Source organism: Girardinichthys multiradiatus, chromosome 23 (assembly GCF_021462225.1).
Source record: "Girardinichthys multiradiatus isolate DD_20200921_A chromosome 23, DD_fGirMul_XY1, whole genome shotgun sequence".
Lineage (NCBI taxonomy): Eukaryota > Metazoa > Chordata > Actinopteri > Cyprinodontiformes > Goodeidae > Girardinichthys > Girardinichthys multiradiatus.
Genome location: NC_061815.1, coordinates 43,506,811 through 43,650,989, shown reverse-complemented (window position 1 = coordinate 43,650,989; position 144,179 = coordinate 43,506,811). Strand labels below are relative to the sequence as shown.

The window sequence follows — 144,179 nt, the reverse complement described above, 5'->3', positions numbered from 1 at the left end:
CTAAATGAATTTCTTATGATGATATGCGGTGACACAGAAACCGTAACTGATGAGTTCCTTGGACCGATTATATTTTTTTACCTTTTACTTTAACAGTTAATTAAAAATTATGGTGTTGAACTATTACCTTTGGCTGTATTGAGATTGGATCACAGTTTTCATCTGGTACATAAGATGTTTGCAACCTGCAGCACCAGAGCCACTTGTGGCTCACCTAATATATTAAACAATGAAATATTGCCCTGTTTTTTTTTGTTTCATTCGTTTGTTCTGTGCCCCCATGAAAAACCACTGGCCCCACCAGTAAATTTGGTCTGGTACCACCACCGGTCATCTCATTCTTCCACAACATCCACAATTAATTGTAACATTTCCGTAAAAATTATTATCCCTTACTTTTGTGTCTCTGGATCACACATCCTCGATGTGGCTTTAAAAAAAGCCTATTTTCAGGTCACACACATGCATTGCTGGTTGTGGTTTGTTTGTGAAACACCTGCAGCTTCCCTAACAGACATAAGCATTTGCAAGGCTTGCAGTGCACACATTGCATGTAAAATATTCAGCATATTTTTGTTATACTCCCCTAAATTACTGGTTTATTTTATATATCCTTGTTTTTCAGAGTTCTGAGCTATGATTTAAAAACAAAACTGGGAAAAAACCCAAACAAATCTGGAAATGTGTTTTTAATTACTGACTATATGTGTCCTAATATTTATATAATAAAATGAGAATACAATTCATAGATCCAGGAGGTACTACTGGTTTCTCATTAATTATGATTAAAAGGCTTCAGAAATTAATATCTTTCGGGATGTCTATTTTTAGGACTTTAAATTGTTTGATTTTCTAAATTGAAATAAGAATCAATCAAACTACACTGCTCAAAAAAATAAAGGGAACACTTAAACAACACAATATAACTCAATCAAACTTCTGTGAAATCAAACTGTCCACTTAGGAAGCAACACTGATTAACAATCAATTTCACAGCTGTTGTTCAAATGGAAAAGACAACAGGGGGAAATCTTTGGCGATTAGCAAGAAACACTCAATAAAGGAGTGGTTCTGCAGGTGGGGACCACAGACCACTTCTCAGTACCTTTGCTTTCTGGCTGATGTTTTGGTCACTTTTGAATGTTGGTGGTGCTTTCACACTCGTGGTAGCATGAGACAGACTCTACAACCCACACAAGTGGCTCAGGTAGTGCAGCTCATCCAGGATGGCACATCAATGCAAGTTGTGGCAAGAAGGTTTGCTGTTTCTGTCAGCGTAGTGTCCAGAGCCTGGAGATGCTACCAGGAGACAAGCTAGTACACCAGGAGACGTGGAGGAGGCCAACAACCCAGCAGCAGGACCTCTACCTCCGCCTTTGTGCGAGGAGGAACAGGAAAATGCTAAATGACCTCCAGCAGGCCACAAATGTGCATGTGTCTGCACAATTAGTTAGTAACCGACTCCATGAGGATGGTTTGAGGGCCCAATGTCCACAAATGGGGGTTGTGCTCACACCCTAACACCATGCAGGACGCTTGGCATTTGCCAGAGAACATCAGGATTGGTAAATTCGCCACTGGCGCCCTGTGCTCTTCACAGATGAAAGCAGGTTCACACTGAGCACACGTGACAGACGTGACGGAGTCTGGAGACACCATGGAGAGCGATCTGCTGCCTGCAACATCCTTCAGCATGACTGGTTTGGCAGTGGGTCAGTAATGGTGTGGGGTGGCATTTCTTTGGAGGGCCGCATGGCCCTCCATGTGCTCGCCAGAGGTAGCCTGACTGCCATTAGGTACCAAGACGAGATCCTCAGACCCCTTATGAGACCATATGCTTTGTAGGAAGGTCATACAGGAACGTGGAGGCCACACACAATACTGAGCCTCATTTTGACTTGTTTTAAGGACATTATATCAAAGTTGGATCAGCCTGTAGTGTGTTTTTCCACTTTAATTTTGTGTGTGACTCCAAATCCAGGCCTCCATTGGTTAATAAATTGGATTTCCATTGATAATTTTTGTGTGATTTTCTTGTCAGCACATTCAACTTTGTACAGAACAAAGTATTCAATGAGAATATTTCATTTGTTCACATCTAGGATGTGTTATTTGAGTGTTCCCTTTATTTTTTTGAGCAGTGTATATTTATATAGCACCTTCCAACAACGCCTTGCATTGGCCAGGGTGCAAAAGGGTTACAAGGTTACAAAATAAAACAAATAAATATAGAACACAATAAAACAAACAAAATTGTGTCAAGTAAAAACTAGAAATACGTTATAAGAAAAATTAAAACACCAAAAAATCAAATGTCAAAGCCATTTAAATAAATAGGTCTTAGTTTAGCTTTGAATAAAAACAGGTCAGAGATGGCACGCAACTCATAGGGAAGACTATTCTAGGATGCTGGGCCAGCCACTGAATAAAATCCTATCCTATAAAATTTTAATTGTTTTTAATTTGTTCAGAAGTTTCCACAGGTTTCATTTGATAACTGCATTAATTAAGAAATATTAAATCAAGTTCTTATGTCATTAAACATCCTGAGGGATTCTGGCCCGTGTGTCAGTGCACTCGCACTCCTCTTTGGGATGCCGGGTATCAGAGGTCTCCTTATGCTGAGTCTCTACTTTAGTTTGGCAGGATGGGCAGCAGGCGGTGTATCCTTTCTTTCTGCAGCTGGGACAGGACAACACCAGCTGGCAGCAGACCTGGGTGCTGCAAAGCTCATACTGGTCCCATGGAAGGCCACAGTACCTGCAATCTAAACAAGACACTGGGTCTTAAAAACCACTGCTGGAAAATCACTCATTTGTACCCTTTCTGACAATACAAGCATTTCTTTCTGACTGCTTTTAAGGCACAGGCTATGTAATTCATTTACAAACCAACCTGAGATGACATCATTGTTTGAGGAGATTGTGTAGCGTTCATCAAACACAAAAAGTTTCCCACGATAGAAACCTTCTGGAAAACACTCCAAGTACTTATGGATTCCACCTTTCAGCTGGTAAATCTCTTTACACACATCCTGCATAATAAAACAGTAGAAACTGTAAAAAGGGATGAAAATGTTTAAGACATAAATTTCAATTAAATAGATTATGACTAAACAGCTCCAGTAATGGGAAATAAAGAGCTTTCAGAGAGTTAGAACACAACCTCTAAATTCAAGGGTTTTAAGTAGTTTGTATAGAGAAGCAGGGTTCAAGCTTTTAGTGATTAGTAAAAATTTCCAGTTTTCTGTAAGGTCTGTCCTCCCAAATAAGATTTCAGACTGTTCCCTTTTTTTCTAAGAACTAATAACACGAAGACACTAATTTCTCTGAATATTGTCATGATTTAACAACTAAACGTAACAATATATAAAGCAAGAACCGCTGTAAGTTCTTTGATAGAGGTTGTACAAGCCTTGACAAAGTGAAGGGAATATACGATTATCCCCATTGATGCACGAAACATGTTTAGCCAACCCGTATCAGATTTTTACAAAGCTCAAAACAAACTGCAGCAGAAAACATGCATATTGTTTGCAGATATGGTACAAACATATAAACAGTGTTCAGTTGGGATGCATTTAATGAACAGGGGAAACAGTTTCAATAAAGTGCCAGTTTTTAGTGCTTCTCTAATTTTGTACATATTTGGATTACGGTACTAATTTTTTTATTTTTTACACAATGTTCTACTTTTAAATTAATTCACCCATCCATCATTCCGTCACCCGCTTGCCTTTGCAGGGTCATAGAGTGGCTGGTGCCAGTGGCCATTGGTCAAGAGGGATACACCCTGGGCAGGTCCCCATTCCATCACAGGAGAATCAGTGACGACACACAGTAAAGACAACCATGCGCACACACCTAATGGAAATTTAGAGAGAACGTCATGGTTTTGGACTGTGGGAGGAAGCCAAATACTCCAAGAGGCGGGGATTTGAACCCAGGACCTAACCTTCTTGCTGCAAGGCAAGTGCTAACCACTGCATCAACATGCAGCCCTAGCCTCTGCTACATCTTTCCTTAATACATTTTAAAAACTGTAATCTTTGTAATCTACCTTTGTAGATTTGAGGTTAGATTTGAATAGCTCTAAAACCTGGTTAAACCCTGATATGGTAAGTTCCCTAGATCTGATAGAGGGTGTACTTTCTTTTTACCATGACTGTCTGTGTAATAAAGTCCATCAAACTGGGCCTAAGATTTGGCTTACTTTTGAGCGGAGGTAGGCGGAGCCACGTTCACAGCGGATCCCTCCTGTGCAGTACATCAGGACCTTTTTGTCCCGGAACAGCTCCAAGTTCTGGTCGACGTAGTCCGGGAAATAACTGAACTTACGGATGTTTGGGGCGAGACACCGAGTGAACTGTCCCTGAGGGGAAATAGAAACTCATATTATTCACTAAATAGTAAATATACTTTACGCTACTATACATTACAAAGGTAATCAACATCCTACACAGATTTAGTAATCAATTCACCCCATCTACAGGAAAAGTACATTTAACACAAGACCCTATAGAAAAATCTTAGATTATTCTATATTCTATTAATTCTGATGGATTTAATACAGTAGGCCGTAGTTTGCTAACTGAATTTGTTTAGCAAAAACATCTTGTAGGGTGGTATTCCTTTTAATAATCCTCGTAACGCGTGCTGTCATTAGTTGGTGTCTGCACACAAAGTGCTCAGGCAGTTTCACCTCACAGGTTTAGAAAAGCAAGAATGACACAACCAAATCCTCTAGTGATTTTAACAGAAACACGGTCACTTCTGACTTCACCTTTATTGTTTTTTAATAATTTTCTGCTTAGTATGCCTCGCAGTTAACTAAATCCCTACTTACAACTTTGCTCTCGTAAAAGTTGCGGCAGTCCAGGAGGATGGTGTCGCTGCTAGAATTCCCTTCAGTCAAAACAGCTTCCACTTCCTTATGAAACTCTTCAGGGTCCAGATGAACTCCTGGGCGGCCAAAAACAGACATTTACTTGTTCATTTCGGCATTTTTAAATGGGACTTTGGCAGCTCTTTCACGCATCTTCTAACCAGCAACTGGCCATTTTCAGAGGCATGTTTTTATGTTTGCTATGACAATTAATTCTGATCTTTGAAATATTCGAGCACAAAAATCCAGAGATACACCAGGGAAGAACCAGTGTTATTTCTACACATAAGAGACGACATAGCAAAGACCCAACTTCAAATTAGACATTCAGGCGTTTTGTTACAAAGAGCCTGTCAGGAAGTTAATAATCAAACTTCTTTAGTGGCATACAGGTAAAATAGGCAAAGAAAAGACAGTTGATGGGCGTTACATAGTTTTTTGCATCAAGTAGATCATTTACAAAGATTTGACATGCTTGTCATGACAAAGCATCTTCTTTTCATGCTCTAATACCTGCAGTAAAGGGCTTTATTTGTTGTAAAATATGTCAGTTTGCTCACCATTTTCAACATTTGTTATGACCCTGAGGTTCTAACACACTCACTGAAGGGTGTGACCAAATTTGTCAACTTCTGAGATTAGTTGCACTTCTCTTGTTGGAAAAAAAACAACAGAATTTTATGCACCTGTGCTGTTATTTTACTGCTAAAAAACTCTATGATGAAATCCAGGCAATGGGCCATTGCAAAGTTTTAGAAGTCAGAAACAAAACTGGTTAGGCCCTATAGTTAGGCACCTTTTCATGATTAATGATTCATAATTCATCAAAATTCAAACAAACTTGTCAGAAAACAATTATGTCAAATGGCTGGTCTATGAATTAGTAAACAAAAAGCAGCTAATGTCCCAAAAAAAACAAACTTTGAAAGACATTCAAAAAGCCTTGACAAATATTAATTAAAACCACTTTAATGGTTAAGGTTGTTTGGCTACTTTCTTCTGGAAATAAGGTGAGGTTGAAGGTATCATTTACCATACCAACTTTATTTATAAATTACTTAAAGTGCAGCACATAACTGCATATTAAATAGATATATATATATTAAAAGAAAAATCATGCATACAATATATGACAAGACCAGAAAAAATTCAACACAACCAATTAAAACTAAGTCAAACCAAGTGTTGTTGAGGTTGGAAGCCAAAGAATAAAAATGGGTTTTGGGCTGACTTTTAAAAGCAGGCAGTGAATAAGCCTCCCTAATGTGCAGGGATAGGTTATTCCACAGTTGGGTAGCAACAATAGAGAGGGCCCAGTCCCCTATAAACACTATACTATATACATACCGTAGCAACAGCAGAATAACAGAAGTAAAACTGGCAGAATATATCAGTACCTGCCAGCTTGTAGGAGACAATATTGGGATCCACTCCCATTGGGACAATTTCCTTATAGACTCCGACCTTCAATTCTGTAAAACACTCGGCACCCCCATCGCTGGTCTAAACAAACACCAAGGAGACAAACATTTCTATTAATCTGCAAGGCTAAAGAAAGGTAAATATTCCAAGGTTCATTTTTACAAAACAAAGTCCCACAATTCAAACTGTGCTTAATAAAAATGTCCGTAAGGCCTCATTACTAATTCAGTGTGAAATGTAGAAACATAACTCTGACGCTTTAAAGTTATTAATATCAGGTCTGCTTTTCATCCGCTTCTGACCTTAAAATCCTCTTTATCCATCTTGAAGACAGGATGTGAGAGCATTGCACCAATATAAAAATCAGTGGCCACATTAGTACCTCCAACTGTCCCGTTGATGCCTTCTGCTGCCACCCTTATCTGAAGAAAATGATTAATACATATAAAGACATTTATATTCATCAAATATTTCTCTATTTTCAGTATTTTAACATTCTGCAGGCAGTGTTACAGTGGTAAGAGTTCCTTCACCTTGCCTGTTAAGTGCAGCTTCTCACATAAAGCTTTCTGCCAAGCACAGACAGCACGGGGCTCATCCACATGACAGTAGCGATAATAGAGTAGAACTTTTCCAGGGCCGCTACATGTAAACAAGATAAACATTGAGACCAAATGTACCACAGATAGAACTGCAGCAAACAAAAAATATCTAATATCCTTTAACCTTCTCAGTTGTTCCTCAGAGACTTGGTTGATATCTGGTATCCATGCAGAAATGTCCGCTGCTTCGGCCATGTGTCCATCTGTCGGCTGCGTTTCAGCCTCTTCCTCCAGCCGTTTTATCAGATGCTCATACGCAGCCTGTGTGAGCTGCTGTATTTCAAAATTATGACTTTTAGCCACGTGTTTGTGAATGGCAGAGTGTTCGCTGAAGGTCTGTCCACAGCAGCACCAAGATGTGCCATCCTTCATGGACGCTACAAAGGTAGCAAATGACTGAAAAATGGGAAAGAGGGAAAAAAAGGAACAAAGGTTCATTTTAATGTGGCAAAGGAAATGTTTTTAAAATGAAATCCTCGGTCAGATGTGGTTAAACAGCTTTCAACTGGAGCTACAGTCATGGCTAAATGTTTTTATTGTGACCCAAATGTTGTATTTAGCTGCTTCAATCAATCAACATTTTATTTGTGCAGCACTTTACCACATACCATAAGGAAACCAAAGGGCAACACAGCACAAAAAAATACAATGACACAAAATTATAAGGTTAGAAGCAGTAAATAACACAATAAAAGCAATAAATGATAAAAGGCAAAAGGCTGCGAGGACTGGCCTACTGATCTTGCTCTCGAGGTAAAAGATTAGTCTTTAAAAGAGATTTAAATTTATTAAACATTCTGGCAGCCCTCACAAAAAGAGGGAGACCATTCCAGGGGCTGCGGCTGAAAAAGACTCCATCTCCCCAAGTCAAGTCCTTGGAACCACCAAAAGCATTTGATCTCCAGACCTCAGAGCTCTACCAGGATGATAACTATGTGGGAGCTCAGAAAGATAAAGAGGTGCCAGACCATTTAAACATTTAAGAAGAAGACAAGAAACCCAACACAAGGGTAGTATCTGCACTACAGAGAAATCAAGGTAGCTCTCAGATTTTATTCTACATTGAAATTATTTCCCAGTGATAATTAAAGGAAGGATTCATCAAGAGGACTGTGAGAAAATGGTCACAGGAACCTGAAGAAGCCCTGCAAGGCTGCTTTGAGGCTACAGACCGTTATGCATTGTGCCAGCCACATGGAGAAGACATCAATGCCATGACTGAGTGTGTAACCGACTATATAAACCTCTGTGTGGATAACATCATCCCCACCAGAACCGTGAGATGCTTCCCCAATAACAAACCTTGGATCACCAGTGACCTGAAGGACCTGCTTAACAAGAAAAAAAGAGCCTTCAGAGAGGGAGACAGAGAATTATTGAGGAGTTTACAGAAGCAACTTAAAGTCAAGATAAGGGACAGCAAGGAGGTGTACAAGAAGAAGCTGGAGAGCAAGCTCCAGCAAAACAATATCAGTGATGTGTGGACAGGGATGAAGATCACAGGCTTCAAGCAGAAGGATGATCAGACCGATGGAGGTCTGGACAGAGCCAAGGAACTGAACCTATTCTTCAATAGGTTCAGTTCAGAAACAAGCTTCGCATCCTCCTCTCCTGCTCACAGCCAAACAGACATCCCACCCTCCTTTGACCCACAGGACCCACAGCTGTCCAGTAACACCTCACATTTTTTATCTTCCACCTCAGCCCTAGACCCTTCTGCTTCTACATGATTGCCTTCAACCATATCAGAAGATGCTGATGCTTCCTTTGCTTCCCCCTTCCACCTGTGTGTCTCAAAAGGTCAGGTGAAGAGATAACTGGAGAGACTGAATAGGAATAAGGTTGCAGGTCCAGATCATGTCAAGTCAAGTTTATTTATATAGCGCTTTTCAGCAACAAGGCACTCAAGGTGCTGTACATGAGGAAAAACATTACACTGATACAGAAAATCAAACAGAGGTAATTAAAATAAAGAGAATAGAATAGAATGATGGATAAGAAAATGAAAGGAAAATTGGACTGAAAACTTAACTAATAATGTTTAGATGGCACAATCAAAGGCCACTCTAAACAAATAGGTTTTTTATCTGGATTTAAAGCAACTTAGGGTTTCGGCGCTTTTACAGTTTTCTGGCAGTTTATTCCAGATTAGTGGAGCATAAGAACTAAAAGCTGCTTCTCCATGTTTGGTTCTGGTTCTGTGTATGCAGAGTAGATTGAGCCAGAAGACCTGAGAGGTCTGGGTGGTTGATACACTGACAACAAGTCTGTAATGTATTTTGGTGCTAAGCTATTCAGTGATTTATAGACTAACAGAAGTATTTTAAAGTCTATTCTCTGAGCTACAGGGAGCCAGTATCTGGACTTTAGAACCGGGGTTATGTGCTCCTCTTTCTTAGTTTTAGTGAGGACGCGGGCAGCAGCGTTCTGGATCAACTGCAGTTGGAAAAAAAAAAAAAAAAAATTCTGATCGACTTTTTAGGCAGGCCTGAAGACACCGTTGCAGTAATCAATTCTACTAAAGATGAAGGCAGGAATTAGTTTTTCAAGGTCCTGCTGAGACATTAGTCCTTTAATCCTGGAGATGTTATTTAGGTGATAGAAGGCCGACCTTGTTACTGTCTTTACGTGCCTCTGAAGGTTCAGGTCTGAGTCCATCACTACACCCAGGTTTCGAGCCTGATTGGTGGTTTCTAGCTGTATTAACTGAAGCTGTGTGCTAACTTTTAAACGCTCTTCCTTTGGTCCAAAGATTATTACTTCAGTTTCGTTTTGATTCAGCTGAAGAAACTTTTGGCACATCCAAGCATTGATTTCTGTTAAGCATTTACCCAGCGCTTGAATGAGTTCATAGTCACCTGGTGACAACGTAACGTATAGCTGTGTGTCGTCTGCATAGTTATGATAACTTACATTGTTGTTTATTAAAATCTGAGTTAGGGGGAGCATGTAGATATTGAATAGAAGAGGCCCTAAAATGGACCCTTGGGGAACGCCACATGTGATTTTTGTGATCTCGGATGTAAAGTTACCTACTGACACAAAAAAGTCCTTGTCCTTCAAGTAGGATTTGAACCAATTGAGTGCTGTACCAGAAAGGCCGACCCAGTTTTCCAGGCGCTCTAATAAAATGAAGTGATTAACAGTGTTGAATGTTGGTGTACGATTTCTTCTAAGTTTTTGTAGTTTATTTGGTAAAATTGGGAAATGTTGTCAAAATCAGTTCTAGTTGGAGACAACATTGGTACTGGAATTGATGTGGATGTGCTGACTGCCCCTCTAATCTTTTGGGCTTTTTCAGTAAAGAAGTCAGCAAATTCATTGCAGGCCCTGGTAAACTGGAGTTCAGATGCTACAGTTACAGGAGGGTTTGTTAACCTGTCGACCCCGGCAAATGATGCACGAGCATTGTTAATGTTTTTGCTGATGATCTCAGAAAAGAAAGATTCCCTTGCATTTTTCAGTTGTAGGTGATATCTGTATAGTCTTTCTTTATAGATAATATAGTGAACCTGGAGTCCAGTCTTTCGCCGCCTGCGTTCAGCTTTTCGACACTCCTTTTTTTCACTTCTGACTGGTGGAGCACTTCTCCATGGAGACATTTTCTTCTCAGAAACGACTTTCACTTTAATTGGAGCAATTGAATCAATGGTGTCCGAGATTTTAGAATGAAAGTTTTCTACCAGCTCATCTACAGTGTTACAGGGCAAAGTGGAGGTAGAAGAGTAAATCTGGTTAAAGGTTTCAGCAGCACCGTCCTTAAAGATGCGTTTTCTTATCATGTCTCTTTGGCAAACTGAGTCATTGCAGATGATGGTTTCAAAAATAACAGAAAAGTGGTCAGATAGGGCAACATCAGTTACAGACACCTTGGAAATGTTAAGACCCTTAGTGATGATCAAGTCCAAAATATCTCCCTGTTTGTGCGTTTGCTGTTTAACATGTTGAGTCAAACCAAAAGTTCTAAGAGTGTCACATAGATCTATTGGACTTCTGTCTTCAGGATTGTCCATGTGAATGTTGAAGTCTCCCACAATAATTAAACAGTCATAATCAACACATATCACAGATAAAAGCTCATCAAAATCACTGAAAAAGTTTGTTTTGGACTTAGGAGGCCTGGAAATATTCAAGAACATGGTTCGGACCGGGATCTTTACCTGGAGAGCCAAATATTCAAAACAGTCAAATTTTCCCAGAAATACTTTTTTACACTCTAATAAATCTTTAAACAAAGTGGCCACCCCTCCACCTTTTCTTTGCTGTCTGATCTCACAAAGAAAACTGTAGTTCGGAGGCGTCGACTCTATCAGAATGGGAGCTTCATTAAAATCATGTAACCATGTTTCTGTTAAAAACATAACATGAAGATCGTGGTCAGTAATGAAGTCATTGATTAAAAATGATTTTCCTGACAGAGATCTAATGTTCAATAAAGCCAGTTTATATGACTTAGTTGCTGATATTAACTCTGTGTCTGGTTGTACCTGACAGTCTATGGCTTTTTTTTTATTGTTCATTACTGTCTCTTATCCTTTTGGCTTTGTTCTTTCTGTCACGTATAAGCACAGAGATTTTACAACTATCTCCTATTAGGGGCCCAAGGTTTTCCTGGACATGCTCATTTCTGATAGAGTTACCACTGGGGCCCAGACTGTATCACAGAGAAGTGATTTGAAGGTCCTGATTAGGAGGAGATAGATTAGGAGGTGGTGGGGCTCTGTGGCATTTGGAAGATGTTGGTTTAGTAGCAGGGCCTCGGCCACGGGAGGTGTTGAATGGAGAAGATGTCAGAGCCAATTGGTTCCCGATCTTAAGAGCTCCTTTCATCTTATCAGAATCCAGTAAAGCAAAAAGCGGGCCCAGTGGGGAGATGGGAGAGTTCTGTGTGGTCTGGGTCGGGGTCTGGGGTGAGGGGGGTATAACGGGGGGGTCCACTTCTCCTGTGGATTTTGACAGGGAGACCTTTTGTGATGACCTCTCTTTCTCAGCCAACTGGCCGGTTGTTTCTGCTGGAGCTGTTGGACACTCCTTGTTCTCTGCTGAAGGTCGAAGCTGCTGGCCGATTATTTACTGAATAGAAGAGATTAGATGTGAGACGTCTGGCTCCTGGCTTGTTCAAACAGAAACCATCTTGCTTAAAGAGTTGTCGTTTTTCCCAAAAAATACTGAAGTTGTCGATGAAGTTCACAGATGTGGCATTATGTTTTTTTCAACCACTTATTCATCATCATAAGTATCAAAAAAATCTCATCTCCACAGAAAATCGGTGCAAAGGGTCCGCTGAGAAACACCTTGATATTGAGACCTCCAACAATATTCAGAAGACGAGTGAAATCCTCCTTCAATCTTTCTGACTTTTTCTTAGCCACGTCATCCATGGCTCCACAGTGTATAATAAGGTTTTCTAGAGACGGGCGCTTTTCTGTGATTGCAAGAATATTCTCTGAGATATCAGACACCACGTTACTGGTACCAATCATAACTTCTGTGTTTTTCTTGTTGCAGAAGCTTTTAATCCCATCCACAGCTGTGTTGCCCACTATTAGGGTTCTTGGTCTGGTGGGGCGCTTTTTCTCTGGCAGCTTAGGAGAAGACTGTTTAGAATGAAGGTTGTTCTCAAACCTTTTATTGTTCTCAGAAGATGGATCATTTTCCTGGTTTTCATTCTGTAGTGAAGCAAATCTGTTTTGGAGGGAACTCCATTATTTCCAGCTGTCTCACTCCTATCAGTTGTTGTGACAGCAGCTCGCTGTCGAAGTCTCCTTTTCCCAGGGGAAACGGGGGCATTTATCTGTAATTCTGGCCTTACTAATTTATTTAATTGCTGAGATCTTCCAGTGAGTCGTCCACCTTGATTTTTTGGGCATGCGCCTAAAACATGCCAAGGGGGTCTGCCGGTAGGTTTATTCTCAGTGTTCTCAGTGGCTGTCACTGTTTGGGATCACAGATAGACTTGAATCACCACTGAACCCCATATTCACCTCCACATTCACTTCTAGTCGATGGATTTTCATCTCCAAAACAGCCAATTTCAGTAAAAGTTTGTCGAAGTCCTCTGTGGTGAAGGGAGGCATTTTGTGCTTTTGAGTTGGATTATAAAAACATCAAAATCCTTTAGAAAAAAATAAAATAAAAATAATAATAATCCTTGGGAGTCACTTGTAAAAAGTAGTTTTAGTCCAATATTTCCATAATTTTGGCTAAGAGATAAAAAGTTAGGAGTAAAAAAATGCAAGCAAGCAGGGAGCTTAGGAGAAAAGCGTCTGAGCAGGCAGAGAGGCGGAAGTAGAATCAGCCCTAGAGTCCTGAAGGCCTGTGCAGAGCAGCTCTGTGGGATTCTGCAGCACCTCTTCAATCTTAGCCTGGCCCAGAAGAAGGTTCCGGTGTTGCGGAAGACCTCCTGTCTTGTTCCGGTACTAAAGAAAACTCACCCATCAGTCCTCAATGACTATAGACCTGTTGCCCTGACATCTCACATCATGAAGGTCCTAGAGAGACTCCTGTTGGCCCACCTGAGTAAGCAAACAGTAAACCATCAGGACCTCCTTCAGTTTGCTTATCGCTGTGGAGTTGGAGTTGAAGATGCCATCATACATCTGCTTCAACAAACCCACTGTCATCTGGACAAAGCCAGCAACACTGAGAGGATCATGTTCTTTGATTTCTTCAGCGCATTTAACACAATTCAACCCGATTTGCTTTGTCAGAAACTCCAGAAGACTCAGGTGGAGGCCTCAACAATCTCCTGGATCAAAGACTACCTGACAAACAGACTTCAGTTTGTGAGACTGAATGGTTATGAGTCTAACCAGGTAGTCAGCAGCACAGGAGCACCTCAGAGGACTGTATTCTCACCATTCCTTTTCACTCTGTACACCTCAGACTTCCAGTACAAGACAGTCTCCTGTCATCTGCAGAAATACTTGGATGATTCTGCAGTTGTGGGGTGGATCAGAGATGGACAAGAAGCTGAGTACAGGAAGGTGGTGGACCGCTTTGTGGCATGGTGTGGAAACAATCATCTCATTTTGAACGTGACTAAAACAAAGGAGATGATTGTAGATTTTAAGAGAAACAGGAATAAGTCAAAAACTATTTCTATCATGGGAGAAGAAGTGGAGGTGGTGTAGGAGTATAAATACCTCGGTGTTCACCTGGACAACAGACTAGAGTGGAGATGCAACTGTGAAGCCATCTACAAGAAGGGACAGAGCAGACTGTACTTCTTGAGGAAGCTTAGGTCCTTTGGTGTTTGCAGCAAGATGCTGCATATCTTCTTTAAGTCTGTTGTGGAGAGTGTAATCTCTTCTGCCATCATCTGCTGGGGAAGCAGCGTCAGAGCCAGGGACTTAAAAAAGCTCAACAAGCTGATAAAGAAGGCTGGTTCTGTTCTGGGGACTCCTCTGGAACCTCTGGAGATCATTGTGGAAAGACGGATTCTTCATAAAATGAAGAACATTATGGAGAACCCTGAGCATCCTCTTCATGAGACTGTCCTACAACAACAGAGTGTCTTCAGTCAAAGGCTTCTTCAGATCTGCTGTAAGACGGAGCGCTACAGGAGATCCTTCCTGCCCACAGCCATCAGCATCTACAACGGCTCTTTGAGGAAACCGTCATAATATGAGCTATAACAACATTTAATTTCCCTTTGGGATTAATAAAGTATTTTTGAATTGAATCAAACAAAATACCTTGGTACCAGTCTTTATCTGTCCATCCTTGTACTTTCTGTACAGTTTAAGTATGTCCATGTATGTTTTTCTTGGATAGACATGATCTTTTTCTGACCTTCTTGCCACCTAGTCACTGAACTTCACTTTGCTGTGAATACAGATGGATTCACAACCACTTGTTGCTGATGTTGCCAAATAATACCCATCTATACTCAATAATAAGGGAAGGCTATTTGCGCATTTAGCACAATTTGGAAAGAACCTATCTCGTTGTAGTGACAACTGAATTACAGAACATTTCTTAGGTGTAATTAGTGACTCGTAGAAATGAAACATTTTGAGATTTCTTCATTAATTTATCGCTATGGTCACTATAACACCATGAAAACACAGTCAGTGTAATCTCACCTTCCTCCTACAGAGACTGTAGCATCTTCTTTGGGAAGCAGACAGTTGTTTCTCTTGTTTTAATCCGGTACAAACCGAACTTTCAACCTCCCAGTTCACGAACTCTGAGCAGGGTGGCTCAACACCCGCCATGGTCGTTTTTTTCATTGTAGCCCTTAAAACACAATCGGTGTGCCAGTTTCAGCCTAAATACACGACCATAAAATACCCAGCGCCTGGCTAATGTAACATTTTTGGGGATTATCGTGGTTTTAAATCTGGATTTATATCAAACACAGAATCCCCAAACATGTCAGAGGACACATTTCCAAAGTGCCGCTAACGGTCAACGTCGGAAGAGAAAAGACGGTGGACGTAACCGTTTGAACCCAGAATGTCCCGGATGTGCTTCACTTGAATCAGACCGCTGGTATTTCCTTGCTGTGTAAGCATCGATGCACAGAGCTGAACGGGCAAAACAGCTTGTTTAACCCACTTTCTCTTTGTTTATTATCATTGTTTTCCGTCGAGTGTATTTGTGTGTATAACACGTGGGGCCAATAATGTCCAGGAGGCGACACAGCGATGAAAACGACGGTAAGTCTGCGGAGTTTTACTACAGCCGTTAGGCTAAAGACAGTAGCGCCTTTTCGTTTCATTCACGCATGCTGGTGGTTAGCTGTTGTGTTATTCCAGCTGTGGGGTTAAACGATTAAAACGCATTTAAAACAAATGTTAATTCCTCTGCTTTTTAGTGGCGTTGAACCGTGAGGTGTTAGTTTACACTAAGTGCCGCGGCGGAATTAACCGGTTACCGTTAGCTGTCTGATAGCTAACTCCTAAAATATGAGAAATTAACATGGGGGCGGTAACTATTAACATATTTATACTAACCTGTTTCTTTCTGATTTAACGCGTTGTCACAGATTCAAAATACAAAGGTTTTCCACGTAATTTAAGGTAAGGTGCAAAACAATGAACATTAATATTTGCTTAATGTTTGGATCAAATGTACCGTCGTAAGTGTATTGAATGGGAAAGTATTAGGCAGCGACGTAAAGGGCTTTTTTCCCCTGCTTTTACACACTAAATAAACGTTCCGTTAAACCTTGTTCGTTATTTTAAAAATAATAATAATAAACAATTGGAGAACAAATAATGAGCTAAACGTAAAAGCATAGACGCTGACAAGAGTGTCCAAACTAAGAAACTATAGCTAAAATCTATTTCTAACATTTGGTATTAAAACATTTCATTATAGTAGTAAATAAAAACATACGTAGGTAGAAGAAAATGAAAAAAAAAAAAGCCGGTGGAAATCCGTGCTCACGCTGTACTAGACTGTGCGCAAAGTTTACTCGGTGACGTGTTTGGACGCATGGGCCACACCTGCAAGGTAAGTTTAGTGGATCTGCTGTCATATAAAACTTAAACCACTGCCATGTTTTACTCAGCACACTTCACAGCTTGTAATATGACTTTATTTTTGTTATACTAAGGCGTCCAAACACGTTCAAACTCTTGACAGATGTCACTGAGTAATCTGAGCACATGGAGCGCAGTCTTATAATCCCACACTAGCTGGTTGTTTTTGCATCAAACCATCCTCGGGGTTCTTTAAATTAGCTAATTGTGTATCCCGTCTGACTAAGCAGGTGGCCAAGCACATAAGAGGAGGAGAACATCTGAGCCCATTGAGATAGAAGATCGCCTGGAATCATTGATATGTCGTGTAGGAGAAAAAGTAAGGAGGTTCCACATAGTATAATCAGTCTCTCACCTGAATGTGTAAAAATATGATTCACTTGCTGTCTCAAAGTGTTATCCTTTACTTTTTCATTTTCTGCTGTATTAGTCCAATTAAAATAAAAAACACATTTATTTATGTATTTTTGTGTTTTCCTTTCATTGATCTTTAGAGTACTTCTTCCCTCGAGAGCAACCTCGAGGGTCTTGCAGGCGTCCTGGAGGCAGACCTTCCGAACTACAAAAACAAAATCCTGCGTATTTTATGTGCTGTGTAAGTTTGTAAAAGAAATTTGTCTCTGCTGAATAAAGTTAGTTGCAGACGGTTGTTTTCACTGAGGTGCCATTTGTCGACAGCGCTCGCCTGCTGCCAGAGAAGCTCACAGTCTACACAACTTTAGTCGGCCTTCTCAATGCCAGAAACTACAACTTTGGGGGCGAGTTTGTGGAGGCGATGATCAGGCAGCTGAAGGAGACCTTAAAAAACAACCTGTACAATGAAGCTGTTTACTTGGTACTTGAACTTTTTAACAGTATAAATCACTTCAGTTGCGCGTTTATTCACTAAGATCATTTGTTTTCCTTCCCTTTTCAGGTGCGCTTTCTGTCTGATTTGGTCAACTGCCATGTCATTGCTGCTCCTTCTATGGTGGTAATGTTTGAAAATTTTGTCAGTGTAACTCAGGAGGAAGACGTGCCACAGGTAACTGTTTAAATATGTAGGTAACCTTTGCATTTTATATTTCAGAAATTTATCATGAAAATTGATACATTTTCTTTTTTTTTTGTAAACAAAATTAAGGAATTTAAAAATATATATATTTAAAAAATGTTTTGTATTTCTTAATGAGATTAAAATCTTAATTCGATGTTGGTTAAGATTTTGGTACAACTGTTCTGATGATTATTGAGCACATCTTAATTAGTCTAGTTGCATCTGGATGCATCATGTAGCCTTTTTTCCATTCTAGTGTGTTCAAACTGGTCTCATTTCCTTCCACAGGTTCGATCAGACTGGTTTGTGTATGTTGTTCTGTCCTGCCTCCCCTGGGTCGGTAAGGAGCTTTATGAGAAGAAGGATGTTGAGATGGACCGGCTCCTCAGTCAGATTGAAGGCTACCTCAAGTGTGTTATCTGCTTTTAGTGTTTTCATACTATTTCTGATGTGGTTCCTTCGTTGAATTAATTTCACGCTGCACTATGCTTTGTTGTCTATATTTTTAGGAGGAGAGTGAAGACGCATGTCCCCATGCTGCAGGTGTGGACAGCGGAGAAGCCCCATCCACAGGAAGAGGTGAGACTCCTATAGTAGTTTCAAGTCCACTCTGCTTCTCCACAAAGGGCTCCACATTGTAGCCATTTTGTCACAATGTGAGAGCTTTTCTTACAACAGTGTAAGTAAATTTTATTGCAAAGCAAAACGCCTTAACACTGCACAAAAAAATAAAGGGAACACTTAAACACCACAATATAAATCAAACTTCTGTGAAATCAAACTGTCCACTTAGGAATCAACACTGATTGTCAATCAATTTCACAGCTGTTGTACAAATGGAAAAGACAACAGGGGGAAATCTTTGGCGATTAGCAAGACACACTCAATAAAGGAGTGGTTCTGCAGGTGGGGACCACAGACCACTTCTCAGTACCTTTGCTTTCTGGCTGATGTTTTGGTCACTTTTGAATGTTGGTGGTGCTTTCACACTCGTGGTAGCATGAGACTGACTCTACAACCCACACAAGTGGCTCAGGTAGTGCAGCTCATCCAGGATGGCACATCAATGCGAGCTGTGGCAAGAAGGTTTGCTGTTTCTGTCAGCGTAGTGTCCAGAGCCTGGAGGCGCTACCAGGAGACAGGCCAGTACACCAGGAGATGTGGAGGAGACCGTAGGAGGGCAACAACCCAGCAGCAGGACCGCTACCTCCGCCTTTGTGCAAGGAGGAACAGGAGGAGCACTGCCAGAGCCCTGCAAAATGACCTCCAGCAGGCCACAAATGTGCATGTGTCTGCACAAACGGTTAGAAACCGACTCCATGAGGATGGTATGAGGGCCCAACGTCCACAAATGGGGGTTGTGCTCACAGCCTAACACCGTGCAGGACGCTTGGCATTTGCCAGAGAACATCAGGATTGGTAAATTCGCCACTGGCGCCCTGTGGTCTTCACAGATGAAAGCAGGTTCACACTGAGCACATGTGACAGACGTGACGGAGTCTGGAGACACCATGGAGAGCGATCTGCTGCCTGCAACATCCTTCAGCATGACCGGTTTGACAGTGGGTCAGTAATGGTGTGGGGTTGCATTTCTTTGGAGGGCCGCATGGCGGCGGGATGTAAACACCGACCAGGATGAACAAAGCGAACTCACGGGGGAATAGAAAGGCTTGCAGTTTATGATGAAGGCTTCCAGGTCTGGAGAACAGTTCTGCTGAATCACTGTCACGTCGTTGCACCAACCACTGTTGAGGTAGAAACAGATTCCTCCACCTTTCGCTCTCTGTCTCTGTCCGCTCTGTAGAGCTGGAATCCTGCCAGCTGCAGCGCGGAGTCCGGTATTAATCCACACAGCCACGTCTCCATGAAACACAAAACTGCCGATGAATAAAAGTCCCTGTTTTTCCCTAACAGCAGTTGTAGTTCCTCAATTTTGTTGGGAAGTGAGCGCACGTTAGAGAGAAATATTCCAGGTAACGGTGTTCGTAGTCCACGCTGGCGAAGACGTACCAGCGCCCCAGCCCGTTTCCCTCTCTTCCGGCGTTTCACCGCGTGAGCAAAGGTGAGCGCACCTTTGACCAGAATGTCCAAAAATTCCAGAGCAGTAGGCAGAAAAGTGGGAAATAACTCCTCTGGTGTAGTAGCCCTGATGTTCATGAGTTCTTCTCTGGTGAGAGAGCTCCGGGTACCATCACAGAAGACCGTTTTAAAGCAAAAAACAAAACAAAACAATGCGCACCAACACGCCGAGGCGACCATCTGCGGCGCCATCTTAATCTTGCCATAATGCAAATTCTAACAGTCTATTCAGTAGGACTATCAGCTGTGTACTGTATCCACAACACAACTGATGGTCCCAACCCCATGTATAAGGCTTGAAATCCCACTTATTAAACCTGACAGGTCACACCTGTGAAGTGAAAACCATTTCAGGTGACTACCTCTTGAAGCTCATCAACAGAATGCCAAGAGTGTGCGGAGCAGTAATCAAAGCAAAAGGTGGCTACTTTGAAGAACCTAGAATATAAGACATATTTTCAGTTGTTTCACACTTTTTTGTTCAATATATAATTCCACATGTGTTAATTCATAGTTTTGATGCCTTCAGTGTGAAGCTACAATATTCATAGTCATGAAAATAAAGAAAACTCTTTGAATGAGAAGGTGTGTCCAAACTGTTGGTCTGTACTGTAGGTGTTCTGGAGTTATGTGTGCTGGTATCTGTTCAGTTGTAATGCTCAACTAATAGGTGCATTAACTGAAGGCAAACATGCTAGAGATTACACAGTTAGCGTTTATAGTGATTAACTATTAAAATTTTGAGCTGTTAGTATTACTGTGTTTGGTAAACCTGTTCTTAAACCCCCAGTTTATTATTTAATTGTACATCATATGCTCCATCTGAGACCCCACTGCAGAAGACTTTGAGAGTAAAATATTTTTAACTACCAAAGATACTGAGAGCTTAGCTGTATTTTGAGTTTTTTTTTTGTCCTAACTTCATACAAAAATATTTGCATTATGACTAGTTGTCTCCCTCTGGGAGCCTAGCAGCTAATATTGTCAGTCAGTCAGTCATTTTCTACCGCTTATTCCATAGTGGGTCACGGGGAAGCTGGTGCCTATCTCCAGCAGTCTATGGGCGAGAGGCAGGGTTCACACTGGACAGGTCGCCAGTCCATCGCAGGGCAACACACAAACAACCATACACACACTCATTCATACACCTAAGGGCAATTTAGAGTTACCAATTAACCTAACAGGCATGTTTTTGGACTGTGGGAGGAAGCTGGAGTACCCGGTGAGAACCCACGCATGCACGGGGAGAACATGCAAACTCCATGCAGAAAGACCCCAGGCTGAGAATTGAACCCAGGACCTTCTTGCTGCAAGGCAACAGTGCTACCAACTGCGCCACCATGCAGCCCTCAGCTAATATTGGTTTAGAGCAATTGAATCCTGATGTTTGCTTGCTTCAGAATGGTCTGGTTTGTTTTTTTAAGTTCTTTCCAGCTTGTCAGATTTCTTGAACAAGCAGACCACTTGCTGGGGGACAGTAAAAATATGAGGTTTTAAATCCAAAGCAGTTCGATGAGGGTCTGTTATGTAACAGCAGAGGAACTGAATAACATACTGCAAACCTTCACAATGAGAGCCTTAAGCATATATGCTGCACTTTAAACATCAAATAGCATATTTTACATATTGTCAGGATATAGTTTCCTCTCTCACAGTAAAAACACAGTCTGAAGGCTGTATTCCCTGAATGAGCTGCAGACTGTAGTTTGTCTGACTTTATTTTATACAGGACACATTATGTTTTTGTCTTTGCTTTGCTCTGGAGACAGAAATTAAAATTGACTACTGAATAAAAAAAAAAATCATTTTAAAAAAAGGAATCTAAATGCGGATGTTGAATGAAACAATAACTGTGTTGTTTCTGTGTCCTCCCCCTGTTCTCTGGAGCCTTACATGCTGTTAAAACAACCCTCTATTGATGTTCGTTTCAGTACCTGGACTGTCTGTGGGCCCAGATTCAGAAGCTGAAGAAAGACCGCTGGCAGGAGCGCCACATCCTTCGTCCGTACATCGCTTTCGACAGCGTGCTCTGTGAGGCCCTGCAGCACAATCTGCCCCCCTTCACCCCGCCAGGACACATGCCCGATGCCCAGTACCCCATTCCTCGGGTCATCTTCCGCATGTTTGACTACACCGATGCCCCAGAGGTTTGCTAATCTCTTCTGAATGACCTGATAGGCAGGATGGGGATTTTAGTTTCAGATTCTTGGGACTCTACAAAGACAGAGTTTCTTTTTTTTTTTCATCAACAATATGTCTGTTTTTCCCTCAGGGTCCCGTCATGCCTGGCAGCCATTCTGTGGAGAGATTTGTGATTGAAGAAAACCTGCACTATATTATCAAAACTCACTGGAGAGAGAGGAAATCATGGTAGGGGGTCAGCGTGATCAAACCTCTACATGGGATGACTCTGCACACAAACTCACTACAGTTGTGCTGTTGTTTTCACCTTCCAGTGCTGCCCAGTTGCTCAGTTACCCTGGGAAAAATAAGATTCCTCTTAACTATCACATCGTAGAGGTATTTTTCTTTCTTTCTTGGTTCTTTCACACAGGCTACCAGTTAAATCCATCTAATTAAACAGGTGCGTTATTTTGTTTCAGGTGATCTTTGGAGAACTCTTCCAGCTGCCGTTACCGCCCCACCTGGACGTCATGTACACCACACTTCTCATTGAACTCTGCAAACTGCAGCCGGGGTCTCTCCCTCAAGTTGTATCTTTTATTGGTCCTGCTGCAAGAGAAAGGGAGAGATTTTTTACAGCTGCAGAAAAAATCCATTAACTGTTGGTGGGAATCATAGACATAAAGTGCCTTTTAGATGTTTTGTCGACAGTCTCCTGAATTGTGGATTTCTGCATCGCCTTCATGGTTGCCATGGGCTTCCTTCTTCTCTAACTAATGCTTTCTTCACCCAGCCTGTCAGTGTAGGGGGACAACCATTGCTGGGTAGGGCTATGTACTTCTTTATGGTGATCTGTCATATAAATCCAAATAAAATGCAGTACAGTTTGTGGTTGAATGTTGTCGTTCTCTAAAATGAACAATTTTAGAGATTAACAAGGAGAAAAAAAACAATTTTTTTTCTCCTTTTTATAAAAGAATTATTTATGAATTGGCTGGCATTCTGAGTTCCTCCTGTTGTATTTCATGAATGGAAACGTTTATAATTTGTCATTTGTTTTATTCACTTCTTTTATGAGAACTCTTTAAGAGAGTTTTCTGTACTTCTGAGCTGCTGTTGGGCTGATGTTGTATCTCATCAGTAGGACAATGTTTACCTTAACATCTGTCTGGCAGCTGGCCCAGGCCACAGAGATGCTTTACATGAGACTGGATACAATGAACACCACCTGCATAGACAGGTACTTTATTCATTTTTTCTTAAACGCTCCCTTGTTGTTTCAGTGTGCACTGTAGTCCCATTTCTGTTTCTTTTTGTAGATTCATCAACTGGTTTTCTCATCATTTGAGCAACTTCCAGTTTCGATGGAGCTGGGACGACTGGTGAGTAATCTCTGGTGGAGACGTGCCGTCTTTTAAAAACATTTTAAAACTGGGTTTTTTTTAACGTCCTTGTTTGATCAAACAGGGCGGACTGTTTAACGATGGATCTAGAGAAGCCAAAGCCCAAGTTTGTCAAAGAGGTTCTGGAGAAGTCTATGAGGTATTAGAACGGTTTTCATGTTTCACTTGGAGCAGGTTAATATTGAAAAAACATGATGATAAAGGAAAACATTTCTTCTTATCTGTCGATTGTGTCTATCAGAAATGTATAAACTTTATTTATTTATCAAAATTTTCTCCAGTTCTTGATGCCTTGTTTACAGTGTAAATTCCTTTTTGCTCAATGTTTTGTTGCTTGATTTCCAGACTTTCGTACCATCAGAGGATTGTTGACATCGTCCCTCCAACTTTCTCAGCCCTCATCCCAGCTGAGCCCATTTTTTCTTTCAAATACGGAGAGGAGACTGGCTGTAAGGTTCCCCTCCACTGTTCTATGTACTTATTTTTGTTTTGTCCTTTTACTCAGGTTCTCATTGTTCTGACAGAGATATTTATCCTGTTGTCCCTCACAGCCTCGTTACCAGGTTACCCAGTTTCCATTACAGTTTCCAACGCCATAAAGAACCGAGCATCCAACGAAGAAATCCTCACCATCCTCAGAGAAGTCCCCAACCCCAACCAGGAGGATGATGATGGTTTGTTTGTGTTTTAACTTGTCTTGTTCCTGTTGGAAATGTTTAAAACCAGATTTTCTGTCAAATGTGTCAAACAACAGTTTGGTTGTGAAACCTATGGTTCACCTCACTGTTACTAATTACACCTTTTGGCCGGTTAGAGTGTCGGCTCACTGGTGTTGCATCTACACAGTCCATTTCAGTATTAGGAAACTTGACCTCCTTGCTTTCCATCCTAGCTGATGAGGAATATTCTGTTTTTCTTTCTGGTTTCATCTTCTGCTGCTGCAGATGAGGGCGAAAGCTTCAACCCACTGAAGATCGACGTGTTCCTGCAGACTCTTCTCCATCTGGCAGCTAAATCCTTCAGCCACTCCTTCAGCGCGCTCGGAAAGTAAGTTTCTAACTGCAAATGAAACCGAGTATTACCATCCGACTTTTTTACAAAACAGGAAAAATGCGAATGATAATAAAGGTGATTCAGGTTCTGTTTGGAACCTGAAGTCGGTCGGGATAAGATGAGTTTTCCTTTTATAACAAGGATTGTTTGATGTCCGTCTGCATTTTTTATTATTATTATTATTATTATTGTTGTTAGTATAGAAAAACTAACTGGTCATTCAGCTGAATAACTTTATTCAGTCGCAACTTGAGCCCCTGCTTTGTGCTAATAGTTGCATGTTTGCTTCAATATAGAGCTCCACAATACATTGAATTGTTACGTCCTACCAAGGACTGCTTGGTAGGACGTATTATTTCATCCTCATTCACTCCGTATATCGGCCACTTGGCCGGACTGACGGCCACACCTGATGTTTATTTTTGGTGGCTGAGAGACTCACAGAGAATGGTGGGGACTTTGTGGAATAGTAAAGAAAGAAGAGTCATAAAAATGTGGGTTAATCATAATCAATATTTTTAGAAATAGAATCAACATTGCATGTGTTCCTGAAATTGTGAAGCCCTAAGTGTGCATCTCAATGAATTACATTAAAGAAGAATAACTACACACAGGGTGACGTTTTAAAGCTTTTATTTCTGTTAATTATGATGATTTTCTGCTGATGAAAACATGACATTTAAGATTACAACAAACCAAAAAAAAAACATTTGTAATACAGAAATAGGTTTATTCCTGCTCAAAGGTGGTTATTTTCAAAAGGTAATTTAAAATCTGCCAAACAAGCCATTTTCTAATTTACTGAGATGTACCTGTAGTTCAATATATCTTAATCATGCCAAATAGCTTTATCTATTTTCTGATACCTGCTTTTAACTGCACAACTTCAATACACAACTAAAAAAATAAATTCCTGGGCACTAGCACTACAGAACTGGGCTTTGACACCTCAGTTCTAACCATGCTATGTAAACCTGACAGGGTGGGGTACAATAAGGCCATGTCATTAGGCACCACAACATTTATGAGCCATATAATATTCAAAACAAGACTGGAGTCTAAGCAGTAACTCTTAAATATATACAGCAAAAAGAATGGGGGACAAAACTGGCCACAAAATGAATCAACCCAGCAAAATCTGTCTGACTATAAAATTCTCAGTGAATAATGCTAAGTGTTTGATTTACAGCAGTTTATTGTAAATTAAATTAATTTTTGTTCAACTTGGAGTCACACACAAACTGTTATGGTGAGTAAAAGACTCAATGAATCCTGCGGATCTCGCTGTGTTAAATCATTCCAGATTTCACGAGATCCTTAAAACCCTGACAGAAAGCGATGATGGGAAGTTGCACATCCTTAAAGTGGTGTATGAAGTGTGGAGGAACCATCCACAGGTAAAAACTGCACAAACGGTGACAAGGGATGGATGTATGGAAGCAAAAACAATAACGGATTGAGTTGCGTTGTGTTTCAGATGATTGCCGTATTGGTGGATAAAATGATTCGGACACAGATCGTGGATTGTGCTGCTGTCGCCAACTGGCTCTTCTCTCAGGACATGGCTCACGAGTTCACCAGGTGAGATGCAGAACATCAGCAGAAGGTTCACCATGTGAGGAACTTTAAATGAAAATGACCTTTTAATTAAACTGTTGTAGGAAAATCAATTCTACATCTATTTCCTTTCTGTCTCATCTGTTTATTTAAGGCTTTTTACCTGGGAGATCCTGCACTCAACCATCCGAAAGATGAACAAACATGTGCAGAAGATCCAGAAGGAGCTGGAGGAATCTAAAGATAAGCTAGAGAAACAGCAGCACAAGAGGGTAACCCTGTTGTTTTTTTTTTTAAGCATGAATAAACACAACGTTTCATTAGATGTCACAGAACTCTGGTTATGTCCAACGAGCTGAAAAATAAAAACAGATATCTTCTTGTCGTTAATTGCCATCTAAAAAAAAAAAAAACATCCAAAAATGTCTAAAATCTGTTTTTCAATTGAATTTGTGAACGAATTTACCAGGAAAAGTAAAGATGCACCACTGGATCTGCAGTTGTTTAAACATGACAGGATAGACCTGAGTGGAGTCCCTAGTTACATTCAGCCTGTTTGTGCCCTAACAGCGGGACAGCGGGGACGATGAGGACATGGAGAAAAACAGTGAGGAGGATGAGGAGGGTCAGCTGGAGGAGCAGATCGAGAGGCTGCAGGAGAAGGTGGAGTCGGCTCAGAGTGAGCAGAAAAACCTCTTTCTCGTCATCTTTCAGGTACGGCCTGCCAAATCTGAACATTATTTACAAAATGATTTCACCCGACTAACCGTAGTTCATGGCATGAAATGCATCTAACCTGCTAATATTAGCTGGTTAATTAGTTATTCCCAATGCAGATTTAAAACAGGGTAATGGATGACGGCTCTTTTAGTTTCCACATGTTGATGTGGTACTGGAAAAATTTAATTGGAGACGTGAGCACAGAGAACTAGTGAAGCATTTTTTGCATGATGTGGGAACAATCATCTCATCTTGATTGGGAAAAGAAGAGACAGGGCAGGCTATATTTCTTGTGGATGCTTAGCTCCTTCTGGGTTTGCAGCAAGATGTTGCATATCTTCTTTGGGTCCGATGTGGAGAGGGCTGTCTCATCTGCAGTCGCCTCTGTTAGGGTTGCTCCATCAGAGCCACTGAGTTAATAGAAAAGCAGAACGAGCTGGTACAGACGGTTGGCTCGGTTCTGGAGACGGTTCCGGAGTCTCTGGAGCTCAAGATGATTCACCAAGTGAAAAACATAACAGACAAATCTGAGCATCAGTGATGAGAGTTTCTACCTCAGATTTATTTAGAAACCCCGTTTGGTTCTTTGTCAGCCAGTTGATCGGCAGTGCTCAGCTGCTCAGCTAGCTCAACTGGCAGTTGCTGCATGACTATATGCTCCATGCAGCCAAGCTATGGTTACTCCAGCACTTAGTGTGATATCTCATTAAAAGACTTTAGACATTAGAAGCATTATGATGAAACATTTCAGCAGCTTAGAAACTAGAACTTGAAATCTTGAAATACTTTGCTGCCAGTAACAGACCTCTGGACTAGATGGACATCATGTCACATACCGATCTGCCACGGATGCCTTTAAGGACAAATATTGACAACCTGGTTTGGGAGCCATGTTGACATTACAGAGACTGAAGTCTTTATCCGGTGTTGGAATTCTGCTTGCAGCAAAACTACATTTTCTTTTACTCCCTACTGCTGCTGACATGTAAAAGAAGACATCCCTCTGAAACCGCCACTCTTTGACCAAACAAAGGCTGCTCAGCGCAGCAGTTAAAGGTGTTTACATACAATAAATCAGCGTCAGATAATCAGCTGTTGGATTAGATAGGTTTGCTGCATGAGGAAAAACAGACATATCAGTCGTGGATCAACTCTGACCCGCAGATTCAACCCCTGCAGTCCATTCACGTGACAGAAGAAATCAGGCATTGTCTGAAAGATTGTCAGCCTTTTGTTAGCAAAGAGAGAGGAATGAAAAGTTCTTAATGTTATTTAAATTCCAGCTTCAATATATAACTTCACTAAAGGTGGGACAAAAACAAATCAACTTGCCACTTTTGTAATTTGATTGAAAACTAAACTGAAGAAATTCCAGGATAAATTAGAGCAGCATTATATTAGGAAAACAGGATATTACATTTTTGTCTTATAATTTGATGATGACATCCGACATTACAATTAACCCACATTTATCACACTGTTTTCTTATGATCACAATGTCCCCATCAATCTACCTGACCTTCAGCCCCGCCATCACCAAGAATCAGCATAGACCAGTCACCAATGTTTTTAACATTTAAGGGTTCAAAACCACTAAAACATTTATTTATATTATTTATACAGTTTAACGTCAGTTTAATGAGATCTCAGAGAACCACCTCGATGATCTCCCCTACATCGCTGTGCACTACCAGTCAGCTGGCCGCAGAGAAGAACTGCTCTAACACAAGCGTGTCAAGTTTATAGAGACATACCCAAAAGACCCGAGTCTGATTGCTGTCAAAGGTGCTTCAGCTGCATGTTGAGAAAAGGCTGTGAATACGCATGTGAACCTGACCTTCCACAGGACCAATGAACAAATGTGTCCTGCAGCCTATCAAGAAGTTTCATTCTTTTTAAAGGTAAAACATATGAGATGAAAAGACTTCAGATTAACCTGAGAAAGAATGTCTCTCTGTTCCTCAGCGTTTCATCATGCTGCTGACGGAGCATCTTGTTCGCTGTGAGACGGGCAGCGTCGACATCAGCACCCCCTGGTATAAAAACTGCATCGAGCGGCTGCAACAGGTCTTCCTCATGGTAAACATCAGACACTGACACACTTTCCAACTAGGCGTTATTGTTTGGACCAATCTGGCAGCTTTTACAGAACTGATTTTGCTGATCTTTTTACAGTTTATGCAACTTTTTAGATAATTAGAGGATTCAATCTTCCAAATGTTTGGCCTTCTTTGAACTTGGTGTCAGACTGGTGCACACTGTAGGTTTTAGCTTTGTGAGAACGGTTGCTAGTTGCTGACATCACCAAATTTAGTGAGGAAATGGAAGTTATTCTTCAGAATAATTGCATGAATCCTGACTTTTTCTTTTTGATGATTGTTTTGGAACCAGAAAACCCTCACTAGTAAACACTTAGAACCCATTAAAGGTCTTGTCATTGCAGAGCGTCCCTGATCGTTGTAGCTCTGTCTTGATTTGTAAAATCTACATTTAAAATAACTTGTTGAATTTTTGGATTGAATTGTATGTTTTGTCCCACAGCACCATGGAACCATCCAGCAGTACATGGGAACCCTGGAGAACCTGCTGTTCACTGCTGAGCTCGACCACCACATCCTGGCTGTGTACCAGCAGTTCTGCGCCCTGCAGCTCTGAGACAAAACAACCATCTGATTAAATCCTTGTTCACACATTATGTGACAAAGTGACATGTTAAAAACTGCCAGCTCTTACTTCAAGATTTTCCTCTTCAGATTTTTTTTTATTTTTTATGATTTGGTGTTTGGTGCCATTGTGGTCACTCACATGAAGCCATGACTGAATACATCCGAGTAAGAATCTAGCAGGATTCCTTCATTTCATTTTACAGTAATGGTCCTTTTTATTTTCTTGTTTTTCATGCTTTTGGGTTTGGTTGATTTTTACCTCCTGTTCGTGTTCTTATGAATGGATATTTTTTAAAACTACATGGACTGTCTGGGTCCAGACGGAGCTGGAGAAATGATCATAGGAGAGAAGACCGAATCCAGAGAATGCTCTACTTTTTTATATTTTGTTTTATGTAGAATTAGGAAGTAAATAAAACTCTCCCAACTCTTTATCCTTCTGCTGATTTGTGTTGTAATTCTCGACGCTTATGGACTGACTGGAAATGATAAAAACATGAGCTTAAAACGTTTAGAATTAGACAGTTTTATTCTCACTTTAGTTCTTCGGTTTGTTCAGCAGTGAGTAGAGCTAAAATCATCCACTGCTTGGACTTTAAACAGCAGATGTTAAAACTTTAAAGTGCCGTTTTATTGTTTCTATTGTTAGTTAAATGTCAAACTGATGACAGGTGTTTAATAGTTTCAACAGTGAAAGGGAAGAGAGACGATTTACAAGCCGCATGAACAAGGCAAAAGGTGTCAAGAGATAATGTTCAGATTTTCTTGGGGAAAAACAATGAGCACAGATGTACCTAAATGGACAATGTAGGATGATTGTTTTGGAGAGAACGGTTAGGAGGAGGAGAGAGTGGACACAATGTAGAATATGATGTTGGAAGAGAAAATGATGAAGGGTCAGGGTTATAGTGAAGGTAGGTATGCTAACCGTTCAGAAATATTAAACTTTTACTTTGTATGATTTGTTTTTGTTAAATGCACCAATCCAACCTAATAAAAATCGCCCCAATGCTGCTTTATGTTCCATCTCTGCCTCTCGTATTGTTTCTGCCTTCTGTGTCTGTACCAGTTTGATCCCCAGCACAGCCGGCTCTGATCCAGTGCTCTTGGCACAGGCTGATCCTGGTGGTGTAGGTTTGCTGCTCCAAATCCCCACTGTTGCTAGGAAACAGGTGATGCATGGTGGGGCAGCACAGACCAGAAGCAAGAGGAGGGTAATAATCACATCTAGTGTGATAAATGGGCCAAAGCACCTTAAATCAAAGACAATTCATCATCATTAGCAGGTAAGATCATCATACTCAGAGTTAAGCTTTGTTTTTTTAAAACATGAGAAAAACAAGTGTTGAAGATGTTTCCTTGGCTAAACTTTAGGATCAGTTATCAATTAAATATCCCCAAAACCAACAAATATTGGGCCGAAATAATTTTACTTTTTGATGACTTAAACTCAGAGGTTGGGATCTGGGCTGATGCTGACGAGGAAGACGCTGAAAGGATTCCCTGAGGAGTGGAGACGGAAGTAACAGGTTTATTTTCAGACTCATCTAAAGCTGCTGTTGGTCATATGAAGGTCATCACGTCTTTCTCAAGCAGTCAAATATTGTTAGAATATATCATATTGTGGAAAGTAAAAAGCTCCAGATGTACTTGATCAGTTTTAAAATAAAGAAACTACATGTGCCTTGTTACACATGGTGCCTAAACTATGGCTATAGCTCACTTCTTGTCGGGGAACCACAGAGCAGCCGGTTTTGTAAGGCTGAGCGAGGACAGTGTGCTGAACAATCGCAGCAGGGTTCCAGGCATGGTCCGCCAGCATCTCAGGATCAGCTGTGGAGTCAAGATGGCACAAAGGTCAAAGTGCTGCAGCAGATTTCAAAGCTGATTGGCCATCCGGCTTTAGTGAGAAAGAAATTAAGATCCAAAGCAGGAGAGACAGGATATTTAAAGGGTGAACATACACTATATTGCCAAAAGTATTTGTCTATGTTTACATGTACATGAACTTAATCTATAAGGTATAATTTGTCAATGGACTCACTCTTGCCATCTTGAACTATTTTGTAAACATCTTCCACGGGTTTAGGAGTGTGTTCATAGATGAAAAAAACAGAATTGCTGCCTCTCCTCTAATTTATCCCAAACATGTTCAAGAACTGTCCATATGTTATAAACAGAATCGGTGACAACAGGCAGCCCTAATGAAGCCCAACCCTCACCCTGAAGAGTTTTGACTTTCTGCATGTGAACCACTCTTGCACCACTTGTTATGGACAGACCCACCACAAAGTCCCCAGACTCTGCTTCTACAGAAGACGAGCTGGTGGGATTGAGAAGATCCTCAAAGTATTTGTTCTACCACTTGACGTCAACACTGGTTGAGGTCAACAGCACCCCACCTCCACTATTTACAGTGTTGGTAAAGTGCTGCTTCCCCTGCCTCAGTCACCCGATGGTTTGCCAGAATCTTCTCTGAGCCAATTCAAAGTCTCTATTCAAGGCCTCACTGAACTCCTCCCACACCTGAGCCTTTGCCTATAAGTAGCCTTAAACCAGGCCAGCGCCTCCCACCATGGGTGACTCCAGAGTGAAATAAAGTCTAGCCTCTCTTAAGGTGATTGGTTCCAGAACCCACACTGTTCATTAAGGTGAGCCTGACTATATCTAGCCGGTACCTCTCAACCTCACACACAAGCTCAGGCTTCTTCTCCACCAGAGGTGACGTTCCCCGTGCCAAGAGTCGTTTCGGTAAGCTAGAGTCAAGAGGGCCAAGCCCCCCGCCTTCAGTTGCCGCCCATGGCTCTTTGCACCTGACTCGTGGTCCCTCCAGCAGGAGTGGGGCTCATAGGAAGGCAAACCCATATTGCTCATTTGGGCTGAGCCTGACCCGCCCCCATGGGTAGAGGCCCGGTCACCAGGCAGTCTCCGACGAGCCTCTCCTCCAGGGTGGGGTTTAGGTAACCCAAGTCTGGGCAAGGGACATCTCCTTGAATATTTCTGTCCATATAAGTATTTTGAATCGCTCTTTATCTGGCATGTCACCTAGGACCAATCTGCCATACCCTACCAGGGGAAATTGCCCCCAACAGCATGGCTCCTGGGATCATTCAGGCCCACAAACGTCTTTACCACGATATGGTAGTGATTCTGTTAAGGAGCAACATTTAAATGTCTTCATAATAATGGGTCTCAATGAGACTTTTATTGTGGAAGATAAATACATGATTATATTTTTCTCAGTTAAATATGTCACCAACATCTTCAGGGTATGTTGTTGGAATCTATATGAGCTTAAAAGACATGAAAACAGATCTTTAAAACCTTGACATATATAGGTCCTTCTCAAAATATTAGCATATTGTGATAAAGTTCATTATTTTCCATAATGTCATGATGAAAATTTAACATTCATATATTTTAGATTCATTGCACACTAACTGAAATATTTCAGGTCTTTTATTGTCTTAATACGGATGATTTTGGCATACAGCTCATGAAAACCCAAAATTCCTATCTCACAAAATTAGCATATTTCATCCGACCAATAAAAGAAAAGTGTTTTTAATACAAAAAACGTCAACCTTCAAATAATCATGTACAGTTATGCACTCAATACTTGGTCGGGAATCCTTTTGCAGAAATGACTGCTTCAATGCGGCGTGGCATGGAGGCAATCAGCCTGTGGCACTGCTGAGGTCTTATGGAGGCCCAGGATGCTTCGATAGCGGCCTTTAGCTCATCCAGAGTGTTGGGTCTTGAGTCTCTCAACGTTCTCTTCACAATATCCCACAGATTCTCTATGGGGTTCAGGTCAGGAGAGTTGGCAGGCCAATTGAGCACAGTGATACCATGGTCAGTAAACCATTTACCAGTGGTTTTGGCACTGTGAGCAGGTGCCAGGTCGTGCTGAAAAATGAAATCTTCATCTCCATAAAGCTTTTCAGCAGATGGAAGCATGAAGTGCTCCAAAATCTCCTGATAGCTAGCTGCATTGACCCTGCCCTTGATAAAACACAGTGGACCAACACCAGCAGCTGACACGGCACCCCAGACCATCACTGACTGTGGGTACTTGACACTGGACTTCTGGCATTTTGGCATTTCCTTCTCCCCAGTCTTCCTCCAGACTCTGGCACCTTGATTTCTGAATGACATGCAGAATTTGCTTTCATCCGATAAATGTACTTTGGACCACTGAGCAACAGTCCAGTACTGCTTCTCTGTAGCCCAGGTCAGGCGCTTCTGCTGCTGTTTCTGGTTCAAAAGTGGCTTGACCAGGGGAATGCGGCACCTGTAGCCCATTTCCTGCACACGCCTGTGCACGGTGGCTCTGGATGTTTCTACTCCAGACTCAGTCCACTGCTTCCGCAGGTCCCCCAAGGTCTGGAATCGGCCCTTCTCCACAATCTTCCTCAGGGTCCGGTCACCTCTTCTCGTTGTGCAGCGTTTTCTGCCACACTTTTTCCTTCCCACAGACTTCCCACTGAGGTGCCTTGATACAGCACTCTGGGAACAGCCTATTCGTTCAGAAATGTCTTTCTGTGTCTTACCCTCTTGCTTGAGGGTGTCAATAGTGGCCTTCTGGACAGCAGTCAGGTCGGCAGTCTTACCCATGATTGGGGTTTTGAGTGATGAACCAGGCTGGGAGTTTTAAAGGCCTCAGGAATCGTTTGCAGGTGTTTAGAGTTAACTTGTTGATTCAGATGATTAGGTTCATAGCTCGTTTAGAGACCCTTTTAATAATATGCTAATTTTGTGAGATAGGAATTTTGGGTTTTCATGAGTTGTATGCCAAAATCATCCGTATTAAGACAATAAAAGACCTGAAATATTTCAGTTAGTGTGCAATGAATCTAAAATATATGAATGTTAAATTTTCATCATGACATTATGGAAAATAATGAACTTTATCACAATATGCTAATATTTTGAGAAGGACCTGTATTGTCTAGAAGAATCGGCAAATTTCTGCCAAGCTGTCAGGCGTGTGCTTGCCAGGGAATATTGCTGTAAAAATAGAGAGCTCTTCACTTTTTCTGCCTCTCTGATTTGACAATATACTCTTCCCAAAGGAAGTTTTCCACCAACGCTGCTGAGCATCAGGTCTTCCAGTTTCCACTATAAGCCACGATTCTGGCATCAAACAACTGGGTCTCCTTCATAGCGCTCATCTTGGGTCTTGTGACCGATAATGAGGCTTACTCCTCCAGCTATGATTGGTAGGGGATATGTCTGTCGGAACAGAGGGGGGCTTAGACCCTCCCATTACAGCCCTGAAAACATTTGGACACCACATTTAATATTTGGTCATTTTGAAAGAAACGTTCACAGATTGATGTCTGATTATAAATATTTATGTATTTCTGACACAGAAGTGATTGAATTGTACTTGAACAAAATTTGATCTTGTTTTATTCAGTAAACAAGATTAAATAAAACAAGATCTCAACAATAAAATGTGCTTTCTAGATGAGGAAAAGTTAGAACACCCTACCTACGAATAGCCATTATTGCTCCTCAATTTCAGCTGTGAGATGTTTATGCTCCACAAGCCATTATGACAAAGCAACCATTTAAATGACAGTCCTAAAACATGATTCAAAAGAAACATTTTTATTACGGTAAGTGGTTAGAAGTTTTAAATGTACAATTCTGTAACAGTTTTATTGTTTTATACATTAGTGCTTAGTTGGATTTTAATCTCAATATTTTTGGCAAATGGGAGTCAAGTCAGTTTCAGTTTTATAGTAAATCCTGGTTACTATGATGTTATTTTATTTTTTCTCTAAAGTTAACCAAAGCTCTTCAGGTGGTTTTTTGTTTTCATATTTTTAAGATCTGACACTGCAAACATTGTTTACATCATCAGAAAATGTTTGCTTTCCTGGGCAGGTTTAGTCAACTGCAACAACCCAGGTGGTCTCAAAAAGCAGCGAGTGGTGCTGCTCCTCTGTTTTGATTTTCCAGTTATACTTCAGCATCTAATCAATGAGGTATTTTTATCCATATTATAAACTACCCCGACCCCTCTATCAGTAAACCTGGTGAGTGTTTTCTCAGATTTGAAGTCTGAAATATCTTGTTTAGTACCCGTAAGATTTATAAGCAAAGGCTTCCTTCACACCAGAATAATGCAGCACAACAACATAAAAGCAATCACCCAGGCCCTGGATGGTCTTCTTGGATGGTCACCAAGGATGCAATGCCCTCACATTTGGTGTGACAGAGCATGCACATAACTTCTATTTTGAGACTTTGGTGATTTATAATTGTAGAAGCATATCTGGGTACACGGTATTGTGTCGAGGACCCTGAGCAGCAGTGAAATTTGAAGAGAATGGACACATGCCAAGGCTGCAACATCATTGCACCCACATCTGGCTGTCTGCTCTCCAAATATCTGATTTTAAAACTGGCTGCACAGTTGCTATGGCCATTGCGTTCTGCTCCTAATCTGGCTGGAACCAAAAGGATTTCACCAAGCAAGCCCATTGCCCATAGAGATACGTATCTGCTGGGCTTCCAGCTGGAAAAAGAGCACACACCTCCAAATTGCGCATAGGCTGGTTGACTGCATTTGAAGTGCAACATAAAAAACATAATTTTCCAAACCCTCAAAGAGAAGTCATGGTGATGTGGAGGAAGAAGTGTGAGCAGAGAGGTCCTGGAGACCATGATGGGGGGTTTTAATCCAGTGTTAAGGGAGCCTACACCAAGGCATGATAAAAACTGAGAAAACAGTGATTAAATTATTGTACAAAATTAGCCATTCCTCAGTACTTCAATTAGGGTGATTACTATAAAATAAGTTCAAAAACAACTGAAATGCCCTTCCTATGAACATCTTAATAGTGCAGGAAATCTCTGATTTCATGTTTCTCTTTAGAAACAAGAGAATGCATAAATAAATTGTCCCTGGTACTGTTTAATGAATACTTAATGTATTATCAGAGAATCATAGTGTGCAGGAATGTCTTGATTCAACAATCATACAACTTCATCAGGGGATGGATCCCACCCATAACTGTTTTGTTTTAAAGTCCTTCAGGTCTCCACTGCTTGATAGGAGGTGGTCGTAGCATTATTTCCTCCGGTCCTGTAAGCAGCTTGTTCTTCCGCCTCCAACCGTCTGTAACGGGTGTGGAAGAAGATGAGGAAGCAGCAGGTGAAAACACTGGAGAGGCCTGCCATCACCATCATGGGTACTGAAACGAGGAGGAACAAATATTTCACCCGTCTCTGCTCAGTTTTCTTTATTCTTCAGAAGATTTGCTTAGAAAACAAACGCACAAACACTTGATTTTTGCAAAAACATCTGTTCACCATTAATCTCCACTGAACTGTCACAATTCTGGCAGACCAAGTGCAGCTGGGAGACTTACAGATTTGTTTTTGGGCAAAAGAAACATTTCTAAATTTGGGTTTTTTTTTAAGAGGAATTAATTGACATAATTAAAAGATTCGACTTTCTTTTGTAGTGTTCAGTGTAAGATTATGCTGCTGCAAGAAAAATGAATATACTTGAAGGAGTTTTAACCATTTCTACCAGAGGTGCTGATAAATTTGCATGAATCTGTACTTGCTGGTAAGCTAATAGGAATATAAAACAATCTCCAACTAAACATAATCAAACTTTTATTCTTCATATCTTTGTTTTGATTTAGTTTCATTCTATTTTCTTATTTGTATTCATTCATGGATGGTGGATGGATCAGCTGAGCTTCTTTACCAAATTAATGATATCATTTTGAATATGTGAATAAACAGTAAATATGATAAGAGACTGACTTTATAAATGGTTTCAAGCTCAAGTTTATTAAAAACATTTCTGAAAAAATAAATAAATCAGCTATTATGCATGATGTAGGTTAAAAGTTCACTGTGTTGGATTCCTACATTATGGTGTAAGAAGCTCATGTTTTCTGTTTAAATGAATGAATGAATTACTCTGAACAAACTCCAGCCTGCGGACTGAAGGAGGTGAAACATCATGTGACCAACCTTTCCAGCTGAGGACTGCATCTCCGCAGGTGGCTAGAGGAGATTCTGTGAGCTGTTTGGTCAAAGCCTGCAGCAGGATGATGTAAACAACCGACTGGACCTGCCTGCAAGAAGGAAACAGTCGAGACGGGAATCACTTTTACCTAAATGCATCACTTATAGCAGGTAATCAGTGGTTAATAACCTACACACCCTGAAACAAAGATGAGTCCAGCTGAGGTGGCCTCTCCGACCGGGTATGAACACTCCACTGACAGCTCCATGGCCACAGCGTAGATGGAGAAACCAAAAAAGCCAAAGAGAGAACAGACGGCTGCAACTGCAACCTTCTGATGGGGCATCAGACTCACCTGAGAGGTAAAGAACAGGAAAATATATGAATTGAATTGGCTCTAACGGTTTCTTTTTTCTAACAGTGCTCTTTAATTTTCTCACCACTGAGAATGCGATGCACGACAGAGTAGAGAAGCCCAGGCCGATCTTTGTGACCTCGGTGAATTTCTTCGTCTTGTCCACGTAGACACCAACAACACCGGCACCAATGATGCCGAAGACAATGAAGAGAGCACCGCAAAGACCAGCAAAGTCCTGCAGAGGTCAGATTTTATTGGTTCACCAACTAGTGTTTCTAAGTTATGCTTCCATGCAAAGATATTTACATCTGTTTAACTTTTATAGCATTTTGCTTAATTTATGCACAAAGTAGAGCACAAAAGTGAAGTGGAGGGAAAGTGTGGAATGCATTTGACTGTAAGAGTCCAGTTGTGTGCAATTTCATCTAAGTATAGATCCAGCTGTCTAATGAAACCCCTTGGAGATTTGTTGGGGAACATCATTGATCAAGCAGCATGAAGACCTGGGAACACAACAGCCAGGTCCAGGATAAGGTTGTCAAAAGGTTTAAAGGAGGGTTAAGTTATAAAACAACATCCGAAGCTTTGAACATCTCGCAGAGCTTTGTTCAGTCCATGATCTGAAACAACAGGACATGGTTGTCCACCTAAACTGACAGTTTGGGCAAGGAGAGCAATAATCAAGACGCAGCCATGGTAACTCTGAACAGGCTGTAGAGGTCCACAGCTTAGGTGTTAGAAACTGTTGGCTAGACAACTACTAGTCGTGTACTCCACAAATCTGGTCTTTATGGAAGAAGTAATTGTTGCTACAATTCATGTAGTGGAGGCAACAAACAACTTGTTTGGTCATATGAGATCAAAACAGAACTTTTGGTCTACAAGCCTAAGTGTGGCTGAAAACTAACACCCTGAACATGCCGTCGCCAAGGTGAAACATCGTGGCAGAAACATCATGGTTTTCTTCAGCAGGGACTGTGAAGCTGGTCAGAGGCTGAAGTTAAATACAGGACAATCATGGCAGACAACCTGTTATGCAAACAAGAATGAGCAAAAGGGGTGTTTAAAGGCATTGCATGCTGAACTTTCCAGATTGTTCTGTAAAAAAACAAATGTGAAAAACGAGGGTTGCTTTCCTTCCACTAAACAATTCAGCACTGCTTTGTGTTTTTCTATCACATCATATTGTTATAAAACACACTGATGTTTGTGGTTGTAAACAGAGAATAATATATCACTATGTCAACATATCTGCTCATTAGGTCTTTCTCCCGACGTGTACGTACGTTGGTGTAGCCCTTCACACACAGGATCTGCTCCAGCAGCGTGGAGAAGCAGGTAAAAACGGCAATGCCTGAGCCGAAGCACAGCAGTAGGATGAGGTAAGGTTTGTTCTTCATTAACTATGGAAGAAGCACGTGAAGGAGTGTAACGTTAGTCAGACGATCAGGAGTACCACAGGGCAGGACAACAGAAACAACTGTCTATGTATAAAACAGTCTGCTTGGTCAGTAAATGTTTGTAGATAAAAAGCTACAACTGTTTAAAGTATAGTAGTTTAAAATACAGAGAGGATCTATCAAACTGAACAGGAACAAATACAAAGAGCTTCAGAACCTCTAATCCAAAAAAAGATCTCAATCTAAAACCTCCTTTAAATCAAGGCTACGGACAACTTCTAAAATCAGAAAAGCACAGATCAGGGTTAATTCTGGGTCTTAAAAATTTACATAAAAGTCTTTGATTTAATAAACTTAAATTTAGGCTTTAAAAAGTCACATGTCTAACATTCTTAATGTCAATTTAGTGTCATCTTTGTTCTTGTCTATTGATTTATTTTTAATAGAAACTGTAAATTTTACTGTAAATTGTCACCAGATCAATCTTGTTATGTGAGTCTATATTTAACAGTTTAGACCTAAAAACAGGGATATCAGTTTCCTTGGCAACAACTGTGTAAAATGTGTTAAAGTTAGATAACTTGAGTACAAAAGCAATGGACACACAGTCCATGGCAGAGCCCAAAACAAACATAAGATAAGTTGACAAAGTTACATTTAACTTACTTTACCCAAGTATGTTAGGCTTACATTATTGATAACATAAATTATGTTCTTTTTCACATGGATCTTAAATTTCAACCATAATGGTTTTAAAAATGTCTTAAGTTTAAACTCTGACAGATGGACACTATAGGTCTAAGGTTTTAGATACACTTTCTCATTGAATGGGTCTTGTCTATTTACATTGTAGATTATCACCAAAGGCATCAAAACTGTGAATGAACACACACGGAATTATTTAGTAAACAAAAAGTGTGAAAAATGTTTTTTTTTTTTATATTTTAGATTCTTTAAAATCACCACCCTTTGCTCTGATTGCTGCTCTTAGCGTTCTCTCCCTGAGCTTCATGAGGTGCTCACCTGAAATGGTTTTCCAAAGAGTCTTGAAAGAACTTCCCTGACGTTCATTGAGAGACAGCTAATGGTTAATATTTCAGTCATCACAGCAAAGGGTGACTTCAAGGAATCTAAGATATAAAACATTTGACAATTTTCTGTTTTGATACATAATTCCATATGTGTTCATTCACAGGTTGTATGCCTTCTGTGAGAATCTACATACAATTTAAATAGTCATAAACTTGAAGAAAACCATTAAGTGAGAAAGTGTGTCTAAAACATTTGACCCGTAGTGTATGAGAAACAAAGCACGTAATAAATAAAGTAAACAGCAAACTATTAAAAACCCAAAACATAAAATTACAAAAACAAAAGGAAAGCTCATAATCCACACCTTTAGCTACAACATATCATTTGCAAACTGATGGAAAAAACAAGAAAAAAATCCTTGTGTGCATTTTAAATTGATTATATATTTGATATTTTACAGAAACGTGTTTGGAGCAGTTTGAAGGATCTCAGTTAGAAGAATTAAGGTAGGACCTGTGGTTCAGTGCGGTTCAACATATCATAGTTACTTTAGTTTAATCTCTCAAAGAACAAACTAACATTAAAAATCACATTTGTTGTGCAATGCTGGTTTTCTGTGAGAGATCCAGTTAAATGAACTCTAACACTAAAGATTGTGCTAAAGCGCTAAGGTCAACCCAGGGTTACTGACTCTGGATATGTGCTGATTCAAGTAAAACAGGTGGAGCTGGACCATGACGACCAATCACAAGAAACGACCAAAAAACCACAATATAATCCACTTCTCAACATTGCAGCCAAATTAATAAAATGTGGATGTACAGTACAGACCAAAGGTTTGGACACACTTGATTCAAAGAGTTTTTTTTATTTTCATGACTATGAATATTGTAGCTTCACACTGAAGGCATCAAAACTATGAATTAACACGTGGAATTATATACTGAACAAAAATTGTGAAACAACTGAAAATATGTCTTATATTCTAGGTTCTTCAATGTAGCCACCTTTTGCTTGGATTACTGCTCCGCACACTCTTGGCATTCTGTTGATGAGCTTCAAGAGGTAGTCACCTGAAATGGTTTTCCAACAGTCTTGAAGGAGTTCCCAGAGATGCTTAGCACTTGTTGGCCCTTTTGCCTTCACCCTGCGGTCCAGCTCACCCCAAACCATCTCGATTGGGTTCAGGTCCGGTGACTCTCCTTCTTGGTCAAATAGCCCTTACACAGCCTAGAGATGTGTTTGGGGTCATTGTCCTGTTGAAAAATAAATGATGGTCCAACTAAACGCAAACCGGATGGAATAGCATGCCGCTGTAAGATGCTGTGGTAGCCATGCTGGTTCAGTATGCCTTCAATTTTGAATAAATCCCCAACAGTGTCACCAGCAAAGCACCCCCACACCATCACACCTCCTCCTCCATGCTTCATGGTGGAAACCAGGCATGTAGAGTCCATCCGTTTACCTCTTCTGTGCCGCACAAAGACACGGTGGTTGGAACCAAAGATCTCAAACTTGGACTCATCAGACCAAAGCACAGATTTCCACTGGTCTAATGTCCATTCCTTGTGTTTTTTAGCCCAAACAAGTCTCTTCTGCTTGTTGCCTGTCCTCAGCAGTGGTTTCCTAGCAGCTATTTTACCATGAAGGCCTGATTCACACAGTCTCCTCTTAACAGTTGTTCTAGAGATGTGTCTGCTGCTAGAACTCTGTGTGGCATTGACCTGTTCTCTAATCTGAGCTGCTGTTAACCTGCGATTTCTGAGGCTGGTGACTCGGATGAACTTATCGTCCGCAGCAGAGGTGACTCTTGGTCTTCCCTTCCGGGGGAGGTCCTCATGTGAGCCAGTTTCTTTGTAGCACTTGATGGTTTTTGCAACTGCACTTGGGGACACTGTCAAAGTTTTCTAAATTGTTCGGACTGACCGACCTTCATTTCTTAAAGTAATGGTGGCCACTCGTTTTTCTTTACTTAGCTGCTTTTTTCTTGCCATAATACAAATTCTAACAGTCTATTCAGTAGGACTATCAGCTGTGTACTGCACAACACAACTGATGGTCCCAACTCCATTTATAAGGCTTGAAATCCCACTTATTAAACCTGACAGGTCACACCTGTGAATTGAAAACCATTTCAGGTGACTACCTCTTGAAGCTCATCAACAGAATGCCAAGAGTGTGCGGAGCAGTAATCAAAGCAAAAGGTGGCTACTTTGAAGAACCTAGAATATAAGACATATTTTCAGTTGTTTCACATTTTTTGTTCAGTATACAGGTCCTTCTCAAAATATTAGCATATTGTGATAAAGTTCATTATTTTCCATAATGTCATGATGAAAATTTAACATTCATATATTTTAGATTCATTGCACACTAACTGAAATATTTAGGTCTTTCATTGTCTTAATACGGATGATTTTGGCATACAGCTCATGAAAACCCAAAATTCCTATCTCACAAAATTAGCATATTTCATCCGACCAATAAAAGAAAAGTGTTTTTAATACAAAAAACGTCAACCTTCAAATAATCATGTACAGTTATGCACTCAATACTTGGTCGGGAATCCTTTGGCAGAAATGACTGCTTCAATGCGGCGTGGCATGGAGGCAATCAGCCTGTGGCACTGCTGAGGTCTTATGGAGGCCCAGGATGCTTCGATAGCGGCCTTTAGCTCATCCAGAGTGTTGGGTCTTGAGTCTCTCAACGTTCTCTTCACAATATCCCACAGATTCTCTATGGGGTTCAGGTCAGGAGAGTTGGCAGGCCAATTGAGCACAGTGATACCATGGTCAGTAAACCATTTACCAGTGGTTTTGGCACTGTGAGCAGGTGCCAGGTCGTGCTGAAAAATGAAATCTTCATCTCCATAAAGCTTTTCAGCAGATGGAAGCATGAAGTGCTCCAAAATCTCCTGATAGCTAGCTGCATTGACCCTGCCCTTGATAAAACACAGTGGACCAACACCAGCAGCTGACACGGTACCCCAGACCATCACTGACTGTGGGTACTTGACACTGGACTTCTGGCATTTTGGCATTTCCTTCTCCCCAGTCTTCCTCCAGACTCTGGCACCTTGATTTCCGAATGACATGCAGAATTTGCTTTCATCTGAAAAAAGTACTTTGGACCACTGAGCAACAGTCCAGTGCTGCTTCTCTGTAGCCCAGGTCAGGCGCTTCTGCCGCTGTTTCTGGTTCAAAAGTGGCTTGACCTGGGGAATGCGGCACCTGTAGCCCATTTCCTGCACACGCCTGTGCACGGTGGCTCTGGATGTTTCTACTCCAGACTCAGTCCACTGCTTCTGCAGGTCCCCCAAGGTCTGGAATCGGTCCTTCTCCACAATCTTCCTCAGGGTCCGGTCACCTCTTCTCGTTGTGCAGCGTTTTCTGCCACACTTTTTCCTTCCCACAGACTTCCCACTGAGGTGCCTTGATACAGCACTCTGGGAACAGCCTATTTGTTCAGAAATTTCTTTCTGTGTCTTACCCTCTTGCTTGAGGGTGTCAATAGTGGCCTTCTGGACAGCAGTCAGGTCGGCAGTCTTACCCATGATTGGGGTTTTGAGTGATGAACCAGGCTGGGAGTTTTAAAGGCCTCAGGAATCTTTTGCAGGTGTTTAGAGTTAACTAGTTGATTCAGATGATTAGGTTCATAGCTCGTTTAGAGACCCTTTTAATGATATGCTAATTTTGTGAGATAGGAATTTAGGGTTTTCATGAGCTGTATGCCAAAATCATCCGTATTAAGACAATAAAAGACCTGAAATATTTCAGTAAGTGTGCAATGAATCTAAAATATATGAATGTTAAATTTTCATCATGACATTATGGAAAATAATGAACTTTATCACAATATGCTAATATTTTGAGAAGGACCTGTATTATTCCACATGTGTTAATTCATAGTTTTGATGCCTTCAGTGTGAAGCTACAATATTCATAGTCATGGAAATAAAGAAAACTCTTTGAATGAGAAGGTGTGTCCAAACGTTTGGTCTGTACTGTATGTAGAATGTATTCATTGCCAGTGGTATTGTGCTGAAGCCTGTTGAACTTTAGAGAAAGTTTGAATTTCAATCAGTGCAACAATCTATTTTAAAAAGTACTCTTTTGTCAGATTTATCTTTTTAAAAATAACCTTTAAGCAGGTATTAAATATACTTTTCATTAAGCCCACATTTCAGTATTAAAATCTTACTTTTTATTTGTCTGATGTCATATTCTAATTTTAAATGTGTTTTCATTAGCTGTTTACAGAAAATCATTGTAATTAATAGAAACATCAGCCTGTGTGTAATTAATCTATATATGTTTCACTTAGTAAATTACGTTACTGAAATAAATTAACTTTTAAATATTATTCAAATTTATTGAGATGCACCTGTATTTACTAAATGATCTAAAAAGACAAGATGGTTTAGTCCAGGAGGGGGCAATATTGTAAAAGATCATTGTTGGCCATCCAGACTCTGTAATGTGACATAAACCCTGTAACGGTTAGTCTGGGACTTTCTGTTTGATCAGATTATGTTAGCATGAACATAAATGGTCAGACTACACATGTAGCAGTTTGGGAAGAATGAGGCACTCAGTGTTCATAGGCGCTTGAGAAATGAAGAGACAAGCATTTCAGAGGAAGGCATTTTAATTGGGACTTTAATTTTAATTAGGCAGCTCACTGAAGCCAGACAGTGCCCTTGTTCACACTAGGTCACCGTTATAAGTGTCTTTCTACATCTGAAAGTTTCACCTTAGTTTTTCTGATCTTACAGTGTCTTGTTGAACTTTTAATTGAGTTTATCTGTTTTCTTAAGTAAAGAAAGCCTCTTTGTTTATTAATGAATGAAAGGTAATTCAGTTAATCAATTTTTAATTAACATTTCTTATGAAATTAGAGTGCTCAAGGCATTTTAATGTAAAACACTGGATTGGGTTAGGGACTCAATTAAACTGTAGGAATAAAATGTCTTTTTTTGCTTGCAAGACACAAACAAAACTAAAAGTGAATTACTCATCAGTGGCTTTACAGACCTTCAATGCTGTTTTAGAAATCAGATTTGGATCTTTGAATATGCAGTTTGGAACCTCTGCTTTAGAGGAATCAGTCTCTGTTTGAGGAAGTTAAGGTTTAATTCTGCTGGGATTTCTCTCTTATAGGTTTCTTGCTGAGGAGGAGAAAAAAGGAGACATGTTTATGTTTAACTAATCTTTGCAGTTTTTCATTTTTCCAGGGCATTAATAGGTTGAGAGATAAAGCTTCTTGATCATGGCAATACTCGTGTGCAACACTGCAGTTGCAAAGGATTGCTCAGATACAATATTTTATAATAGGTAAATGAAAGAAAAGAGTCGGGGGGAAAAAATGGGTTAATTGTAATTGATATCGTCATTGCAACCATAACCTGTCCCAAAGCACGTTCCCAGCATTGGTTTCCACGGAGACAGATCCAGTTAGGAAGTCAACCAGCTTTGTGAAACAGAAAATACTGAACTGATCCTGAAATTACCTCCACAAACCACTAATCCTGCTTCGTAGTGCAGATGCAGGTGGAGTTGTGCTCAAGTTTTAGTAAACAAACTCCAGAAGTGGTACGATGGCCCCAGCTTGTGAAGCCATCTGCCAGGCCTGCTCCTCTCTCTGTTTGCTGATGTTTTATCTTGTTTAATCTGCTTTATGATGGACAAACTCTTTTATATAATTCCAGTTGAGCAGGAACATCAGGCTGGTTTAATTGATAGTCTTGTTTTTTTTAGTTTTACTGTAGATGTTGTATTTTATTGCTCATTTTATGTTTATTTCTTTGTTTTATGGATCTGTACAGCACTTAGGTCACTTTGGGTGTGTAAACGCTCTATAAATAAAGTTTGATTGATTCAGTGCAGTGGGTGAAACTGTAGATGTTTTTTTTTATTTAACTTTGTAATATTTACTAGCAACAATTTTAAAAACTTCTCTGTTTATTGAAACATCTAATTGTAATACCAAACCCAAAGTTCAAACTCAATGAAGAGACAGTTTTTTTTCATTTGATTCAAGGTTGGAAAAACGAAAATAATGAGACATAAACCTAAAGAGCAAAGTTTAACATGGAAGTAGTTGAAGTTAACATATGGACAATTTATTTTTTTTAATCAAAAACAAATCAACCTGATTCAGCTTTTTTCCCCTTTATTCTCTCTCTGTGGTTTTTTTGCCTTCTGTGTTTTTACCAGTTTTAATCCCCGTATGAACGGCTCTGACCCAGAGCTCTCGGCACTGGCTGATGGTGGCGTTGGGGGTTTGCTTCTCCATATTCCCACTGTTGCTAGGAAACAGGTGATGCATGCTGGGACAGCATAGACCAGCAGCTAGGAGAGGACGATAATCACAAATAACATAGTGATAAATTCATCGTCATTAGCAGGTGAGATGATCATACTCGAGGTTCAGCTTTGGTTTTTAATAACATGAGAAGAATACTGTTGAACATGATTCCCAGCACAAAACTTTACTCTCAGTTATAGAGTAAATCTCTGTCTGAAGACTTCAACTCACCAGTTTTGGGATTTGAGCAGATGTTTCGGCGATCACAGGAGAAATAATGTTGGCCAGCAGGATGCCGAGGGGATTTGCTGAAGAAATAAAAGCAGAAGTTTTTGAGGTTTATTCTGTTCTCTGTCCAAAAGCCACTTTACTAGTTTCTGTTCCCAGTTTCAATGGACTGACTGATGAACCCAACCCTGTCTCTGAGAAATAAATGATTTCCTAAACATTTATCTTCTTAGATTCTGTGTAATTTACAAAACACCCTGTTAAGCTGATTTTGACACTTAATATGATTTTTTCTTTTCTTCGTATTTTGGTAAGAAAAGCTGGAAATATCCGACCTCTTTGAAAGTTTAATCACATGTTCAAACTGACCCAGTTCCTTTTTCAACCATTACAGTTTATCCAGGAGAAATCTCACAGAAGGCTTTAGGGAAGAGACATCTTAGAAGAAAACAAAAAAATAAAACAACCCAAAGTCATTTTTGTTTTCTTAATTTTCTAACACAAGACTCAGTTCTTAACAATAAACAACTTCTAGATTTAAAATAACCCATAACTGATCATAGCAGGCTTTTTAGAAGATGGTTGCAGACTATTGGCAGCAATTGGAATTTCTTAAGCCTTTTAGGGGCTATCGTCTGGGGTTGGCCATGCCCTGCAGTGATGTGGACTTAAAGAAGAACCAGGAAGTGACATCACTTATACTGGAGGACAGTTTTTGCTTGAGGTGGAACAGCAGCAGACTCTTGCACAGAAAGCTTGCCTAAAATAAATCCTGTTATAACAGTTCCTGACAATGCTTGAAACTTTCTAAAAAGAAACATTTACGATCATTCTTCTTTTAAGAATCAAAAGGAAAATTCTAAGGCTAACACAATTCATCTCATTTTTTTAATATTTTCCTTAAAAAAAAAGTAAACAACTGTTTCATTAAATACGCTTATCTAAGGCCTGCAGGGATAATTCAACCCTGGGGAAAGTAGATACTAGTAGTGTAACCAGTATTTAGTTGTAACTGTTTTCACTGAATTCTCATTAAGCTTGAGTTTTAAAGTTGTTGCTTCCCAAAATCAGCATCAAGTATTTTATTCACCTAATTTGAAGATACTGCTCAAAAGTGAGATAAAAGTAAAAATAAGACAATAAACACTTTGAAGGACATCTTAGTCACGTGAGGTTTTTGTATTCGTTGCATATTTTAAAATAGCCCTCAATTTGGACATGTTTTGTGTAACTGGTCCCAGTATTTTACTGTAAAATATTAATCCTCTCATTTCCAAGGTTACTCAACAGACACATTACCTAAGTGTTCATTTCCAGTCTCCAGTACCAACAGATTACGGCGCTCTTTAACTTTTAGTCTGATTTAATGAGTCAGATGAGTCATTGTAGATTTGTCAAAAGTCGCTCATTTAAGGATTGTCACTTCTTTCGAAGGGATGTTTTATCAGTTATTCTGAAATGATTCAATATTTTAAAGTTAGAGAAAACAAAAAGCTCCAAATGTATGTTTTCTGTTTTTAAATGACACACGGCAGAAACTGTATGTGCTATGTAAGGGTCGGTTACACATAGAGGCGATCATGTTGGCTGTAGCTCGCTGACAGTCGGGGAACCACAGGGCGGCCATTTTGGTGGGGGTGAAGATGATGAGAGTCTGGGCGAGGGCGCCGAGAGTCTGACCCAACATCACTGCTGGAAACTGGAGTTTATAAGCATCCATCGGCAGCGTGCCGAGGAAGCGCAGCAGAGCTCCAAGCATGTTCAGCCAGGATCCCAGGATCAGCTGTGGAGTCAACATGTCAAAGGTCAAGTGCTGCATCACATTTAAAAGCTCATCTGCAATACAGTTTGACAGAAACAGCAAGAGATACAAGATTTAATAAACAACTACAATAATTTGAATAATCCATTTGAAGCCATTCATAGACACAGAACACCAGTAAAACTAAGAACTGTTCCTTTGCTTCACATTTCTTACTTTACTTTCTGCTTGTTAAAGCTTCGTTCTGTAGCTTACACAAAACAAGCTCACATCCAAATATCTGGGCTGATACAAGCTGAAGCCCAGAGTAAAAACATGTTGCTCTCAGTAAAGATTTCTCAGAGTGCAGTTCACACCGTGATCCGTAACCCAATGGTGTCCAACATCCAGGTGGTCCCAAAGCTGAGCGGTATGGCAACCACCATGAAGACCAGGGACAACCAGTTAATATCCTCCAGAGTGGCCTTTAGGTACTGGGCTGACTGGTCTGCAACTGGTGCAAAGGTAAGCCATATCTAGGAAGAAATGAAGCATTTTATTTATATATTTCCATGCTAATAGATGACTGGTAAAATAAATCGGTTCTATAACAAACAATCAAAAAAAGACAGAGATAAAATATTTGGAGCAAAATGTTTTTAAGACTATACGGAGCAAACAACCAGATCAGATCTGTATTTCTCTGGGCACCAAGTGAAAAAAATCAGGAAAATTCAATCACATCATTAATTCATGTCTGGTTTATGATCAAATTACCAAAATTATTTCATCAAATATTTTGATTTTAAAGCTACAACTGAGATGGTCAGTGTGGTACACAAACATGTTCAAATTAGTGAGTTTTAGAGGATTCGAACGCTGAAAAGGTTGTTTTTCAAGGAACTTGAACTCAGCGCTATTCATCCAGTAGACTTGAAGCAAGATGTCCCCGTGAGTCAAGGACAGAATGGAGGTATATGAAGACGGTGTGCAGCACAGTCAGGCTGATGTTTTCATGTATTCTGTAGGATCTCCTGTCTTTGTGGGACCTTGCATTGACAACACCACTCGGCATGCACCACTAACCTCATAGAATAAACTAACTTTCTCTTTCTCCCACCAAGGTTGGTGTAGCTAAAATAACAGTTCAGATGTTATTTCTTGTTTATCTGATTTATGATAGGATCAGGACTACGTGCCTTAATACGTTCTTTAAAAATGACTGCAGTTTAAAAAGTAAGCTCAGTAGACCACATTTCAGTCACGGTGTAGGACTTTTTTTTTTTTGACCACTAAAATGCGAACATATGTGCAGTCAGACTGACTATACAGTAATAGTTTATGAAGGTAAACACACCTGCAGAGACCAAATTACAAATACTACTTGATGACCCAGTTGATCTCATACTACTCTCCAATTTTGCATTATTTGCTTTTAACTTTATGTTCTCTCTCTGTTTTTTCTCTTTCTAGAAGCTACACCTGACCTGGCTCTGTGTTTAGCTGTGGCACCTTCCTGGAGGGGGACATCGGCCAAGCTGCTGCTGCCAACAACTTAATGTTCACCTTCTACAGATGATCCACTTGGCCCTGTCTTTCAGTGTTTAACCCCGTCTCTCCTAAACATAGCTGAGCTTCTACTGTGACTAACTGTACGTTCTCTCTTTCATCCTCTAGACTTGAAAACTGGTTAAGGGTTCATCTGCTTAGCGGTCACTCTCTCCTAGTTGAAGCCACTGAAGGAGCTACAACCAGTAATGTTTTACTTTTCTTTTCCATAGAAAGTACTCCTGGATCAGTGCTTCTGTGTATTCTCTCAAACCCCCAGTCGGTTGCGGCAGATGACCGCTCACACTGGGCCTGGTTCTGCTGGAGGTTTCTTCCTGTTAAAAGTGAGTTTTCCTCTCCACTGTCGCTACATGCATGCTCAGTATGAGGGATTGCTGCAAAGTCAATGCAAGCGACTGTCCACTGTCTCTACGTGCTCCTTCAGGAGTGAATGCTGCAAGTCATCTGCTGGGTTTCCTTAGGTAGAAAAACTTTTTAACTCATTTTAATAATAAACTGAATCGGACTACAGTGTTTGATAATTGGGATTAATTGGAATGTCAAGTTTATAAAGCGCTTTTCAGCAACAAGGCCCTCAAAGCGCTGTACATGAGGAAAAACAGAGAGCTAATTAGAATGTATGAACCTCACTTGAAATCTGTACGATTCGATTGAGCTGACTTTGTAAAGCGCCTTGAGACAACATGTTGTGAACTGGCGCTATATAAATAAAACTGAATTGAATTTACTAATTGATGCATGGCATTAACCAATTTTAGCAACTTTTTTTATGGAAAGCATCACTTCCTAAAACACACATAAATCAAAGTGGAACATTAAAACTTTCCCAGAGTTTCATGGAATCTGGAAAACATGCAATAAATAATAAGTTGCGATTAATCCACATTTTCTTCAGTTCTCTTATTTTTCTGACATCTCTTTCACTCCTTAATGTGAGCAGCATTTTAATGTCTCTCATCTACATCAGGTGTGAGTATATAAGGCAGTAAGGGACCATCCAACTGGGAAGATATATTACTGGCATGCAGAGTGTGAATGCAGGGGGTTTGGAATGTAATCCCCAACCAAATCAATTCCCTGTATTGAAATGATGCCTTCTTCCTGTGACAGCACAGAGAAACGTTATGAAAGAGGAATAAGAGGTGCAGAGTTTCGTTGGAGAATTAAAGTGTAAAACTACAGCACAGATTTGGCTTTTAGGAATCAATAAGTTCATTAGGCCAGATGCAGATGTCAGAAACCGGTCGACAATGATGTAAAAACACCTTTAAGAAGACGAGGCTGGTTGAGAAGCACAGAGCAGGTGTTTCCCGGCTGAAAGGTTTTGTTTGAGGTTTGACCTGCAAATTCATTTTATTTCTAAGGACTAAAACACATAAAAGTGAAAAATAAAAATATGATGCCAGTTCTTTAACAGAGGTAGTAGTTTTTAGTTCAACAAAACATTTGGGAATTACAGACTCTCCTGATTTGTACATCAAAGCATGTGTCCCTTTTTTATTTTTATCTAATATGTATTAGATTCAAAATGTGCATTGAAATACATGCTGTTTGTTGTCTTGATGGACAACAAACAGCATGTCTCTTAGTTTTGGTGCATGTTATAAAATGTTTATTTAATCTGCATTTGACCGGCAGATCACGGATTAGAACTGAAGAAGGGAAAATTAGCCTATTCTGATTTGTTGCTGCATTGCTAAATTATAGAGTAAGGCAATAGTGGTAAGTGAGCACATTGCAGGGGGAACATGTAAATATTTTACTTCCAAGATGATGGGTGAATATCATCCGTTAGTAGGGATAATTATTGGATGTGTGATGTGGTGCACAATACACCAAGCTTCTATCAACCAAATGAGCAAAAAAGGCACAATAGAACAACTACAGGTGGGAAAGACTAGAGCAGGGGTGTCATTGCTGTTCACCTGCGTGACGATCGGCTACAGGGAGAGAGAGAGAAAAGTAACAGCTGTTCCCACTCTGCCTCTAGATCTATCAAAGCTTATCAAAGGCTGTGTGTTTAGGGTCATCGCCCTACTAGAAGGTTGGCCTCTGCCCCAGGCTATAAATGGATTAAGTGATATTCGGAGCTTGGAATATTGTTTTATAACCGAACCCTGATTTACATTTCTCTGCAGCTTCATGTGTGATCTGTCCAGTCTGTTACTTGGTTTTCATGAAGCTGGTTTCTTGACCCTGAGGCCTTCACAGAACAGCCATTTTTTTTATACTGAGGCTATATTACACACAGTCATGTAAGTAAGCTAATTTACTAATTAGGTGACTGAAGGAAGTTGGTTGCTCTGGGTTTTATTAAGGGGTACCAGAGTAAAGGGGGATGAATACAAATGTTCCCTTTGTAAAAGGTTTTGTGTTGTTTTTCTTTCATTTCTTAGTTACTACTTTGTGTTGGTCTAGCACATAAAATCTCAATAAAATAAATTAAAGTTTATAATTATGTGAAAAAATGTGAAAAGATTCAAGGGGGATTAAAACTTGTGCAAGGCACTTTATAGTTAACACTGAGGCAACAAAAGAAGAACAAGCACTATTCTTTGCTGGGTACAATAAACTAGTTTGCAAGCAGATTTGGACAAACAATGTCACTATTGTCCACTGCAGGGTGAAATGTTTCTGAGGTGGTTTTACTTTTTCACGCTTTCCTTTTTCCTCCTGAGTCAGCAGCAGAATTCTAGGAATTATCTTTCAGCTCATTTTACGCACTGCTGTTCGGTTATAATCCTACAATTACAACCATAAAAAACAGGACTAGTCCTTACTTAAACAAATTATTTTCGAAGGAAGTGTGCCACGAGCACTAATATGCTATCGACTGAAACACTTCCTATAAGTGGCCCTACCTGTAGGCCTAAAGGTTTCTAGAAATCCTGACCCCTAAGGGACCCTTAATGTCACACTGATTGATGTCTAAATGGCTCTTCAGCTGTTGTTTGCCACATCATGAATGCCTCTCCTCCAGCTGAGCTTCTTTTGTGAGCGAAAACACCAGTTCCCTGGAAACAATAGCTCCCAATGAGAGGATGATTCCCACGGGAGCTGCAGATATGTGAGGGAGGGGCTCAGATTGTGTGACTGAGGGCGGCACACTTGCCTCCAGGCACACTCGGCTTTACAAAGAACACATCCCCTGGGAGTGATATCAAGTTATGCAAACATTAGAGGGAAGCACATGTCACAGTAAGTCAATGAATCTGCCGCTACAGTGTCTCTATGGGTAGAAAATAATGGCATAGTTCATAGATAAAGAGATGCTTAGATATTTCTTGAAAAGCTAAAACTAGAAATAACATCAAATACAAACTGAAGTCATCAAAAACATTTATGAGAGATGCGCCAATCAGTTGGACGATTTTCACATGTCATTAAAGGCATCAAAACTAACATTTCTCAGCATTTTTGGTCCATGAATGAATCAACCAACATGTTTTAAAATGCTATTTTTTTAAAAAGTTTTATAAAAATCAGAATGGGTAAAATGCTGTAAATCCTTTGTTTCTGTGAATTCAAAACCTTCATTTCCCTTAAAATACCTGCCGAACGTCTTTTTCTATTTTCTGGATTATAGTTCTTAGGAAAACAAAAAGAAATTGTTCAAATGTTTCAGGATAAACCTGAATTATGGATTGCTAAAATTTCCTCAACTTTCTTTGGGTGTTCAGCTCAGCAGGTCAGAACGGCATCAGCCTGAGTTTAAAATGTTTAATCTGAATGTGTGAAAAGAAGCAATAAAAGAGGCTTATTTATTACTGCTGGTTTCTGTGTGGTTTGACACTAATAAATGAACCTGAATTGGGAGATTGTACTTATTGATACCAAGCTACATTCCAGAGAGACTCATCACTGAGAAACACAGCAGAAGCAAGTTCTGAAAATGACCAGGTCAGGTGTGGAAATGAAAGCAGAGGGATCTTTTCTCTCAGTGCAGTGAACTGTGGACATGTTTTACATTAATAGTGGTGGCACCGTGATGTAGATGTTAATTTACAGGGCACTGGATTTAAAATAAGAACCGACAAGTTACCAACATTTCTGTCTCCTGTTAATGTTTTCCCAACTGTTCAATTGAAAACATACATGTTTGCATTGCAGCATTATAGATGTTTAGAAAACTGACATACCTGCATGAGAAATTATATTTATTACACACAGGGCTCCGGGTAGGTTAGCCCCTTCACTAGTTGTGCCCCATTTCATACCTACACATTGTCATTGGGAAGTGAGTGTTTTCACTGCAATCTATTTTATTTTTTTTTACCTGTTCGTATCCCTGTTTGGACCAGTTGTCACTCATATAAAATGGCAGATAAGAACCCCTGATCAAACCAAAGTGACCTCCTACTGATAGATATGATTTATTACTTTCATATAACCGCCCTTCCTGACGATTGACTTTGAGTAGATTATATAAAATTAGTTTAAATCAATGGCCATCAAAATGGGTACAAATAGAAGGGTGGCTGGTATGAAAGTCCAGTGGTAGACGGCCGCATTTCTTAAAGATGAAAACTGGGCCTTAAGTGTGCTATCTTTATGTTCCTTTGATATTTTTTTAATTTGGTGTAAACTAGTTTACGTGAAATGTGAATGGGTTTTAGTTCCACATTAAGTATGGCAAAGGGGCGAAATGACCAGCCACAGCAAACACTTAAAGTAGAACTAAACCCCGTATTAAAGAATAACTCCGCCCCCAGACAAATTTTTAAAAATGCCACCAAAGTGGGCGGTGCCAAGTGTGGGCATGAGCGGAGGGGGTGTGGTCAGGAGGATGAGGAAAAGTGGCCGCTAGCTTAATTTGACATGTTGAAACATGGAGAGTAAGGAGAGCAACACTGGTAGTTTCAACATGGATAGATCCTTTGAGGTGGAGGACTTTTCACCCCATCATCATTGGAGGTTAAAAGAGGCTTTATGGAGCCCAGTGGGCCTGAGCCATATCAACTCGAGCCGCTGGCTCAAGGCGCTGACTCGGAGTGAGATGGTTTTATACCAGAACATGGGGGCTGTGACGTCAGCATGTACCAAGCTGAGCCGTTTGACCCAATAGGAAAATTCAACTGCAGTAGCCACCATTCAACCCTAAGAGGGCAGCATTAAAATGGCTTTATGACAAATATTGCAGAATTAAACAAAAAAGCAGAGTAACATAAAGATGGCACACTTAAAGCCCAGTTTATACACTTTATCTGCAAAAAGTTGATTTGGGGCTTAGTTCCTCTTTAACAAGATACTTGTTTTACTTTTTTTTTTATCCCAGTTAGTCAGTCAGTCATCTTCTACCGCTTCTTCCATAGTGGCACGCGGGGACGCTGGTGTCTATCTCCAGCAGTTGGGAGGCGGGGGTTCCCCCTGGACAGGTCGCCAGTTCATCGCAGTTTTTTTTTAATCCTCCCATTAAAATGTTTCTTTTTTTTTTTTTTTATATTCCATTGTAGTCTGCATTATCTTTAGTTCTTACAGCATTATGATGTTATGACATGATGACAATAGTGAGAAGATGAGAAGTTATTGGACAAAGCGTGGCACTGGAGAGTTCATGAAAACATAAACCTGCTTCTGTAATGTTGTGTAGAGAGCCACAGGTCTTCCAGCGTTACGTTTTTCTGCTGTGTGGTAGGGTCAGTAGCTGCTGAGGCTCGTCCCTCCATTTGAAAAGACTACGGCTGAATCTCTCTGAAAAACTTCAATGGATTACTGTACAGTTCCCTGACAAAGAAAACTGAACTCTTAATGTGTGAAAGTTAGTTCTCTTTAAAACTCTTTAAGTGCAACATTGTGAGAAGATGGGTTTAAATGTGGGATAATTGTTATTTTAGTAAACAATAAATACTTTTGGACAAGATATAAAACCCTTTACTTTTGTAATTGTCAAAACTAGACATTCCAATATTTATTCAACTGTATTATTACCACCAGTACAGCATTATTGGCTCTACTACGCTTCCGTACAACCCTGCATCAGATTTCTTAACCCGATCCTTGAACCCGTGTGGCTAGATGTAACAAACAGTGGATCATCTCACTCACCGTAGCGTTGGAGCAGTTTAAGAGACACAGCACCAGCAGCACAAACCACCTCCTCTTGTAAACTTTAAAAGGCAGCAGACTCGTCGATTCTGGGTTCGGTTTTCCAGAAACAGCTGCATAAACAGTACTAATCTCGGGGGTCGTCTCTCCTCCGGTATCCATGACAACTTAAACGGGGTTGTCACGTTTCGTTAATTAGGCTAGCTGGCTAACTAACGTACAGAGCACAAATGTTTGGGACATATTAGAAAAGTTTAACCTGTTAATGTTCGTCAACAGGTCCGTAAATGTTCGAAGGAACCTTCTGGATCTTAAACTGACGGGAAATCAGTTCTGCAGTCTCCCGATAGACTGTAAAGTCATTTTAACTCACAAGGACGCCGGTTCGACAGCTGGAAAAAGTGTGAAAACATTGTCGCTCCAACAATCAAGGAACTGTCGGTGTACTGTACAAAGATCTTCTACGAGAACGAGGAATCACTCTGTAGTTTAAACTGTCAGCCAAAGATTTACCATCGGCTGAGGATTCAGACATTAAAGTTAAATTTAAAAAAACACGACACTTCGCTTTTTTAATTTTTATTTTAAATATGGAATACTTTCAGCTAGTATAGCCACACATTAAAACAGTAAATTGTCTGAATCAATTTACTGTTCAGTTTTAAGTAAAGTTATATTCTATAAATTAGAATATGCTTTCAGGCTCGTTTATCAGATTAAACGTATTCATTAAAAATAACAACCTTAAAGCAAGTATTGACGATACCTTTCTTTAAGAACACGTTTGCATTGACATTTTTTATTGTTCGGATGTAATATTCTAATTTTAAATGTCGTGTAGTCATTGGCTGTAAGCGGCCATTGGGCGAGAGCCAGGCTACTGGACAGAAGGCAACAGTGCAAACACCGTGCAGCCATCCACTACAAAATATCTTAAAAGCAAAAGAGTGTGGGGTTATAGAAAACAAAATTAAAAATATTAATACACCATGTATAACACACAAGGAGATGTGATTTGAATGTTTAAAGTTTTGTAGAAGAAATCCTTGCTTGGCTGTCAGCCAGGGAATATTGCAGTTTAAATACAGCACCAATTTTGATTCAACTTCGTGATTTTAATTTCATGCACTTATGAGCAGAACCAGAGTAAGAGTTCTTCACTTTTTCGACCTCTCTGATTTGCCAACATACTCCTCCCTCTCATTAAGACAGACAATGAAATCATTTTAAATAAATAAATGCTGTACAAATGTTTTAGTATTAAAGAAATAAAAGATATTGGAAAAAACAGTATTAAAATAAATTAATCTCTATGAAAAAACTAGGAAACAGTAAGAGAAAAAAGCATATACCTGTAAACTTTCGATGTAAAGACGTAAAAAAGTAAATTAGGTACAACAATTCAAATGTTCTCTTAAACCTATTGTGCAATGTAACATTGTGGAATGACGTTTCTACCTTTAAATATTTTTACTGACTTATTTTTGTTGTATTGCGAAAAAAGGGCAAATTCTACATTACTGCCCTCTTGTTACTGTTTTTTGCACAGCACATAGTGTCAGCTTTTATCTAGTGATTTGTAGAGTAGGCAAATTATCTTAGTAATAATAATAAAAATAATAACAATAATAAGACACATAATTTATCAAATTAAATGCATTTAATTAAATCAATATAATAAAAAAAAACCCTCAAATTGTTGGTCCAGTTGACTTGATATCATACAATATTGATAAAGTCATCAAGTAGTAAAGACATTTAAAATAAAAATAGCTAATTTAGCATTTGTGTGTGTCTGTGTGTGTAACCAGCCAAATGATTAACTTTAAAGATGTATACCATGTTGCATATTGCATCTCTGCAACTGAATGCTTAGGCGTCACTTGGCAATAATCTGTTTCTTTAGTCTACCTTGTTTATTAATATGAAACCATGTTCTTATCATAGTAACAGTGTTTTATCACTGTATTGTAGTGCAGTTTCTATGTGTTGCCTATTTTATTTCTTTTATTTTTGGTTAGGAGTTGGCTTGAGAGAAACACATGAAAATCTGAATACTGTACAGCACTACATCGGTGAAAATGGTGAAAAAGGTAAAAGAAAGAAAAGAATTCATTCAAAATGCATGAAACATAATAAAGTTGTCAATACGTCAACATAGTCTAACAAAGCATTAGATACTCATTCAATTCAATTCAAAAAATACTTTATTAATCCCAAAGGGAAATTAAATGTTGTAGCTCATTATGAAGGTTTCCTCAAAGAGCCGTTGTAGATGCTGATGGCTGTGGGCAGGAAGGATCTCCTGTAGCGCTCCGTCTTACAGCAGATCTGAAGAAGCCTCTGACTGAAGACACTCTGTTGTTGTAGGACAGTCTCATGAAGAGGATGCTCAGAGTTCTCCATAATGTTCTTCATTTTATGAAGAATCCATCTTTCCACAATGATCTTCAGAGGTTCCAGAGGAGTCCCCAGAACAGAACCAGCCTTCTTTATCAGCTTGTTGAGCTTTTTTAAGTCCCTGGTTCTGATGCTGCTTCCCCAGCAGATGATGGTAGAAGAGATCACACTCTCCACAACAGACTTATGGAAGATATGCAGCATCTTGCTGCAAACACCAAAGGACCTAAGCTTCCTCAAGAAGTACAGTCTGCTCTGTCCCTTCTTGTAGACGGCTTCACAGTTGCATCTCCACTCTAGTCTGTTGTCCAGGTGAACACCGAGGTATTTATACTCCTCCACCACCTCCACTTCTTCTCCCATGATAGAAATAGTTTTTGACTTATTCCTGTTTCTCTTAAAATCTACAATCATCTCCTTTGTTTTAGTCACGTTCAAAATGAGATGATTGTTTCCACACCATGCCACAAAGCGGTCCACCACCTTCCTGTACTCAGCTTCTTGTCCATCTCTGATCCACCCCACGACTACAGAATCATCCGAGTATTTCTGCAGATGACAGGAGACTGTCTTGTACTGGAAGTCTGAGGTGTACAGAGTGAAAAGGAATGGTGAGTACAGTCCCCTGTGGTGCTCATCAGTCAGCCCACAGTATAATTCATACTTAGTTTTGTGAATCCATTCACTTTTGCAAAACAAAAACACAAAATTATTCAGTTTGTTTTGTTGGGGGGGGGGGGGGGGGGGCGTGGGGGGTGGTTCACTGTGCAGGTCAGTATTTGCCAACAAATTCAAACGTGGCCAATCAGAAAATATAAAGTCTCTGTGAATGTTTTTTCCTCAGAAAGTGATGGTAAAAAATTAATAATTAATCGCACATTCAGCCGATAACTTTTAAAAACCGACCTGAGCCCATTCACCCTACCCCTCTGCTTGCACTCTGCGCATGCGCCTCTGCTCTCCACAGAGTTTCGGCCTGTTCCGGAACCACTCGGTGATTCTCGCCTCTTTGTTACACTGATAGTGGATTTAACTCGGATTCAACCCAAACATCCAGCGGACTGCGCGGCTCTCAACCAGGTTAGTTCCTTCACATGTCCTCCTGTACTACGTGTGTCCGTCCTCGGCGGCACGGTCTGCGGTTTCACGGTACCGGTTCGCTCCCCGTCCGCTCCGGAGCATGCTGTACGTGTTGTTTTATACGCCTGTGTGGTGGTGTATGGCGGCGCCGGGCCCTGCAGTTGCACACCGGGGATGAGGTGGTGGCGGGGGGGTTTGTGAGAGGAAAAGTGTGCCGTTCAGACGCCTGTAACGCTAACCGGGCTGTCCACCGGTAGCCCGGTCTGTGGGGAGCTTCCTGTGTGTCTCGTTATGTTTAAATGCCGTTGTTTCTCCTAACCAAACATCAGTTCTTGGTTCCCATTGAGATGGAATGTTCTTGAAAGCTCATGCTCCACCATTAAGCTAACCTCTTCCCCCCCCCCCACGGTCCAAAGTTCATGCTAACATGTGGAGGAGGAGCTGCTTTGTGGCTTTGCGTTAAATTAAAATGAAAAAGTTGTTGCATATTTGTGTATCTTGTCTTGAGGGTGGATGTCGCCCCTCTCCCGGCTGCTGAGAGCAGCCTGACATTGTGGGGAGGAAGACATGCTGAGAGCAACCAACAAGTCTGTGCAGTTTTCTGAGAGGAGATGTAGATAAATAATCACTTTCATGCATGTGTGATGGAGTCAGAAGGACCTAATCAGGCTTTAGATTGGAAGATCTTGGACTTTTGGAGCCTGTGTAGCAAGCTTCATATTATTTACAGGTCTAAAGGTTTTTAGAAGAGGGTCAAAGTTGTGTTGTATTTGGATTAACAAGATGCATAAATCTAAAAGATATGAGACAATATTGCATGTTATTTATGAAGTTGATTTTTCTTAAGGTTAGTGCAAATCACCAAAGTTTGTTCTTGTACGTCAGTCTGTGGTCCTTCCTGGTTTTCTAATCACATTGAAAAGTGTGCTATTTGATTTAAGTAGTTTTCCAGGTCTGGAATATGTTGGAAACCAGATTATGAAAAAAAAAGTCAATTTCCCTCATTGTCTAAACTTTGGATCCATCTTCTAACATTCATGCTTTTTGCAATTTTCATATTTAATGCCAATCTCTGTAGAAATATCTGCAAGAAACTCATCATGAAATCCTGTTTAACCCTGGATGTTTCAATCTGGAAAACTAGGAGTTTTTGACATGAACAATGTTTACAAACCTTGTTGTTAACATGTTAGCATTTCCTCCATGTTTGTGGGAAAAACGGCCTTCATTGAGATCAGTTATCAAACTCCAGACCCGTGTTCTGTAATGTTTTGCTGTGCCTCTACTTCAACACAGCTGAATCCAATAATCAGCTCATTAGCAGGACTTTGTTGAAATCACTTGGCAACATGTCATGTGATTGGGGTTGCAGGACATGGATTTTGACACCCCGGGTTTAGATCGTCATCATGCTGCATGCTTTGTAAATTTGACTTTGACAAGAGTCCCATCACCATGGAGTGACTGTGACCACATGTTGGTCTGTTTGTGTCTATCAATCTGAAAAGACTCATTATGCCAAAGGGATTTATTTAAAATGAGATTAAACCTTCAGAATGACCTCTTATTGGTGGGGTTTCGTGGCCATGTGAACATGCCAGCTAAATGTGCCATTGTCGTTCTTGTTTTCTTAAAGTTTACTCTAGAGATGACAGTGTGAGAACACCTGGGTACCTTGTTCAAAACATCAAAGACCAGACTATGGCGGCAACAGCTTCAGTAGAGATCTCAGAGCCCCCATTCCCCAGCTAAATCTTGTTCCCTAGTCAGCTGGGAGGTATAATCTCTCCAGTGAAACCTGGGTCTGCCCTAAGGTCTTCTACCGATGGGTTGTATCCAAAACGCCTCCCATTGGAAGGCATACTCACACCAGCAACCTCAACGGGCTCCTTTCGGCGAGGAGGCGCAGTGACTCTTGTTGAGTAGGTCACCTACACCCTACAGTGGTGATGAACCCACCGTCTCTTTCTTATAGTCATCATTCACAGAAAATAACCTGATTGAGGGATGGAATGTAGATTGATTGATACATTTAGAGATGATCGTTTCTGCTCTGCAGTAACTTTATTACCACAGACCAATACAGCCAAACAGGCAGTGTTCTTACCCTGAACAAAACCCAGAGATACCTCTAGTTGGGACAGTAACGTCACCACAGGCTCAAACTTGAATGATACTTTATTATGAGTTAAGTTTTCATCTCCTCTTTAAGAAACAGCATTAATGTCAACTCTGATATCTACATTGTGTAAAAACACTCATATTATCTTCACCTGTCAAGTCAACAACCTCCCCGCCCTGAGATATCATGTCCCAATCATAATTTTTGACATTATAACATAATGTCTCTGTGTTAATCAGTGTGTAATGATCACAAATGACCTAAGAATAATCTATTATACCAGAAAATATGCCTCTCTGTCTGGTAAAACAATGTTAATGGTCCCTCTGGGCAGCCTGATAAAACTGCATGACAGCCAAGCAGGATACGGACTCAGCACTGCTTTATAATGAGAAAACTCAATAGAAACTGAAGCGGCAGAAAATGCATTTGTCTTTTTCTTGGACAGGAAATGAAATCAGACACCTCCCTAAATGAGCACTAAGCAACTGTAGAGGATCCCCCATTTGCAAATAAAGCTGCAGTTGGAGGTTTACATAATCTGCCCTGCTCTTGATATTTTTGTTTCTTAACAAAGTTTTTTGTTTTTTAATTGAGAAAGAGACTGAAAAGAATAAATCACATTTGGACTTACATGGAGGAGCTAATTGTATGTCAGATTAATGTTATAGGTGGAAGATGAAAGCAGAGATGGGTTTCTTGAAATAAAAACCAGAATCTGGTTATTATGAAATGCAATTTTTCCCTCATGTTACAGAGGAATTTAGCAGAAATGTGTGCTTGCATGAACCTGATTAATGCATCAGTCTCTCAACTGGTCTTTGTTACAGAGAAAAGCCCTGCAGCTTTCTGTTACATCACTGCAACATACATGGATGAGTTTAGGGGTCTTTGTCTGGAAATGACCTGGAGGTCTGGTCACACCACCAGCTACACCAACAAACTCCTTTAATTTAGGGAAACCTGCCTGAATTTCCATGTGACTTTCTGACTCCCATGTTATCAAGACAGGATTGTTCTGACTTATAAAGGAACTGAGAGGTTTTTTCTTTTGTGAAATATTGCACAACGCTGAGATGGGAAATGCGAAACATGGCAACAAGTGACAGAAAAGACAATAAATTATAGCCAACAGTTCTTTTTTTTGTTAGTTTTTTTGCATTTTCACACACTTTGCATTTAAAACTGATACCAGATATTACCTCTGGTTTCAGATGTTTTAAAAGACACTGGTTTGGGTCAGTTTGGATTACCTAAATAATTTCTATTTGCTAAATGCTAGAATGATGGGAAAATATATACAGGTCCTTCTCAAAAAATTAGCATATTGTGATAAAGTTCATTATTTTCTATAATGTAATGATGAAAATTTAACATTCATATATTTTAGATTCATTGCACACTAACTGAAATATTTCAGGTCTTTTATTGTCTTAATACGGATGATTTTGGCATACAGCTCATGAAAACCCCAAATTCTTATCTCACAAAATTAGCATATTTCATCCAACCAATAAAAGAAAAGTGTTTTTAATACAAACATTGTCAACCTTCAAATAATCATGTACAGTTATGCACTCAATACTTGGTCGGGAATCCTTTTGCAGAAATGACTGCTTCAATGCGGCGTGGCATGGAGGCAATCAACCTGTGGCACTGCTGAGGTCTTATGGAGGCCCAGGATGCTTCGATAGCGGCCTTTAGCTCATCCAGAGTGTTGGGTCTTGAGTCTCTCAACGTTCTCTTCACAATATCCCACAGATTCTCTATGGGGTTCAGGTCAGGAGAGTTGGCAGGCCAATTGAGCACAGTGATACCATGGTCAGTAAACCATTTACCAGTGGTTTTGGCACTGTGAGCAGGTGCCAGGTCGTGCTGAAAAATGAAATCTTCATCTCCATAAAGCTTTTCAGCAGATGGAAGCATGAAGTGATCCAAAATCTCCTGATAGCTAGCTGCATTGACCCTGCCCTTGATAAAACACAGTGGACCAACACCAGCAGCTGACACGGCAACCCAGACCATCACTGACTGTGGGTACTTGACACTGGACTTCTGGCATTTTGGCATTTCCTTCTCCCCAGTCTTCCTCCAGACTCTGGCACCTTGATTTCCGAATAACACGCAGAATTTGCTTTCATCCGAAAAAAGTACTTTGGACCACTGAGCAACAGTCCAGTGCTGCTTTTCTGTAGCCCAAGTCTGGGGAATGCGGCACCTGTAGCCCATTTCCTGCACACGCCTGTGCACGGTGGCTCTGGATGTTTCTACTCCAGACTCAGTCCACTGCTTCCGCAGGTCCCCCAAGGTCTGGAATCGGCCCTTCTCCACAATCTTCCTCAGGGTTCGGTCACCTCTTCTCGTTGTGCAGCGTTTTCTGCCACACTTTTTCCTTCCCACAGACTTCCCACTGAGGTGCCTTGATACAGCACTCTGGGAACAGCCTATTCGTTCAGAAATTTCTTTCTGTGTCTTACCCTCTTGCTTGAGGGTGTCAATAGTGGCCTTCTGGACAGCAGTCAGGTCGGCAGTCTTACCCATGATTGGGGTTTTGAGTGATGAACCAGGCTGGGAGTTTTAAAGACCTCAGGAATCTTTTACAGGTGTTTAGAGTTAACTCGTTGATTCAGATGATTAGGTTCATAGCTCGTTTAGAGACCCTTTTAATGATATGCTAATTTTGTGAGATAGGAATTTTGAGTTTTCATGAGCTGTATGCCAAAATCATCCGTATTAAGACAATAAAAGACCTGAAATATTTCAGTTAGTGTGCAATGAATCTAAAATATATGAATGTTAAATTTTCATCATGACATTATGGAAAATAATGAACTTTATCACAATATGCTAATTTTTTGAGAAGGACCTGTATTTGTTTTTTTAAGTAAAGAGAAAAATCAAATTCAGAAGTTTACATTTTTCTTTTTAAGCTGCCTGACTTGAATCAAGCATTTTTTGTATTCCTATGCAGTAGTTTACTGGAATCTAGGCCCATTTCCCCTGACAGACCTGGGGCCTCATGTACGAAAGACTGCGCAGCTTTCATATTAAAAGTTTGCAGAAGGGAGAAATTCTGAAACTTGCAGCGCGCAAAAAATATGCATGTACCAAACCATAGACATGTCGCCACACACGTAGCCTTCATACATCCCAGTCGGCGGTAAATTGGGCACAGCTGCACGTGGCTCTTAAACCACCCTGTCCCTGCCCATAAATACATATGCAAAGTAGTATAAATAGCCAGAAGGCACCCACCACGTGTTCAAATAACCATGACAACAGCGGTGGGCAGGAAGGGAAAGAAGACGAGATTCATGTAATGTGAAATATAGGTTTTAATATCGGAGGTGGAGGCCAGATATCAAATATTATTTGGCAGTCATTCCTCTGGACTCACTAACAAAACAAAGGAAATGTAGTGGCAGAAGGTGGCAATTGCTGCAATTGCAGGTGCAAAAGCATTTTCATTTACAGATCGTGACCATAACGCAATATGAGTGCAGTCGGTAGCCCCGATCACATTTGGAAATGGGCTCCTCGCTGCAAATTGCAGCAACATTTATGGCTATTCAGCAACAGTGTAGGGGAGTTTTACATATTTGGGCAATGCACGATGAGGTTGTCACGTATAGCTGGCATGGCATGGCACACAGGTTATTGCGAAATACCCTATCTGTCAGCCAGCTCCCCCTGAAAAGCTCAGATTGCAAGGAATCCCTGTGTAGTGACAACTTGAGCTGGAACCGGCAATGCATGGTTCCTCCTAGTGGCCCTCTGTAACCCCTTAGTTATATGCAGGGCTCAAAGATGATTGCCCTGAGCAACCTAAAGTGACTAATAAGCCACTCATCATGTGCCAGCCGGTCAGAACAATCTATGAACATAACTCCTTCTGAATTCTTCCATCATCAATGTTCCCCAGCTGTGCCAAATCTGCCATTGTTCCACAATTACAGGTCCTTCTCAAAATATTAGCATATTGTGATAAAGTTCATTATTTTCCATAATGTCATGATTAAAATTTAACATTCATATATTTTAGATTCATTGCACACTAACTGAAATATTTCAGGTCTTTTATTGTCTTAATACGGATGATTTTGGCATACAGCTCATGAAAACCCAAAATTCCTATCTCACAAAATTAGCATATCATTAAAAGGGTCTCTAAACGAGCTATGAACCTAATCATCTGAATCAACAAGTTAACTCTAAACACCTGCAAAAGATTCCTGAGGCCTTTAAAACTCCCAGCCTGGTTCATCACTCAAAACCCCAATCATGGGTAAGACTGCCGACCTGACTGCTGTCCAGAAGGCCACTATTGACACCCTCAAGCAAGAGGGTAAGACACAGAAAGAAATTTCTGAACGAATAGGCTGTTCCCAGAGTGCTGTATCAAGGCACCTCAGTGGGAAGTCTGTGGGAAGGAAAAAGTGTGGCAGAAAACGCTGCACAATGAGAAGAGGTGACCGGACCCTGAGGAAGATTGTGGAGAAGGGCCAATTCCAGACCTTGGGGGACCTGCGGAAGCAGTGGACTGAGTCTGGAGTAGAAACATCCAGAGCCACCGTGTGCAGGAAATGGGCTACAGGTGCCGCATTCCCCAGGTCAAGCCACTTTTGAACCAGAAACAGCGGCAGAAGCGCCTGACCTGGGCTTCAGAGAAGCAGCACTGGACTGTTGCTCAGTGGTCCAAAGTACTTTTTTTGGATGAAAGCAAATTCTGCATGTCATTCGGAAATCAAGGTGCCAGAATCTGGAGGAAGATTGGGGAGAAGGAAATGCCAAAATGCCAGAAGTCCAGTGTCAAGTACCCACAGTCAGTCTGGGGTGCCGTGTCAGCTGCTGGTGTTGGTCCACTGTGTTTTATCAAGGGCAGGGTCAATGCAGCTAGCTATCAGGAGATTTTGGGGCACTTCATGCTTCCATCTGCTGAAAAGCTTTATGGAGATGAAGATTTCATTTTTCAGCACAACCTGGCACCTGCTCACAGTGCCAAAACCACTGGTAAATGGTTTACTGACCATGGTATCACTGTGCTCAATTGGCCTGCCAACTCTCCTGACCTGAACCCCATAGAGAATCTGTGGGATATTGTGAAGAGAACGTTGAGAGACTCAAGACCCAACACTCTGGATGAGCTAAAGGCCGCTATCGAAGCATCCTGGGCCTCCATAAGACCTCAGCAGTGCCACAGGCTGATTGCCTCCATGCCACGCCGCATTGAAGCAGTCATTTCTGCAAAAGGATTCCCGACCAAGTATTGAGTGCATAACTGTACATGATTATTTGAAGGTTGACGTTTTTTGTATTTAAAAACTCTTTTATTGGTCGGATAAAATATGCTAATTTTGTGAGATAGGAATTTTGGGTTTTCATGAGCTGTATGCCAAAATGATCCATATTAAGACAATAAAAGACCTGAAATATTTCAATTAGTGTGCAATGAATCTAAAATATATGAATGTTAAATTTTCATCATTACATTATGGAAAATAATGAACTTTATCACAATATGCTAATATTTTGAGAAGGACCTGTACACACCTCTACGCAGCGATGGACGTGTGATTTTCTACACCTTGTCTACCTTTTAAAAATCATCACAGCCAACTTGTTTAGACTTAATGTGCTGATCCAACACTGTTTTTCCTTTAGTAAGAATGAACATGCCTCTTAGATAATTTACACGCATTTCATGCGCATCGGCTCACACAGCGATGCGCGTTGACATCTACAGTGGAGAGAACAAGTATTTGAAACACTGCCAATTTTGCAGGTTTTGCCACTTGCAAAGCAGTAGCAGCAGTGTAGAGGTCTTTAGTTTTTATCATAGGTACTTTTCAACTGTGAGTGACGGAATCTAAAACAAAAATCCAGAAAATCAAATTGTGATTTTTAAGTATTTAATTCACATTTTATTGCAATGCATAATTGTGTATGTATTTAATACATCAGGGAATAAATCAGGGAAACAAAACTTAATATTTGATACAGGAACATTTGTTTACAATTACACATATCAGACATTTCCTGTAGTTCTTGACGAGGTTTACACACAGTGCAGCAGGGTTTTTGGACCACTCCTTCATACAGATCTTCTCCAGATCCTTCAGGTTTCAGGGCTGTCGCTGGGCAATACGGACTTTCAGCTCCCTCCAAAGATTTCCAATTGGGTTCAGGTCCAAAGACTGTCTAGGCCACTCCAGGACCGTGAGATGCTTCTTATGGAGCCACTCCTTAGTTGGCCTGGCTGTGTGCTTCGGGTCATTGTCATGCTCGAAGATCCAGCCACGACCCATCTTTAATGCCCTTACTGAGGGAAGGAGGTTGTTGGCTAAGATCTCCCGATACATGGCCCTGTCCATCTACCCCTCAATACGATGCAGTCGTCCTGTCCCCTTTGGGGAAAAGCATCCCCAAAGAATGATGTTTCGACCTCCATGCTTCACGGTAGGGATGGTGTTCTTGGGGTTGTGCTCATCCTTCTTCTTCCTCCCCACATGGCGAGTGGAGTTTAGACCAAAAAGCTCTATTTTTGTCTCCTCGGACCACATGACCGTCTCCCATTCCTCCTCTGGATCATCCAGATGACAAACTTCAGACAGGCCTGGACATGCGCTGGCTTGAGCAGGGAGACCTTTCGTGTGCCGCAGGATTTTAATCCATGGCGGCGTAGTGGGTGATTAATGGTCTTCTTTGAGACTGTGGTCCCAGCTCTTTTCAAGTTATTGACTAGGTCCTGTTGTGTAGTTCTGGGCTGATCCCTCACCTTCCTCATGATCATTGATGCCCAATGAGCTGAGATCTTGCCTGGAGCCCCAGACCGAGGGAGATTAACCGTCATCTTGAACTTCCATTTTCTTATAATTGCACCAACAGTTGTGTTCTAACCAAGCTGCTTGGTTATTTTCCTTTAGCCCATCCTAGCCTTGTGCAGGGTTTACTATTTTATCCCTGATGTCCTCACACAGCTCTCTGGTCTTTGCAATTGTGGAGAGGTTGGAGTTTGTTTGATTGAGCGTGTGGACAGGAGTCTTTTGTGCAGATAACAAGTTCAATCAGGTGCAGTTAATACAGGTAATGAGTGGAGAACAGGAGGGATTCTTAAAGAAGAACCAACAGGCCTGTGAGAGCCAGGATTCTTACTGGTTGTTAGATGATAAAATACTTATTTCATGCAAATTAGTTACTTAAAAATCATACATGATAGGTTGTACATGCCGATTTGTGCGTAAAACATTGTGACGCAAAGGTTTTATGCATACGCACGCTTTGTACGTGGGGCCCCTTGTATTTGTAACCTGCCTGGCTCGTACACACTTTTTAAACCTTGTCCTTACATTTGTGTGTTGGACTTGCATCATGGCCTTGCAATGACTTTGTTGCTCTTAAGCCACTTTGTAGCTCATTTGGGTCCATTGTCCATTTTGACAAGCTTTAACTTCCTGGCTGATGTCCCGAGGTGTTGCTTCGATATTTCAATCATAACCATCTCTTTTTTAACGCTTAATGACCTACCATAGAACAAGTTTGCCAGAGCATTTTTTTACATTTGTACATGCTGTAGAGCCATTTTTTGAGCATTTCAATTTGCTATACATCAATACAACCCTTACATCCTAAATTTTAATATTTTGTATATATTTTGTATTAAGTAAATTGCAAAAAAGTGCAATTGACAACCAGAAAAATTATAATCTTTTTTTTTTTTGCACATATTTTCCTAAATACAGAAATAGTGTCATAGCTGTATCCCTCAAATATTGCAATATAAAAAAGTTGCACAAAACTATGGGGTATGAACGCTGTCAAAAACAATGTATATGTAAAGACGTAAATGTGTGCATATTAGTCATATTAGTGCTGCTGCTTCTTCTTCTCTTCTTCTGCTGGCGGTTCGCAACAAATTCAGAGGTGCATACTGTACATCATTGTATAACTCCACCCACTATATTCTGAGCCTGAGATCACGTGACACCAAGTCGCTGATGTAAATTCTTATTCTCAAAGAAAAGAAATTGTATTCACAAACTGTTATAGCATATTGTACTCATAAAGAATAAACCACAACTGTAAACTTGAACTTTGTGTTTGTAATTTCTTGAAACTGTAACATTTTATTTTGTATTCTTATAGAGAAAATATACAATACCTCTTTTGGATTTTACTTATGCACAACTATTGACTAATATGCACACATTTCCGTCTTTACATACACATTGTTTTTGACAGCATTCTTACCCCATACAGCGAGACATGTCCCAGATGTGCTCAATCGGATTCAGGTCTGGGGAACCAGTTTCAATGTCTTCATCTTGCAGGAACTGACCTCCCTCCAAAGAAATGCCACCCCACACCATTACTGACCCACTGCCAAACCGGTCATGCTGAAGGATGTTGCAGGCAGCAGATCTCTCTCCACGGTGTCTCCAGACTCTGTCACGTCTGTCACATGTGCTCAGTGTGAACCTGCTTTCATCTGTGAAGAGCACAGGGCGCCAGTGGCGAATTTGCCAATCCTGATGTTCTCTGGCAAATGCCAAGCGTCCTGCACGGGGGCTGTGAGCACAACCCCCATTTGTGGACGTCGGGCCCTCATACCATCCTCATGGAGTCGGTTTCTAACCGTTTGTGCAGACACATGCACATTTGTGGTCTGCTGGAGGTCATTTTGCAGGGCTCTGGCAGTGCTCCTCCTGTTCCTCCTTGCACAAAGGCGGAGGTAGTCCGTTTAAAACTCATTTGAGAACATGTGGCAGGACTTGAAAACTGATGTTCTAACAAATCTGACTTAGCCTGAGCTATAGGCTAATGAACAGAAATGTCAGCTTCTAGATGAGCAAACATACCCCTAAATGCTTGTAGCTGTATTTGCCACGTAAGCTGGTCCTATGGTGTATTGTGTGTATTTTTCATTTGTAAAAAATGTAAAAACCATATTTCCTTCTTCACAATTATGCACTTCTTCTTACTGATTTATCACATGAAATTACAGTAAAACACATGGACATTTTTGCATATGTGACAGAATGTGAGAAAGTTGAAGGGTGTAAATACTTTCACATAGCCAGAGTTTTATTGCTGAACTTGGTCAGCAGACCTGGCTACGAATTATGTTGACAGTAGCTTGCAAAAATATGGCCATGTTAGCAGTCAATGGAGCATGGAGATGAGGAAGAGGACCTGAATGAAACTGCTCTGATAAATGTAAAAACGTTTAGGTTGATAAATCTACCTGTAGGTGCTTAGAGTAAAATAAACATGGCTGTCCTTGTGCTGGACTTAGACTGAATGTAATTAAAAATGGTTCCTTGAGCCCCAATTTGCACAAACTTTGTCTTTGGATAAAACTCAAGTCCCTGCTTGTGCTTCTTCTGATTCCATCTGTTGTGTGTCAACATCTGAAATAGATGCTTGCCAACAGGTTGGGCAAATTTCAACAGCCTCTTTTCTTTGTGTCGACATTAAAAACAGTCTCTGGCAGAAACTGTGGCATTAAACGCTGCTGATGTTTTTCACATCTGACTGCTGACTTGGTCTGGTGTTGGAAATTATGTGCATTGCTCACCTGGTACAATTCTTCCTTATTTTAGCCAGACATTTATTTTTTTATCTTGAAGTATTTCCTTAAAATTTGAATAAACGACCAAGAAAGTGAAAGCAACAACAGGAAACAAGATTTAATTCCTCGTGACAGGCCTTTTTTTTCTTTACTCCCTGCCTTCATTCTGAGCAGCAGACAAACAATAACAGGTCAGCTGTTGGAGATAAAAACTGTCGAGGGTCAGCAAAGGTCTTAATCAGATCAAAGACCAAGAGACTCCCTGCTTCTAGCATCTGTCAGCTTAATAAATGCTTTTATAAATGAATGTCAGTGCTTCAGTTGAGGAATTAATCCCTTGCTTGCCTTGCACTTCAGACCATCTGTACGGTAAATGGGTAATAACTGTCATCCCAGACCTTGTGGGTGACTCGTTTAGAGGCTCTTGTTTAAAACTGAGAAAATCAGAACAACAGAAATCCACGTAATGTCTCACTGAACACTCTTTGCTGCAGAAAGCCTCTTTAACTCAATATTTTCCTTTTTAATTTAATCTGGGAAATGGAAGCAGGAAATTAACTTTGTTTGGTTTGAAATTATGTTTGCTTAGTTTGTTTGGTGCACTGATTTTCACACACACAACTATACTTGAAGTACACCTTGTTGAAGGTAAAGTTAGGCATTCCAGATTAAAAAGACTAGGCTTCTTGCTCATTTAATGCTTCAGTGTTTTCAAGTTAACGACCCATCCTCATGTCCAATAGATCTGCAACGATTATATTTATAATCGAATTATCTCTTGACTATTTTTCCGAATAGTAGACTAATAATTGGATAGCCAAAGGTGCTTAATAGGAGATTTTTTACAGAATTTCAACCAGGTGATACTAAAACTATGTCACACGAGGGTTTCTGGATAGAGCACATTTACAGAAAAAGGCTTTTTACCTTAAATGCAAAATGTTGATATGTTTTGTATAGTTTTTACCTAATTACTGCTCTGAGTGGGTTGTTTTCTAAGCAAATGCTATGTTTCAGAGTCTGTATAAGCCAGTTAATGATTATTCGATGACTAAATTATTTTACAATTATTGAAATAATCCATTAATCATGATTAATCTGAGGTTAGTTGAATTCAGCTCTCCTGGTTCTCTGGTGTCTTTATCGCTGATGTAAAAGATGTATCCATTTGACCTGGAGAGCATTTTCATTGAAGAGCCTGGTTGATTTTTGTGATCTGTCTAGTCTAAGATAGGTGGGAATCAGTTGCTTCTGTTCGTAGAAGTAGTCGCTCTTCAGTCCCTCCTGAATCAACATTTATTAAACAGGCAAAACTGAAATGAAACTGCTCTGTTTGAAAATAAAATACACACCTTGACCTTTGACCTGACTTCCAGCATGTTCTAGCTGTAGAACAAATGGTCTCACATTTACCTCTACAGGATTTTGTTGTACAGAGGAGTTCATGGTCACGTCAATGATTGCAATATGCCCAGGTCCCAAACATCACATCTCCACCGCCGTGCTCTATAATTAGCATGAGATGCTTTATGCTGATATGCTATAAAGTTTTCTCTCAATATGGTGCGGTCAATAATTGCCAGACGTGTAGATTTTTATCATATGTTACTCTTCATCATTCCGATTTAACTGAAAATGCTTTCTCCTTTGCAATACTTTGCAAAAACAAACCTTACTTTTCTAGTCTTTGTCATGTCATGACCTTTAACATTCAACAGGCTAACTGAGGCTTGTAAAATCTGAAATGAAGCTTTCTCAGTTTTGCTGTTTCTTTGAGCAACACATGGTCTGAACCTGGGATGAATTTGCTGGGTCATCCATTCCTGGGAAGCTTGGCTCTTGCCTTAAGTGGTTTCCATGTTTGAATAATCTTCATCACCGAAGAGTTATGGATTTCAAATACTTTGCCCTATAACCCCTCTCGGATTGATTCACAGAAACAGTTGGTTTTCTCAGGTCATTTCTAATGTCTTTCCGGTTTGGCATCGTGTTAAGAAACAAGTGTTTATTTTGGAGCAACAAACAGGCAAAATCTCTGCTTTTATCAGGTGAATTTAATTTTTAGCTCCTGGCTGCTACTTTTCCCTCTGATGCCCTTTGTAAGCAGCAAAGACAAGCTTAGGTTTCCACACACAGCTTCACCAATGTTTGTTTAATAAAGCCACTGTGGAGTCTGCTGTTTCTACTTATAAGATTTAATTTAAATAATTTTAGATTCTGGTAAGGACCAGAACATTTTCATTATGTTCTGGTCCTTACCAGAACATAATGAAATAAAACAAAAACACACAGAACTGAAACGTGGCTGAACTTGTTTGTCCACAGATTGTAAAATGTAGCTTATAAGCCGTGAAGTAGTGACCTAATTTAATTTAATTTACTTTAGTCTAACTACATGGACAGTCTCTACTAGTCCTTCAATGACCTTTACATCCAATCCTTGCTACTGTCAAACATTTTCTTTACCTTTGAAAGTAAATATCTTTGAAAAAGTTCTAATGTAATGTAGAAAAAGTGCTTTTTAGTGCATAAAGTTTATGGATTTAAACATTCACTACAAGATTTGTTAACTCTTGTATCGACAAAGAGGATATCAGTGAAGACAATCTACAACCTTTTGATGTGAACCGTTCAACAACGGCTGCTTAGATGCAAATGGCAAATGATTGCAGAGGAAACTGAGAATATGTGAAAACGGCAACGCACAAGCTGGGCAAATGTCCTTTGGTAAATAAATGTTTGAAATGAATAAAAGGACAACTGGGGGCTTGGGGTAAGTGGGAGGCAGAGGAGTCCTGGAGGCTTTCAGCTCTGAGGTTGGTTAAGTGCTGACATTTCTCACTGTGACCTGCAGGCAGGCATGTTAAGGGAAGTTTGACATTTGAGTCCTGATAGAAGCGACATGTCCCACTGTTAAAGTCTGCAAAACTAAAGCGATTTATCAGAACTCTTTAAAATAGCCAGACTGATGAAGGGAAACGTGGCACACCTGTATGGATTTTACATTTATCCATGTTTGTACAGTACATAAAGTAACATCGCCGCTGATAACTGATCGTCATAACCCACATTTTTTGGATTTTCAACTTTGTTATGATGGCAGTCTGTTTAAACTTGTATAGTTATTGCTCCCTTTGTTTGTAGCAGCAACATCAGTACACCCTAACGCGATGACACAAGCCCCAAATTCTTTAAATTTGTCTACCAACCAAAACTGTATCTTCAGATTAGATGTAATCGTATTTTTGGAGCCTCCGAGACAAACATAACGAGCTGTTACTGATGCTAGTGTGTTTTAGGGTTTGAGTTTATGACCTTTAAACTGGAATAGATAAATGTTGCCATTTCATTCAGGTGGTTTTTACATTGATTTTGACACAACATCAATACTGCTGTTAATTTCTTAATTATATCACTGTTCTAACTGTTTTTGCCAGACTTTCGCACCTGTGTGTGTTTTGTATAGTAACAGGATTATTGGTTTGGACTTTGGCTGTGGTTAGTGGAAATTTTCTTTATTACACAATAATCTGATTAATTTGCCACTGCTGGAGATGGGCACCAAACGCTAGGATGGATGGATGACTAATTTACTACTTATTGATGAAGGCGGCAACAGCCGTATGCCTACTAGGGCTGCCTCTAACGACTACTAATCAGTTCACTCATTTTATAGATATATAAAATAGAGATCTAATATAGATGTCCTTAATGTCACTTTTGCGAGGTGCCATTTGGAAGGCGATGTTTGTAGCTAATATTCATTTTGCATGCCAGTAAGATATTGAGCCCGTTAGACAAGGTTTCTATGCATCGGATGCCCACACCTGATGTAGATTTATGCCCAAGATGCTAAAGGTAAAATAGAGATTCATCACAGTTGGCACTGTCATCACAATATTTACTTGTATAATCACCATGACATGCTTTCCTAATATCGTACGACTCTATAGTAGATATATATATTTTTCCCTTGTTCACTGGATCTTTCTCTGCAGCTGCTGATGCAGAACACTTGCTACATGCATGCTGCACTCTGCTAATTAACTTACAAAGGATCCAGACCTCCATTTAAGGTTGTTGTTACTTGAGACTAGAGCTGCACGGTAGCTGGAAAATACACTGTCCAAAAAAATAAAGGGAACACTCAAATAACACATCCTAGACCTGAATGAATGAAATATTCTCATTGAATACTTTGTTCTGTACAAAGGTGAATGTGCTGACAACAAAATCACACACAAATTATCAATGGAAATCAAATTTATTAACCAATGGAGGCCTGGATTTGGAGTCACACACAAAATTAAAGTGGAAAAACACACTACAGGCTGATCCAACTTTGATGTAATGTCCTTAAAACAAGTCAAAATGAGGCTCAGTATTGTGTGTGACCTCCACGTGCCTGTATGACCTCCCTACAACGCCTGGGCATGCTCCTGATGAGACGGTGGATGGTCTCCTGAGGGATCTCCTCCCAGACCTGGACTAAAGCATCCGCCAACTCCTGGACAGTCTGATGCAACGTGACGTTGGTGGATGGAGCGAGACATGATGTCCCAGATGTGCTCAATCGGATTCAGGTCTGGGGAACCAGTTTCAATGTCTTCATCTTGCAGGAACCGCTGACACACTCCAGCCACATGAGGTCTAGCATTGTCCTGCATTAGGAGGACCACAGGGCCAACCGCACCAGCATATGGTCTCACAAGGGCTCTGAGGATCTCATCTCGGTACCTAATGGCAGTCAGGCTACCTCTCCAAAGAAATGCCACCCCACACCATTACTGACCCACTGCCAAACCGGTCATGCTGAAGGATGTTGCAGGCAGCAGATCGCTCTCCATGGTGTCTCCACACCCTGTCACGTCTGTCACATGTGCTCAGTGTGAACCTGCTTTCATCTGTGAAGACCACAGGGCGCCAGTGGCGAATTTACCAATCATGGTGTTCTCTGGCAAATACCAAGCGTCCTGCACGGTGTTGGGCTGTGAGCTCAACCCCCATTTGTGGATGTCAGGCCTTCATACCATCCTCATGGAGTCGGTTTCTAACCGTTTGTGCAGACACATGCACATTTGTGGCCTGCTGGAAGTAATTTTGCAGGGCTCTGGCAGTGCTCCTCCTTGCACAAAGGCGGAGGTAGCGGTCCTGCTGCTGGGTTGTTGTCCTCCTACAGCCTCCTCCACGTCTCCTGGTGTACTAGCTTGTCTCCTGGTAGCGCCTCCAGGCTCTGGACACTACGCTGACAGACACAGCAAACCTTCTTGCCACAGCTCACATTGATGTGCCATCCTGGATGAGCTGCACTACCTGAGCCACTTGTGTGGGTTGTAGAGTCTGTCTCATGCTACCACGAGCGTGAAAGCACCACCAACATTCAAAAGTGACCAAAACATCAGCCAGAAAACATAGGTACTGAAAGTGGTCTGTGGTCCCCACCTGCAGAACCACTCCTTTATTGAGTGTCTTGCTAATCGCCAAAGATTTCCCCCTGTTGTCTTTTTCATTTGAACATCATGTGAAATTGATGGTCAATCAGTGTTGCTTCCTAAATTGACAGTTTGATTTCACAGAAGTTTGATTTACTTGGAGTAATATTGTGTTGTTTAAGTGTTCCCTTTTTTTGTGAGCAGTGTATGTGAGCGTGATACTATTACTGAAAACAGCAAAGGCTGTAGTGATTACAATTAACCCACATTTTCCTGGTTCTTTATTTATTTATTTACTCTGATATATTGTTCTCACTGCTATCCATGAGCCACAGAGAATATAAATCATACAGCATTAAGGGAAGACGGATCATACTGACCAAATTTATTATCCTTGTGCAGATTGTAATTGCATGACACTTGAAATGTACTATCCTACCAAATATTTTGTCAAAGCCGTCTTTTGAGATTGTATTGCACACATTGATACCTAGATGAAGATTGGAAGGTTTGTTGTAATGAAGGTTTTTTTGTTGAATTGTTTGCAGGCTGATTAAAGTGGTTGTTTTCAGTTTTGGTGCATTCAATTTACAGGTAAAAAAAACACATTTTTTCATATTTGAATTCTTAGTTTGGGAAGAAAATGTCTGTTTTTCTATCATTAGCTTAATAATTGGTTTATACCTAATCATAACATCTGTGCAGATGACTGTTACTATTTTCCTTTAAAATTCTTACTGCCCTGCGTCAGACTTGTCTCTTCAGCTACAGCTGCTTCCTGTTTGTCTACTTTGTTCATCAGTTTATTGTAAGGCAACTAGTTTTCAGACTTGGCATCTGTTAGTGAATCAAAGCAATACAAGGCATCAGTTCCCTAATGTGATTTGCAATTATGAATTAATAATTACTCAGGAACTCTAATCAGAGCAGAAAGGGGCTATCCTGGCCCTGAAGGGTCAGTGACCTGCATGTTTCAGTCACATGAACTGAAACATGCAGGTCAGCAGGCTGCAGAATTGGTGAGACGCTCCAGAGGTAAGTCGGCTATTCTGTTCGGCTGTCTGGGAGCGGGGCTCATCCTAAACAAGCAGGGGACCAGCACTGGAGGACTAGGATTGCCCAATCCTGAGTTAGTTACTACTTCTCTGCATTGAAGGAATTCAGTTCATTAGAGATATTGAGGGTGTCTGGTGAGGGGAGGTGTTTTTGGCCGACCCAAGACTTGCTGTCAATTTTAAATCTCACAGTTCGATTGAAAAGCCTCACAGTTCCCTCAGTTGAGAGGTGGAGGAGAAACGTCTGGGGACCTCTGCTTACGCTGTCGCTCCTGTGATCTTATCTTGGATAAATGATGGATGTAAATTCTTAAGTTTTACTCTCTGCAGCCATTTTCTGATCTTCTGGGAACTCAACCTAACTCGATTTCCCTTCTATGTTACCATTGGGCTGCGTACGTTTCATCCACGGATGAAAAGAAAGCACCGTTTGGACGGCTGCTGGTGGTCACATCTAAAATGTTGATGGGATGTTCTGAAGATTGCGCTGAACGCTGCTTTGCTGCTGAGACTTGAATGAGGACATCTGCCATTTTTTGTAAGGGAAATGTTGAGTTTTCTGACAGCCGTTCATTTAATCTACTTAACATAAATTGCTGTGTGCAATTCAATAAAGTAGCCGACCCAGGTACACTTATCCTGCTTCTTAGTTACTGCTACCAGTCGTTTGCTACAGGAGGGATTTTTCTAATAAGCTGTTCTGAAAAATACGACTCCTGACTGATATTTGTGCTAATCATCAAACATTCAATAAAAAATCTTCATTTTTTAACTGAATCTGACTGCACTGTTCAATGATTAGGATTAATTGGAATGTATGTACGTGACTTTTGTGAAGTGCCTTGAGACGACATGTGTTGAGAATTGGCGCTATATAAATAAACTGAATTGAATTGAATTTATTTGTTGTTTTTGAACCTTTTGGGTTTTAATATTTTGAACATTTTATACATTTTTCACATCAGTTGTCAAACCTGCAAACTACAAGGTGGTTCAGCAGGAGAAATCAGCTAGAAAACTATTGCAGTTAGTAGGCGTGGTTCATCCATAATGCCGTTATCATCAACTCAACATAGGGGTGAAGTCTCTGTATCAACAGTTACCCAGGCATGTGAAAAATTAGGACATCCTAGCACCAGCCTATGTGCATTTCCCAATATAGATATTTTTTAATTGTTAAAATACTGGAAAAGGTTAATATTTGATGTTTATTTTTAATTAAATCTATTTTCAGAGATAAAACAATATCTAGACATTGAAATAAGAAGATTTCTTTTGAAACACCATATTAAATAATGAGTTTTCCAAATTTTTTTACAACTCTATATTATTTTATTGATATTGAGAACCGCGAGAGTAAAAATCAGTAGCTTGTCGCGTGTTTTATTTTACCAAAATCTACATTTGACTCTTTTTTTTTTTCTTTTCCCCAGAACTGGATTATGGACATGTAGGTTTTTCATTTTACACATAAATGGGATCAAAAATAACAAAACATTTAATGAAACCACATTATGTAAGCAATACTTCCTGATGTTAGCCTTTAAAAACTTAAAGACAACATATAAGTGCAGTTGGGGATTTCTGATTAATAATAATAATAATTAACAATTGAAGGCCAAACCCTGGAGAAGGACACTGTCAGTATGAGAATAAAACTGTTAGTCTGAGCTCAGGTTATTCTGTTTTTGTTGACTCTCAGCTTAATTAGTAAAGGCTCCTTATAGAGTAATTGATTGTTTTTATACCTGTTACATCGGAATGTGGTTGAATCCAGTGAGTTTGTAAGAAATCATTGGTTATGTGACAGGGTTGTGTTGAGAAGATTTAATTAAAACTTTGAAAAACTTGTGTGAAAATTTGTACATTTTGTGTCCTTAAAAGTTTAGTAAGTTAAGCTTGATTTATGCTCTTTTAGGATATATAGGGAAATGCTCAAGAAATGGATGCTGCTTTGTAACTATTGAGTTTTAGGTCCTCACAGTTTTGACATGGCAGATTATTGAACCCTGATGGTGTTAATTTAAAATTAGGTCATTCTTTCTTCCACCAACAGGACAGGATTTTGCTGAGCAGTTCAAATGAACACAATGTGTGCTTCTAAGGTTGGGTAATATATTTGTTATTGGAAGCTCTGATTACAGCCTCTTTACGCATTTAGTTCATTCTTCAAGGTTTCTCCTCATTTGATGTCTCTGTTTGCCTCATTGTGTGTCTGCACAGCAGGCCTATTGCTTCTGTGTTTGAGATCTTGAAGAGTCCAGATAACAAGCTCGTTTGCTGACTCTAACACATGCCACTTAGGAGGAAATATTTGCACAAAGCCTCTTAGAGTATTGGGACGGTTTCATTTTTGTATAAGTGGTTTTAAAGAGAATCATTTACCCCTTTTCCATAAAGGCAGAGAAGGTCTTAGTACTTTAATCTACCCAATTGGCCCTTAGGGATCAATTTAACTGGAGGCACACATGACTGCTCCAGATATATTTAGCCACACCACATAGTTTAGTTGTGAATGTTTCAGAAAGATGTTTTTATAATGTTTTTGTCTCCGATGGGTGCACAAATTGAAGTTTTTTAAAATTATTTTTAGGGTATAGGGTGAATTATGGGTTGTGCATGAGTCTCTTTAGCATCAGAGCAAGAACGATGTCTGCATGGAGTATGAATTTGATTCCTACAGGCTTTTCCCTTCTAATAGCTGCTGTCTGTGGTGTTCATGGACATTATATCAAGACAGTCTTTTAGAGGAGGTTTTCTGATTTAAAAACCTGGGTTTTGTTTGTTCTTTGTTCAGATGATGTGGTTCTGTTGTCAGGTGTGGGGCATTACTGACAGGGTGAGGAGCTTCATTGTCCGGTGGGGCATGGGGTAGAGGTGCCTCTATGTATCAAAAGAAGTCAGCTGAGGTAGCCTGAAGGTTTCCTCACTGGGAGGAGGTCCCAGAGCAGACCCAGAACTTGCTGGTATTGTTTTATAAACCCCTTCTGGCCTTCTAGTGCTTGGAAATCCCACAGGAGGAGTTGCAGATGCAGACTGTCACCTTGTAGAGGGGTATCCTAGTTTCTCTCCTAGCTTGGAGCAGATCTTGTTAAAACGGAAGACAGCGGACAAATCCAGGTAGATGTGCAGAAAAACTTAAATCTTCTTTGTATAAATATAAAGCTTTAACAAAACTTTGAAATATACATTCTGTGTATGTAATTTAAGGAATTGGACACTTTGGTCATTTTTATCTAAAAATCAATGTCAATTGTTTGGTTTCGGGCACTGGTTTGCTTTGCTTTCAGTTGGAGTATTGCTGTTCCAGGTGATTTGTGTATTTATCATTTGAACCAGACCTAAAAGGGGCTCTTTCTTTTGAAGTTCTCTGAAAATGTTAAATAGTACCTTTTAATAGTTGAAATAATGTAAGAAGAACCAAGGAGATCCATGAAAAACATTTCAGTTTTATTTTGCAGTTAATATAAATGGACTTACCGCCACCTCCTAAAGCAAATTGGGACACTTGTTCAGGAATCTAAAGAAAGATTTGTTGAACAAACAGTTTTCAGGACCTTGCCTCTATGCAGCAGCAGATGATTTAACAGGAAGAGGACATACTAAAACTGTTCTCACAAAGTTGGAAACGCAAAGTGTCCAAAATGCTTTTGGGATGCTGAGTTCCTTTCTCTGGAACCAAGAGACTGGTGTATTGGGTTACTTGACAGAGTAGCATCATTCGTCACACAAGTGAAGTGAACACCTCTCCACTGCTCTAGAGTCTGGTGGCGACTTGATTTGGATCAGTGATACTCTGCATTGGACTTGGTGATATAAGGCTTGGATGCAGCTGTGCAGCCATGAATATACCCAATTGATGATGCTCTACACACTGCTGCATTAATCTGAAGCCTGCATGATGGAGGTCTGAAGCTCTAGCCTCTGCATGCTTTGGACCTCTACCTGCTCTGACCCCACCCAGTGTTTTTGCGTGGACTATCATTGAAAGCTAGTTTGGTGTCATTCCTGATCGCTTTCCCTTTGTTAGAATATCTCTAACAGTTGACAGCGGTGTGTTTATCAGTGAGGTTGGATCCTATCTTGGTTTCATACTGGAATTCACTGAGCTACTGACATTGACCCATTCCTTCACAAAGGTTTGTAAAATCAGTCTGCCTGCCTTTGTGCTGGATTTTATTCATCTGTTCCCACTGAAGTAACACTTAAATTAAATAATTTGGATCTGAGACACCAACACCTTTAGCAATATAGTGTAAATATGGCCTCTGATGCTTATGTAAGTCTTTATTGTATTACAAGTGGACTTGATTATTTAGGCTGAAATCTTTCAGAAGCACTTTCTGTTTTAAGGTTCCTATTGGGGCTGAAACGGTTCCTCGAATGATTCCAGGACATCGGTTACCAAAATTCCTCGAGGCAGATCAAATGTTAAAGTGTGTACACTAAAGACGTGTTGTGTTATTGCATTTTAAGCAATAAAATTTAGATTTTTTATTTTAAAGGGAATTCAGTTATTTGTTTACTTTCATTTTCTATTCCTTTTATTTATATTACTCACAAACTAAGCTTGAGTAGTTAAATGATAAATCTGCAGAAATTGTTTTTTTAAAAATTTGTTTTATCTGCTTAATCATCAGAATAATTGATAGAATACTCATTACTAAAAAATAACGGTGAGCTGCAGCCCTTGTTCTTATCTTTCTCTCTCCCTCTGCACCTTGGGATGAATGACACTTTATCTTGAAAAACTCCACTGCCTCGATTAGAAGCTCGATTATTCCAGCGTCGCCGCCTCTTGGCAGCTTGTCCAGCCTCCTGGCCGGCTGCAGTCTGCTTCTGTTTGGATTGCCTCTATTGTCTATCTGATTTCCCCAGGCACAGAGTCTTGCTAGGGGGATTGGGGACCATCAAAAAGAATTAAGAAGGAACAATAACTGTGTGTGACGGTGAATGTGTGAGGGAATCTGTGAACTTCTTTTATTTTGTGTGTTTTTCTATGGACTCTAGGTTTGGGTTGAGTGTTTGTGTGTGTGGTCTAGGGCTGTGTGTTTTGAACTAAAGCCAAAGTTTCCACAACAAGCAGAGGCCTCTCCTCCTGGCTCCTTCCGCTGATGCAGGCCTTCCCTGTCCGCCGCTCCAGCTGGCAACCAATTTATACTGAATCCAAACACTCCAGCGGCCAAAGGCGGCCCAACAGGGGCTCTTTGTGGAGCCAAAGTGTTTATCTGTCTACTTCTGCCTGTACTTAACACCTATTGGGGCTTGTAGTCCAGTAGATGATTGACTGCTAATGTTTGTTTTTAAAAGTTTGCTGTACCATTTTAGACATAAATCATGCAAATCAACGAGCAATAACAAACTGCAGTGGTCTTTCTAGGGCATTCAGTGTAATAATCGCAATTCGAAAACTTAACATTATTTTTTATTTATTTACAGTTTAATGTTCTAATCCAACAGGTGACAAATTATTGTAATGTTTGTGTCCTCATAGTCCCAGGGGGATACATTGTACAGATGCTAACAAAATTAAAATGACAATCTCTCTTCCTCAAACAAGTGTTCTGGTTCTCCTCCTACTTCTTCTGGTCGTACTCACACATTGTCAGTGTACAGTCTTCACTGTTGCAAAATCTTCTGCTAAATGCTGTTGGTTCCAGAAGCCCTTAGTGGTCCCTCGCAGACAGGAGGAAATGACAAAGCTTTGTCAAACAATCACTATCCTTCTTTCTTGAGGACTTTTCACAAAGCACCAAATGGTATGACGGTCAGGATGGAGGCTTTTAAACAAAGCCAGACTTTTATCAAACAGCCACTCAATTTAGCCCAGTCCCGTGACGATGTGTGCTTGCAAAAGTGGAGCCAGCGCCACAGAACCAGAACATGTACTCACACCTACTTCAACCACCTTACTGGCCCTTATTAGTACTTAATTAGGCATGCAAAATGTGTCTTAAGTGCCTTTTTAAATTGCCTGTGCATGGACAAAGTTGTTTTTTTAGCTGCATTGCTGAGCAATGCTACTTCACAAGAACTTAGTTCCAAATGTCAGCTTGGACCTTAACTTTTCTGTGTGGTGTTTGCCTTCTCCTCATGCATGTGTAGTTTTTCTCTGGATGCTTAAATATGTTGGCTTAGTACAGGTGTCTGCAACCTGCGGCTCCAAAGCCACATGTGACATGATTTTCTTGTTTCTTTTAATAACAGCAATATAAGAATATAACTCATTCCTTATGTATCTTTATCTATGCATTTATAGCTATATTTATTTCTGTCAGCATCTTTCCATCTTCATCTGGCTGTTTCTCTCCATCTCTCTGTATTTGTCTGTTACAAATGTATTGCCGTACTTGCCTACCAAGATCAGTCATGTCCAGCCAGGGGGAGTATTTCCCCTCTGACAGTCAAGCTGGGTCAAAACCTCTCACCTGGTCATGTGTTGATTTTCGCTGCTTGTACGGGGCGCGGCCTGAAACTAGTTTCAATAGTTGGATACAGAGCAGGAGAGTTATGCCTGATGTCCTCATAACTCTGGGGGCATTTAAAGAAATGCAGATATTTTAGCTTGTTTTGCAGGTGGTTGTGACATCTTTTCTAGTGTGACCTGTGTCTAATGGAGGGAGTGTGTGTTTACCTGTGCCCGCACATGTGTCTCCACGTTGGGGTGAAACTCCACCGCGGCTGATACAGAGAGCACAACATTGTAGAGGCAGACATAACATAGTGTTGTGAAAATAACCTAAGTACCAACATCAACTTCTTTCATAAAAGAATAACGTGTAGACTTGTTTTATATAGGTAAGGTAACCTTAAATGAATTCTGTTGTGATCTGATTTAGAAAATAAATGTGATATAATTGTTAACTTGACCGTCTGGGGGGGTGGACGGGGTCGTTGAAGAGGTGCCTCTCCAATATGAAGACAGAAGAAACACTGGGTTTAAGATTTCCTTATAGTGGTTAATGCATAATAGTCACATTTGACCCTTTCGCTGAAGGAGTAGAAGCAGTAGTAAAGAAAAGATTCTCAAAACCCTTTTGAAGGGTTCACAACTTCTTCACTATTCAGGAGTAAATATCAGAAGTCACACAGATTTAGTTTGAAAATAGTTATGTTTCTTTACTTTCCATTTATTGTATTAAACCCCCTTTAATCTGATACTCTGAAACAAAATCCAGGGCAACCAATTGTCTTTAGAAGCCACATCATCAGTAAATCGAATCCATCAATCGAAAATAATAATCCAAACCTACTAAGACGTGGCCATTTGCTTAAACTGACTGGACAAAGCACAGCACAAATCTTTCCTTTAGGGACAGTGGCAGCAAGAAAGTCATTGCTGAATCAAAGGCATACAAAGTTTCACCCAAGCCATAGCTCAGAGCAAACATCTGGTAGAAGATGTCTAGATGTCAGATGAGACCAAAACTGAACTTCTTGACTTACTTGCAAAACCAACACCGTCCTAACCTTGAAACACGGTGGTGGCAGCATTGTGCTGAGGGGATGGGTTTTTTTTTTTGCACGTGGGATGATGATCAGAGTTGATGGGAAGATAGATGGAGCTAAAAACAGAGCAATCCTTGGGGAAAAAAATAAAAGCTGCATAAGGACAACACCCTTAACATACAACCTGAGCTGTGATATAATACTTTATATTAAAGCATATCCATGTGTTAAATTAGTCTAGTCAAAGTCCATCCCTTAAAACAATCAATGGGAAGACCTGCAAAGTAATGTTCAAGGGGTCTGAATACTTTTTCAAGTCACTAGCGTTTCTCAGATTTTTGTTACAAATCAAGTTTTTTAAGCTAGAAATGACTGGAATTGGTTTAGTTAAAGATTTAATCTTAATTTATCAGCCCCCCTGCTCTGAATGGCTTTTTTTTGGAAGGCATTTGGAGAATCCCTTTCTTCTGTTATCTAACTGTAAACCATTTTAATTGTTGGACATCAAGAAACATTGTCCATTCATAAGACTGAAAGGTGCAGTCTGAAGGACAGCATTTTTAAAAACTAATTTTTTATTTAAATCAGGTGCCTATAAATAAATTTGGTCACTCGAATTAAACAATGGCATCTTATTTATTTGAAGAGATGTAAAATTCTTTGGGGCAGGTTAATGTGGAACTTAAATACTATTTGTCAAGCTTTGCTTGCTCCTCTCAGCTTTAAAGATATTAGTAAAAGTTGTCACTCTAAGCAGGTTTTACCTCTGAACTGAGTTTCTCCCTGTGCTTTTTCTGCTTCTCTGAGAGGCCATTACACTCAGCCCTGCTTTCAAACTCTTTAATGAGCAACAAAGTAATTATATTTATTTACTAGCAACACAAGCAAAACCTTTTTTACTGGAGGTACGAATTGTTTTAATGCAAAACCCACATTTCATGCCAAAGGGATGTCCTAAAATTACAATATTTAAAAACAGTTTTAAACTAATATTCTCTCAGTATTTGGTATTATTGTATTTGCTGTCCGATTAATAATTGGATTGCAGAAGGTGCTCAGTGGGAGATTTTTTTTTACCGAATTTGAACCAGATGAAGCTAATCTGTGCCACTTGAGGAGTTCTGGGTGAGCACATTTACAGACAAAGGTCTATCATCTTAAAATGCAAAATGTATAGATTTGTTTGTACAGTTTTGGCTTAATTATTGCTCTGTGGGTTGGTCTTTCAGCAAATGCCATGTTTTAATTTAGTGTCAAACTTAATTAGTTGATCATTTCAATAATTGATTAATCACGATTAATCCACTTAATTATTTCCGCCGTAATTGTCACCAGTTTTCTTGTAATATTGTATAATATTGTACTCCTAACAGACAGAAATAAACCTGCAGTGTGAAGTGCTTTGGTGGAAACATGCAGAGCAATATTAGATGTGGAACAATATAATATATAGATTGAATTAAGTCATTTAGGACTTTATTAGCAAGAAAAATAATTTTATATTTCGGATTTAACAAGAGCTACAATCGGGGAAATATTGGGGAATTTTGGATCAGGTGATAGCTTTTTGCTGATTTTGTATTTCAGTTTGGTTTATTTTTTTACTTTTTGATGGGAGAAGTAGTTTATTTGCATTCTTTTTGGGAAATATGTTCCTGTTTTTGGCAAGATAAATAAGGATGTCAAATAAATCTGTATAATGTGGATTTAAGGTATAGTTCAGGGTCAAAGAAGACACCAAGGGTATTTTGCATTATTTTTAGTGGAGGCCAAACTAATGCCATCTAGAGTACGCAACAAAGATATGACGACCTCTGTCTTGTCTTTTAAGACATGCTTGTAGTTTAATGAAATGATTAGATTTATCAGGCTTTTTGTGGATAAATGTAGTATCATTATCATAAATAAATAGATAAATGTATTTCATGCTGTTTTAATAATTGTACATTCTAGAGTCATATAAACTGTATACATCAAACATAATATGCCTAAGCACTGGGCCCTGTGGTACTTCATGAGTAACGTTGGTGCGTGAAGCATTATCATGAACATTAACAAACTGGAATCCATTAAAAAAATGATCTAAACAAGTCGAGTGCTGTTCCTGTGATCCAGACGTTCAAATTCATTAAGTGAATGTAATGATCAAGTCAGTGCATCACTGAGATCTAACAGCACAAATACAGACACCAGTCCACCATCTGAAGCTACCAGACTATCATAAGTGACTTTGTTATAATGAGCTCTGAAACCAGACTGAATCTCTACAGATTATTCAGATTTGACAATCCTTACTGTAAGGTTTCATTCCTATTAACATGAACTGTAAATGTTTGGGTGGAATCTGACTAATAAAGAAATAACCCAGCGATGAGGAGTCTCTGTGGTCGTTTCTGTGGTTTATAAAACCAGAGTGACTGGTTTCAGGGATGTAAATTCATTTTCTTGTGGCAAACAGTTGCTGTGGGACAGGTTTCAGTGGGAGGATGATGATGAACTCAATGTGAATCACTACAACATGTCAAAAATGGCTGACAGTTTCACTTTTATGTTTTACTTGGGTTTTCTTTTCACCTTTTCTATAAGCAAAGTCATCGCTATATCAGTGTGTGCTATATTCATATTGCAAAGGATTGTCTGGAGTGCAGTAATTGTTGGCTAATATATGCCATGTTTCCACATTGATCAACTAACTTTAACTAAGTCAGTAGCAGCTCAACATATATCCCTTGTCTAACAACTGCATGCCCCAGTTCAGCGTAATACTGTATGCAACGCAAATTAGTGGCTTTAACGATGCTTTGCAAAGGTCTGAATGTCTTAACCATTTCAGTGCAGTTTTGGTTGTTATTACGACACCAATTCACAGCAAATGTTGTTCTGGGGCACCTCACAAAACAACTAACTTATTCAACTTCAGTTGATCATATAATGCCAACTGGTGGAATATAACATCGGGAAGCCCATCCGATTGCATTGACTCTTTGACTTTGCTCTGGATAAGGGATTGCCGCAAACATGTGGGAGCAGTGGAGATGCACCGCCTCCTTTTTTAAAGAAGAAACCTCCAGCAGAACCAAGCTAAGTATAGGCTGGCATTTGCTGCAATCAGCTGGTGGTCAGAAAACAGGTGGTAAAAATGCAGAAACCAAGGTGTACTTTCTATGGGAAAGGAAAAACAAAGAGTACACAGAGTTACAAAGGTAATGTCAGCTTTGGGTCCATTCATGTCAGTCAAAAGGATTAACAGCTATACACAGAAGCAAACAGGTTTAACACTTTAGTCCTGTAGATAAGTTCTGGAAAAAAGAGCAAATTATCAAATGAAATTATGAACCAAGCATTTACCGCACATGACCTTAAACTGCCCTCCTCTTTTTTTTTTTTTTTTTATTACCGCTGGTTTTTATTTATGTCTTTTCTTTTATGCCTGCTCTTCTTGTGGAATTACTGCTCTCAATACAAACATCTGACCTCTGCTCAAAACCACGGGGCGTCCTTTGATGGAATTAGAGAAAAAAGATGCGGGTTTGGAGGTCAGTTTAATGTCTATACATGAAAAGCTGGCAGCTTTTTAGTAAATAACCTGAGGAGAAGATCTCATAATTTTTCATTGTCATCAGAACACTGCAAATGCTGCAAACTTTCAGGTAAAAAGTTGATAAAATGTCAAAGCTGTTCTAAGCCTCAGTTGGTATTTGGTTGGTCCTTTTTAAAGTTTTTATTTTATTTTATTTTTACAAATAATCTGAAAAGTAAAATTGTATTCAGCTCCCCTTAAACGGACATCAAGAATGAGTAGATAATCCACCTGCATGTAAGTCAGTCTCTGCATAAATCCTGCTGTTCTGTGAAGGCCTCAGAGGTTTGTTAAATATTACTGAAAATGCAGCATCATGAAGACCAAGCAACACAGCAGACAGGTCAGGGAGAAGTTTAAATGTTAACATCTCTGAGCATTGTTTAGTCCATCATCTGAGTAAGCAAAGAGTTTGCTGTAATTGCAAACAGTTGATGGCATCGATGACATGCTGAGGAGGTTATTCAGCCAAATGGATCAGCTGTGTTGGAGCTGCGACGCATCTAAAACAAGGCGGGTCACCAGGCCTCGTGGACTGGTGTTGGACACCTATTACCTAAGCTAACAGGTCGGGTAGAGAGAAGCTGGCAGGAGGCCCCTGGTAACTCTGAGGGAGCAGCAAAGATTTACAGCTCAGCAGGTAAAAGATGGTCCAGTCACATGGGACCAAAGATGAACCTTTTGGCCTACATTGCAAATGATGTGAGGCTCACAATTATTCATACTCCAGACAGATTTAGATTTAATGCTTTTTTTTTTTTTTTCTTCATTCAACAAAGGAGTTTGTTTTTGATTGTGAACAGATTTATATGGACTCCCTTGATTTTCTAAGTTTTAATTATAACAATATTTGGGGAATTTTAGCTTGTTTTACTTCCACTTCCCAGTTCTGTGCTACTCTGTGTGGGTCTTTTACATGTAATCTTAATGAAACACTGAGGTTCATGGTGAGAACAGGACAAAATATGAAAAACATTCAGTATAAAGTTCAATAGATGGTCTCAGTAAGCCTCAGAGCATATAAGAGACTTTTATGTGCTTTCAGCCAGTTAAGACATGGTCTGTTTAGTTACAGGTAAGTTTAGAAAAAAATCCTTTTATTTAGACTTTAATGTTGCAAAAACTGTCTAATTTTTGTCTTGTGACCAACATTTTCATTTGTTTGAGTTAAAACAACTGAATAAGTTGTCATTTAGCAGGGCTGATTTTCAGTTTTCTGATTTGCCTCCTAAATCATGTCAATAAGCTGTTAGGCTGATTTAGCAGAGCTAATGTTGGCATCGATATGAAAAAAGGAATCACAGGTGCTCTGTTTGACCCGAGCTTGACCGCATTACATCACTGAGACATTGCAGGTGTAAAGTTACGGTAACATCCGCGTTAAGACTCTGTTACGGTGTATGTGTGTGTGTGTGTCCTCGGCAGCCCTCGCCATGTTTCATCCTGGCTGACTAACTGGGATAATTTCATGGTCTGATGAGCTGGCAGAGGCGGGCCGGGATGTTCACTGCGGCGACCGGACACTTTAAAGAGTTTTTATTCTAATGTTTGTGTGTGGGTAGAAGAGGATGCAGGATCGGTGGGTGTTCTTCGCTTCAGATTTCTTATTGTGACTGGAGAGGTTGGACTCCTACGATTAGGCAATGAATCACACCCAGGGATGGCACAGCTAGTCACTGCTGTGCTGGAAATCTGCTGTCCTTCAGCAGAGGGTGAATTTAGGACAGAGAAAGGTTAGGCTAGTGTTTCAAAGTGATTATCTTCTCTCTGTGTTGCTTTCCTTCCATGTTTACCTCATAAAGTTTTGTGCATTTGACTTTTTCGGCAGATTCTTTAGTAAAAATCACTATATGCAAAATTATGAGCAATCCTGTTTAAAGATGTATTAAAATTATTACCTTTTATTGCTTTAGTTTAGTATCACAATGAAGGTTTTCAAAAAACCCAAGCTTTGTTTAGTGTAAATTAAAACCACTCAACACAAAATCACAATTCTAGTCGGCACTTAGACCTCTCCCATAAGAGTTGGAGCAAACAATTAGACGGACCACAGGTTTTCTGTAGGATGGACCGTGGAGGTTTGTCGAACAGTTCCTGTGTCGATTTGGCCGAACATTTTGGATCATTATTAATCTGATCGACCCAATAATGACCTGTTTTAAAACTAGCAGAAACCATCAGATGTTTTTACTCAATTGTGCAACTACTGAGTCCATGATGCTAAACATTCCTAGCAAGGTTCCTAGGTTCTTTGGAAGAGAAACAGCCCCACAGCATCACAGGTCCTCCCCCGTACCTAACAGTCTTTCCCACAAAGTCCTCTTTTGTTGAACTCCACATATGCCTGGAGTGTTTGCTGCTAAAAAGATTTGTCTGTCTTGTTTTAACTATTCTTCTGACTGTAGATAGTATATGTTCTCTGGTCTTTCCCATTTTGAAGAATTGGCCTCTGTGTAATGTCATGTATGTAAATTTCCTAGACAACTATACATTTGAAAGAAATCTTAATCTACATTTGCTGTAAATGAAGCCTGGCACCAATTATTTGGTCATAAACTAGATATTCTAGTTTATGACTAGAATATCTAGTTCATGAATACCACCCACTGAGTAACGTTGCTCATATTAAAGGTGGGATGTTTCGAAATTTTTCAGTTTGCGGTGATTTGTAAAAATTGTTGTTTTTTTTTACAGATAATTTCTTTCCTGATGTGTACAAACCAAACAAAAACTGTTCCAAACATTGCTGTTCATGCCTTTCTGTAAATGCAGAACCAGAAATGACAACCACCAAATTCTCTTCACTTGTGCCCCCACTGTCTAATAGCCCTGCAAATTCTTGAATAAAACTTATATACTGTCTTCTGTTTCCAGGCTTTGATGAGACGCTCTCCACGATGAGCAGCTAACACCGTCGGCCGCACAACCGCAGGAAGAGACGTGGCTGCTGCTCCATCCACAGTCGACGCATGGCGGTATTAGGGGTAAGACCTGCTCTCTGTTTTTACCTTGGTTTGTTCCCAGCTGTGAGGAAAATCTTCCTGTGGTCAATAAATGCACATGAAACAGACTCAAAAGCAAAATGTTACTCGTGTGTGTTTTGAACTGAACGTTTTGAAAGCTGTCTTGCTTGCTAGACGTCTGCACAGTTCTTGCAGTTGTCAAGGATTTCAGGAGAGTTTCGAGCCTCTAAATAATAGATGCTGGCTGTCTCGGAGTCTGATTGACTGAACATTAGCAGCCATTAGCTGAGCGATCCTGGCTGCTTATTTCACACCAGGTTGTTTGGTTGCAGCTATTGCCTGTTGGCCGGCTTGTTGCACAATGATTTTGGTAAACAAGTCAGTCGCTCTACAGAAAAACAGGTTATGCGTCTCTTTTAAAAATAAGACGTAGAAGCACTTCAGGTTCTTTGTAGTGGAAGAAAATATTTGGTTGATGGTTCCGAGACCAACTATGATATATCCATACCCTAGAATATCATTCAATTAGATTCAAAAAGTGAAACATATTTATAATATCAATTCATTAAATACAGCTTGTTTATTTCAAGCAATTGGTTCAATAATTTTGGGGATTATGGCTTACAGCCAATGAAATACCCAAGATTCAGCTTCTCAGAAAGTGTAAAGAGTATTATATAAGACCAATTAAAATAAAATAAAAACTCATTCAAAGTTTGGGGGAGATTTACAAGGCTTGGACTGTAAATCTGACACTTCTATAGGACATGAGCTGTCCATTGCTTAAGTTAAGCCACTCCTGAACCAAAGACAGACTCAGACATGTCTTGCGTGGGTTAAGGAGAAAAAGGAACGGACTGTTGCTCAGTGGTCCAAAGTCCATTATTTTCTGAAGAAAATACATTTTCCATTTCATTTGGAAATTAAGGTATCAGAGCCTGGGTGAAGAGTGAAGTTCCAGAAGGAAGTTTCCACAGTAATTAATGATTTTGGGACCTATGTCCCGCTGCTGGTGTCGATCCACTGTGTTTTTATCGAGTCCAAAATCAGCACAGCTGCCTACCAGGAAATGTAGAGTAGTTCATGGTTCCTTCTGCTAACAAGCTTCATGGAGATGCTAATTTTATTTTCCAGCAGCACTTGGCACCTGTCCAGACTGCCAAGACCCAACTACTGCTTTAATTTCCATGGTATCACTGTGCTTGATTGGCAGCCAAACCTGTTAGGGTTTTTATTCAATTACATCGTCTCTAAAAAAGAGACGCAGCCCTGGCTTGATTTAACCCCAGGGCTTTTCTGCTGGTTCCTTCCCCTGTGCATTCAAACTGTTGTTAACTTCAACATGGCTGTCATAATCTCATAGCTAATAAGAGCATTTACACGTGGGCTGAGTTTCTACGAGTGAACTCCCAGGGATTTGTTAACGATGAGACCACAGTCTGTCACGCTGTTGCTCAACACAAACTGAGCTTCCTGGTCACCCTCATGCCTCTCTTTCAGAGCGTGAGTCACCCTCCCACCAGCGAGTCGCAGCGTGTCTGTGCTCGTTCGTGTTGGTGCCGAGCAGCTGTGCTCACTTGTGGATAAAAATCGTTAATGAGTCGTTTCCGCCGTCGTTAAATGACTCTCCTGCCTCCTTGCTGATGTTGTCTCAGGTTGGAGGTAGATTGAAGGGAGCAGCAGGATCAAACTGCAGCAAGTGCTGCAGAAGACAGAAATGCACGGAAACCGGTTGGTTAGCAGGGAAGCAGGAACGAAGATGCAGGGCAGCCTAGAAAACAATGATGCTCTGTAATCTAATATAAAACGCTGCAGTAATAGGCAACTCATGTGCCCTCGTGAGAGTTTAGTCAGAGAGGCTTACAAAGTATTAACCAATTATCCTGAGAGCAGATCTAGTCTCGTAGCAGCTCTTCACTTCATGAAAGCTGTTGGCACGTTTATCTTTATATAAAGTTGATGAAACGAACTCGGATTGAGAAATAAACAAAAAAGATTATTTCTAAAATTATATTTCAGACTCATTTTACTGTTTTCTAAATGATTTTTAATGGAGGGGGAAAAGAGAAGCTTAAAGATTTATATCAGAGAGATTTGTTAAAAAGTATTTACCCCTCTCAAATTCACCATCAGACAAAGATAACCCGAGTAAATTCAACATGCATGTTTTTAGGATATGATTTAACTTATGAGGGGGACAAATGTGATCCAAACCAACTTGACCCTTTCTGAAAAAATAATGGCATCTCAAACCCAGTAACTGTGGTTGGTGGCATCGACTGCCATCAAGCATTTGAGATGACTGGCAATGAGTGTTTTATGTAGCTTCAAGCAAAAATAGACCTTTGTAATATTATGCCAAAGCATCTGAATTGGATGTAGTTGTTTGTGAGTGTTTACACCAGATGAAACGGGACCGCAGCGTCCAGAAAGTTACATTTTTGTCCACAGAATATTTTCCCAAAGTTTTGTGGACCGTGATTTGGGGACCATGAGCCCTGGGCTCTAACAAGGTTCCCGTGACCTTTTGAAGAGAAAGCGACCCACAGTATCACAGATCCTCCACTATGCTTAACAGTGTACATCAAATGCTTATTTATACTGAGAAACCTAATCATCTTTAAGGCCTAAAAGTGAAGTTTTTGAGTTTCAGATTTGGTGTTTTGTGTCATTGTGGTCTTCAACAGGATGTGATGCTGAATTTTAACACGTTACTTTGTACCCCGGTTCCTCCGCAGAACCCCGACATGCTGACGAGGAAGATAAAGCTGTGTCACATCAACGCCCACATCACATGTCGCCTGTGTGAGGGCTACCTGATCGACGCCACCACCGTCACCGAGTGCTTACACACCTGTAGGTCCTTCCTCCCACGCTTTCCTCATCTGCCCCAAGTCTTCTCACCTTCATCCGTCTCAACCTATTTCCTGTTTTCAGCTCTCCTACTGCTGTCTTTTGTTTTATTTTTCAACACTGTTTTGTCTCATTAGATTCTGTTTTTTCATCCTTGCTGCTTACCATCTCCTTTTTTTCTAAATAGCAAAATCAGGAAAAGCATCTTGTTGTTGGTTTTTAACAGGAAACAGAATCAGTTTATCAACGTTTCATTATTAAAGGCTGATCTAGGTCATGAACAAGAGGTAATTGTGCGCACACACATGATCACAGAGCGTGTAATCTGCACATTATATCTCATAGGAAGGGGGGAAATAATGTCGCCTCTCGTTCACACTAAGGTGCATCATTAGCTGGGTTCAGTAAAGTCGAATTACACCATCTGTTTCTTTCTGCATTTAGTTACTATTTTGTTGGATCAGTGCTTTGAGTAGCGCACAAAATTAGACCTCCTCGAGTCAGACGAGATCTTCATTAGTGGAGATTAATGTTTAGGCCACTTCATTAAAACACAATAGAAAATATTGAATTAAAGTTCTAAGGAGTACAAAGATGGAAATAATAATATTTTATCAGTCCAAATCCTTCCTATTAACTTAAGATTTTCTTCATTTGGCCACTAACACTGGGGCTGTTTTGCAAGCAGGAAAGTATGGAAAACTATTTGAATTTCTAGGTGTTACTCTTCATTGCTGTGTCCAAAACATCTGTCCGTCTGTCCTTCCAGCCATCTGTTTGTGTCCGTGTCCACCTGTCGGCTTAAAAAGGACAGAAATGACAAAATAATGATATGGAAAAAGGAAATGACAAAACTTTATGACATTGATATTGAAGACAATCTGAATGTCAATACAAAGAATCTGACCAAAACGACAAAAGAAGACTAACAAAAAAGGAAGTGAAGAAACAAAGAAAGGATGCAAAGAAAAGAAAAGAAAGAAATGATCAAGACAACCAGACCCAATGCACCCCTTGAGCTGCCAGGACAGGAAAGACAAAATGTTCATATTTATTCTCATTATTTAAAAATAACAATTAGACAAATTAATCAGGCAAATGATTACACGGTCCAGACACAGTGAAAATGAATTCAGATAGCAAAGTAACTTATTAGAGTGTTAAACCTTTTATTAACGTGCCCTAGCCTTGATTGTCAGAGGTGACCTTATTTTAAAAGTTGGCAGACCAGGATTCTGATACTTGTTTATTTCTGGCAGTTCTTCTTAGTTTTTGATTATTTTGGATCCATGTTTTCATGCCTGCTTTGTAGTTTCTTCCCCTCAACCAGCAACTGGATGATTTCATTTAAACAGTGTGCAGGAGAAGAAAGACCTCGTTGATTACATAGGAAGTTTTAGAGTTTATAGTTCCTGCACAGATGAAGCCTCCTGCATTTCAGTCTGTTTTTATTGCTTGTTTTGCTGAAAAGAAAGCAACCTGTTCTTCAGAATCAGAATCGGCTTTATTGCCAGGTTCGTACATACAAACAAGGAATTTGACTCCGGTAAATTGATCTGTTCTTGTACTAGATCTGATCCCTGTGGGGTCACAGAGTTTACAGGGCTCGTCCTGTTTACTTCATCCGCAAACCTAAGTGCCCTTTAAAGCTCACTTGAGAGCTGAGTGAATGTAGAACGCTCAGCAACAGTACACTGACACAAAGCTGATAATTATCCTGCAGAATGTCTGAATTGTTTTTAGCTGTAGTCTGCTTGTAGCAGGTGAAGGAAACCGTCATGAAGCTTGTTCCTCTGCCTAATGTTTGCGGCATGAAAGAACAACGTAAAGGTCAGAGCAGAGCGCAGAAGGAAAACCTGGATTGAATGAATAAAATAAATCCAGATGCTTTAGTACTTTTTGTCTCCACTAGAGGGAGCCCCTTTACCACAGATTTTAGCCTTTTTGCCCACTTCAAACAGACTCTTCAAACAGAGTCCAGACATGAGGCTTTAATTCTGCCTCACAGTGTGAGAAAGGGGCTCCACCATCAGAGAGCCGAGACAACAAAGACATTCGCATCACGTCATCGGTGCAGCTGTTCCGCTGCAATAAAAATGTCAAGTAGAAATGGATTTCATGGCACACCGGGTGCCGCAAATTACATTGTAGGCTTATACAATACATTTATTGTGCCAAGGAAAGGTGGCTGTAGTTGAAAGCAAAATTCCCTGAAGTCTAAATGTCGTTTAAGGGATTTGTACCTTCATCCGGAGTCTTTTTGGGATAGATTTGTTCTGCTGCCATACAACATGTAACTTTGGTTTTATTTAATTGCTACTTCATTTTCATTCACACTGATGTGTTCAATGCTGAAGAGACTGTTTGAATGAGCAAGTCAACATACTGCTTTCTTGGTTCCAGTCTATGTTAACATAAATCTGAGCGTTTGTTTTTATTAAAAATGTTGCATTGTAGGAATCCCTTTTATATTTTAAGCATGGGCCTGATCAATACAGAATGCAGTATTTAACAAAGAAAACTAGGGTGTTAAGGCTGTGTGCAGAAACCTTCAGGTATCTGGAGTATTGTTTCAGCCACAGTCCCGCAGAAGTATGAAAAGCACCTGTATTTGAAACACCCTGTCATTGAAATGCCTAACCACAGATGAGTTTCAGGTTAAAAACTTTTGAATAAAATTGAAGACATCATTGTTCACAGAACTGAGACGTAATGGAGGGTTCATGCTCTGTTGTAACAGTTTGTGTCTGCTGTGTGTGTCTGCAGTCTGCAGAAGCTGCCTTGTGAAGTATCTGGAGGAGAACAACACGTGCCCCACGTGTAGGATTGTTATTCATCAGAGCCATCCACTGCAGTACATCGGGTGAGTGGGGGGCCGCCGCAGAGCAACACACACACACTGTCTGCAATCAGCAGCACGCTGCCACTAACACGATAAACTACAGAGGACTGAGGAGCCGATGGATCCATTTTATTCCTGCTCTCCTGCAGGAAGCAGCAGCACGGCCTCGAGCTGCTGAAGCTCTCTGTGTGTTTTTCTAATAGATGATGCATCTAACCCGAACTCATTCACAACCTTGCCGTACATACACAGTTTAGTGCTCTGCAGTCAATATTATGCTGTGGAATTATAATACCACAGAGTTATACTACTACTCATTTGGCTATATTTTATTTCAAAGCAGCAAGAGTTTCTGGGAATCTTTTAAAGGGGATTCCTGTGTTGTCTGGATGTTAAATGAGTAGGGAAAAAGAAAATGGATAATAGAAAAATTATTGTAAGATCCATTCCTCCCTCCCTCCATCCATAAATCCATCCCTCCCTCGCACAAGGAGTCTATCCTGGTGGAGTTGCCTGAAGGTTTGCTATGTCTCCCAGCACAGTCTTGAGAGCATGGAAGAGATTCCAGGAGACACTGTTTAAAGTGGTCCTGATCAACAGTTCCTTAGACTTTCTGAAGATGTTTCATTGTTTTTCTACAGACTTAAAGATTGTTTTTCTTCTTAACTTGATTAACTCTGACTGATGAATGATTCAGACATAAAAAGCTCTTAAACTCAAGAGATGAACCAGTTATCTGTCAGCACACAATAGTTTAGCAATGAACTAATTAGGCAGTTTGTTACCAGCAGCCTGTGAAAAAGACATAATTAGTTCCCATTTCTTTTAGACGACTCTATGGAAAAACACCAAAGAAAAGGCAATTTATCAGACAGAAAACTGTATTTCAACCTCAACAAGCTGATTCCCAAAGAGCTGTTAGCTGAAAGGATCAGATGAAGCATCTCTGTGGTTATGCATTATTGCATTTTTTTTCCTACTATTGAACTCATGACTTTCAGGTACTGTTCATCTGGAGAAGCTTCTTGTAGGAGGCTGCTTCTTTTTTGCGTTTATATTATGTTTAGGGGGCACAGTCCACTTCATGTTGACATTTGCAAAATCTTCCACAAGGTCTGATGCATTTTTTGGGGTTTTTAAAATAGATTTTGTAATATTCCCTATTTATAATCTAAAATGAATTGTACTGAATAATTATTTGGGTACAATAACTGAAAATAAGTAGACAAAAACAATCAATGTCCTGAGATAAAATTTCAAAGGTGTCTAGGAACCTTGGAGAGCTATCGATCAGGACCACTTTAAAGGATTGATTGTTTAACCGCTTGGAAGGGAAATAAAATGAAATTGAGTGAAAAGACACTTTAGCACAACAGCAAACTTTAAAGCTTTTTTACTTTGTCATAGAGAGCTGGGGGAGTGCAGATTTGCATTCAAATGAAACACTAATGTAATTTCCTTGATTAGTCTGATTTGTAATCTGTGGCTGCAATGAGAAGCAGTTCAGTTTCTGCTCTGCATCCGTGCAGCAGGACCAGTAGAAATAACCCTGGCCTTCTATGAAGATTCAAGTTATTCTCTGATCTACTGGACGTTAGCTGATGGATATGAGGCAAATCTTCTTTTGTTTCTTTGTCTTTAGCCCCTTGCAGAGAGATTTATACCCACTGAACTTTTTCACATTTTATGAAATTACAGCCACACATTTCAAGGTATTTTCTTGGTATCCTCTGAGTTGAAATCCTCGAAGCTGTCCTGGGTATAATGGACCTTGCAGACAATCCTATGTTCTCTCTGCTTTGGCGGATGATCAAGATGTTTTTATACTTCACAATCTAATATCATCATAGTAGCGTCATCAAATATGAACAAAATGTGTACATGTGACAATGCAAAGTAGACAAGACCAGTCCTGCCAAAGTTGTGCCAAAGATACGCAGTGTTACTCTTGCTATCATTGTGTAGCAGGCCTTAGGTTTGACGTCAGACCTCCTAGTTAATAATTTAGAGGACCCTGATGGCGAAGTGCTGCACCCATGACACCCTGCGTCCACCTTTTACCCCCCGAGGCAGCAACCTGGCGCCATCTCTGTAGACGAAGAAACCCATCCACACATGACCTGAGTCATGATGGTGTTTTTCCATGATTACACAGGTCACCCCATCTTTCTGTTGCTCCAATCTGTTGTTATCAATAAAGACCAGAATGTCAAGCTCTTGATTTATCTCAACATTCTGACCCTCACCTATGGTGATGAGATATGAATATTCACAAAATTAAAAGTAAAATCCAACACACAAGCAGCTGAAATGAATCTCTTCCATAGGGTGACTGGGCTCAGCCTTAGAGATGAGCTCTGTCTTCCAGGGGCAGCTCAGAGTAGAGTCACTGCTCCTCCACATCAAAACGATTCAGTCTGGGTATCTGATCAGTCTCTTGGGCACCAATCTTTAGAGGGTTTGTTGAGCACATCTCACTAGGAGGAGACCTTATGGGAGACACAGATTACACTGGAGGGACTATATATCCCTTCTCCCCTGGGAATGCCTCAGCAGATACACTTCACAATGAGCTGGAGTGTCTCCGGGGGGTTGATTGTTTGAGTTTCTCTCCTGGACCTGGAGCACCTGCCCAATTGTGGTCTAAGCAGAAGACGCAGGATGGATGGACTCAGTCTTTCCCCAATAAAACATACGTGGGATGAGATTGGATGTCAACTCCATCTATTAATCTTTGCAGTAGAATCAACCTTTCAGCAGTTTTCCGTTATTTCCACCTCTCTGTTTGAGTGCATAACTGATTTTTGTCAGTGCGTCTATTTAGTGGTAGAAACCTCTGTTACTGAGTCAAGGATGTTTGCACACAGTCGCAATAATGAATGTGGAGCTGCACAATTCAACAAACCAATCCTTCATGACTTATAAGATGTAGTTTACAATGAAAGCTGCAAACTGGCACAGGAAGAAAGGGGTTGCAGCGGTACTGGTGCCTAAGTTTCAGTTTTTCTGTCTTGTCAACAGATTTAATGCTCGTACTCGTCGTCGTCTTTCACTATATCCGGGACCGGGTCGTGGGGGCAGACTCAGTAGAGACACCCAGACGTCCCTCTCCCCAGACACCTCTTCCAGCTCCTCCAGGCGTTCCCAGGCCAGCTGAGAGACATAGTCCCTCCAGCGTGTCCTGGGCCGTCCCCTGGGCCTCCTGACTCAGTAGAGACACCCAGACACCTCTTCCAGCTCCTCCTCTCAATATGGAGGAGCAGCGGCTCTACTCCGAGCCCCTCCCGGATGGCCGAGCTCCTCACCCTATCTCTAAGGGAGTACCCGGCCACCCTACGGAGGAAGCTCATTTCAGCCGCTTGTATCTGGGATCTCGTTCTTTCGGTCATGACCCAAAGTTCATGGCCATAGGTGAGGGTAGGAATGTAGACCGACCGGTAAATCGAGAGCTTTGCTTTTCGGCTCAGCTCTCTCCTCACCACAACGGACCGGCACAGCGCCCCCATTACTGCGGCAGCCGATCCGTCTGTCGATCTCCCGCTCCATTCTTCCCTCACTCGTGAACAAGACCCCGAGATACTTAAACTCCTGCACTTGAGGCAGGAACTCCCCTCCAACCTGAAGAGGACAAGTCACCCTTTTCCAGTGGAGAACCATGGCCTCGGACTTGGAGGAGCTGATCTTCATCCCAGCCTCTTCACACTCGGCTGCGAACCGCCCCAGTGCATGCTGTAGGTCTTGGCTAGAGTGGGCCAGCAGGACCACGTCATTTGCAAAAAGAAGAGACGAAATCCACTGGTCCCCAAACCAGACCCCCTCCGGCCCTTGGCTGCACCTAGAAATCCTGTCCATGAAAGTTATGAACAGGACCGGTGATTTAATGATTTAATTAATGCTTTTATTCAGAATATTTTAGGTAATGAACCCTCGAAGAAAATTAATCCACATCTGAACTTAATGTTGGGTTCTGTGGAATCCACATAGTTATAAATGGAGACATTTCTGAGCTTTTTCTTTTCAGACAGATTTGCCTAAAACATTGTTTTTCATTTGTTTTGTGAGTTTGTTCTAGTGGAGATTTTTAAAATGTGTTTATGAGTGTTGGTTGGGTTTTGTGACACACATTTGTATTTATTTTTGGTCCATTCTGTTAAAGAGGTTGTGTAATTATCTACTCTCTGAAATCGTATTTATTCCAGTAAATATCTATATGTTTCGCTATTAGCAGTGAATTACAATATAGCGGCTGGATATTGCCTCGCTGCTTGCAGGAAATTAGACCCTACGTTAAACATCACGGGTGATTTGAAAGATCCCACAGATGACAAATTAAGCCCATTCTCTCACTTAGGAGACCGATCAAAGTTGACACTGATTTATGAATCTTACTCAGATGCAGAAATAAAAAAATCTGTTTACTTCCATTTCTTTACACACTTAATCTGTCAGTCAATTAGTAACTGATGCCTGTTTCTGATGTCCACTTTCCAAATAAAGAATTTTAAAATTATCTTTAAAAGTAAGTACCATATCACAGTAGAGTGGTATACAGACTAGAAAAATTAGAAAATGCATCAGTTCACAGAGAAAGTTGTTAATACTACTGTCTTTTGTCCAGGAGGGGTCACTGTTTTGCTGCTCATGACTCATCCTATTTTGACCCTCAATTCAACAGCTCCTCAGTGCTCTGCAGCATTGACAAACATGCCACGCTTTCTGGATTCATCTCTCATAGCTCTGCTGCAAACCCGTCACGTTGTGTCCGTTAGCCGGCTGTCAGTGCCAGGTGTCAAAAAGCGCCGTCAGACCTGAGCCGCCCCCACTGTGTAGCCGTGTCACAAGGAAGCACAGGGAAAAAGGCTACTTCACAGCCAGACTGGGAAGAGCATATGCTCCACACCAGCTTCTGAGAGTGTCAATTGGATTTTTTTTGTGTTATATAGCACATTTGATATTTTTCCATAAATGTCATCTTGAGATTTGCAGCTCTTTATCAAACAGTTTACAGAGATGTGGGAGGGCGAGAAGAGTGCATTTTTGGTTTGACATGTTTCATAAATCAACTGGTGGGTGGAAGAATGACGTCTGTATCTGCAGTCAAGTCCGCTCTATATGTGAAAAGTGCTTTCATTTTTATTTCTCCGGTAAAAATCTCAGGAGTTGATGGAGTTCCACTGAATATAACAAAGCATGACGTTTGATAGAAATATTTGTATTTCCACACTTAATTCCCTATTCCACCATCTTAAATTGGTGTCTGTCCGTCCGTCCGTCGAACATCCATTAGTTGTAGTAATTTGATGTCCCCAAATAAACTTTAGTGCACCGGATTGGCTTTAGAAGTCATCGAAATAACAAATGGTGATCATTGATATGTAATGTAATCTCAATGTAAATCCAGTTGTTCTGTGATGACCTCAAAGGTTTGTTAGACAACACTAGTAAAACCAAGAAACACAGCAGAAAGGTCAGAGAAAAGGTTATGGAGAAGTTTAAAGCAAGGTTGGGCTATAAAACAGTATCCCAAGCTGTGAAGGTCTCGTGGAGCACTGTTCAATCCATCATATGAAAACGGAGTACTGCACACCTTCACTACCTATAAAGACATGGCCCTCCATCTAAACTGACAGGTGGTTGAAGAACAGCATTGATCAGAGAAGAGACCAAGGGGTTCATGTTGGGGACAAAGCAAACATCTGGGAGAAGGTGCTCTGATCAGATGGAAAACCAACTGAGGACCCCATCCCCACTGGAAACATGGTGTTGGCACCATCATTTATTAAATTTGTTCCTGGTCACCAGTGGGATTACATCATGCTTTTCTTTTTTTTAGAAAGATGGATGGAGGGTAGATACAGTGCAATACTGACTGCAAAAGACTTCCAACAGGACAAGTATCCTAAAAATACAGCCAGAGCTACAACAGAGGGGTTTATATCGAAACATGTTCATGTGTTCCGAAACGGCCTAGTCAAAGTCCAGACCTAAATCCAACTCAGAATCTGTGGCAAGACTTGAAATTCTTCAGATCCTCTCCATCCAATCCGACTGAGCTTGAGCTGTTATGATGAGGAGAATGGGCAATAATTTCCGTCTCTAGATGTGCAGAGCTGGTTATAGATGGATAGATACAAATGCTCATTAGATTTTTATTTGAAATAATCTTTCTTCCGTTTCACAGTTAGGTACTTATTTGTGTTGCTTTATCAAACATAATCCCAGTGAAATATATAAAAGTTTGTGAATAATTTTATAAAACAGTGTACTTCCAATTTCATCAGTAAAAGTACTGAATTTTGAAAGAATTATGTGTACACACCCTGTGATTAAACAATGTGAAATACAGAAATCAACATGTTTAATATGCATTTTACATCAGTTATGTGTCCAACTCTTATGGTTATTGGTTGCTAACCATGTTCTTAATCTTTTTTAGCCATGACAGAACAATGCAAGACATCGTCTACAAGCTGGTACCGGGACTTCAAGAGGGTAAGAGTCACCCTGTTTTATTAGAAACATTTTGAGCTTTAACCATGTTGTTTATCTCAGTCTGACTGGTTTTACATCGTTAAAATATGCATGCACTTTGACAGCTTATCTGGCATGTGGGGATTATTTTCTAGGCCTGAACAAAGTAGCTTTTAGTGCAGAGATGTAGTCACACACTTGAGAAAACCCCTCTATTTGTCATGTTTGCCTCTTGTGCAGCGGAGATAAAGAAGCAGAGGGAATTCTATCAGAAGTTGGGCATGGAGGTGCCTGGGGACATTAAAGGAGAGCTGTGCAACATGAAGACTCATCTAGATCAGCGCAACGGTACAAACGCACCCATCACACAAATGCTTCTCCTGTTCAGAAATACTGTAAGACCATTCAGCTACAGACACTATTTTCATTCACTCAATGTTTGTTGTACCTTTTCTCCACTGAGATCGAAAGCAGCAATGGCATTGAGTCGGCTGTTTGCAGTTTCAAATGTTTTGTCCAGGCTTGAGGAAGTCCTTCATGTATTCAGGAGCAGCTTTTTTCAATTTAGTCTGGTAAACAATTAAACTTTTAGGAATTTTGGATCATTTGAAGTAGAAATGTAACAAAGGTCGGCTAACACTTGGAGGTCTGCTTCAACTTCCAACCCCCACCCTGTTTGTTCATACGTGTTGCAGGTGGAAACAAAGTTTTGCCCTCTTTCATAAACTCTACGGCTGTGAGAGAAGTTCATTACTTTGAGCACTTATCCACACAAAAACAATTTTCCCCAAAACAGCAACAATCAATGCATCAGTCAACCAGCCAGCGAAATGGGCCAGTTTTCCCCTGAACGCCTCCAATTGGTGATTTTCCAGTTCAGATAAATGTTTTTGTTTATTTAATGCACCAAAACAAAGAATTCCTACCCTTTTCAGTTTGTAAATGCATCTCAAGACATTGTCTGTCTGGCCATATAGACTATCTCTATGTGTGGAGGAGAAATGCGGAAGCTTGCAAGCCTGACAATCTATCCCAACTTAAAGATTTGGCATAAATGGGTCTCCCAAATGCACAGTGGCCACTTTAGTTACAAAGTCCCTTGAGTCAATCTTTTGGAGTGGTCATCACGAAGCCCCAATTCCTGTACCATTGAAAACTGTTGACAGAGCTGCAAGGGTGAGCAAGGTGGCTGATAATCAGGAGGAATGGACCAAATGTCCAGCAAACTATTGTTAGAAGCATATGAAGGGATACCCAAAACACATTGTAACCAATGTGTTGTTGGATCAGCATGTTTAGCCTATCCTGCAGAGACTTCAGGTCAGATAATGGATCTGTTGCTGCCATGAAAAAAAAAACAAAGAATATTAGTGACTCTGTCCATTGGTGCATGATTTAGGTGCAAAATGAATAAAATGTTGTTCCTTATTTTACTGCATTCTGAAAATCCTGATTGTTAAAGCATATACATGGTTTTGATTTAATTATTTTAATAAAGCATCCGACTGAGACTCAGTATATGTCAATACCTCTGCTTAAACGACCCGGATCAGTATCTGGCACAAAAACAATCCTCATCGAGCAATGCCTCTTAAAAAAAGTCACTGGGCTTTGCAGGTAAATAAAAACCCCAGTGAAATCTGTGTTGGCCACTACCTGCTGTTGAGTTTGAAAAACTCTGCAAGTTCAATGATGTGAGAAGGAGCACAACCAGGGGATTTAATGGAGCTTAGGATTCGGTTAAACAGGGAGACCCTGTCTAATCAGCCCACCACACATGCTAAGCGTGCACAATATCACAAGAGGAGCAATGTTTTATACAGTGCATACATGTTTTATGCAATAGATGACATGTGACAACATTACAATGATTGGATGCAGAGAAATGAGGTGGAATCTATGGATGAGGCTGATTGGCTTCCAGGGAGATGAGCAGTGTTTAGACCTCTGGTCCTCCGTAGGGAAAAGCCATTACTTCATCTCATTGGGGTTATCTGGCTCTCAGCTGGTCAATCTGTACCGTCCTTCAGACAAATGTTGACGTCAACAACGGAAGCATTTGTCCATTCTGGTCAACTTGTCCCATGCAAAATGCAGCCGACGACAGCGTTAATCTCCTACAACAACACTCCTCTCACTGCAACCCTTCACATCCCACAAGACAGATTTTTTTTCCAACTTAACAAAACATGGCATTGACGATATTGACATTTAAAAATGTCTTCAAGCTTAAAAAAACACCAGATTTATTTCATTCATTTGAAGCTGCTGGAATGTGGAGAACCGAGCGGAGCAGAACTGTTAAGTTAGCAGCCACAAATGATTCCTGCTGATCAGTTGAGTGTGAGCCACGTCTTTATTTTAATGGATGACTCTGTCATGTTGTGGCCTCCAGCAGCTGTACTGTTAATCAGGCCCTCACCCGTGTTGGTTCGCCTCGGTCTGTAAGACGTCTGCAGCTCATCAGGGTCCAAGCTCGACAAACTCTTCATGAGGAAAATACAGTTTTTACATTTTAGGTTTAACAACCTTTTAAAAATAATTTCCCCTTAAAAAGTTTGCAATGCTCCTAACCTCAGCATTGCAATTGTGTCACTGCTCTTATTAGCCTGTATAAAGAATGAACCCCCCCAGCCAGTAATGAGTAACATTAGCAGGACAACCATGAGGAACAGCAGAAGCCATTAAACAGTACAGATGACGGCAATTTAGCCAACCAGAGTGAGCTGCTGGTTTGGTTTTTGTGCACAGCCGTTTTTTCTAAACCTACTCGCTGCTGCGTGTTGGTGTGAATGTGTGTCCAGAGGGCTGTCATGCTGGCAGACCTAATCGCTCGCTTAATGTCCCTCTCTGATTTTGGTAATTAAGGCTCAAATAGGAGTGGAACTGCTCTCCGGTTCTGTTCCTCGAAGCAGAAACACAGAAAAACCGTTCGCTCAGATACCAAATGAAACGGAAACAAAGCAGGTTCTGGACTTTAATTCAGTGTCATCTGTATGCAGTAGATTAAAACTCAAATATAATTCCTCAGCCTTGGGCAGTGATAATATCTGTAGATTTATACAAATATAATGGCGTCTAATTTAGCAGTACTGTTTTGTTTGTGATCCTTGTTTAATTTTAGGTTGATTTTTGAGGGTTTCCCAGATTTGCTTCACTCTCTCATCCACTCCAGCTATGAAATCGTGGCTGAGGAATCTTGCCGTGGTAGTAGGTTGAATTAATTTTGACTGACAGTCAACAAGCTGAGGTTTGAGTTATTCAATGGCCACTTAGAACATATTTTCTTTCCCATAGAGCAATAAACAGTGCATCCTAAATACCCTGTAGCTGTGCGCTGCATCTTTCTGATTTCATCTGCTGTAGCAAGATAGAAGAAGCTGTTTTTAGTAAACGGGCTCCTGGTTAACAGTGTTTTTAAATTCACTTTATATTGCCTTTCACACTTATTGGTACCCTTCAAAATTAATTCATCTTTTATTGCAGTAGCATAATCGACATTGATTTGTTTGGCTAAAAATTGCACGTACCTGATGATACTTTTGACTTTTTTTTAATTATTAATTAGAGTCTATGAAATTTAAACTTTCACACTGAAAGCAGGTCCAGTTCAGACCTGGTATTAATATGCATCATGGGTAATTCAGTTGCAAGTGGACAGCTTTGAACCACGACACTTCAGTTGCTTCAGTTGAACACCCGACAACCATGCTCTGCATCACTCTTACCGCCACATGACCAAACAAATACCACATGGCCAACCCCTCCCCTCCTGAAACACATACACAAACAGCAACAAGATGGAAACAAAGATCGGTTGTTAATATCAAACCCATACAAATATGTTAAAAATTGACTAACGTCAGCCCAGTACAGATGTTAATGCCGATGTACTGTGAATCCCGAGTCTAGATTTCATTTTGGATACAATCAGCTCCTAAAAGAGCGATTTCAAACATATAGTTCAAGTACAGGTCCACTGAAAGACTGTTCAGATCGCCAAACTAAATAAAGACATAAATGTTCTAGATCACTTCTGAAGGTGGCCTGAGACGAGTTGTCCTCAGTCTGACTTAATGGCGCTCAAATGTGTATTTAGCTCTCATTACTAAGAGCCTTAATGTTTTAAATCAAGGCTTTGTTTGCTTTTAAATGCAAACACTGAGTTCTCGAGCACTGCTTGACACCAACCAAAACAAAAGCTGCTTCCACCAGCGCACAGACTCATTTTTCTAAATTAACAGCTTTTCTGAACACTTCATCCAAGAAGACTGGGGCACATAGGGACCCAACAAGTCTGCAGAGTACACTTTTGCTTCCATGACAATCTAAACTCCCACACACACAGATGGCTTACTCCATCTCTTCCCCATTGCACTGTAGCCTGAAAATGTCATTGTGCACGCCTGTGGGATTTTAATGTTTGGAAGATGTCCCATAAATCATAAAAGAGACAGAAGATCATTTTCTAACAGTACCAGGGGAGATAAAAAAGACACGCTGCAAGATGCGGGCAACTCAAACATAGCGCAGGACCTCGTGTTATACGAGGGTTGTTTAAAGACGAGACGTAACTAAAGCAAGGCCCTCCTGATGAGCAATAAGCGAGTTGAACTCTGGAGACAAACACTGTGGAAACACCGGGACAAGCTTAGTAATCCAGAGGGAGATGGCGACAGTCGGCCCTGATGGAAAATAGTCACAGAGGACTGAATGCGTCTACAGTATGAGCTCCAAACACACATAAACACAGATATTACCTCCGCTGAACCCAGACTGAATTTCGTTGTTTCTAAAGGTTACAGGAAAGCAAAACTCATCTAGGCTGCTGTTCTGTCACCGCAACGCAATTTAGACTTCGATAACCAAGTTTTATAGCTAAAAATTCAATACTGCAACAATGTCACAGCCAACAAGAAAATTCATAAAATATGTTTACTCTAAGTTGATCAGTTTGTGCTGCTTGTTCATAGTGCTTTTATCAGATGGATGAGGAGTCTTACAAGCACACGGCAGTGAGGCAACAAAGCTCAGAGAAAATACTTGGACTAAACTTTGTCTGGCCGACTTCCCCTCAGCCCAGATGAAATATATATATTTAAACCTGGAGACGGGCTGCTTGCTCGCATTATGAGCAGGCCTCATTTACATCACCAGATAAAGTCATTTTATGCCTTTACAGGGAGGAGGTTTTCTGTGTATTTTTCAGGATTCAAGGTTAATTTAAAGTTGATGCAAAATTAATACTTTAATTAGAAAGGAAAGCTTGACAAAAACGTTACTAGGCAAACAACATATATTCACTGCTTATTAACAAAAGAAACAAACAACTACAATGAAACATGTCACTAAATAATCTACGCGCTAATTATTGATGGGGACAATTTTATATGAACAGGAAGTGAATAACAGGAAGTACTAAAATCTATTAAAAGCTAAGTCTCATACGGTTCGGTTCATACAGGAAAGGTTTTATGGCCTAATTCTGATTCTCATATCCAATCTGGATCTGAAAGGGGCAGCAGGACAAACAGAGGGCCTCTCTTTGGTCCGATCCATTCTCATCAGTCAGGGAACCGGCTGGATCTCTGCAGGCCCGTGTTCTGACACCCGGATCTAATCTCAGCTGACGACAAATCTCGGCCCAACAGCTGTTAGAAACAGCCTGAGATCACTATGAGGCGAGCAGATCGTTAGTTCTACCACAGGTCACCTGAGGAATGGATGGATGGTCCATTTAGGGATTATGACGGAACCAAATTAATACTATTAAAGGGAAAGTTTACTAAAGTAAGATACTCTTCTTAAGGTGAAGGAGTCTACACATGGAGCTGGCTATAAACAAAACAGTCTAACTGGAACTTTACAGAAAATCAAAAAATGTTCGACTGACAGAAAGCAGTCAACGCACTTGATTCTAGTAGGAAAGCTTCCTCTCTTCCACAGTAACATTTGACCAGGGACTCTAATTTAACATTTTAATATATGGTTGACCACCTATTTTAGCATATAATATTTAGTTTAAAATGTGATCCAAAATAAAATGACATTAATATATCTATACAGCATGAGCATTCAGAGTTTGACACAGTCAGTTATCAATATTTAAAGTTACATCAAATCGTTTAAAATATCAGAAATGTATTGATTTTCAAATTGGCAAAATAAGAACATTCATATAGGAACCACCTTACCACCCAATAACAATCATCCAAAGAAGAATTTAAAGAGGGCAACCACTAACAAGCTCATCCTGGTTGAGTTTTAACTATAACCTAAAAAAAACATCCCCACAATCAAGCACTGAGGTGGAAGCATCAAGCTTTGGGTACCAGATTAATGGAGATAATATGTGGTGGTTGGGTCTTGTGGCATGCCAATGAACCGTAATAGCCTGACAATGCAACCAAGGAGAGAAAAGAAGAGTCAGATTAAAGTCAGGGGCCTCTCCAGTCTTCAGATTTCAAATCCTGCCAAGCAGCAGCTTCAACACCTTAACAGTTTAGAGGGGTTTGGGACAGAGAAGTGGCCAAAATCTCCCCTGTCATGTGTAACCAACCACAGAAAATATGTCAGTGCTTGCTGTCATCCTGTCTCCCCACATTAATAAAAAAATTTTTTCCTTTTGTTTGTAAGTGAGGGAACCCAATTATTTCCCATCTGCATTTGGGCTTTTTGCATAAAAAATGATTCATGAGTTATTCAAAGGTTTTCCTGTCTTGCATGTTCACCACAGAGGGCTTTTCTGTAACACCTTCATACCTCTTCACTGATACTTCCCAAAGCCTCATGTTGCCTTAATCATATATCTGTAATCATTCGTTATATAAATAACGCAGATGTTTTTCATGTCTGTATCTTTGTTGGAGATGTGCCTTGACAGCAAGGACAACCCGTCAGATAAGTAAAATCTTACAAATGCTCCTCTGTTGGTGGTGATTTTCTGCTCCAGCAGACACAGTCTATTTAAACAGAAACCACAGACACGCCTTAGTTGTGCTGCTCAAAGCTCTTGACTTAAGGGAACAATGAGGAAAACCTGATGACAATAAAAGCAAAAACATGGCAGTGTTTAATTCCAGGTTTCCTGGAAAAGTCTGGAGTATTTAAGTATTTTCCAGCTCTAGATGTATAGCATTGAAAAACTGTTTATTTACAAATTTTATCTGATGGTTTCAAAGATCTGCCCCTCCGTCAGTCCATCCATCCAACTTTAGTGTTTTAAGAAAAAAAATAAAATAAAAAAAGACGGCAGACTATAAATTTAGGTCTGGAAAATTATGAAATTTTGGAATCCGTAGCTTATAAAATTAGGCACTTTTTGTATGTCTGCATTTTAGCTCATTAGAGTTTTCTTCTCCTTTTCTCAAACAGGTGACACAAAATCCGAAGACACAGCAAATAAGGAGCCTGGGGAGGAGAAACCAGAGGAGGACAACGACTACCATCGTAGTGACGAGCAGGTACACCATCAGTTATTCCTCTGCTTTTTTGGTACGAACAAATGGTCATATACCATAGTTTAGATTGATATAATATGAGTTTAAATTTATGGTCAAAAAAGCATGAACGCAAGTTGTTTTACGCAGCCTCCTCATAGTTTTCTGGGCTCTTTTACACTTGCTGGGTTTCATTGTCTTCGGGATGTTTGGTTTTATATATTCTGCTGTCCAACTGGAACTGGAAAGATGATGGTTTCCTTGATTTTGGCACATTTTTAACCGATCAGGCTAAATGTTGTGTTGAGTGGAGGTGTTGTTACAGGATAGACCCTCTCTGCAGCATGAAGGATCTCTCCTGCATACTGATGCACAGACGGAAATCTCTTTATATTGAAAAGCACAAATCCAGCCCTTCATCTCCGAAGAAGTACTTCCTGCCCTGTGCGTGGGAGGGGTAGCCTGCTACGATGTGGGTGAAGATCTTGCCTTTTTGCAAATTCAGCAGTAATGCAGAAATGCCCAAAGAATAGCTAATACTGCAGTCTGAATGCAGTGATGTGAAATGTCACAGATAGAGGTGGAGAGGGAGAGAGCAGGGGAATACAAAATGACATATAAAAGAGGGAGAAATTGCAGGATTGAGAGCCTAAAATGGCTGATAACAGCAACAAGGGTGATGAGGTGATCATGAAATTGCTAAATTTCATTCCCAGGATTTTGTGTTAGAGAGTAGCTTCATGCTAGGTGACTGAAAAGGTGAAGCTCGTATGAGGAGTGGGGGTTAGAAAGGAAACTACTGATTTTGGAGGATGATGAAGGGGAAGAGAGTGATGAGAGAAGATGGGGAAGGTGTTTTTCAGAGCTTTTAGATGAAAACAGAAATTACACCTACCATTAAATAACGTTTCATGCAGACTGCATATAACTGTAGAGACAGAAGGGTGTTGGACACGTTTTTACGTCGATAGTACACATTTTACAAACCACTGTTGTTCATGCATATGCTTATTACCGGTATCAACATATGCCAAGATTTTAAAATGTGACTGTTTCAAAACCACCTAAAGATCCGGGGTTCCCTGTTTTGTCTCCTCTTGGATAATGGATCTCACGGTGGTTTGTTGGAGTCCCAACACCTTAGAAATGGTAGATGCCACTGACTTTGTTTCTCATCTGTTTTGTAAGTTAGGGTCATAATGAGTTGCTCTTTGAGATCTTTTACCCTACTTCATGTTGTCAGACAGGTTCTATTTCAATTCAATTCAATTCAAAAATACTTTATTAATCCCAAAGGGAAATTAAATAAGGCATTTAATAATAATTATAATAATAATAATAATTTAAGGGTTTTCATGATTCTGGGCTAGTCAGCTTTTTATTTAATACATTTTTTTAAAACAGCTTTTTGTGTCTAGTCAGGTTTGTTATATACTCAGGTTCAGCTAGTTATAATACTAATTTACTGTAGCTGTTCAATTATTTTGTAACGGTGCAGATCACACATGGAAGTATTGGTTCAAATAACACTTGCAGCCTAATGTGTATACCTCAGAGTCACGTGAAACTTGTTAGCATTCTTGTTTGCATCAGGAGATTCATTTAGTCAATATCGTACTTTACTGCCTTTTTCACAGTTCAGGGCAGAGAAGACAGTATGATCTTGCAATTGGTTTGAAAACCATTCATCCTCCTGTGAAACAGGTCGGAGACAATCTGAGGACACTTGATGGTGGATGAGGATGAAGGAATGTGAACAAAAGCAGAAAGCAGTGAATTAGGCAGGTTCGAACATTCAAAACAGAGTTATGCATCTCTGAGCAAGTAAATATCAACAGGAAGGGTTTAGACAAAGTTAGAGCACAGCTCAGAAGAATAACAACAACAGCAGCATTTCCAGGCAGGTAGGGTGAGGAAGATGAGCCCCACTCTTCTCCTAGTTCACTCAGATGTAAGAATCAGCAGGCGAGCCGCCACGCATGACCGACTTCCAGAACACTTCCCTGCTGCCTCCTGGACGACCTTTCTGAGTGTAACCTTGGGGTTGGGTTGTTGCCAGAGAATACTAATGAAACTACTGACTCACACAAACAGAAGCACAAGAAAACCCCCACAAAGAAACCATGGTTTCTCCACATATTGCTTGAATGTGAGATCGTCTCATCAGCTTTATCAGTTTATGCAGAAAGAATTACATTGAATACATTTTAAAAATTGAACTACAATTTCTCATTCATGCCACTTGAGACCTAAGATGTCCAGAATCAAAGCTCAAACACACATTTAAAATGAATAAGTTGCGTCAGACCTCTGCAACATCAAGTAATGAGCCTGAAGCTTTTTGTGCACAACTCAAAAGGCACACACAGTATTTTCTTTGCTCGCCTCTCTCTTGCATCAGTGCATTTGTGTGTTTAGCTGCAGGAGCCCTCCTTGGTGCCACAGACCTGTTGGTAATGTACTATAATGTTATGAAAGTGCCTCCCAGGTCGCCATCGAGCTGCTGCAGAGTCTGGATCACCAGCAAGGCTTTTATTTTACATTTTTAGCTTCCCCTCACTGCTACAGCCACTGGAAGTCAGATACGTTGCAATGTTAGTGTTTGCTTATTGAAGGGGAGACTGTGCAATGAAGCACTGCCAGTGTTTATTTAAGCAGGGCCATGTCTCCTCGTGTCTCTAAAGAGAGTAATAAAAAGAGATCCACACTTGAAGAAATACGTCTCTCTCCTCCTGTTTTGTCTCTTGATATGCAAGTCCCAGTCAGGATAATGCATTCTGACTCCTGTAACCATCCACCACCAAAACCACCTGCCGTGTCACCTAAAGGAGAAAATCAAGTGCACAGGGAAATCTGGTGACATTCAGGAAGCCAATAAGTAGAGATAAAAAGCACTGCTTTAGGTAGATGTGCTGTGAAAGCAAGATAGATCTCAGTGATAAACGTCTGCCTGTAGTAGCTCTGGATCGTTGTGAGATTCTGATGGTATAACCTTGAGCAAAAAATACAACAATTTCAAAGTGTTGCAATACTAAAGCAAAATTAAATCACCTTTCAGTAGGTATTTTTAAAAAATCAATTTGTCCTAATTTTGTTCAAGGCAAAGGTTTGTATTCAAATGATACAACCACAAACTTCATTATATTTCATTTGGATGTTATGTGACAGACCAACATAATGTTGTTCATGATTGTGAAGTGAAAAAAATCATAGATGGTAAAAAATCTGAGTACCACTATTAGAGTACCGCTATTTCTAATTTAAAATAGGTATAAATGCTGCTATTCTGTGAAGGGCAGAGGGCAACCATCATCATTAGGACCAATGGACACAACAGACAGGGAGAAAACTGTGGAAAAGCTTCAAGCAGAGTTGAGTTATAAATCAATATTCCAAGCTTTGAACATCTCACAGAGTTCTGTTCGATCCATCATCTGAACAAAGTCATGACTGCAAACCGATCTAGACGGCTGTCCACCCGACAAAACAGACCAGGCAAGAAGAGCATTAATCTGAGATTCAGCCAAGAGGCCCATGATAACTCTGGAGGAGCTGCAGAGATCCACAGTCCAGTTCAGAGAATCTGTCAAACAAGACAATGATTGGTAATGCCCTGCCCAGATCTGACTGTGGCATAAGAAGAGCAATTATTGGGGAACAAAAATAGAAGTTTTGTTCACAGTTTGCCACAGAGCATGTAGGGAGTCCCAGCAAACACAAAGTTGAACTTTTGGGCCCCATAGTATTGAGGCAAACAAGTGTGTGTGACGGAAAACCTACATTTACATCACTCTAAACACACCATGCCCACAGTAAAAGAGGAGATGGCAGCATCATGCTGTGGGATGCTTCTGTTCAGTGGAAAAAACCATATACAATTTTCCTCCCATTTCACAATTACGTGCCACTTTATGCCTCATAAAATCTGAAATAAAAGCTATCTGTCTCAGCTGCAAGCTATCAGTTGGCTTTATTAGATTTAGTTTACCAACAGACATGCTAAATCTTGTAGCTGTTCTTCAAGTTATTTCAAAATGTTACCTTTAACAATAACTTTGGAGGAGCTTCTATTTGTTCAGCTGCCATGCACAGCTGACTGATACCAATATGGAAAATTGGTATCAGCATTTGGAAAATCCCTTCTAGCATCAAGAGTCTATCTACCACCTGCAGACACCTCCTAGACATAAGGGTTGCAGTGTTATTATTTTCATCCTTTTTCTGTGTGCCATCCAACAGGTCAGCATCTGCCTGGAGTGCAACAGCAGCAAGCTTCGAGGTCTGAAGCGAAAATGGATCCGCTGCTCGGCACAAGCCACCGTCCTCCACCTCAAAAAGTTCATCGCCAAAAAGCTTAACCTGACGTCGTTTAACGAGGTACAGAAAGCGACACACTCCTCCAGCCTGCACACTGTACAGGTGAATCTCAATGAATTAGTGTCATTGAAAAGTTCATTTATTTCAGTACTTCTTTAATATGAACTGAAAATGTGTATTATATAGATTCATAACACACACACAGTGATATATTTTCAAGCATTGATTTTTGTTAAATATGATGATTATGACCTCCAACTAATGAAAATCTGAAATTCAGTGAAAATTAGGACATGAATACTAATGACTAAAGGATTCACATTAAGTTATGGCTTACACAATTTCCTGTTGGCCATAATCATCAAAATTAACAGAAATATCACTTGATATATACCACTGTGTGTGTACTGAATCTATATAATAGGAGTTTGACTTTTTAAATGGAATTACTGAAACAAATGAACTTTTTTAAGATATTATAGTTGATTGAGATGCGCCTGTATTTCAGTTCAAATGTCGTCTCAAGGCACTTTACAAAACAAAATAATCTGGTTCATATACACAAACACAAAGTCAGCTCAGTGTCCGTGTGGACAAATGAGTCCATTCCAATTCCACCCTAGTTATCAAACAATGCAGCCAAGTTTATTTTATTACACTCCACCTCAACGAACGTGTGGCTTTTAACTTTGCAACAATCCCTCATTCTGAGCATGTACGTGACGACAGTGTAAAGTAAAACTCTGCATTAACAGGAAGAAACCTGCAGCTGAACGCTCGGTGTGAGGGGCCATCTGCTGCAACCAACTGGGGGTTTGACAATACAGAGCAGACACAAAAAACACATAAGCACTGATCCAGGAATACTGTCTAAAGAGATATTCGAGAGTTAATGGCAGTGGTGGTTCCCTAAGGTGACTTCATCTAGGAGAGAAACTCAGCTAATCAGATAAGCTTTGAGTCAGTTGTAAAATCTACGTAACACAGAGCACATCATTTTTCCTGAATACATTTGTTTACAGACTTCCTTCTGGATAAGGGCCACATGGCCCTGTCTTTCAGTGTTTAACCCTTTCTCTCTCCTAGATATATCAATTGACTGAGCTTCTACTGTGACTAACTCTGTGCTCTCTTTCAGACTCTAACCTTGAAAACTGGCTCAGAGTTTATCTGTTCTTTCTTTCTAGATTAAACGACTAAAGGAGCTACATCCATTAACATTTACTTTCCCTTCCCATAGAAAGTACTCCTGGATCAGTGCTTCTTTGTTCTCTTTGTGTCTCTGCTCTGTTCTCTCTAACCCCCGGTCGGTCGTGGCAGATGGCCGCTCACACTGAGCCTGGTTCTGCTGGAGGTTTCTTCCTGTTAAAAGGGAGTTTTTCCTCTCCACTGTCGCTACATGCATGCTCAGTATGAGGGATTGCTGCAAAGTCAACGCCAGTGACTGTCCACTGTCTCTACATGCTCATCCAGGAGGAGTGAATGCTGCAAGTCACTGACTGGATGCAATCTGCTGGGTTTCCTTAGATAGAAAAACGTTTTATCTAATTTGAATAATAAACTGAATCTGACTGCACTGTTCAATGGTTAGGATTAATTGGAATGTATGTACCTGACTGTTGTGATGTGCTTTGAGACGACATGTGTTGTGAATTGGCGCTATATAAATAAAACTGAATTGAATAATTATATGTTTAATCAGAATTAATTAAACGTGATTTAGAGGACATTTTTTCAATCTTTATGCTTTCACAAGATTAAAATAAATATGCAAAAAGTTTTTCTTTTTATGCTTTGACTCATGTGGACTGTTTTTGTTTGGTATAATTAGCATGAAGACAAGCTCTCATGATATCTAATCTTTATATTTATTGTCTTCACCGCCCCGTGCAAAGCAGCGGGGGGATTTTTAAATGGCTGCTCGTCACAATCGCCTACTCGTCTGTTTTTCCCATTTTTCTATGTATTTTTTTTGCTGTCACACAGATGAGTGGGCCGGCTCCATTAGATCGTCGGCATCCGTTGCGCAGCTCCAATGAGACCGCCGCTCTCTTCCTATCAGCTATTGTTGTGCCATTTACTGACTGTGAAAAGATGTTTGAAAAAATTCAGCCTTAGTTGTAAAACACAAACCTATCCATCTAAATTTGTGTGCAGGAAGTCTAAAGGTTAATAATTCAAGGAGATTAGGAATGTTCAAATTTAGATGGACACCAAGGAAGGAGAAATAGCCCTACAGGTACCAGATGATTGTTTGGGGGGGACACTGGCCCTCGCTGGAATCAAAATCAAGATTTCATTTCAATAAACAGTGAAGTTGGTCAGTGATTACACTGAAAATCATTTTCCCTTCTGTTTTTCTGTTAGATTAGGGACCAAATTAATTCATAGATGCTGCATTTCTTCATAATGTTCGCCAAAACAAAATCAACAGACGAGGAGGAGCACCTTAATGAACTATATGATTGGTGGAAAGTTTACGCACCCCTGAGTTTAGGGGGTGTTTTAATTGCATGCCTGCATTTAATTGCATGCCTAACACCATGCATGTACACACGCAGGCACAAATGGAGACTGTAGAGTTTTGTCTGTGCAAGAAGTAGAGAGCTCAGGAAAAAGATTAGAAACCACTTCTTTACAAAATTCAATTATTTCTCCTATTTAGATCTGGTAATGACGTTTCTATAATGTCACCTTTAAAGGTCTATGTTTGTGTTATACATCATGTATTTAAAAAATGACCTTAGGAAAGGCACGTCACTTAAAATATTTCAATAATATTTCAACATGTCTTGACAGTCTGAGAAGAAAAGCATTTATGCAGTGTTTTATATAAAATTCCTATGATTTTTCACAGACATGTCCAGTCACTGAATGTATATTTGTTTGCTAGGATGGGCTGTTTATTTCTGAGAAATCTACAGATTAAACTCACCACAATGTTGCCAAATGTAGCTGTTAATGTTTTTTAAGCCAGAGGTTAGCATTCTATTTGTGAATAATTACTGCAGTGATTTATGCGTTTTCTCCACATTTTGATTTAACAGCCCCTTCAGTGCAGATAAACACTCTGCATATCATTCTGCTGAGAACCAGCAGGTGGCGCTGTGACATACAACACCCCCTCCCTCTCAGTATTGATGAGCAGATGCTGCCCTGTAGAATATCAATGATTCTTCATGGTGGGACATAGATTCATCGAGCCAGCCGCGTGTTCACTATTGAACTACAGTAGCCTGGTTCCTTCTGTAAAACAGTGAGATTTGACCACAAACTTCACCATGGTTCTGCACAGACAAGACCAGCAGCATAAAACCTCACACTTCATTTACCGAGGTCATGCGGAAATATTTTATTTTATCTTTCAGGTCTAATATTTCTCAATAATTTTGCTTCCCTGCTTCTTTTTACAGCTGGACATTTTATGCAACGAGGAAATCCTGGGAAAGGACCACACTTTGAAATTTGTTGTTGTGACAAGATGGAGATTTAAGGTAACAAAATGATTGAAAAAGACGGAAACCTCTTGAGATTTTGATGCAATAAATAAGATTACAGCTGAGTTAGCATAAAAGCATGCATGACAAATTAACATGCTAATATCATCGCCGGCAGGTTCTAAAATGATTTTTCATACTTAACCCTGTCACATGTGGTTAAACTAAACCTTATTCTAATCAATGAGGTACGTTGAATTGATTTATATCTTTTCTCATTGTTAACTAATGTTTAGCCTAGTCTGTGTGGTTATTTTTTGCTTAGAAAGGTCGATTCAAGAATACAGCAATAGCTTTACATTAATTAGGACATTCAGATCTTAAAATAAAAAATAAAAAAATCTTACTTCATAGTCCAACAAGACTGTGATTTTACTGTGAAAAATGCAAATTTCAGTACATACCTGTTGCGGTTTTTCACATTTTGTTACTTTACAACCACAAACTTCAATGTATCATCGGCATTTTATGTGAAAACCCAACATAAATTACCAAATCATTCTAATGATGCATGGTTTTCTAAAAATGTCCAAATAATAAAAATAGAGTGCATTTGTATTCACCCTACTTTACTCTAGTACCCCTAAATAAAATTCAGCGCAACCCACTCCCTTCAGAAGTCACATAGTGGAGCCCAACTTTGTGTGACTTAATCACAGTTCTGAGAAGGCCTTAGAGGTTTGTTAGAGAACAAACGGCATCATGGAGACCAAAGAACGCTGCAGACAGGTCAAGGAGAAGGTTGTGGAGAGGTTTAAAGCAGGGTGAAGAGCCCAAGCTTTGAACATCTCACAGAGCTCTGCCCAATCCATCATGTGAAAAAGAGAAAAACTGGGGCAACTTAAAACATGGTTGTATACCTAAACTGATTATTATTGGAAAGCAATTATCAGAGAAAGCAGCCAAGGAGGCCAAGGTAACTCTGGAGGAGCTGCAGTGATCCACAGCTCAAGAGGGGAGAATCTGTTGATAGGACACCTTTTAGTCATGCGCTCCAAAACCTGATCTCTTTATGGAAGAATAAAAAAATGAATCTCACTATTGAAGGAAAGTCTTCAGAAGTTCAGTTTTAAAGTTTAACACTCGCTATGTTGGGGTCAAAGCAAACAGCGGTCATATGAGACCAAAATTAGACCTTTTGGTCTGCATGTGAAACATTATGTATAACGGAGAAATAACACCATGAACATACTATCCCCATGGTAGAATATGGTGTTTGTAGCATCATGCTGTGATATTTTTCTTCAGCAGGGACAGGGCATCTGTTAGATGCTGCAGAAGACTTCAGACTGGAATGGTGGTTCACCATCCAGCTGGACAATACCGCTAATCATGCATCTAGAGCTATGATGGTTTAACTCAAGCATCGTTATGTGTTAGACCTAAATCTAACTGAGAATCTGGATAAAACTTAACATTTGATGTTCTAAGATGCTCTCTATCCAGTCTGACTGATCTTGAGGTATTTTACAAAGTATCATGGACAGAAATGTCAGTCTCTAGATTTGCAAGACATGCTATCATTTCCCTTCTACTTCACAGTAATGTATCACTTCAGATCCACATTTCTTAAGTGTTGCAACATGCTGTTTCTCTTCTCTGGACAGACTAAGCTTTACATTTACAGTAAATGCTTATGCTTGCATTGTAAAAGTAAAAAGAAACCAGATTTTCAGTCAAGAAAAAAGCTTTCATATTAAAATGGGAAAGAGTTTCACCTTGAAATCCAAGCCAGTCCGCAGTGAAGTTTTTGCCTGCTGAGTCTGCACTCGGGGCAGGTGATCGAAGAGATGAGATGGTCAGATAGATGCCTCAGAAGTTGCCCTTTAGGAGCTGCACAGTTCAACAGAAAAACCTTCAAATAAATTCTGTTTTCCATTTCAGAAATCTCCGCTCCTGCTCCATTACAGACCGAAGATGGACCTGCTGTAGCTACAACAGACAAAACGTTTTGTTTTATTTGGATCTTTTTGGGCGGCTCATTTGCCGTAGACTTTGGTGAAACTTTCCTCTTTTTTTATTATTTATGCAAAGACGATCAACCAACACCAAGCAAACACCAGAAAGCAACAAAAGCCAGCAATTCGACATCTAACGAGACAAAAACTGGTACAGGACCTGCAACACCGGCGAGGTTTTACCCACTAAAACAACCTTTTTTTTTTGTCAGCTACATCCTACACATGTGAACAAAAACAGAAAATGGAAAAAAGGAGATAAAGCATATATTTATACTTTTGTACAGAATAGACATGAACCAAGACACTACTGGTGCTCTGTTTACACACAAACAAGATGTCTGGAGTCATCTGAACATGTTTTTGAGCTTCATCCTCCTCAGACGATGACTGACAGGAGAGGAAGGTCTTTTTTTTAAAATAAAAATACGATTATACATAAAAATGCATCTTTTCACAACACATAACATGTTCTGGGGGCACAGAAAGCTTATGGAAAAGTTATATAACAGGCATCAACTTTAAGCTGATTAATTTTCTCTGAATCGTTTTTTTTATTTTAATTTCATTATGTCTGATTTGGATTCCTGATGATTGTCAATTGTGAATAGGCTTTTTTTGTGTAGTAATTTATGTTTGATATGCTGATATTGTACATAAAATGTCATTACAGAGAGATTGAAGAGAGACTTTAGACTGTTAAAAAGGAAGAAAAAAAAAAAGAGTGGATCCCTGAAGTGCTATCTATATGGTGATAAAGACAGACTCGTTATTGGTATCAGAGTATATAAAAGCATCTTTATGTTGTTCTAGAAGGACACAAAACAGCTATATCACATCTGCAACCATTTATGTGTTTGTAGGGTCTCAATATGTGAATCGACTTTAAGGTGGAGGAGGCAAACTGTCCCCAGCTTCAAGCTCCTCATTTTGTTGAGAATATTTGCCCGTAAGACTTAAGAGATGTTGTCTTTTAGGCAGAAAAGTTGTTCATTTTAGTTTTTTGTCCTTACACCAAGCAGTCCTTAATATCTGTCCTTGTGTTTCTGCACCTGTTTAAGCAGCAGCAGAAACTTTCACCTTTAAGGGTTTTTAAAAAACTTGACTCAGCAGCTTCACTTGCAGTCTTAAGTTTGTCCTGGTTCAGGAGAAAAGGCATTTATCTGTGCAAGAAACACAACAGGTTGGTCGTTACTGGTCATATTTCACTGCCAGCTGGAGAAGCTGCATGGTCTTCAGGTGCATTTCTGGAGGATATTTACATTTTTGTTCTGTCACAAGTATTTTAAATGTTTTCTAGAACAGCCAGCTTTCGAGTCTTTTTGAAATAACAAAAATTCAGGTTTTAACAGGGGCTGAGATGCATTTTAATATTGAAATTCAGAATAAAATGACCACAGCCGGGGTCGTTTGGTGCTTTAAATGTGCGTTTGTAATCCTGAGGATGTTTATATCTCAACAACATGCTGTTCTTAACTGTGTGACGCAGCAAATCCACAATCCAGGACAAAGGTCTTGGATTCCTGAGCACCGTGGCAGACCTTGAGTATCATTACCTCTCAGGCTCATTTACCCTCTCCACTGAATCAGCCCCTGACATGCTCTTCTAATACATCCCCATATCTTGGAAAGTTTGTTACATTTTCCCAAAAAGATGAACTATGACATGTGTTACATAGGTGCATCTTAATAATGTAGAATATCATTGAAAAGTTCATTTATTTCAATCAATAAAAAAAAGCAAAAGTCATGTATTTTTATTACACAAACAGTGATGTATTATTTGAGGATTGTGGCTTTTAGCTAAAGAAAACCAAAAATTCTGTTCGTTAGAAAATGATAATGTTACATCAGACCAATAAAATATTTTTAATACATAAATGTCAGCCTACAGAAAGATATGTCCATGCACTGTACATTATATGCACTCAGTACTTGCGTCGAGGCTCCTTTTTAATAAATTACTTCATCAGTGTGGCATGGAGGTAATCTGCCTGTGGCTCTGCTCGGGTGTTATTGAAGCCCAGGTTGTTTTATTAGCTGCCTTCAGCTCGTTTGCATTGTTGGGTCTGATGTATCTCCTCTAACTCTTCATAGCACACCATAGATTCTCCATGATCAGGTCAGGCCAGTTTGGTACCCAATGACCATGGTACCACTGTGGCACTTTTGCCAGTATTGACAAGTGTAAAGTTTATCATCCTACCACACTTTTTCTTTCCACTGGATTTTCCATCAGTATGCTCTGAACATCCAGCTTCTTGAGCAATGAACTGTTGTGGCATATCCAACTTGTGGAGGATGCTAGTGAGTTTCTGGTTGCCGTCTGTCAAGGCAGCAGTCTACCCCATGACTGTGTAGACCATAACATGGACATAACATTTCTGTATTAAAAATCTTTTTTTTAGTTTTCTTAACCACATTTTCTGAATAAATTGAACTTGTGGTTTTTATTGGCTATAAGCCATTATTATCACAGTACGTGAAATAAATACATGAAATGCATCACTGTTTGAAATGACTATACGTGAGCTTCACTTTTTGAATGACATGCATGTTATCGTTTCAATGATTTTCCTACTTACTGAGATGCACTGTGTCCGTCAACCGATTTTGACAAAAGCGGCTGAAACATTTGCACCATTAAGTTCACGTTTTACTGAAATGTTGAATCTTAAACCCCTCAAAGCCCGTCTGCTCATTGTTTTTGGTTTCTGTAAAGCCATTTTATTTAGAGGTGCATCAATTTACAGTTTTCTCTGAGGCCTGACCTGTCAATCGCAACTTTCTGTTCGAGGACTATAAAACATACAGCTGATGAGCTATCAGTTTAACCTCGGTTGGAAGTCAACAATGAAGACCTTCGAATTCAACAAAAAAGGCAGAACTACAAGTTCATCCCCATTTGTGCACATTTTTCTGACACTTTTTGCTTTCACTCAACTTTCCAATAACGTAGAGGTGTGCATCTCAATAAATTAGAATAATATTGAAAAGTTAATATATTTCAGTAACTCAATTAACTAAGTGAAACAATATCAATGAATTTCACAAACTGACGTTTTTAAGCCTTTATTTCTGTTAATTATGATGTTTTTCTGCTTACAGTAGTCTGAAAAACCAGTTTCTTTACCAGTAATGTTTTAAGATATACATTTCTAAACTTTATTGGATTTTTACTTAACTCAGAATAGTGTATCGGAGAACATTCTGCTTGTTGGTCCGTTTATGGACTGCAAATAGTTTGAGAAAACAGAAAAAAGAAGTTCCTAAAGTAAATATCCTGCCAATCAATCACAAATCTTAGCCAAACGATATAAAATTACACAATTTGACTAATGTATTGGTGCAAAACTAATTGCATCACTTAAGAACAATTTCAGACTTAAAGATTAAATAATTAGCAGAAAATGTACAAAAATGTTTAAGCAATGATTCGGATTTTAATGTTTTTTTATTTTCCTTCTTAAACTTGTGCCTCAAATCTGATTAAATGAAAAAAGCAACAAGCTTAATACTTCTGCCTTGCCTTGTGGGTAATTCTGTTATTACATTAGATTTTATTTGTTATTTAAAACACTTTGAACACTGTGATTAGACTCAGAGGAACAAATTATATTGGAATAAGGGAAAAAATGGTGTAGATGCGGTTTTTAAAATGGTTTATAAACCAACAACAATGAGCATACAGGATTATTTTCTTTCTTTTTTATGAACACTTACATGCATTCTGCATATTCTGTACTTTTAAAAGCAATATCCAGGTTTTTTCCTTCCCTGTGCTTTTCCCAACTTTGTCAGACTGAGGTTTTATAATGCAGCAGCCAGATTTACACATCCAGGTTCTTAAACTGCTGTATACCTTTCATCTAACAGGTCGCCTCTGGCTTTAAATATTAGCTTTGTTTATCCCAACTCCTCGAGTTGTCACCAACAGGGTTTCTGCTAAACTCTGGCCATCTTCTTTACCATATATTAGCTCTGTCTTCAGGCGAGGAAGCTGTAAAACACCCGACATGGTGCTGCTGTGATTATGACTAGAAAACAGGGAAATTCTTAGAAATCCTGGAAATGAAATGGACCACAAACGCCTCGTGCTCTTGCCCATTTATCCCGTTTTTCTGCGGTGGTTGAGGAACATCCTTTGTTGCATCTGAAATGTTTGAGTATTTTACTTCTTTATAGACAAAACGGATTGTTTTTGTTTTGTTTGGGGGCACTGGAATAAGACAGCTTTAGGTTATTCTGTAGATTGAGAAATAATTTTGAACAGATGAAAGTCTGAGTGTGAACAAATAACATGTTTTTTTTTTTTTTTTTCAATCCTGCTGGAAAGGTGGAGTTTTCTCTCAAAGTGATGGTCAGACTTCATCTCTGGTGCTTTCTATGGTGCTAACATTCCCTCATTTCCAAGTTTTTCTGGACAGATTCAGTCCGAGACTAAGGCTCTGTGAAAAATGTCATGTTTTTTTGTTTTTTTTGTTTAAATTTATTTAACACTTCTGCTTCACTTCTCTGGTGTCGATTCTTGTCAGAGCTGCCTCTGTGCAGATAAAGGTGCTGTTCCCCTCACTTCCCTTCTCTTTATTGATTTGTTGGCTTTACCCAGCTGCTCCGACTCGCCCTGGATTGAAAACCAAGGGAATTTAAAACAAGTTATTGCCCCATAAGGCTGATACTGTGAGAACTAAAAGTAAAGTGGTGAGAAATTGGATGTGCTGGCACCAATTTCATGGCTCAAATAGAAATCACACTTATTATGGGGTTCTTTGGTGAGATGTTTACGCCTCTCAGTCAGATTGAGATTTGCCGCCATCTCCAGCAGAAGATTGCGTCTGCAGGACTATTTAAAATCCAACATAGCTGATTTGGTTTTAATATCCCAGCGTTTCTCTGGAGCTCTGGGGGAGATCTGAAATATCCACCACTGGTTTGTGGATACTGCTGCATAATTTTTCCCTCGCTCAATGGAAGAGATCGATGTTTAGCTTTTTATTGGGACCAACATTGAGACATCAGTGCTGCTTGTCAGAGGTTCATAGAAGACCGAGCTCAGCTGCCAGTAGGAGTTTTAAGATCTTCTGTAAGAATCAAAGTGGGGATTTGTTTTTCAGAGATTGTTCCGCAATATATCAGGAAATTTGCGACTTGGAAATGTCTCTTCTACATTAAAGAACATTACCTTCAGGATTCTAGCTACAGACTCATCTTAAATTGTCTCTGGTGAGTGGAGAGTGTGGAAGGTTTTGTTTAGCCGTGGAGCCTCAGTGGTGAACCGGCCTGCTCTGAAACGGCTCCATGCGCCTTTTTAATATTAGACAAATATAAGATGAGTAAATGCAAAAAGCAGTTTTCAAACAATGATTTATTAAGGAAAAAAACTATCCAAACCAACCTGACACTATGAAAAAATAAGTGCCTCCCAAACCAAATAAGTGTTTGTGTGGCTTCTAACAGAAACAGCTGCCATAAAGTGTTGCAATGGAACAGGTCTTTTGTATTGCTATGGAAGATTTTCGCTGAATTGTTTTATTCAGCCACATTAAAGATTTTTCAGCATGTCACAACCTCTCAGTTGAGTGCAGAATTTGACTAGGTCGCTCCATGACCTTAATAAGTTTGTTTTGCTTTTTTGAGCCATTCCAATGTGGACCTGCTGATGTGTCACAAACTGATTGCCAGACATTTTCTATCAAGACTATCTACTAGAGCCAAATGTATTCTTTCATCAAATACAGCAAGTCAGACAGGTCCTAAAGCAGCAAAGCTGCCCCAGATCATCACACCGCCGCCATGTTAGACTGTGAGGATATTGTTCTTTTTCTCAGATGTAATTTACACCAGAAATGATCCAGAAGGTTCCACTTTTGTCAGTCCACACAATGGTCAGCAGTTGTTTTCACCTTGGAACTCTCCTATGAATGCCAATACAGGTCCTTCTCAAAATATTAGCATATTGTGATAAAGTTCATTATTTTCCATAATGTCATGATGAAAATTTAACATTCATATATTTTAGATTCATTGCACACTAACTGAAATTTTTCAGGTCTTTTATTGTCTTAATACGGATGATTTTGGCATACAGCTCATGAAAACCCTAAATTCCTATCTCACAAAATTAGCATATCATTAAAAGGGTCTCTAAACGAGCTATGAACCTAATCATCTGAATCAACAAGTTAACTCTAAACACCTGCAAAAGATTCCTGAGGCCTTTAAAACTCCCAGCCTGGTTCATCACTCAAAACCCCAATCATGGGTAAGACTGCCGACCTGACTGCTGTCCAGAAGGCCACTATTGACACCCTCAAGCAAGAGGGTAAGACACAGAAAGACATTTCTGAACGAATAGGCTGTTCCCAGAGTGCTGTATCAAGGCACCTCAGTGGGACGTCTGTGGGAAGGAAAAAGTGTGGCAGAAAACGCTGCACAACGAGAAGAGGTGACCGGACCCTGAGGAAGATTGTGGAGAAGGGCCGATTCCAGACCTTGAGGGACCTGCGGAAGCAGTGGACTGAGTCTGGAGTAGAAACATCCAGAGCCATCGTGCACAGGAAATGGGCTACAGGTGCCGCATTCCCCAGGTCAAGCCACTTTTGAACCAGAAACAGCGGCAGAAGCGCCTGACCTGGGCTACAGAGAAGCAGCACTGGACTGTTGCTCAGTGGTCCAAAGTACTTTTTTCAGATGAAAGCAAATTCTGCATGTCATTCGGAAATCAAGGTGCCAGAGTCTGGAGGAAGACTGGGGAGAAGGAAATGCCAAAATGCCAGAAGTCCAGTGTCAAGTACCCACAGTCAGTGATGGTCTGGGGTGCCGTGTCAGCTGCTGGTGTTGGTCCACTGTGTTTTATCAAGGGCAGGGTCAATGCAGCTAGCTATCAGGAGATTTTGGAGCACTTCATGCTTCCATCTGCTGAAAAGCTTTATGGAGATTTCATTTTTCAGCACAACCTGGCACCTGCTCACAGTGCCAAAACCACTGGTAAATGGTTTACTGACCACGGTATCACTGTGCTCAATTGGCCTGCCAACTCTCCTGACCTGAACCCCATAGAGAATCTGTGGGATATTGTGAAGAGAACGTTGAGAGACTCAAGACCCAACACTCTGGATGAGCTAAAGGCCGCTATCGAAGCATCCTGGGCCTCCATAAGACCTCAGCAGTGCCACAGGCTGATTGCCTCCATGCCACGCCGCATTGAAGCAGTCATTTCTGCAAAAGGATTCCCGACCAAGTATTAAGTGCATAACTGTACATGATTATTTGAAGGTTGACGTTTTTTGTATTAAAAACACTTTTCTTTTTTCGGTCGGATGAAATATGCTAATTTTGTGAGATAGGAATTTTGGGTTTTCATGAGCTGTATGCCACAATCATCCGTATTAAGACAATAAAAGACCTGAAATATTTCAGTTAGTGTGCAATGAATCTAAAATATATGAATGTTAAATTTTCATCAATACATTATAGAAAATAATGAACTTTATCACAATATGCTAATATTTTGAGAAGGACCTGTATGTGGCAAATCTCTTTTTTGTTGAATCATGAACACTTATCTTAACTGAGTAAATTGTGTGCTTAAAATGCAGTGACCTCCTAGATGAGTCGTTTAACTTTGGTAGGTTAGCCGTTCTTGGGAAGGTTCATCATTGTTCCATGTTCTCTCCATTTGTGAATAATGGCTCTCACTGTGGTTTACTTGGCTTCAGAATGGTTTCAAAACCCTTTCCTGACTGATAGACTTCAGTGACTTTCTCATTGGTTTTTGAGGTTCTTTAGATTGGACATGATGTGTTGCTTCTTGAAATCTATCAGCATACTTCATGTTGTCAAACTGGTTCTGTTTAAGGTGTTTCCTGATTGTACAGGTCTGACAGTGATCACATTTATAACCGTTAATGATTTAACATAGGGGGCAATTACTTTTTCACATCAGGTCAGGATGGTTTGGACAGATTTTTTCATTTGAAAACTGCATTTTGTATTAACTCTGGTTATCTTTGTCTAATATTACAGTTTTCACGTCACTATAAATCCTTGCTATAAGGGTCAAGGGGTCAAAAGTCAACTCGTCAACTGCAAGAGTTGTGTCCAGATGTTTCACAAGATCTGTATGTTTTACATTGACAAAAAATACACCAACACCTTCCAGGTCTGTAGAGATCATCACTAAATTGGACTTTTAAAAAATGTGTTTCTATCTGTGCTGAAAGAGAAATTTATTTTCTCTTATTTGAATCTAAATCAAATGGTTTAATTATTTCTTTGCAACTGAATTCTGTCGTGTTTTATGTCAACAAACGGCTCTCTTTGTGAGAAAACGAAAAAGAACATGCAGCATTGTGGTTTATTGTATTTGCAAACAAAGTGTGCAATATACCGTTTTCAGATGGTTTCAGCATCGAGCCCCATTGTTGTGTTTTTCCTTTTTTGCAGCCATTTCCTCAGGTTTCTAAATGCCTTTTGCTTCCTCATGTTGATCAGGAATTCTCAGAACGTACGCTAATCCACCCAACATACAAATCGGGATTTGGACTGGATTGGTATTCACTCGTCTTGTTTCCTTTTCCTCCTACAGGTTAACTCAGGCACTTATTTGGTGTCCTTGTCCTTGTATTATTTATTGCACATTTGATGATCTGGTTTTCACTTAAACAAAAGAGGTATTGGGGTACAGGATTGGGCTGGAATTTCTTACACAAAACTACAGAAGCTTTTGTCAAACCATAAATGTGTATTTCATCAATAAATGCCTTTAAAAGTACTCCTGATCATATATTTTCTCCTTTAAATACCTAGAAAATGTTAATTTGGTTAAAAATCAATAAGTACTTAACAAATTTGTATTTTTAAGCATAAATCTAGAGTTTTACTATTTCTTTTTTTGTGGGTATATCCATCCATTGTTTATATCCATGCTGGATGCGGGGGACTGGTGCCCATCTTCTGCTTTGTGAGAGGCGAGGTACACGGACCACGGAAGGAAGCTGCAGTATATGGAGGGAACCCATACCTGTATGGGCAGAACATGCAAACAGGCTGGGATTCAAACACAGGACCTTCCTGCAACTGGTCAACCATTGTAACAACTGCTACACCATGCATCCCTGTGGGTTTGGATATGGAAACGGTATATTATTTTTTGCTTAAACCGCCTCCTAGTGGCCAAAAATAGTTAAGAAAAATGCAGTAAAAAGATATTAAAATAATATCTTAATGCAGTGGATCTCCAACTTTTTCTAATAGTTTTTCAAGGACAACCATCCTGGCAAACATTTTAAAACGATTGACCAACAGGACTTTTTTAGTTGTACCATGGCCTCTGTCTTGGAGGAGCTGATCTTCATCCCAGCCTCTTCACACTCGGCTGCGAACCGCCCCAGCGCATGCTGTAGGTCTTGTCTAGAGGGGGCAGCAGGACCACGTCATCTGCAAAAAGAAGAGACAAAATCCACCGGTCTGCAAACCAGACCCTCTCCAACCCTTGGCTGCATCTAGAAATCCTGTCAATAAAAGTTATGAACAGGATCGGTGACAAAGGGCAGCCCTGCCGGAGTCCAACACGCACCGGGAACAGGTCCGACTCAGTGCCGGCAATGCGGACCAAACTCCTGGTCCGCTTGTATAGGGACCGGTGGTCCTTCTCCATGTCCTCACCGAACTCCTCCCAGGCCCAAGTTTTTGCCTCTGCCACAGCCTGGGCCGCGGCACGCTTGGCCTCATGGTACGTGTCAGCCGCCTCAGGAGTCCCACAAGCCAACCAAAGCTGACAAGACTCCTTCTTCAGCTTGACAGCGTCCCTTACTGCCGGTGTCCACCACCGGGTTCTGGGATTGCCACCGCAACAGGCACCGCAGACCTTACAGCCGCAGCTACGGGCAGCCGCATCGACAATAGATGTGGAGAACATGGTCCACTCGGACTCTATGTCTCCAACATCCCCCGGAATCTGGTCAAAGCTCTCCCGGAGATGGGAGTCGAATACATCCCTGGCTGAGGGCTCCGCCATACGTTTCCAGCAGACCCTCACTATGCGCTTGGGCCTGCCAAGTCTGTCTGGCTTTCTCCTCCCCCAGTGGATCCAACTCACCACCAGGTGGTGATCAGTGGACAGCTCAGCCCCTCTCTTCACCCGAGTGTCCAAAGCATGCGGCCGAAGGTCTGATGATACAACAACAAAGTTGATCATTGACCTCCTGCCTAGGGTATCCTGGTGCCAGGTGCACTGATGGACACCCTTATGTTTGAACATGGTGTTTATTATGGACAATCCGTGACTAGCACAGAAGTCCAATAACAAAGCACCACTCTGATTCAGATCGGGGAGGCCATGCCTCCCGATCACGCCTCTCCAGATGTCACTGTCATTTCCCATGTGGGCGTTGAAGTCCCCCAGCAGAATAATGGAGTGCCCGGGAGGGGCACCAAGAAGGCCGGGTACTCCACACTACCGCTCGGCCCGTAGGCCAAAACGACAGTCAGACACCTGTCCCCAACCCGAAGGCGCAGGGATGCGACCCTCTCATCCACTGGAGTAAACCCCAACACGAGACGGCTGAGCTGGGGGGCAACAAGCAAACCCACCCCAGCCTGCCTCTCCCCGTGGGCCACTCCAGAGTAGAAGAGAGTTCAGCCCCTCTCAAGGAGATTGGGTCCAGAGCCCACGCTGTGCGTGGAGGCGAGTCCGACTATTTCTATTCGATATCTCTCGACTTCCCGCACAAGCTCAGGCTCCTTCCCCCCCAGCGAGGTGACATTCCCCGTTCCTAGAGCCAGCCTAAGCATCCGGGGATCGGGCCACTGATGTCTCCACCTTCGTCCGCCGCCCAATCCTCTTTGCACCGATCCCTCACGGTTACTCGACCGGAAAAGGGTGGCTTGTCCTCTTCAGGTTGGAGGTGAGTTCCTGCCTCAAGTGGAGGAGTTCAAGTATCTCGGGGTCTTGTTCACAAGTGAGGGAAGAATGGAGCGGGAGATCGACAGATGGATTGGTGCAGTTGCCGCAGTAATGGGGGCACTGTGCAGGTCCGTTGTGGTGAAGAGAGAGCTGAGCCGAAAAGCGAAGTTCTCAATTTACCGGTCGGTCTACATTCCTACCCTCACCTATGGCCATGAGCTTTGAGTCATGACCGAAAGAACGAGATCTCGGATACAAGCGGCTGAAATGAGCTTCCTCCGTAGGGTGGCCGGGCACTCCCTTAGAGATACGGTGAGGGGCTTGGAGTAGAGCCACTGCTCCTCCACATCGAGAGGAGCCAGTTGAGGTGGCTCGGGCATCTATACCGGATGCCTCCTGGACGCTTTCCTCGGGAGGTGTTATAGGCACGTCCCACCCGGAGGAGGCCCAGGGGACGGCCCAGGACACGCTGGATGGACTATGTCTCTCGGCTGGCCTGGGAACACCTTGGGCTCCCCCCAGAGGAGCTGGAGGAGGTGTCTGGGGAGAGGGACGTCTGGGTGTCTCTGCTGAGTCTGCTGCCCCCGCGACCCGGTCCCGGATAAGCGGAAGACGACGAGTACGAGTACATTTTTAATTTATATCTTCAATTAAAGTCTAACAAATAAACTGGGGCCAATGTAACTCAGTGCATGACGTGCAAAGATATTTGTGGGTTCCATTCCAGCTTCCTCTTGTCACATGGTGGGTTTAATGGTATGTGTTGGGTCACTGTCATGTTGCAGGGTCCAGTTTAGCTTAAGTTTTATATATATATATATATATATATATATATATATATATATTCTGGATTCTTGGACAAACTAAATGACCTCCTTCAAAATGCTAAGCAATGATGTTCTTATCTCATGAACCTGATATAATACTCAGGTAGGAATAAATGTGGGGGTTTCCTAATTTATTCCTCACAGAAAATAACATTTCTTATTACATTTTACAGAAGATTTTAAACAGTATTTTCTTCTCCTGTAATTGTTTAGTTATATACCAGAATGTTTTCAGTTTTATTAAAACTGATAATAAACACTGACGTGTTAGAAAAACTTGCAGTTTGTCATTATGTGTCCTAGTTTTTCACATGACTGTAAATGGAACATTGCAAAACAAACTATCAGCACTTGGTCCTGTTTCACTGTAACAAATTAATGTGTTTTTATTTACAGTGTGTAAATCACTAAAGGCAATCCACCAGTGGTAACACCTATGGTACTAGTACCACGGCTTTAGAACCAGAACAGGGGATAAGACTTTGTCTGTTTTCACTCTGAGACAAATTTGCATTTAAGATGTTTTTTCTCTTAAGAATAAAAAAAAAAAATACTAACTCAAACACTTTACACTTTAAGCAGCAGCTAAGAACTTTGTATATTTTATAAGAAAGAAGACATTTTCAGTAGAGCCACTGTAGTAGTGGAAAAATGTAAATTGTGGGAAAACCCTTAACTCATTCCTGTATGTGTAAAAGCTAGCTAGGCATTGTTTTTTTCCTATGTGAAAATCCTTTAAGGGAGATAAATTGTGTTCTGTAATTTTTGTATTGCTTCTGATCTTTGCTTTACTCATTGCAATTATGTCATCATAGGTTTATCCATCAGGGAGTTCTGTTTTCATCTGTTGGTTTAGTGAAGAAAGTCTGGCTATTTTTAAAACACCCACTGTCACCAGAAAAGCTGATCTGCTGAACGTCTTGCTCTCTCTTGCTCTCTCCCAGCCTGAATAAAGTGCTAACAGGCCTTGACATGTCATAGAAAATACAGTTTAAACACCTTCTTAAATCTCTGACTTAAATTTTTAACACTTCGTTGATGCTAAAACTGAAAACCCAGACATCAGAAAGTGATTGTTGACACCTAGTGGAGTTGGGCAAAAGGGATAAAAAATGTATTGCAATTTTCTTTTTCTGTATTCAACATATTTTGATAATTACCATGTCTGATTTCTAAATTACTATCAGTGGTTTGATGAGGTACATTTACAGTTTAACATGAACCAGACTTAATTTGAGTCCTTATCTGACTGAGAAAGATGACAGTGTGCTTCTAGCCTACCTTCCTCTATTTTTAGCAGCTTAAAAATTGCGACAAAGGAATAATCCAAGAAGAAAATGATGGTGAACATACTCCCACCAGGCAGCTGTTGCGTCATAGCAGTTTTTGAGGTTAATCTTACAAGTTTTTACTGTTATTTTTTTCCCAAGAGACAAAATAATCTATGTATGAGTCTAAAGAAGCATTTGTCACCAGCAGATGCTTTTCAGCATAGTGACAGATGTTAAATGTCAGCCGTTTGGTGGCAGGGCCTACAGTTTCTATCTCCTCATGCTGCAGCTGCAGATACATTAAGCCTTGTGGCAAGATATGCATTGATTGGAAAAATGTTGTGACCCTCAACCCAGTCAACACAGAAGAAGCACTTTAAAAACAGCACAGAAGCTATCAAATGCAACAAAATGCAACATAAATTACTCATTGCAGCTTAGAAAAATGTGTTTAAGGCACTTTACAAGACAAACAGGACCAATTTATATCTAATTATAGAGATTCTAAGTCAGTTTACATTTAAATTGATGACCACAATCCAAACATGTAATCAAATTCAGATCAAATTACTTACAGTACAGTCAAAATTTCCAACCTGTATGATCAGATTCAGTTGATAACATGTTCCAAAAAATCTAAGAAAGCCCAACTAATGGCATCGAGGCATTAACTTTGCAGCAACCCCTTAGCCTGAACAAGCATTTGGGGACAGTGGAGAGGAAACATTCCATATTAATGTGAAGAAACCTTCAGCAGAAGAAGGCACAGTATGAGTGGTCATCTGCTGTGACCAGCTAGGTGTTGAGTGTTGGGACCCAGCCATGGATTTCAACATTAAACTTTGGTACAGACTTTCCTGGAACTTCCAAAATAAATTGCATTAACTTACTTCCAGCAACTGAGGGAGGCGGGGTAACTGCGGACTTCCTGTGACATCACTGGCTAAATAAAAGCACCCCCTTTTCAATGGTCCGATCTCTCCAGGTGATCATCAGGACAGATATCTCTTTGCTGGCAAACAGACGTAAACTCTTCAACTGGATCCAAGGATGTCATACGATCCCGCGATCATATACACAAGATAAGTAGAAATAAATCACTGTCTGCGTATCTGGTGATTTTCATTCATGAACGGGGTAATCAAGGTACAAGCATTGCTTGACTGTTCTCTCTGAGATCTGCAGAAGCGAACTGTTTCCAGAGAGTTCCCAGCAGGACGCCGAGTGCAGCAGTTTCCCAAGGAAGGACAACGGAGACCGCTTTACGGCAGTTAACGTACAGTGTGGTCAGCGGACAGAGCGACCGCACCTTCAACCCTCCCACAGTTAAGGAGGTTAGCTGTAGCTAACCATTGTTCACTGTGGATGCTTTCTTCAAACTTCAAACCTCCCCGGACAGTTTTTCCTCAGCATGGTCAGATTTTAGTTTTGGGCAGAACAGAGAAATTGGAGGATTTAGATTGAAATAATCTAAACGTTTTTCATTTTATGAAGTTTGGTTTTGTTTGTGTTGAACTCAGCTATCTTGGTGCTAGCAGGCTATCTGCAGCACACATGTTCAGGTTGTGTTCTGTTTGTGTGTTTTTAAAGTTAAGACAAACTTTATTTAAAGGGTGATTTTAAACACAGAAGATTAGCCATAACGTGCCGTCCGCGCTTATGCATTTTAACCTTTTTATTAACCCTGGTATTTTGAAGGTGTGTGTTGATTCTGCTGCTAAGCTATTAGCTTCTTTTGTTAGCTTAACTGCTAACCGGTAAGAACACGTGCTTGCTACTAAAGAGTATTTAACAGAAAGGTTGTTAGTTATCAAGATAGTAAATAATAGTCTCTAAACATCATTTTACTAAATTTGATAACTAAGTAAACACCATTTTTCCAAAAATAATATTTTATCTGATCTTGCATTGTGAATGCTTGTCTAAACGTTTGCTGATTATTGCCTAAGTTGGTTCCAAGTCTAATTTAACTTAATTTCTAGATTCTTCAAGATAATCCTTGGCTCACAAACACAAACATTGCATGGTAATGTTGCATCACTCTTTTGGTCATGATTTTCAATCATCTTTAATCAACTTGTTTATATTGTACATAGTCCATTAGTCTTCATTATTCTTTAATTCTGCTTGGTAGTTTAGTTGGATTGTTTTAGCTTAGTAAAGAGTTTGTTGATTGAAATATGTTTGACTTTGAGTTGACTTATTTTTGTTAATAAATTCTTGTATTTTAAGAAATTTTGTGAATTCATTCCATGTGTGCAGAGTTTATGCTGTTCAATAATGTCAGAGCTTGGCTCATCCCTTTCTATTTTGTCCTAATACCATCGCCTTACTGGGCTGGTATTCACAGGACAACCCTTAACAGACCGAAATATTATTTGATAAAATATTTAAATATTAAATAATCTCAGATTCATAATCCCAACATGAGACAACAGTATGGAGTCACAGAAAAACCAAAACAATCTTCTTTAAAAGTGTTATTTAGGTTTGAAATGTTCAACAGAACTTTATGGTATGGAGTATTCTATTCATGGTGTGTGTAACCATTTTACCTAGATTTTCTGAACTAATTATCCCTTCAAAAATGTCCAGTTAATCAACAGCTGCAGTCAGTTGTTTAAATTTGAAAATGCAAAATGAGTCGGTTTACATAAACGTCAGTCAATACACTCAGCTGAAATGGTTTCTGTTATTACGTGTATTACATTAAAATTGCAGTTTAATTCTTAAGTCTTCGTTCTCTTGAAATGATGGCAAAAATAATTTTAAAAAATCAGAGGCTGCTTCTTTGCAGCTTCTTATCGCTTCTTGCTTGTGGAGGAATTATTCTCAGGGGAAGACAGAAAGCAGCGAGATGTTTGTTTTCTCAGGACCATTAGATGGCATCTATTTCAGTTGTTGGCTGTGGGCGGCCCGCTCAAATGTGTAAAATAAGAAGAGAAAAACCACATTATCAGCTCATTAACCAAATCGGCCGTAGAGACACTGGTGTTTTGCCACATGGTTCAGTTATTGCACAGCAGGGACGACAAGAATCAGATTCCCTGCTGTTCATCAGCATGTGATGCTGAAATACTGTTGCTTGGAGGATGTAGAGGTGTGATTTCAAACCATTTCAGGGTATTGCTAGATACAAATCTGTGTTTATGACAGTTAATTACATGTTGTACACATAAGCCTTTAATAAATACCATTTATCATTTATTGTAAGCTGATTCACTTAGAAACAGTAGATGAAACCATTTTAGATCTTTTGATTAACAAGGATTTATTAAAACCTTAGTGAATTATTGTTTTTTTTGGGGGGGCCCTGTCCACCCCAATTACACTTAAATGTGGATTTTATACAATAAACTCATTTTATTTGGCTTTAGCATAAACAGGACAACCTATTGTTTCTTTTGGAAACAATCATGCAGAGTCAGACACTGCTAGACCAATTAGTGAAAACTGTAAACTGGGAAATAAGACCTAAGGTGTAATTTATTAAAGAAGGATTTACATTTAAACATCCAAAATAAATTTTTCCAAAAAGTGGAAAAACAAAAGATTAGAAAGTTTAACTGGTAAAACAAATAATCAATTTCTTGCGAGTTTATTCATACAGAAATTCTCTCATCTTTGTTTAAAATAGTAGGAAATGATCAAATATCACATTAAAGCTAAAGTAAGTAAAGCCAGAGCTGTGTTGTCTGTTTTGTTTAAAAAAAGAAGGGTCTAACGAACTTCCTTCAACGCATACCTTCTCCAGATATTTCAGGTGAGGACAGATGCAAGTAATAGGCTAACGACTACTTAAAAAAATTATTCGTCAAAGTATGAACTTACACTTACTTTAAACAATGTGTGCGTATAAGGCTGTGAAAATATATTCTGCCTCCAAATTAGACCTTTGAAAATGCTGAAAATCCTTGCAGAGGTGTAATCCTCCTGACTTTTATTGATGTATTTCTTTATTTCTTTTCATTTACCTCTCTTTGGGGCCTTTCATGGGTTTGCTGCTACTGTTGCTTCAGGTTATTGCTCCTCTGTGATGCGAGTCAGAGACAGCGGTGGGGAAATAAAGGTCAATAACTCATCAGCTATGACAATAACGTGGAAAAACCAAATAAAACAATTTCCCATAGAGATGAGGCTCTTTTGCATGCTGAAAAAGGCTGAAACGGTCAATGCACTGGGCGACTTTCCATTTTTGTATACTACAATGTGGGGTTTTCTGTATGGCAGCTTGTTTGAAATAACCTTTACAATTTAAAGCAGAAACATTTGAAGTGACAGACCAACTTAACTTTATTTCATAAAATCCAGCTTTTCTGTTGTATGCTTGCCTAGTTGAGTCTCAGCTCTGGCTGATTGTATGCTTTGAGAGGTTCAAGTGGAGATGATTGGTACCAACATCCAAATAACATCACTGTGTACCTCTGCACAATGTTTTTTCACAGTTTGGTTGTATTGCATAATTTTAATGTCATGTTTCAGTCTGTTTTATTGCTTGATCTAATGAACCCCACCAGTAAAGATTTGACCACCAATCAGGGAGCAGTGGAGGGGTTTAACGGGATAGCAGATTTTCTACAGTTGCAAACCTGGCCTTTAGGGTGAATAAAAGACTAGTATAAGTTATTATACCACTGAAAAATGTAAAACATGATTATTATTCTGTTTAAGATTAGGGTGATGGCTTTCATCCCCAAAGACTTGGACTTCAACATCAAAATAATTCATCACAATATCAGTGGAAATTTGCAAAAGGTTGGTCAGCGATAGGGGTGGGCGATATGGACAAAAATCTCAATAATTTCTTTTTGCGTTTTCTGATAATAATCTGATGTTAATCTTTTTCTTTGTTTCCTTTTCTGTTTTTAAAACAAAAAATTCTATCAAATCCTAGTTGCATACAAGGTCATCTGTGGATAAACAGCTTTCAGAACAATAGCTCTTCGTTATTTTTAAAGTGCTTCATACAACTTCTGTAAAACATGCACACAAAGATACATTATGACCTTCTGAAAAACATCGCCCAACAAAATTCTATGGCCATATTTGACACAATGACCAACTTTAAGTTAAATCACAAGGGAATATACCAAATAAGGTTTGCTCAATAGTATCTTTAGCTTTTGTACAAAAATAAATACAGAAAATGTAAACAAATATCATTAAATTAAGATTACATCAAAAGGTAAACCAAATTAAATATTTTAAATCAAATAAACAATACCAAGTATTGTCACTGGTGCACACATTTGGCTAGAACTCTACAGAAGGAAAAGTTGGCCAGCTGTTCACAGGTACAGGTTATTTACTTCAAGTTATGAGCCAAAAACACCTGTCTGCCCACAGCATCAGGCTTGAGTGAACCCCAGTGGCAGGTTATAACATTTCCACCTGTGCTGAATGCCCTCTCTGACTGGCTACGTGAGGTAGGTATGCATCAATATTTTCTGGCCAGGTTCGCCAGCCTGGAGAAATTCACCTCTTGTGATTTCCACCACTCAAGAGGATTGACTTCACTGTCCACCTAAGGGATCATTAGGTAGATCTTGAGCTCATTGTCAATGGCAGTGGCTAATGTTCTCTTATGTCTTGTTTATTAAGTAACATCCCAGTGATTTTTTGGCCTTTTTGGGTGGTTTTCTGGTGCCATCACCCATTGCTGGATCCTCTGTTGTGGTGCCTTGAGCTGTTGAGGTTGAAGGGCCTGGGGAAACACTGTCTTCCTCTATTGCCATGGCTAGCAGTTCAGTGGTGATTGTTGATGAAATTGCTTCAACCTGATCATCGTCATTGTAATGGATTTTGAAGCTGGGGTCAAGTGTAGATGCCAAACTTAAGAGATCAACGTCATCCTCCATTTCTGCTACCTGTATGCTGCTACCTGTATGACCCCTTCTCTTTTCCAATGGTTATAATCAGTCTGACAGAGAGAGGTATCCCAATCCTCGTGGTTTTTAGTATAACAATGACCATCAGTAGGACCCTTTGTGGGGTTCCTTGAGACGACATTGTTGTAAATAAGCGCCGTTTAACTAAATAATCTGAACTGAAACTATCTGTGTAGTTATGCTGCTATAGGCTTAGGCTGCTGGAGGACATAATGACCACTTTCACCCTCTTTGCTACATTCTCACACTACTCTCCAATTTTGCATTGTTTGCTGTTATTTCAGCTTTTAACCTTGTTCTCTCTTTTCTCTTCCTAGAAGCTACACCTGGCCTGGCTCTGTGTCTACCTGTGACACCTATCTGGAGAGGGGAATCGTCCAAGCTTCTGCTGGCAACAACTTAATGCTCACCCTCTACCGATGATCCACATAGCCCTGTCTTTTAGTGTTTAACCCTTTCTCTCTCCTAGACATGGAAATTGACTGAGCTTTTAGTGTAACTAATTATATGTGCTCTCTTTCAGACTCTAATCTTGAAAACTGGCTCAGAGTTTATCTGTTCTTTCTTTCTAGGTGAAATGACTAAAGGAGCTACATCCATTAACATTTACTTTTCCTTCCCATAGAAAGTACTCCTGGATCAGTGCTTCTTTGTTCTCTTTGTGTCTCTGCTCTGTTCTCTCAAACCCCCAGTCGGTCGTGGCAGATGGCCGCTCACACTGAGCCTGGTTCTGCTGGAGGTTTCTTCTTGTTAAAAGGGAGTTTTTCCTCTCCACTGTTGCTACATGCTCAGTATGAGGGATTGCTGCAAAGTCCACGCCAGTGACTGTCCACTGTCTCTACATGCTCATCCGGGAGGAGTGAATGCTGCAAGTCACTGACTGGATGCAATCTGCTGGGTTTCCTTAGATAGAAAAACTTTTTATCCAATTTGAATAAAAAGCTAACTCCGACTGCACTGTTCAATTGTTAGGATTAATTGGAATGTATGAACCTGACTGTTGTGAAGTGCCTTGAGACAACATGTGTTGTGAATTGGCGCTATATAAATAAAACTGAATTGAATTGAATCTTTGTATTTTGTTTTCAGGTAGCCCAGAATGCTTTCTTTGATTGGTCAGGTGGTCTGTGTGCTCAGACTTAACTGCCATGACCTCTGTGTTGAACAATGACAGGGCAGGTTTGAGGTGGGAGACTGTGAAAACTTTCTCACCTGAAAGTGCATTGGTAAACTGTTACAGAGGACCAAGGGCTTTGCTTACTGATTCTAGCACCTAAAGATCCTGCCAGGATGGACTGAGATGACAGCACTTTCCGTCTACACCCAGCACACGAAGAATCAATCTTACGCTATCTGGAGCCCCATCTCGTGGTTGATTCAGTGAATAGTTTGTGGGCAGGAAGCTCCAGTTGTTCTTAAGCATCACTCAGGGCTTTTTTTCATTTTCCAGCTGTTGGAGAAAGCTGCTACCACCTTCTTACAAACTCCATTGGCACGGTCCACTCTTGGATCACACATGTTCCTCTTTGGAAAAAATTCACGCAAAAACACGCTGCATAGTAAAAGGCTAATGACAACTCCTACTACTACCATTTTTGCTGCTTTTGCCACTACTGTTGCCACTACTATTACTATTACCACTGATAATAATAATGATAATAATACTAATACTACTACTAATAATAAAAATAATAATGGGGATGATAATGTTATTATTAATAATAATAAACAATTGTGTGAAAGCAAACCTCTTACTTTACTATGAAGGTAACTTACTGATTGCAATATGAAGCCGGTGCCCAAAACATCGCTGCCTGGTCCGACTGTTGATCCAGAGTGGACTGACAACGTTTGCACCGCTGTTGGTTATCCTGCATGCCATGCGTTCTTCCTTCAGTGACCATGCATTGAGGGTATCTTTCAAACTAAGTGCAATGGAGTCACCTGTGTGGTCTTGCGGAAAGTAGGATGTCTGCAAGCAGTAGCTCTTCAATAGCGAGTATTCATTAATAAAGTGCACCGTCAAAGACAGGTAGGGCTCGGAGGTCCTGGTCCACCACATATCGGTGGTTGCAGAAAAGTGTGACACATTTTGCAGTTTCTCCTTGAGTATTTTGTGAGTTGATTCCTGTAACTTTGTTAGAGCTGTTTGGCCAAAAAATGTGCGACTTGGCACTTTGTATCTGGGATCAAGGACGTTACCAAGTTCTCTGAAGCCTTTGCTCTCCACCAAGTGAATCGCCATAATTTTCTTGGCTATGAAATCAGTAATATCCTTTGTGATGTGTTGCCAAAGTTTACTTGGTTTGTTGTACGGTATGTGTTTGCTGAATGACTTGGCAAGGGTTTGCTGAGTGCGTTGAGCAGATTTACTTGTATTTTCTTTGGCCGTAGTGGTGCTTGTGGAATCGCAAAGTTATAAATACTCATACTCTTTCGAATGGTTTGTTTGCATGTGGTGGAACAGATTTGTTGTTGACCTGCTCTTAATGGTACCTGCTTTTTGACAGATCTTGCATATAAAGTTATATTGACCGACATCAATCTTGACCAAACCAAACCATTTCCAGGCAAGTGACATGGACCCACATCTCGCTATTAAGTCATCCACTGAGACAGAATGTTACTGCATATTTCCTTCATGTGAGAAGATTGTTGTGTTTTGGTTGCTGTGAGTCATGGAGACTTAATCCTGTTCACTGTTTGGCTTCTGAGGCACACATTCAGGGAACAAGGGCTTTCATGCATCTATTCTTTTCCATGTATGCACCGTCCGTTTGTTGTCTTTTCGAGACAATATGAATACTCGATATTGTAAAATTGTACATTGTCAAAGCAAATTTTACGATACTATAGTCGGTGATATACATTGCCCACCTCTAGTCAGCAATTACAAGAAGAGTTTGACTGCTGTTGTGCCAACAAAGATTTATTTTTATTGATTATTGAGAAGGGTCCAAAGAAGCTTTGATATGCTGTTTTTAAAATAAAACATAAACAAAAATATATTTTTTTTCTTTAATGCTTCTTGTACAATGTTTTGTTATCTTTTGAAAGATGCCTGCTCCATTTCAAATCAGGAACAAACGTCCTGGCTGAAAGAAAACAACTTTAAATCTAAATCTGCCTGGGGTATGAAAAGCTTTGAGCTTAGCTGTAAATCTTGTGCACATATATTTATATTATATTGTAGATATGTTTATACTGTTTAATTTGTATTGTATTGCACTGACTACGCCAAAACAAATTCCTTGTATGTCCAAAAACGTACTTGGCAATAAAGCTTTTCTGATTCTGATTCTGATTCTGATCTTGTGCTAACTGCAACGGGTTTCAAAGAGTTGTGGGTGGTACAGACTTCATTTGTTAAATGTGTCATATGGACAACTAGAGCATCTTAGTTATTAAGCTGTCAACTAAAAGAAAGCGTAAGAGGGCTTCCAGGCCTGTGGTAATGAAGGTATGTGGGAGAGGTTGTTATTGAGCTTTATGGAGGGTTTCTTTAGTAATCCTTTTATGTTTTATTGCCATTTTTCTCGTATTTGCAGTTTAGCTGATGACATTTGTGCTTGGTGTTATGCAGCCTCATGTCTCAACATTGCTCTGCTTCAGATTGCTTCATATAGTTTTCAGAGAAAAAAACCCACAAACACCCACATCATGGAGTGACTCATCAGATAAGTTGGAACTTATTAATAAGACATGAGTCTTTTCCTCTCAGACTTTCAGAATGATGGAGGAATATTCCACAATTTGCACAGCAAGACAATGTTTAAATACCTACAAGGTAAAATGGTTGTTTTAATGAATTGTGTCTCAATAATGCAGCCATCATAGAAAACCAACCAGAAATTGCTCTGAGTGTGCAGACATCCAAAATCGACTGACCTCGATCCATGCTGGCTGTATGAGAGACTACAGATGGTGGAAAAAACACTGACCTGGAAGTAATGAGCGTCAGAGGGGCAGATCACAAAGCCCTGGGTTTACTGGCCATCATAACAGCCTTCTGTTAACCTCAATCACACATACACACAATAAAAAACATGTATTTGCACACATGAAGGAAAAAATGGTTTTGCCATTGAACAAATTAAGAGCAACACGGAGTTGTTGACAGGAGCAAAGCTGTGTGAATCTGTGTAAGCATTAGCGTTTCCAATGAGACTGATGTGGAGAGAACATGAGCAGACCAATCCCTAACAACACAGACTGCAGGCAGCTATTGACCAACAAAGCAGGATTTTTACTCAAAGTCTCTGCCCCTCATACATCCCTCCAGGAGTCCTGGAGATTTCACCCTTTAACCTCCGTTACTAGTCTTACTCCTCCGTGTCCATCCCCCCTGGAGGCAGAAACTGGGTTTGAATGTAACAGGACCATTAATGGCCTCTCGGCTGGAGCCTGCTCCTCCAACAACTATTTGTAAGAACTTTGTTTTACAAATGTTACTTGTTTATATGCAATTCTGAGTGTGTTTGGTCTGTCACAAAGACAAATCGTTTAATTTTTTACTGAATTTATGAAAAACATAAAAAAATGAAAA

At 40.1% G+C, this 144,179-nt stretch overlaps 4 protein-coding genes across 6 annotated transcripts; 2 read left to right on the top strand and 2 right to left on the bottom strand.

Moving 5' to 3' along the window:
* Positions 1–2,441: 2,441 nt before the first annotated feature.
* LOC124860531 (thiosulfate sulfurtransferase/rhodanese-like domain-containing protein 2) lies at positions 2,442–15,310 on the bottom strand. The gene is made up of 9 exons (XM_047353916.1): positions 14,996–15,310; positions 7,033–7,304; positions 6,840–6,948; positions 6,609–6,728; positions 6,282–6,387; positions 4,846–4,961; positions 4,213–4,371; positions 2,896–3,034; positions 2,442–2,767 (listed from the first exon to the last, which is right to left on the bottom strand). Exons 1-9 carry the CDS (start codon positions 15,140–15,142, stop codon positions 2,538–2,540), a joined length of 1,398 nt encoding a protein of 465 aa, XP_047209872.1. The 5' UTR covers positions 15,143–15,310; the 3' UTR covers positions 2,442–2,537.
* Positions 15,311–15,393: 83 nt separating this feature from the next.
* LOC124860530 (nuclear cap-binding protein subunit 1) lies at positions 15,394–29,469 on the top strand. The gene is made up of 23 exons (XM_047353915.1): positions 15,394–15,571; positions 16,630–16,718; positions 16,894–16,994; positions 17,078–17,234; positions 17,316–17,423; positions 17,724–17,845; positions 17,945–18,014; positions 21,446–21,661; positions 21,787–21,884; positions 21,971–22,034; positions 22,118–22,228; positions 22,814–22,878; positions 22,958–23,020; positions 23,106–23,180; positions 23,387–23,490; positions 23,593–23,715; positions 23,986–24,088; positions 25,398–25,491; positions 25,572–25,675; positions 25,806–25,923; positions 26,222–26,365; positions 28,337–28,450; positions 28,913–29,469. The coding sequence occupies exons 1-23, from the start codon at positions 15,538–15,540 to the stop codon at positions 29,024–29,026; spliced, it is 2,391 nt and encodes a 796-aa protein (XP_047209871.1). The 5' UTR covers positions 15,394–15,537; the 3' UTR covers positions 29,027–29,469.
* A 5,168-nt stretch (positions 29,470–34,637) lies between these two features.
* On the bottom strand, positions 34,638–56,164 carry slc49a3 (solute carrier family 49 member 3). 2 transcript variants are annotated; one of them, XM_047354507.1, is made up of 10 exons: positions 55,716–56,164; positions 48,479–48,637; positions 47,927–48,143; positions 46,364–46,440; positions 46,039–46,176; positions 38,681–38,797; positions 37,477–37,629; positions 37,234–37,391; positions 37,042–37,145; positions 34,638–36,245 (listed from the first exon to the last, which is right to left on the bottom strand). In XM_047354507.1, exons 1-10 carry the CDS (start codon positions 55,875–55,877, stop codon positions 36,085–36,087), a joined length of 1,446 nt encoding a protein of 481 aa, XP_047210463.1. In that variant the 5' UTR covers positions 55,878–56,164; the 3' UTR covers positions 34,638–36,084. The 2 variants fall into 2 exon arrangements, with proteins under 2 accessions (XP_047210463.1, XP_047210464.1); XM_047354508.1 differs by having other exon boundaries at positions 55,975–56,163.
* A 2,703-nt stretch (positions 56,165–58,867) lies between these two features.
* Positions 58,868–122,622, top strand: LOC124860582 (polycomb group RING finger protein 3). Of its 2 annotated transcripts, XM_047354009.1 has the most exons (10): positions 58,876–59,195; positions 91,276–91,385; positions 94,103–94,220; positions 96,984–97,080; positions 103,496–103,551; positions 103,771–103,878; positions 110,905–110,993; positions 115,209–115,346; positions 118,700–118,780; positions 120,668–122,622. In XM_047354009.1, the coding sequence occupies exons 2-10, from the start codon at positions 91,371–91,373 to the stop codon at positions 120,713–120,715; spliced, it is 750 nt and encodes a 249-aa protein (XP_047209965.1). In that variant the 5' UTR covers positions 58,876–59,195; positions 91,276–91,370; the 3' UTR covers positions 120,716–122,622. The 2 variants fall into 2 exon arrangements, with proteins under 2 accessions (XP_047209964.1, XP_047209965.1); XM_047354008.1 differs by lacking the exons at positions 118,700–118,780; positions 120,668–122,622 and adding an exon at positions 117,273–118,691 and having other exon boundaries at positions 58,868–59,195.
* Positions 122,623–144,179: the final 21,557 nt, after the last annotated feature.

Coding starts and splice junctions, on each gene's coding strand:
- LOC124860531 (XM_047353916.1), bottom strand. CDS start 15,142: ATGAAAAAAACGACCATGGCGGGTGTTGAGCCACCCTGCTCAGAGTTC. Junction 7,305..14,995: donor ACAGTCTCTGTAGGAGGAAG/GTGAGATTACAC, acceptor CCCATTTTTCAG/TCATTTGCTACCTTTGTAGC. Junction 3,035..4,212: donor CCGCCTACCTCCGCTCAAAA/GTAAGCCAAATC, acceptor TTTATTATGCAG/GATGTGTGTAAAGAGATTTA.
- LOC124860582 (XM_047354008.1), top strand. Junction 97,081..103,495: donor CATCCACTGCAGTACATCGG/GTGAGTGGGGGG, acceptor AATCTTTTTTAG/CCATGACAGAACAATGCAAG. Junction 115,347..117,272: donor ACCTGACGTCGTTTAACGAG/GTACAGAAAGCG, acceptor GCTGTCACACAG/ATGAGTGGGCCGGCTCCATT.
- LOC124860530 (XM_047353915.1), top strand. CDS start 15,538: ATGTCCAGGAGGCGACACAGCGATGAAAACGACG. Junction 21,885..21,970: donor TGGAGAGAGAGGAAATCATG/GTAGGGGGTCAG, acceptor TTCACCTTCCAG/TGCTGCCCAGTTGCTCAGTT. Junction 23,021..23,105: donor CGATGGAGCTGGGACGACTG/GTGAGTAATCTC, acceptor TTGATCAAACAG/GGCGGACTGTTTAACGATGG.
- slc49a3 (XM_047354507.1), bottom strand. CDS start 55,877: ATGGATACCGGAGGAGAGACGACCCCCGAGATTAGTACTGTTTATGCA. Junction 46,441..47,926: donor CAACATGATCGCCTCTATGT/GTAACCGACCCT, acceptor TTATTTCTTCAG/CAAATCCCCTCGGCATCCTG. Junction 37,146..37,233: donor GGACTCATCTTTGTTTCAGG/GTGTGTAGGTTA, acceptor TCCTTCTTGCAG/GCAGGTCCAGTCGGTTGTTT.